Source organism: Pezoporus flaviventris, unplaced genomic scaffold (genome assembly GCF_033815535.1).
Source record: "Pezoporus flaviventris isolate CSIRO_AGI_PZ_B2104156 unplaced genomic scaffold, CSIRO_AGI_Pfla_v1 ptg000016l, whole genome shotgun sequence".
Classification (NCBI taxonomy): domain Eukaryota; kingdom Metazoa; phylum Chordata; class Aves; order Psittaciformes; family Psittacidae; genus Pezoporus; species Pezoporus flaviventris.
Window position 1 is genome coordinate 10,074,788 of NW_026892564.1, and position 126,988 is coordinate 10,201,775.

At 40.6% G+C, this 126,988-nt stretch overlaps 6 protein-coding genes across 24 annotated transcripts; 3 read left to right on the forward strand and 3 right to left on the reverse strand.

Annotated features, from left to right (window-relative positions):
• The first annotated feature begins 24,157 nt into the window (after positions 1-24,157).
• Positions 24,158-30,244, forward strand: KRR1 (KRR1 small subunit processome component homolog). 5 transcript variants are annotated; one of them, XM_061454744.1, is made up of 10 exons: positions 24,158-24,254; positions 24,720-24,898; positions 25,711-25,845; positions 26,065-26,190; positions 26,283-26,366; positions 27,015-27,071; positions 27,520-27,690; positions 27,886-27,963; positions 28,092-28,185; positions 29,487-30,244. In XM_061454744.1, the coding sequence occupies exons 1-10, from the start codon at positions 24,173-24,175 to the stop codon at positions 29,624-29,626; spliced, it is 1,146 nt and encodes a 381-aa protein (XP_061310728.1). In that variant the 5' UTR covers positions 24,158-24,172; the 3' UTR covers positions 29,627-30,244. The 5 variants fall into 5 exon arrangements, with proteins under 5 accessions (XP_061310728.1, XP_061310729.1, XP_061310730.1 ...); XM_061454745.1 differs by having other exon boundaries at positions 24,723-24,898; XM_061454746.1 differs by having other exon boundaries at positions 28,092-28,197; positions 29,498-29,622.
• A 7,411-nt stretch (positions 30,245-37,655) lies between these two features.
• On the reverse strand, positions 37,656-46,194 carry GLIPR1 (GLI pathogenesis related 1). Its single transcript, XM_061454752.1, is given in 6 exon segments — positions 37,656-38,068; positions 38,152-38,178; positions 39,320-39,402; positions 40,400-40,509; positions 42,344-42,589; positions 45,859-46,194. Coding segments are annotated over 6 exon segments (798 nt in total). The 5' UTR covers positions 46,039-46,194; the 3' UTR covers positions 37,656-37,916.
• Positions 46,195-48,603: 2,409 nt separating this feature from the next.
• Positions 48,604-56,332, reverse strand: LOC133269971 (glioma pathogenesis-related protein 1-like). Its single transcript, XM_061454751.1, has 6 exons — positions 54,166-56,332; positions 51,750-51,995; positions 51,229-51,341; positions 50,389-50,471; positions 49,075-49,101; positions 48,604-48,989 (listed from the first exon to the last, which is right to left on the reverse strand). The coding sequence occupies exons 1-6, from the start codon at positions 54,343-54,345 to the stop codon at positions 48,745-48,747; spliced, it is 894 nt and encodes a 297-aa protein (XP_061310735.1). The 5' UTR covers positions 54,346-56,332; the 3' UTR covers positions 48,604-48,744.
• A 4,268-nt stretch (positions 56,333-60,600) lies between these two features.
• Positions 60,601-79,060, reverse strand: LOC133269973 (glioma pathogenesis-related protein 1-like). Its single transcript, XM_061454753.1, has 5 exons — positions 78,890-79,060; positions 76,802-77,047; positions 67,308-67,411; positions 61,354-63,065; positions 60,601-61,260 (listed from the first exon to the last, which is right to left on the reverse strand). The coding sequence occupies exons 1-4, from the start codon at positions 79,058-79,060 to the stop codon at positions 62,975-62,977; spliced, it is 612 nt and encodes a 203-aa protein (XP_061310737.1). The 3' UTR covers positions 60,601-61,260; positions 61,354-62,974.
• Positions 79,051-87,447, forward strand: CCDC107 (coiled-coil domain containing 107). Its single transcript, XM_061454750.1, has 6 exons — positions 79,051-79,432; positions 82,210-82,415; positions 83,667-83,733; positions 84,961-85,051; positions 86,053-86,162; positions 86,775-87,447. Exons 1-6 carry the CDS (start codon positions 79,051-79,053, stop codon positions 87,038-87,040), a joined length of 1,122 nt encoding a protein of 373 aa, XP_061310734.1. The 3' UTR covers positions 87,041-87,447.
• A 1,506-nt stretch (positions 87,448-88,953) lies between these two features.
• CAPS2 (calcyphosine 2) lies at positions 88,954-121,667 on the forward strand. Of its 15 annotated transcripts, none has more exons than XM_061454761.1 (18): positions 88,960-89,283; positions 90,871-90,977; positions 93,328-93,374; positions 94,660-94,705; positions 94,832-94,948; positions 97,994-98,167; positions 100,509-100,631; positions 104,186-104,253; positions 106,640-106,759; positions 107,850-107,924; positions 109,446-109,541; positions 109,634-109,745; positions 111,652-111,767; positions 115,014-115,087; positions 116,690-116,844; positions 117,088-117,207; positions 118,257-118,353; positions 119,678-121,667. In XM_061454761.1, exons 2-18 carry the CDS (start codon positions 90,900-90,902, stop codon positions 119,851-119,853), a joined length of 1,794 nt encoding a protein of 597 aa, XP_061310745.1. In that variant the 5' UTR covers positions 88,960-89,283; positions 90,871-90,899; the 3' UTR covers positions 119,854-121,667. The 15 variants fall into 15 exon arrangements, with proteins under 15 accessions (XP_061310751.1, XP_061310752.1, XP_061310745.1 ...); XM_061454762.1 differs by having other exon boundaries at positions 88,960-89,270; XM_061454756.1 differs by lacking the exon at positions 88,960-89,283 and adding an exon at positions 89,587-89,608 and having other exon boundaries at positions 98,012-98,167.
• The last annotated feature ends 5,321 nt before the right edge of the window (positions 121,668-126,988 follow it).

A 126,988-nucleotide genomic window follows, 5' to 3' on the forward strand; every position in this document is an offset into this window, starting at 1 on the left:
AGTCTGGTATGGGCAGGCACACACTGATAACTGATATCAGTCTGATGAATTGGAGCACTGAACTCAAATGAACACATTTTCTCCATGAATTTGGATGGGGCAGGCACACTTGTTTGACCTGTTAACTTTGTATTTTTTTCAGTGAAAATGGAAGTGAAAATCCAATGCAAACAGCACAGATTACTGCCTAGACTCTGAGGGCACCCACAAAAGGATTTGCTATTTACAGGGGTTTAGATTCATCATTTCAGTGTTATCAGCTCCATTATTAAAGTCAAACTTTGGTTTTGAATTTACCATGCACAAACATGCCGTTAATACAAACCCTCTGTGTTTAAATAACAATAATGTGAAGCATCGGTAAGCACAAATTCTACTGAGAAACGTTCAGTCCCTTTTTCCACACTTGCTTTGGAAATCACCCCGAAGCCTTGGCTCAGACTTGCATTTCTATTCCTCTGAGAATCCTAACACAGCATGTGTTCAAAAGATGTACACCTAAAACGTGAATTTGAGGCAAATTTGGTCTACAGGCGTGGGGGCTGAGGCTGAGTCTCCTGCCAGAAGCAGACAAGTCAGTTTGGCTTTGTCAGGTCAGTAGCCAGTCCAGTTTGGGTTCCCTCAGCCCTGTCATAAGAAGGCAGGTGTGGGTTTCGTGTTGCTTCCGTTTCCTTATTCTTTTTCTTCTTTTCCTTCCTGTTTCGTCCAAGGTGCCTCATGTCCATGGAGGCGTTTCAAAGCAACACTCCCCACTACAGGTCATCCCTGAGAAGGAGAAAAAGCCATGGCCATCCTGTGAGGAAGGCAGATAATGATCAAATGATCAAATGCTCTTACCCCTGATACAACTGACCCACTGGGAACTTAAATCAGACAATCCTGTGCTCCTACAAATTCACAAGCAAGCCCATTTACTAGTAAACTTTTTCTAGGTCTAACCTTTACATGTTTTTGAGTTTCTAAGTTAATGCTGAGCTTTGGATGAACATGTGTACACTGGAGAATTAACAGGGGTAAGGGATGAAGTAAATAGCTGCCTGTGTTCATTCTGCAATTTATGAAACACTGAATTCTGAGCTCTGCAGGTGAAGCTGTTCCTATTTCTGAACAAGAAACTTATGGGGGTGTAAATTCATTCTCAGCCTGCCTTCCAGGAAGCCTCTCTGGTCTGGCCCTGGGCACTTTCAGTGTTCCTATTATAGCAGGCAGCTTTACACAACTGCTTTTATAACCTTCATAATGCAATGATAAGACCTGCTTTGAGTTTGGATGTGTATGAGTCTTTAGTCCAAAGCCAACAAGCGTTTGAAGGAAAAAGAAAATGCCAGGATGGTTTTTTGTATGCTCCAGCCATTGAAATGTGAAAGCAGGAAGAATAGCAGGAGCAAACAAAAGTGCCATCCCAAGAAAGTCCAGTCTGAGAAACCCTTTCAGGTAAAGAACAGGAAGGAATGAATTAATGAATTATGAATAATCAATTAATGAATGTATTTTTGAGGTATAACTTCGCACAGGACTTTGTTCTGCACATGTGCAAATTGCTGTCATCAAATTTCTGCTGCAGATGCTGTCATTTGCTGTGAGGGTACCTGGGAGGTAAGTATTTCAGCCTCTTTTGTTCACTTGCGTCTTCCTAAGACTTGTTAATATTTTAGGAGTTAAATGTATACAGGATGAGAGTGGGATTATTTCATCAGGACTACCACAAAAATGTCCTCTAAGGTGAATTTAATGTTCCTTGGAGCTTCTAAAATCAGTATAGGAGTACGATAACCACAGTAAAGATGTGGTGTCTGTAAAATCATGACAAAGCTGTTACTAAGAGGGTTCCAGACAGAATTCAGAAACATGGCTTTGCTCTGTGTTCGTGTTCATGTTGAAGGAGGATGAGGTAATTCAGAAGGGGGCTTTATTTATCCAGTAATGACTCAAGACTAAAGAAGGATCTTTTAATTACACCCCAGTGACAGAAAAGTGTGAAAGCACTATTCATGATACCCTGGAGATCATGCGATATCTTGGTGGCAGTTGTTCTGTCCAAACAAAATTATACAAAGAAAACTATTTACATTTTGTCTAAATATGCTCCTCCAAGGATTAATATTTGCAGGGGATTTGGGAAAAATTGTTTTCATATCAACACAGGCTATTTAAATGAGAAACTGAGCATTACAGTAAGGGAAAAGGATCCCCAAAAAACAAATGACCAGTGGCTGTATTTGCTAAGACAGAGAAATACAAGTGTTGGGACTCAGCCTTTAAGTAACAGGTAAGGACTCAGGGGCTGGGTTTTGACTGATGCTGGCCCCACTGAGGGTGCAGATGTGGCATAAGCAAAGGTGGCTGGACCCTGGGGAAACAAGGGGCTATGGTTACCCTCTTTGAAGGCGCATAATGCTTGGCTTTTTGTAGTTTCTAGTTGAGTGGAGTTGGCTCACTCCTTTGTTTAAGACAAACAAAGATATTTTGAATGTATATACCTGAAATCCCATTGTTAAGAATTACTGTCCTGGCTGGCAGGGAGCTGTAGCAGCCCACAGAGATGGGAGTTTGTTTTGTCACAGGCACTTTCGGTAAAACACAACACTGGTTTTCATAAGAGAGGGAAAAAACGATCAGTGTTATCTTCTATGTTCCTCATCAGGTTTGCACTCTGCCCTCTGGGGGTTTTGCATCTTTTTCATGGGGAAAGCTAGGACCGGTCGCTGCTGCAGGCGGGGCAGTGCTCTACAAAGGAATAGAGGGGTGAGCTATTTCTGTCATTTCCCATATTTAAAATGTATAGCTTTGTCCGTGTGGGTTTTTCTGAAGCCAGGGGGAGGGGGAGCAAGACAACCACAGCCTTTCAAGGAAGGAAAGCCAGTGGGAATTTTTGGTGTGCTCCCAAGTCATTAATTAGCATCAGCTGATGAGTAAGAAAAACGTGGCTGTCTGCTGACTTGTAACGTGTCTTAGTAACAAAACAGGTTCCTGTAGCAGCAGTTCACCGTTACTAATGCAGAGCCAAGCCCTCTGTCAGCCCCACAGCCAAATAAAGGGCTGCCTTTTTGCTTCGAGTTTGCTTGCCTGATCTCTTGGTCCCCCTACCGACCTCTGCGGACAGCCTCGTGAAAACGCTTTATCAAATTGTACAGCATGCTGTGTGTAAATATAAATATATTCAAAATGAGTCAATAAGGATTGTGTCATATTCGGTGAATAAAATGGCATTATCCGTGTTTAAGACTGTTTGACCCTCAGTACTGAAAACTGCAGGGGTTTTGCAAAGCAGTTTCAGGTCACAATAGTGGGGAAGCACTTGAGGTAAGCACTGAAGGCGTCCCTTACCCTAGCATGATGTCTGCCCCAGCAACCTAGTGCTGGCTCTCCCTGCCCGGAGAAGCAAGCAGCATCATTGACTGGGATATGCTGCTGCAGGGACCTGCCTGTGTCTGCTCCTCGGGGTCACCTGTGAAAGGAACAGACCTAGGGAAAGGCAAAGGCAGATGGCAAACAGGCTGATCCTGCTCTGAGTATGAGGCTGGGCTATAGCAATGACCTGCTGAGGTCCCTTCCTTACTCAAGTCATCCTGCAACCCTCTAACCCACACCAGGACTGCTCAGGATTAGATACCCTCTACCCTCTTGCCTGTGTCAAATACTTGGTCCCTGGCCTGTTTTCGACTTTGGCTTCTAGCCACACATTTGTACCTGTATCATCATTTTGTGACTTAAAATTCTGTCCCACTGCTCTGTATCTTCTGCATGTGCACAAAAGGAAAAAGAGCATTTTAGGTTAGGGAAATTATTCAAGGCTGTATTTTCTGGCGAATTTTTATGGTCTGAGATCCAGATTTGCTATCTGCTACCAAAGCTGAGAGACAGGCTTGTCCTAAGAAACCTTAGGAACCAGGGCAAGAGGCATTCAGGGAGCCTGAGCTGGCAGACACTGGGGTATTTATCCTGCTGGAGCATGCCACACTTTGGTGCCCAAGACACAAACTGTTGCGGCTACACTGGTCAGAGCAACTCTGTGATAATGTCACCATGAGAGGTAGGGCACATAGGTCCTTGGGATCACAGTGGAGCTCCCAGCCCAGGGCTGGCAGTGTCACACCCTTCCTTCCAGAGTAGCTGGGAGGCTGTGCTGTGTGCAGGGGCTGGAATCAGGGAAGCACATCCACTTCAGGTACAGCTCAAATCCATCTCTCCTTCTCCCATGTTCAAGTAAAACAAGCCAATGGCCTCTGCTTTGGTATTGTTCCCAGTGGTCAGAATTCAAAAAATACTAGTGCTTGTTTTTTTCTAGCAAACTGGGGACTGAAGGAGCTTGGAAAGGCACATCCAGGCACATCCTTGAAGCTGCTGGTTCACGTTCCCTGCTCTTCACCCAGAAGTACCAGGGTAGACTTTCTTGCACAGATGCGTTGGTGCAACTTGTGAACTATCCCCCCAGCCCCAAAGTTTGCCAGTGACTGAGCAGCTTGGACACTGACTACTGGATTCTGTACCAGTGTAGCTGTTCCTCTTCTCAGTGGTCTCCCATGCCCCTTGTCTGGTCCCCAGCACAGTGTCTGCGGTGGAGAAAGAGCAGATGGGGCTCAGCAGGAGCAGCCCCTGTGGAGCTGGACATCCCTGATCATGTGGCAGGTCCCAGTGTACGAGTCCTGCTGTAGGAAGAGTTGGCATCCACATCCAATGGCTGCTGCACTGGGAGGGGGATGAAAAACCTAGAGTTCCTTTGCGAGTGACTTTTAGACATATCAGGATCAGGTAGTGATGCTGACCATTAAAGCACCTTTTGGAGACAACCTCTGCAGAGCTTCCTCCTCCTGGGGAGGCAGCAGCTCTGTGCTCATCACCAGCTGCTGTTGATGCAAGGGGAAGGGGAGCCACCACCTGCCACCACCGCACGTGCCAGGAGGCATCTGAGCCATCCCCCTCCACTGCCTTCCTGGCCCCCCAGTCCTCACCAGTGACACAGGCTTCAGGTAGCTCCCTGTCCATCACCCCATGCATGCCCACTGTTCCTCTTCCCAGCCACCAGCCCGTGGCAGCCCAGTGGGCTTGCATGAGGTTGGGACTGCTTTGACCAGCAGCTCATCTCTCTTAACCCAACCTATCTCCTCATGGAACTGTGTTTCGACAGGAAACCACCTTGGCCACAGTTTAATGGGGGAAAACAAAATTTCTAAATCTCTGCCCACATGGTACGACCTGTATTTCACCCTGGGATTTTGAACTGCAGTGTCGCCAGCCAAACAAAGCCACCGTAAATCTGTTCACTCCTTCATATAGGGTAATGACTGCACATGACTTATCTAAACTACTTAACAGCACCAATCAAACATCTTTATCTGCTAATGAAATAAACAATTGCTGGGCCACAGCACCATAAGAGTGATAGCTTAGCCCAGATAGCTGGGTTTCAGGCACCTGCCAGTCATTGCTAATATTGTTTCGAGACCTAATTGGCAAATGAATTGTGTTTTTAATGTGAACTGGTTTTTGTTGTTTGCTTGTCTGATTAGTCTTATTTTCCTCTTGGTGATGTTCTTGCTATATGAAAACCAGTTAAACTAAAAATCAGCTCATGAGACTGTTCTGTTTAGCTTCATAAGTTTCCATCTTGCCTTTTTTCTAGCTAGCTAGATATTTTTAATCACTCCTCTTTGACAAGATCAAAGGTAAGGACCTAACTGCCTTTTGGTCATGTTCAGCAGAAACTCAGGCACATCTCAGTTTAATCATCATCTTTGAATCTGGTTTGGAGGAAAAAGGCTGCTTGGAATACATACACCATCATGATGTGTGAACTGTTTCCTGTAAATATAAAGTGAACTGGGGGAGAGGGCAGGAGGGACACAAATGTTTTGACACAAATAGACACACAAAACATTTTTTTTTCTGGTAGTTAATTTTCAAAACAGAAATCACTTCTATGTAATTAAATCTTTTGAGAGGTCCATCTGCACGCTTGTCCCTGTCGCGGGACTGGTGTTTTGCTATCCATAATTAAGCACAACTGGTCCCTCCTGCAGCTCCCCAGTGAATTGGTGGCTAGGTCAGCAGCTCCCAATGTGTTTGTGAAGGAGCGGCTGCTGCTCCAAGCGGCCACGTGCCAGGGAGGGGAAGGGCATTGGGAAAAGCCAGCTAAAATAATGACAGGAATCATCAATCCACTGGGCCAGGGTTTCAAAGATAGCATACAAGCCCTGTTTCCAGCAATGTTGCAAATGTAGACACTATTGTCCACCCAGTCTTTTAGCCCGGAAATACATTATCCTGATGTAAAGAAAACAGAAATGATGAGCTGTTACTGAGATTTATTGCCCTCTCTGCTTGTACTCAGGGTGGGAAAAAAAAATATGCCTGCAAATGTGAGTAGTACTCTGCACTAAAAATAACAGGTTTTGATCAGGCTGCTTTCATATGTGTGTGTCTCCTCTTTCTTCCTGTTTCTGTCATCAGCCTCCATGTATTTCTCTGCACAGCAGAGAACAACATCCTGTTTTCTTTCAGAGTGCCTTGTGTTTAAGACCTCAGCTGCAGGTATCTTGGGTATTAATTATCCCAACACACTGTGCCAAAGTCTGTAAAAGCAATGCAAATGTCCCTAAGCCAAGCAGTCAACATCAGGGTGATGTGGGAAGCCATTTGCTTCCATGGATGGGGTGATTGCTGGCAAGCAGCCCTCATCCCCCATGCAGTGGGGGGAACAGTGGCAAGATGCTTGTGGAGGGGTGGCAGGACCCTACAGAGTCTTCCTGCATGCTCCATGCACTTAGAGATAGATCAGTGCTTGCAGGGAGGCTGGGGAGAGGGGAAGCTGCCCCCACCCGCATCATGCCTTCCTGTAAGAACCTTAGACCTGGGCTGAGCTGCTGCATGGGAGGTGGTGGCTTTATGTATGCAAAACTGCATTGAGTGCTTCCTAGTGTGCTGAGTGCTGGACCTTCCCAGGAGGAGAAGGAGAGCCCGGGTGCCACCAAAACACTGATCTGTGTCAGTGTTGTGGGAAGGGGGAGCATCAAACAACCACAGTGCTGGAAAGCTCATGGAAACTTTCCAACATGGGGATGCCCTGCAACAGTCCTGGTCCCCCTAGAAATCTTCATAGAATTATAGAATCACAGAATGGTTGGGGTTGGAAGGGACCTTAAGGTCATCCAGTTCTAACCCTGCTGCCATGGGCACGGACGTCTCACCCCAAACTCTTACACAAAGCTCTGTCCAACCTGGCCTTGAATAGTGCTAGGGATGGGGCATTTACCATCCTTCTCTGGGCAACCTGTGCTAGTGCCTCACCACCCATCTTTCCACAGGCCAGCTCCACCAAGGCAGCACCACACACTGGCTTTCCCTGCTGTGCTCATGGGCAGGAAGGAGCTGCCCTAGCACCTCATGTCAGGGCAGGGCTAATTTTCACTGGTGCCTTTTACATGATCCGGGAGCTCAGGGGTAACAGATGGCAGTGTTTATGGCATTGCAGTGGTGTTCCCTGCCAGCTTCACACTGATCCAAGCCCAGCAGGGCAGGACAATCCCTCCCATTCATAAAATCCTGGGATTTTTATTGTTTCCTTTAACATTAGGTTTTTGAATGACACTGATTTATGCACATGAACATCCTAGCGATCTTGTGAAAAATCACACGGTGGCATGGGGTCAGGGGCAGGGAGGCAAAAGCATTATTCTTTTTGCTCCAGCTCTCTCCCAGCCTGGGTTTGAAATATGGTCTGCAGTTAATGATGAAGTGCTGAGGCTGCGGGGACATTCTGCTTACCCAACAAAAGGAACAAAGCACATCTTTTAGCAAAAAGCAATATTTTTTCGTATCTGAAAGACTGATAGCACCTGCAAAGCACTGAGGCTTTGAAGCTGGTGTTCAGGGGGAGGTTAAGTGCATGCAGCAGTAAAGCTAACTGACAGCTTTAGAAGCAGGGACACCTAAAACCATTCTCAAACAGAACTGCAATGCATATAAACTGTCCTAGATTGGGCTTTCATCTCTTTATGTGCTATCGTTTTACTCTTGTATTTGGATTTGAAGCTTACAAGTAAGAAATTCACTTCTGCTGCCATTGCTTTTAAAGAAGAAATTAAAGATTATATTAACCATGCGTACAAAATGTGAAGGCTCATTTCAAGTGTTTTCTCAGAGATTGCTTGAAACATCCTCTTTGGTAGTGTGTAAGTCTAATTCCTGCTCATAGATGTGGTTACAGCTGAGAGTAAATGACTGTCAGAATAAAATGCTATTATGGCACAGTACTTAAATGATCCCTTATGCAGCTACAGTACAGTTATAACTTAAAGTCCTGGTGAAAAGGGGATTGTAAATGTCAAGACCAAAAGGGTAATATGAGAATATAATACAGTTTCTCAATACAAAAGCTTTGTATCTGTCCTGGATTTCATAAACATGAATTGGTATCTTCTGGCATGGTAATTCAGAGAAACCCTAGGCCATCAGGCTTCTCAGTGGGTAGCAGTAGCCTTGGATGCAGTCAGTATCCCCTGTGCCAGCACCTCACAGGAACTGAGTGTCTCACTCCCACTGGGAAAGCTGCTTCCCCCCACAACATGATAAATGCCATGTCCTCATTCAGCATCCCGCACATCCTGCACATGGTCCCTGATGTTACTGCATATCCAACCCTCTGACAGCCAAACCCTGTCCTCCATTTCCCTGAGCATGCTGGGTCATGAATTTCATTACATGGCAGATGCAGTGGAGATACGTAGCACTGTAACACCTACCACAGAGGGATAATAAGTAAAATCAAATATGATTTATGACATAAGCAAATATGGCATATTGCTTACCAAGTAGTATTAAATAAAATTTTCATTTTAGATATCTACAAACTTATTTTTAACTTCAATTTTTTGCTTTCTTGAAATCAGTGTATATTTGAAATTTAATTCACAATCATGATGGTCTATTTTAAAGTTACTGTAGGGTATTAAAATAGCATGAACTGAATAAACACTGATAGATAATATTCAAACAATACTTGTTTGCTCTCAAAGTCCTTGAGACAGCTGGAGCTCTAGAAGAAGGTCACTCACAGTTGATCACTTTGAACCAGGGTTTTACTGAGGAGATGTACTAGTTTTTGGCAGCATGAGCCTTTTATCCAGGTACAGAAGGAATATCTGCTTGGCTTTGCTTTAGTTGTTTAAAATCCTTGACTATGGACATGGCCTTCAGTAACCAAGCCATTCATTTCCAGTGCATAACATAATTTGAGAAGAGTAAATGATACATATAAAACAAATCTACCCTAGTTTTAAGTTTCTGCGCTTTTATTAAGTCTCACTTTTCATCCAGAAACAGCAGGATGCAAAAACCAGTTGGTTCTTTCACTTCCCATTTGCTGTCCCCTGTTATATAAAATGAAGAACCTAAGCAGGGTATGTTAAATTGTGTAGTGGCTTAAATATGTCCACCATGTGTCCTCCTGGACAGCAAAAACAAATGCCAAACTCTGTGTAAAGACCATACAGAACTCCAAATCAATACATCTTTCTGGCTAGGAATCAGCAAGGTCTTGCTCCTAATTCATATTGCAATTAAAGCCACTGATCCTAATCACTTTGGTTGAAATGAACCTATTCATATGCCCTGCACTCTGAAGATGCCTCTCACTGTCTCCCACAGCTAGAAGTCACAGGTCTGGGTGGACAGAAACTTCGAGGAAAAAACAACTGCCTTGAGCAATGCAAGTGGAATAAAAGACCAAATCTGAAGCAAGACCCACTGGCTAGGCAGTGCAGTCAGACCTGTCCTCATGAAAAGAAATGTTCTTGCTATGGGAGTGGGAAGGCATAGTCATGCTCTCTTCTCCTACCTTAAGGACCCAGTAGGAAAATGTTCGTGTGCCAAAATGTTGTTTCATTGCAACTGTTGATGACTTCTTTGAGGCAGAGATAAGAGCCTCTGTGGTCCCTCTAGAAGGGATAATTGAAAGGGTAACATAAAACATCCTGCTGCTCCATTGTGTGCTACTGGAATTATTCATGAAGTGGTATCTGCTCTAAGGTTCCTCATTCCCCATAGAGATGTCACAGCCTGCTTGTTAGCAAACACAATCTCATCAATTATAAAGAGAGAAGTTTCCTCCTGGTAGAGGAGGAATAAATGACGCATTGCGGTATTCAAAACATGTAACCATGCAGAGATTTGTCAAATGGGATGATGTTGCCTCACTGAGATTTCATAAAATCCCTTTAGCAACCTGGGGTCTCTTTTCCGGATTTCATTGCTGTATGCAGAAACCAGCCCCATCCTGCTTGTTTGTTCACCAAAGGACCAAGAGATGCTGAAGTACTCTGGAGACTCAGATTACTGCTGGCTCTCCAGGACACCATTTCACCTGGGCTGCCAGTATTTGCCATGATGCTTATCTCTCTGATTCTGCAATCTCATTGGCTGTGTGCATCATGCAGTGTCTGCCCTTAAGCATGATGCTTTCTTGGACTTTTGGGTGCGATACTGAGAGCTTTGTAAAACTGTCCTAAATGTTGAACTGATCACATCTGAAACCAGAGGAATTTTGCTTTGGTGTGGGAAGTAGCAGGGGCTTGTGAACATTTTGGATAAGGCTGTATGTAGATAGCCATATTTCAGCCAAGCTACTGAAGGAGAACTTCTAAAATTGAATTTTCCTTTTAAAACTGATGAGCTGAAATAACTGTCACAGTACCTGGTGAACTGCTCCTTCTGATACTGAGCAAGCAGCAAGAAACTGCTGGGATTTGTGACTTAATGGGAAGCATTGCTTATGTGTTAGCAGTGAATAAGGGGATCCTTAAGATAAGGGAAGAGCATCAACCCTAAAGCAATACAGTACCTTTCCCTACACTACAATTTGGTTTTGCTCATTCTTCACTCAATTCTAAGGATTGTCTAAATAAACAGTTAAAATTCTTTCACATCCTTATCCCATTCCCATTTACTCTTTGATACAAGATTTTACATGTTTTAAGCACTTTTTATCACTATTATTTAGCCGTTCAGCTCCTATAATCTTTTGACCACCACCCAATTACAGCCTATTAGATTCCTGCAGGGTAGATTTTGCTAAGTATGTTTGACTTTTCTCATTAGAAAAATGAACCTCTTTGCAATATTATCTTCATTTTTATTTATGTTTTATTTTGTGTGTGTGTGTGTGTGAGTGATGATGAAGCAGCCTGTGGTGTCAATACAAATGCTGTGACATTTATAGCAGTTCAGCTGGGAACATGCTGCCTGCCTGTTCCTTTTATACCTAATTTGCTGATGATTTCCAACAGCGTATGAGCACAAGCAAGCACTCTGTTCGATAGCAGTGTCTGCTGACGCCCTTTTCTTTTTTTTTTTTAACCTTTATCTAATTTTGGCAGGACCACAGTTCCTGCTCTTAAACCTGATAACAGGGTCAGCACACAGCCCAGTCCTACAGTAAAAGGCTTTGAGACCATTTTGAGACCAGCACATGCTGAAACGGGGTTATCTCACCCAGGAGATTGGCAATGTCTTCTGGCCCCAGTGAACTTGCTGGGTGCCAACAGCCCTCATAATCCTAGCACTTACTATTGCTATTGGCATGTCTTGACTTGCTTGCCGATTCCCTTTGTTTCCTCTGTCCCGATTTGAAAATGGTCTCAAATCCTAAGTAAAAAGTGCTACTTAACCACAGTGATTTACAAGGTTATTTTCTACTCTGTGCAAGCATTAACGTGCAGAACAATGTGAGGAAAGAACTGGGAGGGCCACGGATCCGAAGGCAAGAAAAGACAATTAGATGTAGCACAATCACCTGCAAGGAACAGCTCACTAGATTTGTCTGAATGTCCATATACTGAAGTAAATAACTTGTGTTTAGACTAAAGCATATCACCCAGAAAGGTGCCAAATCTTCAGCTGATGCCATCAAGGGGTGGAGAAACCATTTATATCTCAGCCCTTTGATAACCACCCTTCTTTCTGAAAAATGGATTTGTGTAAAAAAAACGCATTTCTTATTACTGTTACCTAAAACTGGTAACTGCTACCTTGATGTTGATTATGCTGATAATTTGAATATTATCACTGAATCCTTTATCTGAATTAGTACCTTCTTAATACTAGGCATTTTGAGACCCTATAGAAGCATTCTCTATATATTTTGACAAGCAAATGGCATTATTTTTTCAGAGCTTTTAGCAATTTCCCTGTATTGCAATTCTTTGCTGGGTCTCTTCCGCAAGTTAATTTTATTCTGTAAGAAATGTCATCACTAACTTGACACAGGTTTCAAGGATCACCTCACCAATGTTGTATATAAGCATTTGTATCACTGCGTTGCTCTTGTCTATATATTTAATATATTTTTATATCTTTTTATATCTTTTTATATATTTATACATCTATTTATATATCTTTTTGGTTTGCTTTGTTTTGTTTTGGGTTTTTGCCACAGCATTGTTCAAAACACTCCAGTTCTAGTCCTTGCCCTCTTTTAATTCCCAGACACTACAGAGTCATTTCTTTCCAGCATCCAATTTCCCACCACGCAAGTCCAGCAGTCATCCTTTCTAGATGTGTTAAATCCTTCGCATCACCTTGTGTTAAAATCCGTATTGTTTGGGTGACTTGAGCTGAGCAACTGCCCCAGCTCACTCCTCATGACTGCCATATCATACGATATTTCCTTTGCAACCTGGGCATCTTCCACTCATTAGCTTTGCGGTGTTCCTGTAACTGCTTTCAGGTGCTGAACAAAAATGCTACCTTGGTCCTACAATGACTGAACCAGAAATCTGGCAGCACATTTCATGACTGTTCCTCATTGTTAATCAGTGACGTTTAATCAACTGGCTGTATCCTGTATTATGTAATGGGGATATTTTGTTGATGTTAGTGGGGTTTTTTTTGAGATAACACCAGATAGCCTGCTTCAATGAGTATGGGTGTCCTGGGTTCAGCAGTAGCAGCTGTTTTTCTCCTTAGTAGCTGGTGCAGTGCTGTGTTTTTGACTTTCAGCCTGGGAACAGCACTGATAACACCGATGTTTTTAATTGTTGCTAAGTAATGTTTACTCTGACCAAGGACTTTCTGAGTCTCATGCTCTGCCAGGGAGGAGGGGAAGTTGAGAGGAAGCAGAAACAGGACATCTGACCAAAATTAGCCAAAGAGGTATTCCATACCACAGCACATCATGCCCACTAGATAAACTGGGGGACAGTTACCCGGAAGGGCTGGATCACTGCTAGGGTCGGGCTGGGTATTGGTTGGTGGGTGGTGAGCAGCTGTATTCTCTTCCCTTGTTATTTCCCTTATCATTATTATTACTGGTGGTAGCAGCAGTGATTTGTGTTATACCTTAGTTACTGGGCTGCTCTTATCTCAGCCCGTGGGGGTTACATTATTTCGATTCTCCTCCCCAGCCCTCCAGGAGCTGGGGGGGGGAGGGAAAGAAGGGGGAATGTGAGTAAGCAGCTGCTTGGTTCTGAGTTATTGGCTGGGCTTAAACCACAACAATGGGTTAGAAGTCTGTGACATGTCCACAATTGCCTTTCATTAGCCAAATTTGTAAACACGAAAAGTGAAAGACAGGTCAAATTATGCCAGTTTGGTCTTATAAAACACTGGTGCCAGTGGTTAAATGTACATCTTCTTGATCAGTGAACTAACTGCACATCAAGCTTGCCTGTAGTTTCACCTATCATGGCAATCAGCCAGCCAGTTTATAGCTTTCAGCCAGGGACCTCCTACTTTTCCTGTTCAATTAGCACGTCACCATCTTGCTTTAAATTTTCTGTAAGTCTCCTGGCACTTAGGAAGCTACTGAAAAGCCATTCCCTTCTCAGCCAGCTCTTTCAGGACACTTGGGATGCACAAGACACAGTCTGCTGCTGTTACAGAAGCCATCATCCTGTATCTTCCAAAAGCAGAGAAAAAAAGCACTTTACTGGATGTTTTGCCCTTTTTTGTCTCATTTGAAACATTCTTCTATCCCCAGGTTTTGAATATACTTACATTTAGTAATTTTCCTTGAACAAATGGTAGATTCCCAAAGTAAAAACATGCACCTATCTAGCATTGACCATGAGATTTACTACTGCTTGCAGGATGTGCTGTCCTTCTCTGAGTTTCTGGAAAATCCTAGCATGTCACTAATGTGGCTATGGAATAATGGGAATAATGTATTGTTTTGGGGTGGGTGCAACTGTGATGCTCTGCATGGGAAAGCGTAAGGTGCCCCCTTCCCTATAAGGTCCCCCCTTCCCTATAACCCACGGGTTGTGCTAAAGGAAGGCTGGAACCCAGCATCCGCTGCCTACCCCATGCCCACCCGCTCACTCCTCACTTTTTATTGGAAGCTGCAACAGCAACTTTGTGCTTTACAAGTGTGATTTCATTTGAAAGATTTCCAAAGCAGCTTGTAGCTTTTCCAACCTGCTCAGACTTGGAGTCTCCTTGTATGACAGCCTTTTGAAATGGCCACAAATATGTTTTCTCACTACCCATTCATGTATTAAATAGTCATCTCAATGATTAAATGCTTTCCTGGGTCTCACTTAATGAACAAGTGTCAGATGTTCAGCACCAGTAGATTTTACTGCTCAAAGGCAAAAGTTTCTTGGAGCTCCTCTCAGTCACTTCCAGCCCTGTCTGACTGAAATAATGCAGAGGGGGGTGAGAGAAAGGAAGATGCTGTTCCTGTCAATGGGATTCCAGCTGGTTTGTATATACAATCTTTCCAGGACACCCTAAAATGCTTCATTCAGAAGCATTGGAGGTCATATTCTAAATAAAACCAGCTATTTGGTTGACATCTACAACCCTGCCGAGGTATGTGATAATGGTGCCCCTTGTCTGCTAAGACAAACACACACATTCTCCCCGCAGCGAGCAGCCAAGTGGCCCTTGCCAGCCTCGGTGGCAGAAGAATGCACCCCTATTCCCTGCTGCTTTCCCTCTGTGCCTGCCTGTCCCGGCAAGCCAAGCCCGTGAGAATACCCTGGCATAAATTCCTGGCGAGGACCATCATTTTTATGTTGCTTTTGGGTAAACTTCAATGATTCATCTTGTATTCATGCTCCTCTATGGTTGACTTTTTTTATTTATCTATTTTGTTTTTCTTTGAATGCTCTGATGTGCCAAGTTGCAAGCAGTTTGCTTGACAATGTGCAATGCTTGGGGAACATATGGGCTCTTTCCTTCCACCTGGTGGCATGCAAAAATGAAATGTTATCCATCAAACTTCAGTCTGTGATATTTTACTCAGAATGGTTGTTTTAACACCTACTGAGCCACCCACCAGTTCAGTTGTATTTCCTTCCGCATCGAATACAACTTTATGACAAACTCAGTGTTTGTCAACTCCAGCAGTCTGCATTGCAGCAGTACCTTGCACAGGATCATCTCAAATTGTCCTCCTCTACAAACACATACTTAGAGAAAGTTCCTGCCCTTGAAAATTTACAGTTTAGGCAAGGAAAGTGGTTTGTCAAGCTTAATAGCAGCTCTGCTAATGGACAGAGGTAACTACACTGTCTGACCTTGCCTTCGCCAGGGCTGGTGCAAACTTACTGTTATTTAACCTACAAACTCTATTTAAACCCAGACAAAACATTTGTGGGAAATAACGGTTTGGTTTTCCATATGCCATTTCCTGAACAGCTGAGCAAAAAGATGAGAAGGAATGTTTCATGCTCTGCTGCTCCACTTGTTCAGAGACAGCCTTTCCACAAGGTTGACTGGTATCATTTTTTTCACTGAAACTTTGCTTGCTGCCATTAGGAAGCAAATGGCACATCACTCAAATGCACACTGCTCATCTCCATGAAATCCCAAGGGGAACAGCTAGCATAAGACAGCACGATGACTCAGAAAGTCAGATCTGTGACTGCTGCAGTGACATACACTCAGTCCAAAGGCCATCTGTGCAAGAAGAAAGGGTTCACTCCTCGATTGACTGAAAGACTTATCTCCCTGTGGGTAAAAGAAAATGTATGTAAGAGTTTGGACATTCCTATACGGAGCTGGTGGAGCTCAGCTTCTTGAAGCTGTTGATGACTGGCACAATGCTTGCCTAGAGCAAGATCAGCACACGGACATGCTAGGCTTTTGCAAGCTTTAAAGATGGATTAAAGTGGAATATTCACAAAGGCTAATTAAGCTACAGCGGCTGCTCTTCACAGGTCAGTCTGCAGGCAGTGGAGGGACAGAAGGTCCCCAGGGAGAGACTCAGAGCACTTCCCTGCATTAAACTCTTGTTCTGAATTACCTCCTGGGAAAGCCTCTGACCCCTCACAAATGCCCCTCTCCACTATTTCCAGGGATACAGGCCAAAAGAAATTGCTGTAAAATCTGTTGCGAGTGGAAGGATAAGCATGTTGTAAATGACTCCACAGGCTCAAATGGGGTTTGATCTTTCCAGTTATAAAACACAGCTTCCTAAATTCTGAGGTTTGAATCTCTCCGTTAATATTTTAAAGTGAAAAACAACAACCAAGAAGGATTTAGCAAACCACAAGCTCGGTTATGATGAGCTGCTTGGTTTGTCAGTTCCCAGCCGCTGTTTTGATAAATCACTGGGGGATTTCCTCACTGGCTGTGCTGCCAGCTCTCCCAAGATGAATACAGAGAACAACAAGTTTTGTATTAGACTTTATGGGCTGGAGCCTTCAGCATACCAAGTTCCCTCTGAGCCACATGAATGTGAACCAAGGACAAGCTGACTGTGCTGTAGCTCTGCGTTTATGGGGATAGGGTTCACCATGAGCACAAAACTTGTGGAAACGCTGCTCCAGCTCTGGATTTCAGATACACGTCCTCTGGCACAGAGAGATAGAAGCAAGGGAGATACATGGGAATAGGGCTCCTTGGTGCCCATCCTCTCCATGCTGGGTTCCTCTGAGCCTGAGTTACAGCTGCAGCAGACACTGCAGGTTTACAGCTGCTTTTACCGCTCCTAGGGCCAGCTGGCCAGCACCTACAGCTTCGCATAAGCACATTCACTGATACACACATCTAACCAGGACAAGAACTGAGGTCTTACATGCTCTCTGGCACAGAAAGTGTGAGAGTGTTTCAGGGTGAGCCAGCTGATGGCTATCGTGCCCTTTGCACAAGAGAGCCTTATCAGACTTTGTCCCCTGAAGCATCTGGCACCATTGGTAGCAGTGAGCTTGCCGCAGAGCTCAGTTGGAGTCAGTGTGAGGAGCAGCCCTGCGGTTGGCTGTACGAAGCTCTGTATCTCAAAATTAATTTGCCTGTGGTTCTGCTGACACCTTCTGATTATGCTGCTCTCTCAGTAAAATAAAAGGCATGCTGAAACCGATTTCCCACCCCCTACTCCACTGCAGATAGAAGACAAAAGATATATTGCTAATTAAAATGTTCTTATCTGCTGGAAAGCAGTTTTTAGGATTGATTTGAATAAAACTGATGATGCAGCCCACTCAGATCACTGGGAAATGACCTCTCTATTATGAAGTCCCAGAATAACACAGTAAAGCAATCTTGATTTCCTAAAATCTGTCAAAGGAAGAACTTCTCAGTTAGTTACAGCATATAATATGGATATTCCTGAAATGTCCTTTGCTTAATGAACAGCTGATATTGGCTAACCTCATGGAAATAAGAGAGAATTAGTACCAGCTGCAAAATGTATTCACTGGATAGTGAAACTGGCAGTTGGTATTATGCCTGCTATAAATATTTTTAATTAAAAACTGTTGTCTGTCTCTTCAATTGGTATAATAATGATAATGCTTACTGAGAGTTACTGAAGATGTAATAGGATTCCCCTTCGTGTACAGAAAAGCTATTTATTCTGCTGTAATATTGCTATAGTGGAAATCTGCATGATAATGTCCAGATTCTAGTACAAGAGAAAAATCGACTGGGGGAATGTTTTATCTGTGCATTTGAGAATAGCACACACAAGCAATGTTGTGAAATCCCACAGGAAAGCTGTGCTCAAACTCTGGCTGCTCACATATGACTCTAAAATTATTTTAACAACATTTTGGGGGAAATTCCAGCTTCAATCCACCACCCCACAGTGTTGTTGAGATGCCATTGAGAAAGGGTCTGCTCTTTGCAGGTTTACAAGGAGCAGCACAGCAGATGCCCTTCTGCTGCTCTGGAAGGGCCCTGGCACAAGGCTGTACCAGGGAGGACAGAGCTTGGGGACACTTTTCCTGCTCTGATTCAGAGAGGAGCAGTCCCTTTCCCAAGGACTCCCTAGGCACCTACTGCTGAGAGGCTGGGAGAGAAACTGACGGAACATTGCAGTGCTGCCACAGATCTGAGCCTTCAGGCACCTGGTGCCCATGTGGTATTCTGTTGCTGCAGCTATCCATGAGTGAAGAGGGACACCTTCTCTTCTGGACAGCTGCGAGCCATTAGACTAGCTCTGCCCTGGCAAGCACAGGCCATGTTAGGCATTACCTAAATAGGATGGAGACTGAGACAGCTGGAGAAATCTCTGCTAGCCACCCCTGCTGGGCCTTTGGGAACATATGATTGCTCTCTGTACTATGTGGGAGACTTTCTAAAGCAGGTGAGAGCAATCACTTTGTAATCATCCTTTGACTCTCTTCCCCTCTGAAGCTTTGGACCAATATTTTGATTTAGGCATTTCTTCCCACCACCATCCTCAGCTCCCTGATGTCCTTCTCCCCAGCTTCCAACACACCTACCCTGACCAGCACTCACCTTCACCCTCACATTTTTAATCTCTTATGTGTGGCACAACTTGATACGGTGTTTGTTTTCTGACAACTCTCGAAGTCAAGACAAAAGCCTCATTCTGTCAGTCACTGTATGAATACATGATTAGGCACATCCCTTGCTCCAGAGACCTTTAGATCTAAACCTGCTGCTTTGATTTCACAATGATACTAAATTCCTTTCCCATTTTGGCTCTCACCCCTTTCTTGTCCACAAATTGACAGCAATTTTATTGCAAGCGAGTCTTTCCCCAGACAAAGCCATCGTGTTTTCTACTCATCGGTTCTTCCTTCTTATCTTGGGTTCTTCCTTCTGCCATAAATCATCTTTGTTTTGCTTTGCCAGCTCACCCTTTGAGATGCCTTTTGGTTTGCAGTTCTCTCATTTTCCAGCTCTTTTTTCCTCTTTGGGTTTAGCACTTGCTTTCTTCTCTGCTCTCTTTCAAAGGAAAGCCCTTGTTCTCACAAACTCAGCTATCCTTCAGCTGAGCTGAATTTATGATGGCCACTGTACCCTCTTATCTTTTCATGCCTAACTTTACAAGTGTCTTCACGGTAGCTACATCTGAAAGCTTTGCTATCACATCAGTGATATTCCTCTCCATTTATTGTAAAATCTTCTTCCTGTCTTCCAAGCCTCAAAATATGAATAGATATCTGACTGGATCAGTGTTTGTTTTTCTTCTAGGTTTTAAGCTCACTAACAGTGAGGGTGAGTTGTTATTTGTCCTTCGTGTCCTTGTGGTAAGATTCAGATTACATGGTGAAAAGATCACCTGAAAGGATGGGAATTAGCATATGATCCCGTGATGATAAAGTAAGTCTCTTTCTTTCTTTTGAAATTCATTTTTTCAACTCCCACTTACCTGTCCTCAACTCTGATAAGCTCTGCCTGCTTGGGCATTTCCCCAGTTCTCCACAGAGAAGGCAGCAGCACCACTACAACGTTGTTCTTGCCTGACTGCGTTTGCAATGGGCACCACTACCTTCATCTATCAGCATGTCTGCACATCACTGGATTTGACAGCAAAGACAAGAACAAAACAAAGCCAGAGAAGGGACTTACACTGCTGCCCAGGGATAGAAAGGCAGAGGGAAAGGAGGAGGGAAGAGAGAAATTAAGACCACAACCCCATTCGCTTGAAGGCACAGAGGTCGCATTAGCCAGATGGGGAACGAATTAAAAGAGGCTTTTCTGTAGGTAGCTGGGCACGGGGAGCTTCTGTTTGATTATTTTCATTCTGCCAGGGTACCTTCCAGTGTCAGGTCACTCACAGACATAATTTTGTTCCAATAATGAAAGAACTCTATATTAACAGAAAAAAGGAGAACACATCTGTGACTATTTTTCCTCCATCCAGCCCCATTAATAGGTTTTGGTGGCCAATGTGAACTATATTTTGATCACTTCAGAGGTTCTGTATGAAAATTGTATGATAATATAAGAGCCAATCTTATCTGCCCATATGCCTGTTTCCTGCCCAGTTGTAAACTAAGAATTAAGAACACCCTACTCTAAGATAAATTTGAAATACAATTCTCCAGTTATTTGAATCAAAAGGCAGTATTGATTATTTAATTACATAGAAATGATCCAGATGCTGAGCATTTACCACAGATTAATGACTGTCCCAGAGCAGTTAATGGCCCTTCTCGCTGCCATCAACACAAGCTGCTTATTAATCCCTGGAAAATGGCTTGCATAACAATCATAACCTGCTGTTAAAAGTTTATAAATAGATAAAAGTGTCACATGGATTTATGAGTGCTAAGGCTGAATGGGATCTGTGTGGCGTTTCTAGTGAATGAATGCCATGTGCATGAGCTCATCTGATTGCTTGAATTATCACAAAATCCCAAGTTGCTCTTTTGGATTGGAAAATTGCACGTTAAGAAAGTGCCAAGTGGCTGGAGTCTTATCTACTGACTGGGAAATAATTACTTTGCTGCATAATAAAGAGGTACCTTCATTCTAACAGCAGGGTCCTGTCCTTTTTATCACATAGCCTGAGATGCATGTAAGGGAGGATGTGTGGCTGTGCTGTTTTTTAAGAGGAATTAAAAAACACTTGCACGTATGCACACACACAGAGCTGATCCAGGTCCACCCAAAGCCCAGGGATGGGTTCAGCAAGCATAGGGCTTTTGCCAGGCTGGGATCTGTATTTTTCACCCAAAGGTCTTCAACAGAGCACTTCACACCTGGGTGTCTCCATCCCATACTGGGCTGCTGTAAAATGAACACGGTATATGCTGACAGTGAAAGCTCCTTTCAGAAAACACATTGCTTCTTGGTGCTGGCAGAACTGGGAGGGCACACAGACCTCAGGGTGGTGGAGGGCAGGGAATTGCAGCGGCACTGTGTCCCACTGGTTGTGCCCCCCTGCCATGCTGGCACTTACACTCCTCTTCTGCCTGGGAGCTCAGCTGCCAAACCAGCATGCGGTAAATGCCGCTCCTGTGGGTCTGTCACAGCACAGCTGGAATCACCTGGGCAGCAGCCTTTAGTCCCCAGTCCCCTTAGCAGCCACTGTCTTTAAGCTAGCTGTCCTCACTCTCCTAACCCCACCAGGCAAGCAGTGGCTGGTTATTGCATTTGAGTGGTGACTAATAAAAAAGGCTATGGCTGGAGCCTGAGAAGGCTTACCCAGAGGAGCAAAGCAGATCTGTGGGGGCATCTTGTCCCTACCAGGAATTAGGGAAGTGGCTTCCCCATACCCAACCAGACCACAGATCCTGAGGTAAGAGGAAAGACAAGCATTTAATGTCTCCTTTAAAGAATCAAACAGGAGGGGACGTGAGGGACCTTCCTGAATCAGTTTCCAAGTCTATCAACATGACTGCCTCTGTTTTCTATTACTTTTAGTGGATCTGTCTCAATTGGGCACGAACACGCTTCAATGCAGCACTGCACCAGTTGTCGATCCTTTGAATTGGAGAGGTTGGGTGCCACAAGGCCCAGTCCCTTGCCTTTTACACTCTGCACAATGCACCTCCCTCCTTCTCCAGCACAGAGGACTGGGGGACTTGGTGACCCCCACACAGCAGCAGCTGGCAAAGACTGTGATGCATGAGAGAACTGGGCACATGGGCAGGCTGTCGCTGCCACTGCAGAGGTGTGAGATACATACCCAGAGCAGAGCATTGCCCAAGAGGTCAGCAGCAGAAAAAAAAAGATGTATCTCACCCAAGACCTTTCCTCTGACCTTCAAAACTGCGCACAGAGAGCACACTACTGCAAAGACCTTCTGCCTCATTGACTGCTTTGGTCGTGACACCTTCTCCCTGCACCTCTCCTTTGGGCTCTCTCTTCTCTCAAGCCGCAGCCTATAATTCGTATTCTTTTCTCTGACACTTCACAGCCTGCAGCCTCCTCACCTCTCTCCTCTCATCCCAGTCAGGAAACTGCCAGCATGCTACAGCCCATTCCTTTGACTTTTTGGTGGGTTGCATCTTACTCACAGGAGGAGCCAGGCTACAAACAAGTACAGAACTAAACTACTTGTCCTCCCCCAAACCCTTTCCAAATCTGCTTTGCTGCATTTCCACAACACTTGGCCAGTTTTCAGGTAAGATTAGCACTGTGCACTTCATGTGCTACCTCTCCGAGGAGAAACACCTCCCTGGGTGGCCCATCCCTGCCTTCGGATGGATCGGGTGCCTACAGCCGGGAAGGACCCCCATCCCGAGCATATAGGCTGTGCAGCGCTAGGGGATATCAGCCTAGAAAGCAGGAGCTGAGAGAATGCCTCCCTGTGCGCGCCCAGGGCACTGCACCCTTCTGTCAGTGGCATACAGCATCCAAAGCCCGGCGTCGGCAAGGCAGGAGCAGGACCTCAGTCTCTTCACACAAGGCAGGCCAGCGGGGCAGCGGGAGCACGTTCTCCACCGCTTCCATCTCTCCCCATTTCCTCCTTCAAGCAGAAACCAAAGGGCGGGCTGCAGCTCCGTTGGGGATGCTCCTCTTAGCGTAGCGGTCCTGCCATCTAGCGGTATCGGGGACGGATAACCCAAAACGGCCGGAGGGACCCGCCAGCACCCTTCTGCTTTCCCCTTCCCGCTTTTTTCCCCGTTGTCCTCAGAGCAGAAGGTGAATCACTGGAGTGCCGCTCCTAGCCCCACGGTGGGATGCTCTGTCCTTCACAGGCCCACAGGCGCTTCCACAGCTGTACCTGACTGAAATACATGGGCAGGCAGACATTGCAATAAATGGCTAAACCCATGCATGATCTCAATGGCAAACTTGCACATAGTAGGGATCGTGGTGTCTCATTCACTGTAGGAGATGGTGTGGGTACAGGGCTACGAGATGGAGCAGGCTAGGAAAGACAGCAGTCAGGTTCAAAGACAAATTTGGGCAAGGGAGGGGTGTAAAAAATGATTTCTGAATTAATACCATATTTATGTGTAGATCACATGATAGGAATTTCGTTCTCATCACGATGGTAATTAAATAACCTAGAGTGCAGGCTTTTATAAACAGTTCTGATGAACACCTGCCAAGAACAACACCATCCTACTGCAGAGATGCAGGTGTTTTTCCCAGTTCTTCACTCTATTGGCTTTTCATGATCCCTGAAAAAGAGTGAAGAAGGCACTGTCTTGCTTTTTTGACTGAAGAAAACGCTCAGTTACACATACAGGAAGGGGGAGAGAGGAGGATGCGAAGCATCCCCTTGAGAACCTCAGATTATGTTATTCAACTGCATAATTAGGTCTCATCAGGAACATGTTTTATTTAGTTACGAGCACTCAAGTACCTCAACTATTTATCAGTGTGCTTCAGAGTACATTTTGATGATGCTGAATCTTTCTTCCTTTACCTTGCATAATAGTGATAGAAATTGAAATCTGAAGAATGTGGCTGGAAAAGATGTTTCACATGAATGAGGAGGAGGGTAAGAAGAGACTTGATATATGCCTCTCACCTCAACCAAGGCACTGAGTTTCTTAGGGCCTGTGCCTGTAATGAATCCAAAAGGTGATGCAGAACCCCCCTGGGGTAGCGAGCAAGGTCTCCATCAGTATCACCCCCCCACCAGATCCCGCTGGCTGGAGACGGACCACGCTGCACTCACAGGAGCCGCTGCCGCCCAGGCGCAGGCACAGTTTGGGGTAAAGGGACCCTGAGGGGAGCTGCGGCAGTCCTCTGTGCTCACAAGCAGCAGTGGCCAGCACTGCCCCTCACTGGCGGCAGAGCGCATCCCTGCCTGTTCGCACCCGCTATATTTCCACTCTTTTGCTCCCAGAGAAGAACAACCCGGTAGGAAAACGCGTGTTGTTCTGCATGCAAAAGATAAAGCCACTCAAACCATAGCTGCCACTGAGCCACTGCAGCGCGCCCTAGCACCCCGTCCGCTTCTCCCTCAGGCCCGCCGCGACCACCGCTCCTGGTATGCTCCGCGGCCATGGTGGCCGCTCCTTCCGGTGCACTCCGCTTCCGGTTCCGCGTGATGGGAGGCAGAGCACGGTCAGAGATGGCGGATGATGATCCTGAGGGAGCCGGGCCGAAGCAAAAGGAAAAGCCGAAATATAGAAGCAAAAAGAAAGCGGCCGCAGGTAGGAGCAGGTTCAGCGGCCGCGCAGGGCTGGTACCTGGTTTTCTGGGAAGCCTTCGGGTTTCGGGCTGCCCACCTCGTGGCAGCGGGCCTGCTGCTCTGTCCCGGCGTCAGGGGTCCCTGCGGTTTCCATACACAGCCGGGGGCTGAGGAGCTTGGCTGCGGTTTCTTGTAAGCCGAGAGGCAGCGTGGGGAAGGTAGGCTGCTTCCCGACCTGCCTGGCACAGAGGCGTCTGTGGGTGTAGGGGCCACACAGCGGTGGGGCCTTGTGGTGATGTGCCTCTCGTTATAGTGCTCTGGTTGCTCGCCTCAGCCTAGGTCTTCTTCTTATGTAATACGCCATCCACAACGCGCATCTCAGCTGAGAAAATTCCTTTGATAAATAAATAGCCTAAAGCAGTAAATTAACCTTGAGGTCAGAAGAGATGCAAAACAACCTTTTTTTTTCTTCTTTCTATACTTGTAGCAGTTGATGAATCTGAACTTCTCACCGTGCCAGATGGATGGAAAGAGCCAGCCTTTACAAGAGAGGATAATCCCAAAGGGCTGCTGGAAGAAAGCAGTTTTGCAACGTTATTCCCAAAGTACAGAGAAGCGTACTTGAAAGAGTGCTGGCCACTGGTCCAGAAAGCCTTGGGTGAACATGTATGAACATTTACTCATTGTGAGACTATGTTGTATCTTTTAGGAGATACAGGTCTTAAGTTTATAAAAATGTGCAAATCAAGCTTATAAAAAAGTGCAAATGCTTTTCTGATACAGTATTTGTGTATATTTCTACTATGCTTGCATTTAGAATTGGTAGTGTAATTTTTTATCGGCATCAAGATACAGAGTGTAGCCGGACTTGCAGTTCTTAACATCTTTACAGATGCTGGCAGCAAATCTCTCTGAAGCAGCAAGTGTCTCAGCATCCAGACACTGACAACTTTGTTGTGCCTGAATTCAGGGAGACAATGGAGGCGCTGGTTTGGGCCTTGTGACGCATATGTTTCGTTTTTATTCATAGAATCAGCCAGGTTGGAAAAGACCTTTAAGATTGTCATGTCCAGCCTTTACCCTGGCACTGCCAAGTCCACCAGTAAAACATGCAACTGAGGGCCTAGTCTGCATGGTTTTTGAACAATTCCAGGGATGGTGATTCCACCACTTCCCTGGGCAGCCTGTTCCAATGCGTGAGCACCCTTTCAGTGAAGAAATCTTTCTGAACATCCAACCTAAACTCCCCCTGATGCAGCTTGGGGCAGTTACCTCTGTCCTCTTACTTAGAAGAAGAGATCATCCACATCCTCTTGCAAGGAGTGTGTACAAATTTTCTTAAGCTGAAAATCACTTAAGGAATTTTGGAAAATGGATCTGTATTCTGTATGTAGTGTTCTGTTTGTGAGCTTCTTACTGCCAAAGATGAATTCTGAGGATCTTGAGGCTGACTCACTATTTCTGTTCAAATATTGCAGTATGTGAATGCAGCGCTGGATCTAATTGAAGGAAGCATGACTGTCACTACCACTAAGAAGACTTTTGATCCATATGCAATCATCAGGGCTAGAGATTTAATAAAACTTCTGGCAAGAAGTGTTCCATTTGAACAGGTCTGAGTTAAATCCTGGAAGCTTGTATCAAATTCAGTTGTAATACTTATAAAATAGTATGTTTTCAAAATGTGGGATTTTCAAGTGAGTCAAGTAAAATAAAATACATATTTAAAGTAAATATATCTTAAAGCAAAGTGAGAAGAAGAAACTGAAGTATTCTTTTGACTCTTCTGAATGATACATTCAGATGATGTTGCCCGCTTCTTGTCTCTTCAGGCAGTTCGTATCCTTCAGGATGATGTTGCATGTGATATCATTAAAATAGGCACTCTGGTGAGGAAGCGAGACACTTTTATAAAAAGAAGAGGACGACTTCTTGGGCCAAAAGGATCTACTCTGAAGGTATTTCCTATAGGTGTAGTAACCAGACAATTCTTAGACCCAAATTTGAGCAAGGTCTTTATACTTAATTAATTTCTTTTTTTTTTTGGTAGGCCCTGGAACTGTTAACAAACTGTTATATTATGGTGCAAGGCAACACTGTTTCAGCTCTTGGACCCTTCAGTGGGCTAAAAGAGGTAAGGGGAGGCAGATGAGCAGATGAGCCATTTGTGTAAAAGACTTTTGTTCCAGGCTCAAGTGCAAAATCTGGCAATCTCAGGAATATCTCACTGACTTTTCAGCTATGTGTGAGATACTTTTATGTGAATGGGTGTAGTCTTAGCATCTTAGCTGCTGGATTTTGCTTCGACTCTGAGGTCTTACTGTCTTAGAAGTAAAAAAGTATGTGTGAGCTACTGTTTTGTTGTGGTTTTTTTTTTAGCAAGACTTTTGGTAGTTTTGGATAAGGGGTGCAAGAATGAAAATACTGCAGAATTCATTATATATAACCTTAAAAAATATATAATACATTTTTAGTAATGATGTAGGAGAAAAATGCTCATCAAAACCAAGTTTTTCATGACACATAAAATCCATGGTAACATGGAAGTGATGTTTGTAGGGTGTGCTGGAGTGTATTAGAAACATGACAAGATTACTGCTATTTCTGAAGTGCTGTGCCTTCTGGTTAACCATGTGTGGTAGCTTTTTAAATCTGCCTACTTTGAAGGGTAGTGGCTGGGAGAGGAAGAAAGATCATATACCTGGTAATTTAATTAATTAGAATACAAAATACTTGCTGAGTTTTCTGTTCTTTTTTTTTTTTTTTCTTTTCTTAAATACAGGTCAGAAAAGTTGTTCTGGACACAATGAAGAATATACATCCCATATATAATATTAAGGTTAGCATGGTCCACTGTGCATCTTTGCTTACAAGAAAGTACTGTTTTTTTTCAGAGAGTTATATGTTGATAATTTCCATGTTGCTGTGTGGTAACCTGTTTTTTGAGACTTGTACCAGGATATATTACCATAATATCATTAGCAGCATCTCAGAAAACATCAAAGGAATAGCATCTATAAACTTTGATTGTTTGCTTGATGCTTGCTTATTTAAACTGAGGCACCTCCTCCAATGCATTCCGTCCCTGCTTTGAGACATACCTGTCTTTCTGGGTCTGCTGTTCATAATTAAACCCCTCTGCTTATACTGAAGTGAGAGATGGAAGATTTGGATGTAGCGCATTCATTCTAAGAAAGATTAGTAAAACTCATAGTTTGGAGCTCTTGGCTACTACTGTAATACTATTTTTTTAATAACTTCTTTGTGACATTCTAAAACTACTGAAGACTTTGATGATCAAAAGGGAATTAGCAAAAGATCCTGTACTGAGGTCACAAAGTTGGGACAGATTTTTGCCAAAGTTCAAGCGGAAGAACTTGAAAAAACGCAAGGAGCCAAAGAAGAAAAATACCAAGAAGGAGTACACGCCATTCCCACCTCCACAGCCGGAAAGCCAGGTCAGATGAAGCTTTATTTGGTTATAAATATATATAGGGCAATATAGATATGTGCAGGAATATAGCTCAACTTGAAATCATGTTCTTGCTAACGAGGTTGGGAGGCCTTCTCCATCTAGTTCTGATTTCCTGAGCCTGTACGTCTGGCTTATAGTGCATAATAACCTAAAGCTCTCTGGCACTTGTCTTACGCAGATTGATAAAGAATTGGCAAGTGGTGAATACTTCTTGAAAGAAAGACAGAAGAAACGAAAGCGAGTGGAAGAGATAAAGGTAAAGTTGTTCTAACTCACTGTTCAGTTAGACTGCTTGCTTGGTTTGGTTTGGTTTTGTTTTTTTTTTTCGAGTGTCCCTTTTGCCGTGCTCTACTGATAGTTTGGCCTTTTTATTGGTAACTTTAGGCAAAGCAAGCAGATGCACTCAAGAAAAGACAAGAAGAAAGAAACAAAGCTTTTATTCCACCAAAGGAAAAGCCAGCTGTGAAAACAAAGAAAGGTAACTGTTGATGTGTTTTTTGTTTTTTTTTTTTCCCTGTTCTAAAACCTCTAAAATCATCTGCTGTTGATTCCTAGGCTGAGTGAATTTTGCAGAGGTATAGCTGTAGGGAATAAAAAAAGTCATGCAAAAAAAATCCTAGTGATTAGATTCATGCCTGTAATTGCCAGGGACAGATGGTAGATCATGCAGGCCATAATTCTGTATCTATAAAATGACAGTTCCCTATAGAACATTTTCCTAATGGAGATACTGGGATGGCAAGCTCAGTTCTGGTTACATCGAGTTTTTTTGCTTTCAGTCTTGTAGTGAAGCTGCCGTAACTTTTGCATTCAAATAGCTTTTCTGTTAAGAAAAAGAAACCCAAAAGCAATACTTACTTGAGAACTTACACTGTAGGTAAATGTTGGTATAAGATAGGGTAAATAGCTTTTCTAAAAGTTAAACCAAAACCACCCTGTATGCAGAGTGAGAACTTGTGTTCTCAATAATTTGGGTTTTATGCACTAAAGATACAAGTCTTCAGTTTTCCAGATTCATTGATAATACTACGTACTCATTCACTGCATTAGGTATGTGATGAATCTTTTGTATTAGCTGTGCTACCTACGTATTCTCACAGTGTATATTACACAGTTTCTTATGAACTGAAAAGTTCACTTTTATCAAAAAGCCTGTGTTCTGCAGCATTGACACGGTACTTTTTTGTGATGGCAGTGAATTTTCAGTCATCCTGCAAGAGACTGTGCTGCATTTCAAATACTGTGCTTTTCTAGCTGCTAAGTATTTTGACCTGAAATCCTTAAGTCTTCCAAGAGCAAGTAGTTTGTAGAGAAGAACAGAGATCAAAAGACTGTGTGAGACAGGAGAGTTGGATCCAGACTCATGGCTTACGCCCTAAAATAAAAATGTTATCTCTTAAGTATAGAGTAGGTTATTCATGTTGCTTGGCATTAAGTGCCTAACTTGTAGCTTAACCCTGGCACTCCTTTGTAGAAGCCTCTTACACAGGCTTTCATACATCTGGCATGTAGCATCTCTGTTCAAATGCAGCTGTATAGGGCTTTTTCTGATTTTTTTTTATTTATATGACTGTTCTCTGAATTCTGTTGAGAGAAATTTTAGTGTATAATACTGTTTTCAACAAAAATTATTATTAGAATAGTTTATAAAATCAGCAGTGAACATAAAATGAGTCCTAGGCAATGCTACTGGATGCAGTTTACTGCATCTTGTAGACTGTTAAAATTTAGAGAAAAGTAAAATTAATTTCTGTTGTCTTTGTATTTTTTACTATGTAGCCTCTACTGAGAAAAAAATTGATATCGAAGCCATCAAGGAAAAGGTAAAGAATGCAAAGAAGAAGAAATTAGGAGCACTTCCTATGGAAGAAGTCAAATTAAAAATGGCAGCAGATGAAAAGAAAAAAAAGAAAAAGTAATTCACCACCCAAGATTTTCTTTAATGAACACTTTCACACTTGGAAGATTTGAGATGTCTTGCTATCAGTATAATCTGGACAAGAAACGACTAGGTAGAAAGAGCATTCTCTTCGTAAGTACAGTTTAATTAGTGCACCTAAAGCAGCTATGCAGAATTGCCAGGGTTGGTGAAGAAAATCTGCACTGCTCTGTTGTTTGAGAAAATAAGAGAGTGTATTTGGGTAATACTTGTCTGCCTTAAGGGAAGGTTTTGTGATAGAAACGTTCAGGAGCTTGGTGCAGGATGTTAAAACATTAGGGTCAGAGAGCTCTGTGGAAGTTTAAGGTTCTTCTTCTGTGAAAGACTACCAGACTATATGCAGCCTTGGTTATGGTGATAACTTTTGAAAATGGGCAAGATTTATTACTATATTATGCTTTTGTTTCTGTGAAAGCTGATTATTTTTGTGTGTCTTGGTGTTAATAAATTAATACATTGTTCTTAAATCCTTTAATTGGTCATCTGTTGCACAGCGTCCATGTTGTTTTCCAGGAAACAAGTTTACAGCTTCATGTGAGAATTAGATAAACCATAATCTTAATTGAATGCCATTAATAAACTTAATTTATTAGCATTATCCTGGAGGCTGTTGGACAGAATGTGGTACAAAGCAAAAGCAAGTGGCTTTCCACACAGAATGTGCTGCAGGGAAAGCACAAAGTCTTGTTATCTTTCTTTAAATATATTCTTAATTTATTTCTTGCTTGCAAGAAAGTCTAAGAAATTGTGTTTCTCTTTCTTCATTTTTCTTTTTTCTTCCTTTTTCTTGATGCCCTTCCCCTTTTTTAAAGGAGGTTTATTTTTTAAAGGAAGTTTAGAGGGTTTTAGTTTCCTGAAAAATGCAAATTGTGATGAAGTTCACTGAAAGAGCAGATGTTGCTTCTTTCATACATCTGAGATTAAAGAAGCAAATGTAATGATTAGGAGGTGGTAAAGCAACACCAATTTAATGATTGTGTTGGAGTGCTTTTGCCGAGTTTTGGAATTCTGATGATCTGCACATGCAGTGGAAATGATTATACTAGAATACTGCAGCTCTCTGCTCTTAGTTTCAAATAAAAGGTCACTAACCTAACACAGCTATTTCCTTTATTAAATGTATAAATAAGAATTTAGAATACATGTGGTTAAATAGCCAGTACATGTGCATTGAGAAATAGCTGAGATGCTTGCCCTTTAGGGCAGGAGATAACATTAGCTGTAGCATGCCTTTCAGTTATGTGATCATTTATTGGCACATAATTGTTAGGAAAAAAGATGCTTACATTGCTCTGCATTATTCATAAATACCAGTTTAATTACTTGTGGAATCAGGAAAATACTAGTTTAACAGATACTTCACTGAGAATATCCTATTAATAAGTCACAAACTATTGAGCTGATGGGTTTAGTGATGAGCATTATGAAAAGCTTTTCACAGCACTGTGAAAAGATTTTTAGAAACACCAACTAAGCAGTAGTTGACTGACTGTACTGTGTAGAGGGGAGATGGAAGTTAAGTGTCAGCTTGTTCGTTCAGATCTCTCAAACAGTGATAGGACTAATTTCAACAGGAGGCACTGCAATATTGGAGTTTAAATCCTGTTCTCACAGTGCAAATGGGTGCCTCAGAGTGCAGAGCTAGAAGCCAGTAAGGATGAGTCTGACCATAGCCAGGGAAGGAGCATGGGTGTCCTGGGGGAGGGAGAGTCCTTGGTTTTCTAAATTGGACTGGAAGAGGTCCCTTTCACTGCAAAGGTCTGGCACAGGTGTTCCCTTGTTGGTTGTTTAAAAAGTTGAAAACAAGTGTAGGACTGGTTGCAGGTTGGCATTTCATTTCAAGAACCTTTATCTAGCTGAAAGTACCCTACAAAAGTCTGCATCTGCTAGGTGCCTGGTTGTCTTGAGTTGCAGTGCAGGAAAAGATACCTCAGTTTGGTGGCAGCCTAGCCTCAAATTATATATACTTCAATGGAAGTCTGCTCTTTTAAGTTAGAACCCACACCTGAGGCACTGTGTAGCTTTACTGTCAAATCCCATCCGGGTAAAACTCTTAACGGACTTAAGGAAGTCTTGTCCTTCTGTTGTTAGGAGGTGAAAAGGCTTCCCATTGTGTTTAATCTTTTTCAGTTGTTATGGTTGACAGGTTTCAAGGATTAACTTACACTGGAAAATGAAGCAAGCTTACTCATATTCCTCTAGACAAGTTAAACCAAACCTAAAACCCCGTATCTGGATAGTAACTGGCTGCATGGGCTCACTGTTGGTGCTTTTGTACCAACTGTGGCTTACCAGTTCTAACACTTGTATAAAAAAGTAAAGAATAGAAAATAAAATGGATTTGGAAGGCTTTAAAGGTTTTGTTGGTATTTTCAGAACAGATTGACCTGTTGCAAATTATCTCCGTAAACTGATTTTAGAGTTTACAGACTCACAAAAATGTACCCAAAGGCTATATTTTGCATTTATCACATGGAATTCATGGGCACAAACCGTAAGATAGATGCGAACAGCTCAGAGTGGTTTGATCATCAGAGTTAAATATAGGGATTTTTGGATGTCCTTAAAATGAGATGCAGTACTGGTTTAGCTTTCGCTTCTTGACTTACAGGCGTTTTTTGTTTGAAAGATACCATGTTGTAAAGTTTAGGGATATTTTTTCCCCTAAGCTCCAGTGATTTACAGGTTTCTTAATGAAGCTTTTCTATGGTATTTCCTTAAAGCTGCTGAAGAATAGTTAAATGATACTGCTGTGAATGTTTTGAACTTTAAGGACTTTCATTCTGTTTGCTGCCCTGGAGACCAAGCATAGATTAAACTAAGCAGGGGAGATTCCTGCTGAGCTCACTTTTGGTCCCTGGACACAGCAGTGTATGCTCTTTCCTCTCCTCCGTTTCCCTTTGCAGTAGTAGTGTTAGCGTCGAGACAAACACATAACCACCGGGATGGTTATATGAGGTGCTTTATTGAGGCGCCGGGAACCAGGGGTACGCACCCAAATCTGGTTCCAACTCCCGTCACATCGCGTTCGCAATTTATACACTAAAATTTTGTAACTAATACATATTCAACACAGATTATATCATTGACTAATACATATGCATCAAGGATTGCTACATCAGTCTATTACGACATCAGCCTCCTTTGCGCTTGCGCAGCCCCCTCTGGTGGTCGCCCTGATGAAGTAAGGAGTCTTCCTCAGATGAAGTAAGAAGTCTTCCTCAGGTTGTCCTTTTCACCTTTCCTCTACTTGGCCAGGTCCCAGTCGTCTTCTGGACGTTAGCATTCTCTTATCTTCACCAGGATGCTTCTGGTATGCCCTTTTTGACTATCTTAAACTTAGGTTCTGCTTGGGTAGAGTTTTACAATACATACACCCATAACTCCCCTCACCATATGCAGTTATCTTAGCTCTTGCTACCAAGACGACCATTGTAACATTTAGTTACAGAGTAACTATGATACAAAACGGCAAAGTTACAACGTGTCTCCTAATATACAAAGCCTCACTATTGATTTATAAATTTCTCAAATATAATCATTTTACTATTTTATATGATTATTTTACTGTAAAAACTTCACCCTCTCTAACATTTCCCCCCTTTGAAGATACTTCATTTAACTTAAGCAAGTATTTTCATTCTCTTAGGTAGCTGTCTCCTGATAGGTAGGTGGAGGTGTGGGGTACTTTGGATGTTCCCTAGTTACTGCTCCTATGATTCAATGAGTCCATGCACTGTTGCGAGTCATTTCTCTTTATAAGTGTCGGTCCCATCGGAATGGTTTCCGTGAACTTGCAGGTCAAAATGGCATCTTGTTTTGTCAAACCATTTTTCTGAAAAATTCCTAAGATAGGACTAAATGTCAATTGTGTTAATGACCAAATGACAATCAAAGTTTTGTAACAAAACCCAGATATCTTATTTACATTTCAGCTTCAGTTTCGTAGGGCCTAGTATCTGTGTTTCCCAGACTTTTGGAACTCTTTTTACCCATGTATAATGTATCCAAGAATCCACCCCTTCTACCTTTACTGCAGTGAACATTGTTAATAGTACTTGATGAGGTCCATCCCACCGTTCTTTTAATGGTTCCTCATTCCAATTTCAGATGTATACTTGATCTCCTGGCTGCATGTCATGCACTGGATTTTCCACACCAGGGTGCTTCTCAGTCTGGTTAGATAGCACATAATTGTAAACATCCTGATTCCCTTTAATGTGGGTATTGGGATTAGGTTCTGGTGCCTCATATGGTTTTCCATAGGGGATTTCGTAGGGGCTTACTGACATTCCACTTCTAGGTTTTATTCTGATTCTCAACAAGGCTATGGGCAGTGCCTGTGGCCACTTTATTTTGGCCTCTTGGCATATTTTACTGATTTGCCTTTTTATTGTCTGATTCATCTTTTCCACCTGCCCACTAGATTGAGGTCTCCAGGGAGTATGGAGTATGTAGATTCCATGATATTCCTAACAGTTTACTTATCTCCTGTACTATTGTTGCGATAAAGTGTGGGCCTCTGTCTGATGATATTTCTAAAGGAACACCAAATCATGGAATAATTTCTCTGAGCAACCACTTTACTGTCTCTTTTGCCTGACTGGTGTGACAGGGAAGGGCCTCCGGCCATCCAGAAAAGGTGTCAACCCCTACTAATAAGTATTTGTACCCTTGTGTCTTTGGTAATTCCACAAAATCAATTTGCCAACAGTCTCCTGGTTCCATCCCTACTCTGATCCTTCCCATTTCAACCTGTTTTCTTACTATTGGGTTATTTTTCAAACAAATTTCACATTTTGACCCTACTGATTTTGCCATGGTTAACATCTGTGTGGAAATTATTCCTCGCTTTAAATAAGTCACCAATGCTTCTGCACCCCAATGACATTTCTGATGTTCGTTCTGTAGAATTTTTCGCATTATAGCTGGTGGCACTATTATTTGTCCAGTTACTGTTATATACAGTAATTCTTTTGAGCCTTTAAAAGTCCTGCCAATTTCTCATCTTCCTTTGAATAGTTTGGATCTTGTGAGAGATAGGTATGGAGTGGGCTTACCTTGAGAGGTATCAGTGCCATCATATTCCATACCTTCCGGGCCACCTGTCAAGCTGTCCAGTCTGCCAATGTATTTCCTTCAGATATCTTTGAAGTTCCTCCTTGATGCGCTTTGCAATGCATGATGGCCACCTGTTTAGGCTTTTGCACAGCAATTATTAATTCCAAAATTTCTTTTTGATATTTTATATTAGTCCCTTGAGAAGATAGAAGCCCTCGTTCTTTCCATAATGCTCCATGTATATGTACTACGCTGAACGTGTACTTTGAATCTGTCCAGATATTTACCTTTTTGTTACTCAGTTCCAGTGCTCTCATAAAAGCTATGAGTTCAGCCCGTTGTGCTGATTTTCCAGGAGGTAGCACTTTTGCTTCAATTATCTTTTGCTGTGTTGTTACAGCATATCCTGCATACCATGTTCCATTTTCCACAAAGCTGCTACCATCTGTGAAAAGTTCCCAGTCAGGTTGTTCAAGAGGTTCATCCTTTAAATCTGTTCTAGTTGCATATGTATGCTCGATGACCTCTATACAGTTGTGTTCAAGCGTCCCTCCTTCTAGGTCCGTTCCTAGAAAGGCTGCTGGATTTAACAGGTTAGTAGTCTTTAAGCTTACATCATCTTGTTCTGTTAAAATTGCTTGATATTTCATCATCCTGCTAGGGGATAACCAGTACCCCCTTTTTGTTCCAAGACGATTGTCACCATATGCGGCACAAACACTTCCATGTGTTTTCCCAAAGCCAGTTTTCTGGCCTCCTGTATTAGAACAATAGTCGCTGCTACTGCTCTCAAACATGGAGGCCATCCCGTGCTTACCGCGTCCAGCTGTTTTGAGAAATATCCTACTGGTCTCTTCCAGCTCCCAAGTTTCTGAGTTAACACTCCCAGCGCTAATCTCTGTCTCTCATGGACGAATAACTGAAAGTCCTTTGTCAGATCTGGGAGTTCCAAAGCCGGAGATTTCATTAACGCCTCTTTCAGTTTCTTAAAGGCCTCTTTCTGTGGTTTATTCCTGGCCTCATACAGGGGTTTAGCAGTGAGTCCATAGTCCATTATCCATAATCTGCACCACCCTGCCATACCCAAAAACGTTCCTAACTCATGTAGGTTCCACGGTTCTGGAATGGCACAAATTGCCTCTATGCGATTTATTCCCAGCTTTCACTGCCCTGGTGAAATTTCACCTCCTAAGTACAACACAGTCGTGCATGCAATTTGTGCCTTTTCTTTTGAGACCTTATACCCGTTCAGGCCTAGTTGGTTTAAGATTTCAATAGTCACCTTTATGCATAACGGTTTTTGTTCTGTTTCAATAAAGATGTCATCTACGTATTGCAATAAGAGATACTGTGATCTCGGGATCTGTTCTAAATGCACATGGCTTCAGTGGGGCAGACTGAAGGAGGGAGGGAGTCCTGGGCAACAGAGTGTACAGAGTAGGTCCTGCTGCCCGTGTGCTGCTTGCCATCTCATTTTCAGATGGGACTTTGAAGTACATGGAGCTTGTGGCTTTGCTCCCGCACAAAAGAGTGGCAAAAAACAAGTGGGGAGGAAAACAGCTGCTCTTTTTAAGAGATATACCCGTGTTCTTACTTTTGCAATGGGGATTTTTTAAAAAAAACATCCTAATCTGCCCAGTTTGGAAGACAAAACTGAGCTTGGCTCTCTCACAGGTAGGTCGTTATGGGTTCTGCCACCATGGTCACCGGAGTGTGGAAAGGAAACTGCTCATTTGTCTGCAACTGTGATGTCTTGTCTATGGGGGTTCTGGTAGCCAACAACCCAAATACAAAGATACATGAAGGGCAACATTTGTAATGTTTTTCCCCAGCCATATTTGCATTTTGAAAAATGGTGTGTTCAGGGAATGCTGTGATGCTGAGATGGTTCTAGTGCAAGCGGTTAACCTGGAAGAATAATGTGAGGAACTTTGGGGCCCACTTCCAGTGTTTTCAGTTAAGATCTACCCCAGTGGTGGGCTCAGGAGTGGGTGTGCAGAAACACTGACAGGTACATGCCAGGGCAGTACCCCAGACAGCAAGTGGCAAGCGAACTTTTGGCTTCCTTTACAGCAGAGCAAGTCTGTTTCCTGCACAGGGCATGGTGCAGAAGCATCTGCATGTGTAGACACAGATCACTACGGTCCAGCTGTGAGGTTGTGCAGCTCTGCTACTTCTACCCTTCCTACAGCCAGTAGAGGACATGCCCAGCTGAACACAGCCACTGTCCTCACTGCTTTCTGCCTGCTCCAGATGTGCGGTTTCCAGGAGACTCATTCCTTGGCAGCTGTTGAACGAAAGGTGTGACTAAAGGGAATAGCATGATGTTATTTGTTTTATGCCATGGCAGGGGGGTTGGAACTAGATGATCTTTAAGGTCCCTTCCAACCCAGTCCAGTCTGTGATTCTATGCCCTCTTTACCAGCATTGTGTTTCTCAGCATTGTACAGGTTGGAGGTGAATGTGTTTTATGCACCAGCAGTTAAGCTTTAGCTCATGTTGCAAATACACAATTGCCATACATGGGAAGCAGGAAAATAATGATTTATTGTTTGAAACAGCAGTCAAAAACTATGATCAGAGAAAAAAAAAAAAAGACCAGGAAAGATTGCAGTGATATCTAATCATGTGTAAACACAGGTGAAGCCATATCTTGGCACAGATGACATGTTTAAAACCAAATCCTAAACAAAGAGAAGTGCCAGTGGCCCCAGTGCAGGGCAAATGGGAAATACATTGCTTGCTCCAGGATGCAAATGCCAGAGCTCCCAAAGTCTTTAAAAATAAGTATGAATAAAAACCTCTCCAGGCTGCTCTGTATCTTGCTGGAGGAACATCCAAGGAAAGAGGGCAAGAGGAATGAGAGAGGGGAGTGCTCTGCGTGGGGCCAGGCTCCTGGGCTGGGCACCCTCTAGCCCTCTCTAAGAGAGCGTGTTGGGCACCTTCCTGGGCAGCGTGCTCCCCCAGCTATCGGGTCCTGTTCACACCACTCCACTAAATACATGAGTGATTTAAAACCAGTTACTGGCTCTGAGCAGTGAGAAAGCTGCTTATCAGCTCTCCCAGCTGCTGCCTGCAGTAAAGGTGGTATTTCTGTACCTCTGAATCACCTTTGGAGGCAAACAATGTCTCTACCAATCTTTGTGCTGCTGGTAATGTGCATGGAAGGGATGAGTTGACCCACGTACTCTTGTGGTCTTCTGCCTGTGTCACTCACTGGCAGGTATTACAGACCAGTATTTTGGTAGGAGCCAGGTGGCCAGAATTGTCAGTATAAGAAGTAACGGCCTTAAAGCAATAATGACGATGCAGTACTCATCACATGGAGATCTGTCCCACTCTGGATACCACTTGGAATCACCTATAGACAAAACAAGTTACTTGTTTTCAAGTATAACTGTACCAAGGACAACATTTAGAAGTAGTAACTCTGGTAGTACTTACTAATGACTTTGTCACGCTCTGCATTTCCTGGAGAGAGAAAAGAAGTGAACGTAAGCAAACATACACATTAAAACCAATTTGAGCCTAAACAGGCAATGAAATGTGAACATCAGGATGGCCTCACAAAACAGTTACGGGAGCTGTGCTTATTTCCAGGAAGAAGGAAAAACCCAGTGACTTTGTGAGAGCCTCCAATGGCTTCCAGGCTTTGCTGAGAAGCACTTGATCACACTATGCTGACTTCTCCCACCACTGTCTGGCCTAGAGAAGACTCACTCCCCAGGGCGTGCTTCCCAGGATCCCTGCCTTTTGCCCAGTGTAAGATGTATGTAAGATCCTCAACCTGCAGCTAACATTCAACAGCCCCATGTGTCAGAGACTCCCCCTCATTCCTGCAGTGCTGGTGTTTTAACGTCACCTTCCCACTCTGTTAGTTCATCTGAGGTCAACTACTAGGAAATGTGTGACTCTAACCTACCCTCGGCTCTCCCCATCAGATGTCCACAGCACAGTGCCTTGTCCTTGTGGGTATTACAGAAGGTCTTCTCCCCTCCTGACTCCATCCAGCCATTGCAGAGCCAAGCTGTTGAGATTCAGGTGGGCTGCTAGGGACTCAGGCTGAGCACGGTGTCCCCATGAAGGGCATGTCAGCCTGGCTCTCTCCTGGTGCTTAGGGGAAAGCAGATGGCCAGCCTGATGTTCACTGGAGCGAGCAGCTTTGCCAGTGCCATGGCAGCTCTCCCCTCCCACAGTGGCACAGCAAGGAAAGGCTTGCCTGGACTTGCACCAGCTCAAGCCACAGCTCATGCACCACATAATAACCTGGAGCCTGTAGGAGGGGATGTGTACCCCCTTCTGTGCTTCCCATATCTGCAGGCAGTAACTTTTTGCAGAGTTCTTAAACTGCAGCTACTCTATCTCCTGTAACATACTCTCCAGCACCCAAAAAGCATACCCCATCCTGTCACTCCCTGGGGTAGAAAAGAGGCTCTTGCCAGCATTCTCCCCTTTCTTTGTGCATCACTGCTCACTTGGCTTCTGACTGCAGTTTTCCAGGCTATCTTTAGGATCAAGAGGGCACTGTGCCTGCCTCCTGCCAGTATCTTTTTGTGTGCTCTTTCCCTTTCTACGTGTGCTTGGGGAGGAGGGCTGGTTGTCTTCTACTTATGACACAGCTGGTTAATGCACTGCTCGCCATTGCAGTCACTGCATGCTGCTCCTGTCTTGTATGGGCGCACTGGGTAATTCCCACTACAAAGAAACACTGCTCTCAAACTGCCCTTGGGAGAAAAGTGTGAACACCTACCACTAATTAGTTTTAACCTGGATTTTGCTTAACTTGTGTTGATACAGAGATGGTTTTTTGTATGGTCCCTGTCTGACTGCACAAGACGTGCAGTGAAGCAGAAGAGGTTAAGTGTAATGGGGGCACCCTGTCTTTTCAGAACCTGGACACAGCAGTATTGCGAACCTGGGGGTTAAAATAGACTAAAAGCTGGGTAATTTATGTGTAGAGACTGCAGGCTCTCAGAGCTGACTCTGGCTATGGGAACAAAAGCAGGTTTAGTTACCTGTGTATGTGAGTATTCAGCCTTGAAGAGGAATTTCTGGTGCTGGAGAATCTTTCATAGGTATTGATTTCATCCATTTGTTGGTAAATGTTTTTACGAGAGAGGCACGTCTTCCCCTGCTTCCCCCCTCTGCCAGCAGCATGAGTGGCACCAGCTACCACCCTGGCTGGGTAGCCTGATGACTATGGATATGAAGGACCTCTGGATAAGATTTTGCCTTGAGAATCCCCAGCCCTCAGCTGCTAAGATAGCAGCTGCAAGCATTGCACTCTTCAATATGTATCCAAACCATTGACCCAGAGGCTTCATTCTGCAGTCACATGTGGAAATGTTTTCAGACATTTGGCTTTCACCTTAGCTGGTACAATCTGTCTGACGCCATCTTGGCACTCAAGAACAAGAGATTCATTTTCAACTGATCACTTCAGTATTTTCATGTCAGCATCTTGTATTTAACCCTTTCTACCAGTGCCACTGCTTTTTGGCTCAAATATATGGCCCTCAACCAGCAAAGAAAAAGCTGGTTGGACAGAGGTGTACCTCTTTCTCTATTTTGAGGACCATTTCGTACCACAAAAGACACAAATAGATGGACTGATCTAATAAAGTTGCATGTTGTGGGAGGGAAGGGGCAGGACCCAAGCCCTGTGAAATGGTATTTGTAATGAAAACCTTACGCTGGCCCGTAGTTGCAGATGAAGTGTGCTGCACTGGTTATGGAGGAGTACGTCACCCTGGGACAGAAGTGGACAGCACAGCCAACCTTGTAGCTTGTAGCCCAAACAATCTGCAAAGACAGATGGGTACACTGGTCACAAAGGCTTTGCTTCAGCATCTGAAGCTTTAAGGAAATGACTTGCCTTCCTCTGTATCACAGTGAATCAGCTGAGGAGCACTCCTTGGGCAGGCTTCATGGGGAAAAGCAGCAGTGGTGGATCTCGAAATCACAGCTTGTTCTAAAAAATGCCTGATTGTTTTGCCCTATTTGCTAGATATTGTTAAAATGAGTCTGAAAGGAAGAATAACTGTAACAGGCAGTTTTCCTTTCTTCCAAAGGAGAAGGTGAAGTTCATCTCCTTTGCTTCAAGGTAATCCATTAGCTTTCTGTCTTTCCTGCTGGGGGAGATCAGATCAAATCTCTGCAGAAAGGCTATGTGATCTGCTATAGCCCCAAAGAGAGCTGATTGCCCCTGTGCTAAATCCAGTGGGGACATATACGCAAATTGGTGGAAGACACTGATGTTATGGGAGGAGCAGGAGGAGCTGCATATCAGGGCTGTAGACCTGCGTTTCAGCATCACACCAATGACTAAGATAATCTAGAGGCATCATCTAGCAATCCTCTGTCTACCAGAAGCTGTGCAGTTCAATCCAGCATCCTATACCCAACTCAAAGATTACAGTGCAACCAAATATTGCAGTCCTGGAGACAAAAACCCCATGAAGCAGAGGGGAGACGAGGGCACAGCAGTACCTGAGGGTGATCAACAGCAGCAGTGACTGACTATGGAGAGATGTAGAGAGATCCTGGCAGCACAAAGAGACGAAGGCACACGCTCATGTCTCCACTGACTCAAAGGGGAGGCCTGGCCTTTCTGTTTGTGCCTTTTTGGTGCCAGCTCTGGGAAAAAGGAACAATCCTCAGGCTCCTGAGGGTGTTCTCAGTGCAGTGGCAGAGCAGAGGCTGTCCTTGATATCAGCCATAGACACCTGCATCCCTGAGGACCGTGATTGACCCTCCCCGTCCCAAGCAGCTACCAGCTGAGGCATATGCTGGGCAAGTGTTTATGGTACCCATGCAAGCACTTGGGCTGCTCCTCTACAAACAACATGGTAAACAGCCCTGTGCCTTAGTGCCAGGTAAGCTGCCTTTCACAGGAGTTTCCAGATGCTCAATCTTGCCTTGTCCTTGTGAGCAAGGTTAAAAGCAACATACTGTCACCTCTCACACATCCTGCATCCACATACATTCTCTGCATACAAGTACGTGCATGTGTTGTTCAGCCTCCCCACTAGCTTCAGCTCACCTCTTCAAGTACTAAATGTGTATGTGTGTCTCTGCAGAAAGTATTAAATAGCCTCAGGTAAAAATCTAATCCCTAGAGCCACTGTTGCAAGCTGTCCTGTTTTCCCATAGCCATGGTTAGCGATTGCAGGGTTGCATGGCAGGGCACTCCTCTCCCTCACTTGTCCTCTTTCTTTGGGAATCATGGTTGGGAAAAATGTGCATGTGATGCTTGCAGAGCATTCTACGTGCTGGTATTTCCCCAGCCCTTGGCATGTAAAGGCTGCCTGCCAGAGCTGGGACTTCATTCCCCCGTGCATTGCAGCCCAAAGCCATTGCTGTTGCCTGTTGTTTGGACACTGCTTGGGTAAATCTGACTGCTTGATGGCTGACCTGTTTTCTTCCTGGAAAGAAAATACAACTGTCATATTGAAAATAATAATACAGTGACTCTTTTCCTCCCTAAAATGGGGACGTGAGAGTATCTTGTGAGAATATCAGATTTAACACAAGACTACAGCACACGGAAAACAATTCATTGCCTCTTCAACAGAGAGTTTCTTTGTCAAAATGGCAACACTGGTTCCTGGTTTAGATAGAGAAAGGCAATGCCTACCTGTGTATAGTGGCCGCACGCTCCTCTGCATTTATTGGTGGCATAAGTGTAGGCACTGACCTCATTGTACCAAGAGGTGATGGCTCCTTGCACAGTAAAAATAGAAAGTGAGCCAGTCCAGAGGTTTTCTCCAACGGGGCTAAATTTGGGGTGAGCCTGCCCTGGCTCTTTCAGGTACGTATTATGTTCAAACAGGCACTTCTTTGCCCAAGCTTTTGCAGTCTTTGCCAAGTCTGGATCCTAACTCTGCAAAAAAAGACAACTGAAAATCATTCAGTACCTTAGCAGTGTGGCAATTCAGAGCAGCTTTCAGGAGAAGATGGGTCTCAGTAGCATGTATGCTTCGGGTTCATTTTGTTTTGTCTCTGCTGAGACTTCCAGAGCTACATGCCAGATTGTCTTGTAGTTAATTTCTGATTTGAACTTACTCATTAAACTTGCAGAAGTTTTTGGGGTGGTGGGTGATCTTAGCTGTCTGGTTTGTTGGATGCCAAGAACTGTTTGTCAGTCAAACACAGTTTTTGGGGTGCAATGTGCATTTCCAGGCTGTGCTGACCATGAGGGAATGTTAATGTAATTTAAACAATGAATTTACAGGAAATCTGGAGATTCAGGTGTATGCTTACCACCAGTCAGACTGGAGTCTCATGCAGCCTCATGCATTCAGGCTACTGCTTTCAGGTCAGTTCACAAGCACACGTGGATTTTTGAGACAGTTTAAACTCAACCCCTTGGTTTGCATCTTTGTGTTCAGTGTCTTCAAATGTTAGTGATTAATTCATATTTGTGGAATGACTAATTCACTTGCTATTCAATCCTACAGAAAGTGCTTATTTAAGCAATTGAATTATGTAAGTCTTTTGTTTGCATTGGAGGTGGTGTCTGGTTTTGCTGTGTTTTCTTGTACACACAACTTGATTGAGCAAATACAGAATTGCGTCTCCTGGAAAATGCAATTTTCTACATGTCTGTAGCCCTTGTTGCAATGTGTGTCTTGTAAATGAAGTTGTTCAGCAGTGCTGAACTATTTTAGATTGGACTTTGTTTTTAAAAGACACCTTTTATATTTCTCCTTTTCTATATGGATCAAAATATCTCTCTTGCTGCTGCAAACAATAGAATGACTAGGGAAATTGCTTTGAATGGATCAGTAACAATGACTAAGGAAAAGTTAGTTATTATTAGTTAATAATAATTTTAAAGGTAAGTTAGTAACTTTAAGTGTACTTTTCTGAGCGAATGCTTAAAGTGGCTGAGAGTTGAAAAAGCAGCATGCAGAAACTGATATTTCAGGGTGATCTTTAACTATTTGCTTATGAAACTTCATTTATGCAAAAAGATAGGACTAAACTGATGCACAGAACAGGGACGTTTGCATACAGATATCATTGCTATTTAAGAAAATAATAATTACAGTTTTTTCTCCTAATAAATTATTTCTCAGTTTTGGTTGTATAGCTCAGGTGAGTTCCCTCTTGAATTAGGTAGGGAAAATTGAATGTGTGAAAAGTGATGTGAGGCATCTCTCAAAGGAGACTGTAGTGAAGCCCTAATGAAACTGATGAGACTCTTTGTGCTGATTTTGATGAGCCTTGGAACAGACCTAAGCAATGCTTTGGGTGAATGGGAAAGGGGTCACACTGGGGTAAAAAAAAGATCAGCATTCTCATAATAAATGTATTACGAATACAGATGGTTGGGCTTTGTTACTTGCAGTTAAAGGAGTTTCTGTCCTGTATTTTCTTTTAAAAACTGTTTTTCCAAAAGACAGAAATGCTTTGAGTTCACATGGAAAGGCTTCATTTTTATATATCTAGGTGGACAGTTATCGGCGGCAGCAGACAGAAGTTCCCTGTGAAAGAGAGACATCTTTTCATTTTTGAAGTGCTAAAGGCCACTCAAAAATGAAGAAATCTGCTGTTTTCAATTCCAATGCTTTTACTTTCATAACAGATTTTATCATGTATTATGCTGCTTTCTTCACGTTAAATTCTTCCTGGGAGAGGTCATACTTAAGATTGGGGGGGATTGCAGTTTAAAGGAAACTTACCATGATTTCTTATTTTATTTGTAATAATCTTCATTTGTTGAAGCTTTTTTTTCTTGCTATTTTTTTCAGATTTCAGTTCTTTAATTTTTCAAAAGGAAAAATTAGGCATAATTTAAAAATATGACTATTGCTTTTTTAATACATCCTTACATCCTAGCAAGATTTTGTTAGTACAGGGCTAGTAAAGCATTCCAGAAAACTGAGTGTGGAGCTATATGTACTGGGAGTTCAGAATGCCCAGCAGAAGAAAGCTGAAGTAAAAGATACATCTAGAAAAGAAACTGAATTGTTTCCTGTCAGGCTTGTAACTGGAGCTTGCTCACTGCTCAGTTACCCCTCCCCAGTGGGCACTTCTTTGTTAGTGTTTGACAACCAGAAATGGTAAATGAGCTTTAACTTTGGTTGGGGTGTTGCTAATTACAGATGTGGTTATGTCCTCTTCTGGTGGTGACCATGCGAGATAGCAAGGAAGAGGAACAAAATGAAAGAGATAAGAATTAGGACAGCCACAGAATCATAGAACCATGGAATGGTTTGGGTTAGAAGCAACCTTGAAGATCATCTGCTTCCAAGCCCCCTGCCATGGGCAGGGACAATTGCTATGGTCCATCTGAGAGATCTGTGATTATTCCAAGGAGAAACACAGAAATCTCATGTATTACCCAGTCAAAGCACAAAAGGTGATGGATGTTGCAAGAGGCAACTCCCAAGCTATTGGAACATCTCACAAATCAGAGCTGGGCTTCTCAGCCATAAGCCTAGCTTTATGCATACAGCTTCCTCCTTGCTGGCTTTTCCATGTGCCACCCGACAGGGAGGCAAGTGTCATGAGCCATCTGACATGAGAGGTGGCCACTTTTGGGTGTATTTTGAATTACAACAGGCTATTTTTTGCATGGTGGCTGCAGATACTGCCTCCTGATGTGGACAGGGAGAAGGCAGGGATGTAGAGCAATGTGGGACCTGGTGCCTCCAGCATCACTTGCTCCTGATGTATGTTGCTTTTTGGCTTCCCCTGCAGCCCCAGTACCTAGAAACAGCTGCTCCATTGGCTCAGCCTGTGAGAGCTTTGCAAAGAAAGCTTAAAGAAAGCTCTCCGAGAGACTTTTTGGCAACAGTCTGTGCCCATGCTGACTCAAGTATGAAAGGTTGTGCTTAAGTCTGCACACAAATTACACCATGGGCTGTCAAGGCTTTTCACAGCACAAAACACTGAGGGTTGAAATCTTGGGTTTCAAATGAGGAAATTAATCCAGGAAAAATTATACACAAACCCGAGCGCATAAAGCCACCTGATAATCAGAGCCTTTTTCTCTGCTTTAAAAAGAAGCAGCGCTGCTTTTTATGCTCTGTGATCTATGGTTCTATGCTCTATGAGCTCTACGATCCCAGGAGGTTGCTTTGAGAAGTGTAAGCACAGTCAAAATGCTACACACTTGCGTATAAGTCGTGAAGATCTCCTTACCATGTAGAGCATGTTGCTGGCCGATGGATTCACCCCGGACCGGAATCTGTTATGGGTTTGCACACATTCCTTAATAAACTCTGCATCTCCAACATCAGGCAATGTCTGTGGTCCGTATGAGTCAGAGGAACGACAGAAGTGCAGTAAAGCCAGCACACAAGCAGAAAATCTGCTTGTCATGATTCTCAGCCTCTGGTCTGTTCAGCTTTAAGAGCAGAATGCTTCAGAGGTGGTTTTAGCCCCACAGCAGCATTTTGCTTGGATGGCTTGTGGGCTGGACTTATCTTAGCCATGGTAATTGAATATGGCTTTGTTGCAGGAAATGAGTCACATTTCACCAGCACTGCTGCGAGAATGAGGAAATTAAGCTACAAGTTCACATCAGAGCTGTGGCAGCTTTGTCTCTTTTCTTTCTTCTTTCTTCAACTGTGGTGGGTAAGCTTCTGTCCTGTCTTTTGGGCTTCTTTGTTTTTGTTCTATTGGCTCCCAACATCCCATCCGTAGCAATCACTATGGATTTTGGACAGTTTTGGATATATTTTCTGCTTTTCATTAAAATAGCATTGCTGTTACGGCTGTTACTCTTATCCAAAATGCTATGAGAAATAACTGAACTTTTACTACAGTATCAATAGTCACTTTTGTTGTACATGGAGTTATTGGAGGGGTATGTTTGGCTGAGAACCACAATTTAAGTATGCTGCACTTACTGATGGGTTTGTCCTGTGATCACATCCTTGTGCTATGTGCTATCAAGCTTCAGCAGTTCATAATTAATTTCCTGTAACCCAAGTCCCCAGCTGAGTTGGATGCTGTGAAAGTTGGTGCTGTCTCGTGCTGGGTGCCCAGTACCCACACTGGGTTTCACAGCCAGGAGTTGGGAGCCGATGTCCCATGCATGTTGCCTCAGGTGCCCAACAGTGTCCCTGCTCAGACCCACCACCACCACCACCCTCTTCTTCACACTGCCCTTAACTATCACCTGTCCATCAAGCTCAGGCCCTTTGCCACAGTCCCAACCTGTACATCTCTATGGGAATGAGGTTGTAGCTGTCACTCCATGTTCATCTAAGGAACACCTTTGAACACCTGGCTGCAGGTCCCAGCTATCGCTTCTGCACATGCATTCCTGTGGGGGCTGGGGCTGGTGGCAAGGCCACATTCAGCACACATTAGGTCCTGCATGTCACACACTGCCAGCTGTTCGTGGGGAGACTGATTACAGATGAAAATACTCTCTGAGGGAATCACGGACGAGAAACGCTTTGTTCACATCTCCCCAACAGACTCCTTTTTAGAGCAGAATAATGCGGTGTGCTGACCCGTGTCAGCAGCCAAGCACCCACACAGCCACTCACTCACTCCCCTCTTCCCAACAGGATGGGGTAGAAAAGAGGAAGAAAAGTGAGAATATTCATGGGTCAGGATAAAGACAGTTTAATGTGTGTGGAAAGAGGAGGCAGGAAACAAGCAAACAAACCCCACCAGTGATGTACAGGCAATCACTCATACTCCCCAAAGGCAGACTGGTGCCTAGACAGTCTCTGAGCAGTGGACACCCTGGAAGCCAGCCCCCCACATTTCTTCTTCCTCTATGGCAGGTTTTGTTGTGTGCGTGTGTGGTTGTTGTTTTGTTTGTTTGCTTGCTTATTTCTGAACACAGTGTTATATGGCATAGAATATCCCTTCAGTCAATTCGGGTCAGCCATCCCAGCTGTGCCCCCTCCCAGACACTTTCCCAACTCCAGCCAATTCACTGTTGGTACATATAAAAGATGGCAACAGACAGGAACTGAGAGTTGTGAAATTAAATATGTATCTTCTTACATGGTGACATTTTGCAGCATATGACAAAAGTGGGACACCATGCTCCTTCAGAGCTGCTGTGTGGCTCAGAATTTGAGTCACTGTGTTCTCAAAGCATTAGGACTCTGATAAAGGAGGAGAAATATCTTTAAATACTGATAGCAGAGTTATGTATTGCTAATACCAGCCAGCATCTCTTAGCTTGAAAAACAGGTTTGTTTCCTTTACTAGGAAATGTATACAGGAGTGATAGGGGTTGAGGGTTAAATGTCTCTAAACCCAAAATGAATCTATCACTCAACAGTTTGGGCTTTTTTAATGAGGCTGAGATCTTCCATTTCTGAACCAGAGGCTGTCCTGAGCCAATTTCATCTTCCCCCTGCTGTTTTTCCTCCCTGCTCCCCCACCTTCCCTGTCTGCAAGCTCAGCATGGCTGTCACCCAGATTTTGTATTTCAGATTTTGTCACCATCTCACATCCTAAAATTAAGCTCTCCCCATTAACACCCCATCTTAGTCCTTGCTCTGTCAACTTCCCCGGTATTGTAGCTATGGAGGACAGAGCTTAACTCTGGGAGGAGGAGAACAGAATAGTACACCTGACAACAGAGTAACTTTAATGAAGACTGATATATACACATAGGCTAAACACAGTAAAAGACAAGCTTTACTCCTTCTGTTCATAAATAATACATATAGTTAGATCTCCATTATCTGGGGAAAACAATGTTTGGGATAATTTAAGGTTAATGGAGATGAGTTATTACTTCTTTTTGATACAGTGTGCCACTGCAGACATGTCTTTGTGATGCCCCAGGTTTCCAGGAGGCTTGTTAGCATGTATAGTAATATATAATCTATATGTGGTCCCTCTATCAATCTACTGAACCAGATATAAATGGCTTGTACAGACATAGGAGCGTGTGCAGCTACTGCCAATAAATTATGCTAACTCTGCCTTGAGTGGAGAAGAAGCCTTTCCTGTGGTGGATAAACATCAGTAGGATAATGGAGAGATAACCAAGTGTTTTCTTATATTTGTGCAATTCTCTGAGAGTAATACAGAGCAATAAGATCATTATTAGTACCTTAATTGATCATTACTCATTAAAAAAGTATGTGGAAACCACTTTTGTACTAAAAGAACAGCACCAGTACTCAGTACCAAAACCAGTGGTCTTAAAATTGAAACACAAAGACAGTATTGGTCACAAGAGGGATGCGGCTGCTCAGCAGGTGGGATGTGGGGTGGTGCTGGAGGCCTGGGGGGCCGGGGCCGTGGCGGCTGGGGCTGTGTATCCCACTCCGGATGCCAGTAGGCATAATCTAAAACAGTGAAGAAACAGGCATTAAGACTCATCAAACTTAGCCATACCTACAGGAAAGCAATTAAGAGCAACTTGATACGTACTTATCAGCTTCTCACGTTCTGCATTTGCTGAAAAGAGATCAGAAGAGGAGATGAATGCGAGTATCGCTAGGTGGTGGCTCTTAATGTAAAGAGTAAGCCATTGCTAGTGCCCTGCTCACTGCAGTGATAATGCCAGTTAGTGCCTAAAACATCCCGCAAGGAGGAAGCATGTCAACAAGAGCAGGCTTCCGGCTGGTGTGCGGCTCTTATTTTTTATTAAATTACAAGAGATGCAGGAAAGAGGCAGTTGTGTCAGGAAGAATTTGTGTCATGGGAAGGAGGGAATAGCAAATTAAAACAAACCATGGAATTTATGTAAAATTGATAAACCAAATTTAAATAGTTACAGACAAATATAACTAATAGGTTTTTAGCAAAAGTACACCTTTACTAAGACCTTTGATGCATTTTCAGGATTGCCTATGTGCATCCTATCGGAACTGCTGATTTGCCTTGTAGGAGAACATGGTAAAATGGGTTGTAGGATCTAGCACATAGTTTTTAAAAGCTCTCTTCCTCCTCACACTCCCCCTAGTCTTTGAGATGTTCCTAGTTTTCCTGTGATGCATCAGTCTGAGACCTCAAGATGAGTCAGCCAGGATATCACAGAAGGAAATATGAGTACCAAATGCTCAATTATTTCTACAGCTGAAGCTATTTGGAGCCCGTATTGTAGAGACCATCCTTATTAATCCTCTGTATAGAATTCATATTTGATTTAAGACATTGTTGCATGTCCTTTATTCTCTGTTTATTTAAAACACTATTTCTGACTAGTCTGGGACTAAGTGTAATGACATAAAGGTCCACAGCTGCAAATTGCTGTGGAAAAACAAGCTCTCACTGCTATAGTTCAGAAAATTGTAGAAGTTAGAAATAAGTGTGCTTTTCAGTAGTGTTGTCATTGATTCAGAGCTATAATCGCCTGGAAAACGTGACAGGACAAACTAGACAAGCAAGAAAGCAGAAGTTAAATATACAATTTCTGCTAGGAAAGAAGAAATACAAGGGGAATATTTGTCAGGGCTAGAGTTTTAGCTTTGACTTCCTGATCAGATAAAAGGCAGGCAGCAGTCTACCTGATACTTCCTTTTATCAGAAACTTTGGTTTCTACCTCTAAGAGCCTTCAACAGAAAAGTATTTCAATTCATTTCTTCTTATACTATTCTTACCAGGGTTTGATACAGCTGTTCTGTGCTGCACTACAGACCCACTATGTACTTACTACAGATCATCTCATCGTCATTTTTGCACTCATAATTATGACGCTTTTATTTCTATTCAACTTTCTTAGTTGATCACTTTGGTCTTACCACAGAGCTTGTCTACACACTTATCGCTGCTGCATCCACTGCATGGTTGCCCTACTTTATATGGTTTTCTTGGGTAATTCCCCCTGCAAAGCAGAAAAACAGTATTTTGCTAGCTCAGCCATTTGAAAGCAATTTAAATACATGGTTTCATCAGACTGTTAGGATAATTTTTCATGAACAGCTATTATGGGGGGAGGAAATCCCTTTATGAGAAAATGATCACTGCAGTTGTTTGAAATTCTTTTAGATCAGAATAAAGCTCTCACTGGCATGGGGAGCAGCTCCCTGGTGCCTCTTGAAATTAATGAAACTTCTCAGGAAATACCGTATTACTCACTGTAAGCACAACAGTCTGCCTCTAGTCCCTCCTTTCCCAGCTGTATTTTGAAAGCAAATACATAAAAGGTAAGCCCAGAAATTGCAGGGTATGAGATAAACTAGAAGACCAACTGATTTCTTCAACTAAAATGTCTTGTTTGAAGCTTGGGTGGGGCGGTAGAAAGATGTAATCTTGCTGAAGCGCAAAGCTTGCACCTTTTCCTGCAGAGACTGAACTGATTTTGTTCCACCATCTTGGTTATGGTGAGTGCTCTCAGCTATGTTCTGCTCTCCTGCCCTTTTAGAAAGGGATTTTCTGCAGCTGTGGCTATGTCCAGCAGCTCCTGCTCTCAATGGCTGGGGGAAGCTTCCCTTGAACTGGTGACATATGGATGTAGCTTCTTCTCAAGTTTGTTACAGCTGCTCCCATCATTGTTCCATCTGACACCAGGTCAGTTCTAGGATATTTTAATAATACTAACAATAACAATAGCAATAACGATAATGTTACAAGTAACTTACGCTGGCCCATAGTCACAAACAAAATGTGCTGCTCTGAAAAGTCCTGGAAAATTTTCAACTGTATTGCAGAAGTGAACTGCACAGCCAACTTTGTAACTGTCTGCCCAAACAACCTGAAAGGCAAAGAGAAACGTAATGTACCCGTTCAAAAACTGAAAATACAGCAGCATTAAGGGAGGAAGGAGAAGGGGAGGATCTTGTGGAAACTCAAAACAGCTGACACAGGGGCAACATCAACAACCCAAACAGCAGCTGAGACAAACAACTGAATGATAAATGCTTTTCCATTTATTATCTGGCTCCCCTGGAAACATGAAATCGTCATGGGATAACCCCTTTCACCATACAGGAAATAGGACTTGGACATCCCTGGGACTTGGAATATTTATTTCCAGTCTCATTCAGCAATAAATCGGGGGTTGTAAAATCTTGCTGTAATTCCTTTCCAGTCTGTTCCATGCCTGTACTTGACTTATCTGTGTAACCATGAGATTATAAACCATTGGGCATATAAGACTCACCTGGGTGTAGTGACCACACATGCCAGCGCACTTGTTGCTGTCAAAATCATAGCTGCTGACTTCGTTAAACCAGTCACTGAGAGCTGCATCCACAGAGAAGATGGTAGCTGTGCCAGTCCAGATGTTTTCTCCAACAGGGGTAAACCTGGGGTGCACCCTCCCAGGCATTTTAAGGTAAATGTTGTGCTTAAACTTGCACTTCTTTGCCCATGCTTTGGCAGTCTTAGCTAAAGCAGTGTCCCAGGACTGTAGAAAAGGAAAAAAAAACCATAATATAACATGCACAGCAGTGACTTAGCTGAATTCAAACATTTTTAAACAGAAACTTTAGGATTTTTTTCCCCTTTTCTACTTCCCATCCCTGCATCCAGTTTCTTTCTCTGACTTGACATTCCTACTCCCATAACAATTTCTTTTTTCTTCTTTCTTCCTTAGATACTGCAGGACATGTAGGATCTATCCGCTGACCTGTGGTATATGGGCTAAACTGCAGTCTGTAAGCTGCTGCACCTGAGAGTAGGTAACTGGGTGAAACTCCCAGCTGTAGAGGGGTGTGAAGGACTTTGCATCTAGGGATTAGCCCTTTGCCCTTAACACTAAACCAAATAGGAATTCTGCTGGCCAGGATGGAGAGAAAACTCACTCCCTTCCCCAGCCCCTTTTGCCTCTTTGCTCTTCATTGAGAAGTGTGGCCGAAGCAAATAAAAGGCTCACTCACCTCTCCTGGGTTGAGGAGGAATTATTCTTACACTGAGTGGCACAGTGAGAATTTGAGAAACTAGTCTGGGAGATTTGCAGAAAGACTTCATGCCACTGGATGACCAGGCAATATAATAGCAGGTAAAAATGTAAAATTCAATATATAAAAAGTAAGTTAAGGGATGTGTGAGGAAAAAAAAAAAAAGCACAATTTTGACTTTGTGTTCATAATGACAAGTTTGGAGGTGGTTATTACCACTTGTAAATCACTATTAAAGAGTAGTCTAAAAAAGCAAATGAAGTGTTAGAGATTCCTTGAGAAGGGATGGAAAATAAAACCAGGTGTATAATTACACCACTGTGAGAAGTCCTGTTAAATGCTGTGTGCATTAAAAAATGGACACTAGAACTGGAAAGGACAGAGAGAACATGGAAGGTGATGATCATCCTCAAGTATGTAGGGCTTTCATAGAACAACAAAGAGTGCTCTGCAGCTTTGATCAGAGACAGATGGACAGTTTGTGTCAAGTAGGTAAATAAGCAGTTCGTTAGTTGCTCCTTCCAATACAAAGACCAGAGACTATCAAATGAAACTAAGAATTAACAGGTCAAATCAAATGGAAGGAGATATCTTCACATAACTTGCGCTAAGGTTGTGCAGCTCTTTGCTACATGATGACAGGGATGATAAAAGCTTGCGTGAGCTCAAGGCTGAAAAAAAAATCATACAAGAAAAATCCATCAAGAGCTTTTAAATACAATGTGATACCTTTGATTCAAGAGGTTTCTATATATTTATCTTGCTGTTATTCCAGGCTTGCTGGATTTTTGGTCTCAGCAGCTGAGTTTGTTCTTGTACAGTAGCATTTTAAATGAAACACTGATTTTTAAAATAGCAAGTATTAAAATAATGAGTAGTCCAAGCTACCCCTTTACTGTGAACTTCCTTTCATAGAAATGATTCATACTGTGCATGCGGTTATGCATTTAACTTCCTTTGCAGCTATGCTGCTGGAGGGCTCAGAGGAATGACATGAACTGACGGGGGCTACCTCTTTCAGCCTCCTATCTACCTTCTTCTGTATGTATTCCATCAAACAAGCTGAGACTTATCCGTAGTCTGTTCTACTATTCATTGCATTTATAGGAAGCTCTGTCTTCCAGCCCAGATATTAATATCCCTACTCTTCAAACCCTGCTACAGCAAATGACAAGGAGGTATCAAGATGGATGTCCTGGCAAATCCCTTTCTTCAACATATTCTAGACTGAGAGAAACAAGAGGAGATGCTAAATTTGCAACAAATCCTTTTGTGCTGGTTGCCTATTCAGAAGCTCTTTAATACCAGCTTCCCTGTATGAAACCTGGACTAACATAAAACAGATTACTATCTCTCATAGAGAGAAGCAAATGAAATGCTGAGAACTGAATACCTTTTTTTTTTTTTTTTTGCAAGACAGCCCTTTGTTCTGTCTTTTCTTCTGAAGCTTAAAGTAGCAATCCATCCCTAAAAAGGGAATTCCCTTCAGATTATTAACACTTAACAATACTGTGAAAATGAATGTCTTTTATATTTCTTATGAAGCATTAACATATATAGTAGGTAAGCCATTGACAGACATGGAAAGTAGAGCACAAAATAAATAAAGAATAAAATGGGCTAAATCAGCAGCACAAGATCTATTGATTTTCAAACAGATCATGAACACCACCTTACCATGCGAAACATGTTGCTGGCTGGTGGATTCACTTTGGATCGAAACGTGTTGTGAGCTCTCACACAGTCTTCAATGAACTTTGCATCTTCTATGTCAGGCAAGGGATATTGTAGATAAGCATGACAGCAAGCAAAGAGATCCAGTAAGAACAATGCAGCAAAGAAAAATGTGATTTTCATAATTCTTCAATGCTTTCAGTATTGTTTTTAAATTTCTAAAAGAAATCAGGTTGAGATAATACTGGCAAGCAGTTCCTCAGAGGATGTCCTCTCGGTGTTGAAGCACTTGAAACTGTCAAACTAACAGGAAGCGAAATTGCTTCATAAAGTACAGCTCTATCTGACATTATCTGATTGCCTGAAATCACTGGAGGAGCTTCCAGTGCTCCTGGAGAATGGCTATAGGATTAGCACTTCTGTTAACATTCCAGGACTGATCGCTTCTTGGGGCAGTAGGATGGCCTGGGCTGGGATTTATATTGTCTCACCAACTGTTCTACAAGCTGGTTGAGGCTTTTTCAAACCTAAACCAAACTGTATAAACATGCAAGAGCATAGGAACAGCCATGTTTTAAAATAAGGTCTTGTGACTCAGATTTAGATAGGTTTACAGAGAAAATATGTTGTAAACTATTCATGAGTCTCACTCTTTGCTCAGTTTTGCAGGTCAGGTCTTATCCTGCTGAACACTTGTGGAAATTATGATTCTGGTGTTGCATGATGGCTTTTCCCTGTTAAATAATACCCTTGATTTGCTTCAAATTGTAACAATCTGTACACCTTATTCAGGCAGGCTGAAGGATCTGTAGTCCTCCAGCACCATCACAGCTACATCTATTTAGGCTATTAACAGGAGGCATATAATGAAATATTTCTGCGTGTATGTGTTTATGGATGACCACACATTACTAACTCTCCACACCCTCCTCATAGCCCTGCAGTGATTTGTTGACCATTTTCATGAAGGCAGGGGCAGCTGTAGAAGGCAAAAAAGCTGGGGGGGGGAGGGGGATGGAAGAGATCCTGGTGCTTTGGATCTTTTGGGGAAGAAACAAAAAGAGGACTTCCAGTTATTTTTGTTGGACAGGCTTAACACAGCCCTTACCAATAAACAGTCCTCACAGGCACAAGAGACCTGGACAGAGAGGGAACTGAAAAGTACTATCTTCCCCTTTTCTTTTACAATAGTTTCCTGTATTTTGAAACTCTCCCAGTAAGGTCACTGTTTTTTTTCTCTAATAAATTATTTGTTTAAAAAAGACCAAGCTGAAGCAGTCAGTGAGAGGAGACTGGCCACTTTCTCTGTGGCCACAGCAAGCTGGGTGCAAGAAGCTTTTAGTACATCAAGGTACTGATGATGTGATAAAAAGATGCTTGCAGCACTACCAGTCATCTCAAACTCTCAACTCCCTTGGCAAGTAAAGAGAAGTAGGGGGTGAAGCACTCACCCTGACACAACCCCAGCCCCAGGCAGTACCTACACTTGCAGCCCAGCCATTGGCTTTTAGCTCTTATTGCTTTACCTGCTCCTCTACCAGCGGTTGGCTGTGGCTCCATCAACCTCCAGAACATGTATGCGATGGTCATGATCTCACCTGCACTTACTAGATCCAACTGCTGACTCTGCCTCTGGTGTACAACTAACAGTGCCAAGGTCCCTTGACTACCAGCTGTAGTTTCTGTTCTCTTCTGCTCTCATGGCTTATTCCAGAAACTGTGTGTGGACACTGGCAGAGGTGACAGGGCCCTCAGCTGTGGTGGGACATTTTTCAGTGTACAGGAGGTCAGACCCTTGCTGGTGTTGATGACTGCTGGTCAAACTGGGATGGTGAAGCAAATCTCGGGAGGGAGGCTTCTTCCTGTGGCTGCCAATACCTTCTGTATAACCCGGGGACAGAGGTTGTTCTGTCAGCTGCTTGCTTCTGGGTTACCAAAGACCCTCCATTCTGCCATGTTCACTCCTGAAGCCCACAGGGTACCTTCCAGGTGCCACTGGATGTGCCACTCTCCAGGTAATGGAAAGATACTTAGATGAAATTGTGACAGTTTACATCATTAGGGTGAACATCCCTCTCCCCTCCTTCCAAACTGAACATAGCCTGCCTGCAGTTTTGCTCCTTTGAAAGTCACCTTGCCTCTTTTCTAGACCAGGACCAAGTTCAATTTACTGCCAGTTATTCTTTCTCCAGCTGAGTCTTACCTTGGAAGTATGTTTTCTCTTTCTTTTTTCTTTCCTAATAATGCTGTACAATCTAAAGCTTTTGGGCAGCTAGATGTAATGTATATATAATACTATATATTACAACCACATGCAATTTGCACTCAAACTGCACCATTAATTTAGCAATGCAGTGATCTTGCAGTTATAGATGCGTGCAGTTGAAATGCTGTGCTTGGAAGCTGAACGGAGATCTTTATGAAGCAGTGAATTTTGACACACACAGGATAGCCCAGGTTACAGGCGACCTTCATGAAGAGCTGGCTCTGGCTCCACCTAGTGCTTCTATCTATGATTAAAGCAGAAGTCCAGCCTGCCCTCAAGCATCTGTAAACAATGTTTTCACAAAAAGAGTTCCAACCCTTTGCCAGCATTAGTCGGTGGATCTTGTAAACCAGATGAAACTTAAGCTTTGCGATTTGGGTGTTACATTATATTTGTCCGGACAATACAAACATTGCCTGTCCCCGCACCGATCTCAAGAGAAATTGAGCACAATGAGCTGGGTATGGGCGGGAAGCCATACAGCCCAGTAACTTTGAAAAGATCCCCATGTTTACATCCCTCCCTCTCACTTTGCACCTGCTTTCAGTTTAAAATGGCTGGAAAAAATAAGGCCTCAGTTTAGATTTCTGTAATTATGATTCAGTCAGAGGACTAAAGGTTGGTGGATTACAGACTATTATAGGTATCCAAGATCCCAGGAATCTGTAAAATTACATTTAATTTTGTCCTCAAATCATCAACCTCCCCACATTGTTACTTGTGCTGGGGAGAGAATGTTTGTCTTTTGACTTACTAGGTTCAGCTGATCAAACACGGGTGGATCTGCTGGGCTTTCTTGTTCTGTCCACAGGATTAGGCAGCTGTGAGGTCATTTTGCCTTCAAGACTTGTGAATAATATTCTGACACGTATTCCTACTTCTTTTACACAGTCTCACCTCAGGGCAGTAAACAGATTGAATGAAAGGATGGTGGTGGTACTGGAATTATTTTGTAATAAACTATTTTGTGTTTATTAAAAGCTAAAAATTCTTGCAATTATTCTGTATTAATGAGGTTGTGAAGAGCCTTACAATTAACAGGGGAGCCCATCAGCATGCAATTGGACTGTATGTAGTTTCACTGTCGTTTCGGTTAGGAGGATTTGTACAGTGCTGCTGCATAGTGCCAACTATGCCCCTTGGCCTAACTGAACAAAATCACGCTGCACTGCTTGCAGTGTTCTCTCAACGCAGTACTGGGATGTCACATGGACTGAAGCACAAGAGGTTGTTGGAAGGTGCTTTCTGTGGTGCCCACCTCCTGCCAGTCAAGATGGCTATGCCCCTCAAGGACAGCCCACATCACTCTCTTCCCTCAGCCAAAGGATAAGGGAAGCGGGAAGCAGTCACCAAAGGCTGGCTCCTCCCTTTGGCAATAGGTCTGCCAAAGAGTGTGAAGATGGATAGCCAGTGATAATGCCATGGAACACAGTACTCCCTTAAACCATGTAAATACGTGAGGAGAGGGTGTACAAAAGATGGAGCTAGGTTCTTTTCAGTGATTCCCAGTGACAGGACCAGAGGCAATGAGCACAAACCAGAACATGTGGGGTTTCCTCTGAGCATCAGGAAATACTTTCTTACTGTGAGAGTGATCAAGCACTGGCACAGGTTGCCCAGAGAGGTTGCAGTCTCCATCCTTGGAGACATTCAGAAACCCTCCAGACATGGTTCTGGACAGGTCCAGGTATAAAGTGGCCCTGTTCAAACAGGAGTGCTAGACCAAGTGACCTCCAGAAGTCCCTTCCAACAACAACCATTCTGTGATTCTTGACAAAGCCAAAGCTTCCACAAGTTGTGCAGGACAAACAATCTAGCATGATCTCAGCAACATAGATACAGGAAGCTTGCTACAGAGTACAAGTATATGCCTAGCTGAACAGGACCTCTGGTTATCTTCCTTGTCCTTCATGTTACTTAAATTTCTTAAATTACTATGTTAGGGTGGTGAGGCACTGGAATGGGTTGCCCAGGGAGGTTGTGAATGCTCCATCCCTGGCAGTGTTCAAGACCAGGTTGGACGAGGCCTTGGGTGATATGGTTTAGTGTGAGGTGTCCCTGCCCATGGCAGGGGGATTGGAACTTGATGATCTTAAGGTCCTTTCCAACCCTAACTATTCTATGATTCTATGATTATTTATCACATTTGTTTCTTTTTAAATTTAAGGCATTTGAAAAATGAGGCAGCTTTTCTGATGTGCATCCTAAGTCTCTTTTCACAGGATAAGTGAGTAAGAGTAAGCCCCTTTTCCCTTGAAGTATTCCAGGCCAGGTTGGATGGGGCTTTGCAACCTTGTCTAGTGGAAGGTGTCCCTGCCCATGGCAGGGGGTTTGGAACTAGTTGAACTTTAAGGCCCCCTCTAACCCAAACCATTCTAGGATTCTATGATAACATCAGAAATGGTGGGTGCATGGCAGCAGTATAGAAGCGTGGAAGTTCAAGAACCACTGCAATACTACTGGAGTATTACAGAATATTGCTCAGGAATCTCCTGAGAGAAGATCCAGCAAGCCTTAACTGTCCACATCCATGCTGTTTTTACAAAAGGGATCTCTGAACCATCTTCTCAGCCACTGAGATTTGCTCCCGAAGACACCAAGTTGTGGAATGGGACAAACTGTATTTTGTGTGGACAGCACAAGAACCAACACTGAGGAAAGAAACTGAGAATCACAAGTTCAAACAAGCAGAATGAAAAAATACTTTAATGGATGGAAAACTACTTCATTTATTGGAACAGTATCTGATGGCATCGCCACCTGCACATCATTCTGTGTCGCAAATTCCACACTGCTGAGCTCAGGACAAACAATAACTGTGTCAGATGAAAGGACTACTATCAGCCTGGCATAAATATGGCTGAGGTTTTAAAGAAAAACGAGGTTTTTTTTTAAGGCTTTGGGAGACTGCCGAACTCTCTTTCAACTTCGCCTTCTCTCCAAGGCATACTCTGATTGTTGAAGTCCTAACTGTGATAAAATTACTAAATGACAAGAACGGTTATTACCAGGGATAGGAATGACAGTGTTAGGTATTAATTTCTTTTAGGCTTTGTCACAGCTACAAGAAGGAAAACTTATGTTTTAGTAACTGAATATGAACAGGGGGTTTCAACTGCAAAAAAGCAGTATAGTGAAACTGTGCAATGTTAAACACCTCAGAACCTGAAAGAGCTTTATTGTAGCACCAGATTTTGTATTTCAGGTACTAAGGAAACTTTTTTTACTTACAGATGTCTGAAATATAGCTCTGAAGCGAGTTTTTCAACCCTAAAGCTCTGAAGCGAGTTTTTCAACCCTAATACTGCATCTAAATAATGATTTTCTCTCCAGAGATGGTATTAGCAACATTCATGTAAAGCAATGGAACTAGCTGTTGCTCAGGAACTTTAATAATGCACCATTTTCTATGTAGGAGCCACCTACTTATGGTTTTAGGTACCCAGTATTAGGCTTCTGGATTTGAAAATGTAATCCAAGTTTTAAATAATAAAACTTGTATTTGAAATGTCTGTTCTGTGTTTTAGTAATGTTAGAATAGAAAACTTAGAGAAGAAATAGTTAGCACATACCTCATTTTAAATTAATGTACAGTAAAAGTCTAGTTTATTTTTTTTGTGACTGTTCCTAAAGATGAACTCATGGAAGCCTCCTTTAAGCTCAATCTGAACAGTAAGAAAATAGCAGAATTTGACTTTGTGAGGTTTTTTTATTTGCTTCTTTTACAGTAATGGTGAAACATTACCTAATAATAATGAACTTTCATGCAATCATATTGGCATTTACTAGGTAAGACTAAGATACAAGCAGGACAAAATCTAGTTTGCTATACTGGTAAGAAACACAAGTGTCAAATTCTTGTATAAGTTCCATCTGTCTTTTGTTGGAAAAAGTGAAATTAAAGCATATTAATGAAAGATTTAATGCCTTGAAAGAGTAAAGAAGAGTAAAATCTGATGATTAAATGGACTTGAGCAAGTTTCAAGATAATTTATTATTGAGACTCCAGAACACTTACAAAGCAGGAAATATGCTATGCATAAGTAACAGTACACATAAAAACAAGTATTAAAAAAATAAAATTAATCACAGGATTTAGAGGGAGTTAGAAAAAAATAATAAATCTGAAGTGTCACACTTTGAATATGAACAATAAATGCATTGTAAGTATCTGCTTGTGCTAGCTTCACAAACAAGACTTCCAGAGAACTATCCATCTATAAAATCCTACTTACATATTTTATTCAGAACATTCTATCACTCTACAAAACAGGCCTGAGTACGTAATATGATGCTAGCTTTCTCTCAGCATCGAAATTAAGCAATTGTGATTCCAAAGACTGCCTTAGTATGAATTGTAAGAGTTGTTTAACTGACACATAGTTTGTTCTTGAATTGCAGGAATAGAGTATGTCACAGTTTTGGGAAATCTTGTATTTAAAAATTAAATGCTCCAAACCTTACCAGATACCATCTTTAGCTTAATATTTTCCCAATATGGGTTTTACCCACATACAGTTTCACTTTTTTTGGCATGTTAGCTTTCTCTAAGGAGCATAAAATAATAGGAACAAAATTACTGTCAAAGAAAGTTGTCATTAATGTCACATCAGTATGACATTTTTGCTTATTTTGTTAGCAAGTATCTTCAGAAGATATTATGTGTTTCAAATCCAATTAGGTGTTTATAGGCATGTCTGTAAAGTAGTCTCTCGTAAAATAAACACAGGCAAAAGCAAGAACTAACAGTACTGTTCTCAAAACCACAAGACTGACACAAGCCTCATCGCACGTGATGCTGAACTCCCAAGCAGGTCGCCATCCTGAATAATCTATAAATAAGCATATAGATGTAAGATTTACTTGTAGTATATATTTAAAGTAACTGAGGAACATAAGTAGCAGTGGAAAACTGTAATACTTACAGGTAAGTTTATCACGTTCTGTATTTCCTGGAAAAAGGGATAAAATAAACAGTGTTACCAGCTAGTCCTGATTTCTTTCTCCTTAAAAATTTGTTATCTAAAATAATAGCTAAAATTTATCTAACTAGCTAAAAATATTATCTATTTAATATAAAATATTTAATATAAAAATATTATCTAAAATAATAGCTAAAACAAACTCATCAGATTTACAATCAGTAAAATTTGAAAAATTCCTTACAATTCCCACTGATAAACCTTACAATTAAAATAAAAGCCAGAATGTTCTGGTAAAAATGAAAACTGATACTTCATAATGGTAATGTCTCCATAAAGCCGTTACTCTTCATAACAATGATATGGATGGGGAAAGGGACACATTATACAGCCCCTTTATCTTCCGTTTGAACCCTCTCCTTTGTCTTTCTCAAAGTAATAAATACTGATTAATATTCACAATGTACACATGAGGTAGCAAGTACTATCAAATACAATTTTATGGATGGGAAAGTGAGACAGACTGATTCCTAAGTGGGGCCTGATACTGGGATCAACTACAACCTGGTATTCTGTGTAGCTGTTTTTCAGACGTGTCTGCTATCTAAAAATTAAGACCTACAGGACTTCTGAATGTTTTTAAAGCTAGACTAACATTTATATTGAGCAAATATAGTAACTACCTGTTAGACAGAAACCATAAACCCTACTTCCAGTTTATTAAATGAAACTTAAAAACACACATCCTAACTTTAGCCACAGGAAACTGCTTGCTTGCGACTTCCCACCAGGTGGAAGTTATCAGGTCAAGAGCTTTCTGAACACAGTCGACTTACTGTCTCTTCATGTTTCACTCCATCAAAACGTGATGCATACTTACCAATTCATGACTCTAATTCATTTTCTTGACAAGAACAGAGTTAAAAGAATTACCTAGTTTAAGGAAAGGATTTTATTCGCCATCGGGAAAACACTTTATAGATAGAGAATTAAATCAGTATGCAGTCCCTTTTCATACAGATATAACCAGGTGGGAAAGACAATGGGCCTTACAACTCCAGCATGAATTACAAACCCAGAATGACCTTCTCACAGTTACTGTGACTGCTTTCAGAGTACATAAGCATCAGCTATACTGAAGCTTGAATATAATTCAGCTGTGGCTGGCTGAAACAGTCACAACAGACTCAGTAACTGCAATTTAAATATTTAATTCCAAATATAACTGATTAGTAGCTCTGCTGTTTCTGAAGGCCTATGAGACTACTCAAGAATTGCTGCTAAATGCTACTCTGAAAAGTACATAGCTACATGCTGATTTCTTTGGTATGATTAATAAAGCCAGCACAATATCTGAGTGCAACAGAAAGAGTAATACATTTAACTGAAATCATGACTTATAACTGTCTATCATCAAATGGAGACTTCATAATGATCACTGAGGCCCAGATTCAGTAAAATATGATTTGTTTCCTGAATGTAAATAGCCTTAAGGATACTTTTTAATTACTTGTGAATTGGACACAAGAAAACACCATCAAAGGGTAAAACAAAGCTTGCAACATTCTTTATCAAATACGCCATTGTACTTTTTCCTCTTACATACTGCGTTTTACATTTACTTTTACTTACTACACAGTTTATTTTCACAGGTGTCATTTGCACAATGACTGCATGCTCTTCCTTCTATATATGGTCTTCTTTGCAAATTACCACTATAAAGGAAAAAGCAGAGTTTCACATGTAATTTTTAATGATTTGGTAAGTAGTATCTTAAATCATTTGTTGAAGTAAATACTCTGAAAAAACAACACATTGCTGACAATTCATTATAAAAATCTCAGAATAATTTTCGTTCTTTTAATTGTTCTGTCCCTGTTAAAGAAAGAAACCTTAAAAAGCTGTTATTTTTCTTATGGGAAAATACTCATAATATTCTATTATTTATACTAAAACAGAATTTTGTGGATGGAGCTTGGTTTTAACTGATGAAAAATGAGGATTTTAGAGTGGAAACTTTAGAGGTGAAACACTCTCAAATAGCTTAAACACATTTAGAAAAAAAAATAAATTGTGAGTTTCATTCCACAAAACACGCATGTCCAAGAATAAATAACCAGTCTCAGTGAACACACTGGGATATTTAGATGCTTAAGGATCTCATCCAAGCAGAGACAGTGTTTAAGTGTAAAGATCAGCCTGCAGGACGTACCACGGCACATTCTCAGGAAAGCTCCTTACACACTGTAACTGCTGAAAAGAATAATACAGTTACCATCGTTCTGGCTGCCTATATCATGCTATTAGGTATTGGGAAACAGTACCTGGTGTATGCTGCATTCATTCAAAAAGATGAAGAAGTGCTATATTTCATAGCCTAATCCTGGGAACTCTGGGGCAGATTTAATCCCCTCAAAGGACTGTGCGCTATTATAGTTAGGTTTGTTTCCCACTCTGCTCACCTCCATAGTGGATACTCCTCAAAGGGGATCATTTTCACCAAAACCCATAATACATTTCTTCGGGATCCTAAGCCTGTATTTACACCCTTTATCATCTGTATTTATAAATGAGGGCTACTCACCAGACATATAGAGGAAAAGGTTCCTGTAATGCTGTTGTACAAGATGGATGGTGAAGAACAAAACACCACCTGTGACTTACTTGCTATTATTCTTTGAAATGTATTTTATATATATTGCCTACAAGTACACTGCTGGCCTAAGTTTTACTGCAGCAGCATCTAGAGTGGCATATTGCAACCACATGCTCTGACATGCAGTCCAGGCAGCAATAAAACTGAAGGGGATCTTCTGCTACCAAGAATGGAACATAGGTCTTGAACTTGTCAGAGAAGAGCAGGAAAGACAGTTATTAATATATATATGTATATATAAATATCTCAAAATTAAGAAGTTGCAGGTTAAGTAACTTACCTTTTGGGTGATCATCCATATATACATTCACAGCACAGGTGATTCCCAACAGTGGCCCACACAGTATCTTAAAAAGAGTCTCAGAATCCAGAATAAAAGAGATTGAAGGACAAAGCATTGCTTCTAGAACCTCTGGCAAGACCATAATGCCTTCGTAAGGGCATGAAAGCAGACCCACTTGGTGACTGTGCACATTTCAGTTGCACGAATGCAAATATTAAGAAGCTACAGATATTGCCTGAGCTGCAATTCAACAAGTCTTTCTTGGTATCAAAGGCTTTTACTGCATGTGATAATTACACTTCACACAGTTCCTAATCACTGTGAAATCCCCTTTGAGAGAACTGTCAGCCACAGATCCAGAGAGATGAAAGGCCTTCCCTTTTTCTCCAAGAAGCCCTATCTCCTCATTAAAAATAAGTATATCTACAGATTACTTAACACCTAGGTTACCTCATTGGGAAGGTATAAGGAATGGGAAAAAAAAGCACAAATTAACTTATTTAGAGAGGAAAAAAGTCACTCTCACATGGAACACCAGGTGGCTTCTGAAGACTATGCCACTTAATTGAAACAAAGTATATGGGAGACTATTACATGGGCTTTAATTTCACTTGTCCTGCTGGTTTAGGCTACAGAAATTAAAAGGCTCTCTTCATAAAAACTGACATTGTTGTGGTTTATCTTTTGCTCTTTTGATTAATCATTACTACTGTTTCATTTCTTTCTGACAGCTAGTGAGTACTGAGCCAACATTTTCCATGGTTTTATAGGTGACCACCTTTTCCCTTATGTGTATCACTCCATGTTTACTTCCAGTGATTTTCACTTGCCCAGCAGTGAAGACTTCAGAAACTGTGAGATGTCAGGAGTTTTTCGACATCATGCAAATGTCAGAGCACCCTATATTCACACTATCATGCAAAACTTAGCAATCTGGTAGTTGCAACTGATAAAGTTATCTTGTAAAGTGATAAATCACCAGAGCATCTATCTAGTCTTCCCTTCAGGATTCATCAGGTTGTTTACACTTCTTGCTTTTAGCCATGGGCAAAGAGTGAAATGTGAGAGAGTGTTCAGTTTTTCTAGTTTGGACTTTCTGCCTATGGTGCAGAAAGGGCAGAGGTAAAATAAAATTAAAAACCCTAGGTAAATGAAAATAACAAATAACAAGGTAAGAGAAAATAACCAGTTGGAAAAGCTTTCAAGGATGGCTGAGAAGAATGCCCAGTAAGCCAAGAGACATCCTGCAAGACCCTTTCAAGGGTATTTCCAAAATTCTACTACCCTTCAAACGGAATACTAAGGACCATCTTGAGGTTCCTCTTAGAGCTAAAGGTTTCCTGGACATAACCGATGAAGATTCACCTACTAAGAGAAAGCTAGGCAGAAAAGATGAGAACAGCATGACGAACAGAGCCCGGTAGCACGGATGTGGCATCTAAGTTTGAATATGACAGCAATGACAGGGCACATTCCAAAATACTTTATGCTTCTCTTTCAGTGGGAAGGCTACTTTGGGCATCTCAGACATGTATGGTCCCAGCAGCAGATCACAAACGATCTATAAAAGGACCACAGTGTAAAACTGTTACACTGAATGAAATAATTTTGGCAAGGTGGTCCTTAAACTGGTGCACCCTTAACTCTGAAAAAAACTGTTTTCTAGCTGTCTTCTAAGGCAACTGAGCACTAAGGGTCCAAACCTTAGGACAAAGTCATAAAGATCTAGTTGAAAAAGTGTGTTCCAGTATCTGGAGCTAGAATCATCATCTGGGGATGATTGGTGGCAAGGTTCAGGTTTATCTATTTTTCCAGACAGTTTAGGAAGAGAAAAGGCTGTTAGAGGATTGCCTGTCTGTTCTAACTACGCTTGTTTCTGTGGTGACACAGACAGCAGAGTTCCTGGTTTCAAGCAGAACAAGAGAACAACGACACGTTAAGACCTCATTCTCAAGACAGCTATTCAGCTTAGCTATCAGCTCTCTAGGATGTGCAGAACAGCACAGCAAAACAACATGGTATACTGTTATAGATCAGAAAATCTCAAGTGAGAAGGCTTACAGACCACTGTTGAAGCCAATTAGTCATTATTCTGCAATGGCAACTGTAAACATATTAGTTCAGATTTTAAAAAGAAAACAACAAAGTCCTATACCCCAGCAAGTTTCAAAATAACAATTCAAGTGCAAGTCCAGTTTTGTTGTACAGGAAGAGAGATGGGCAGGGCTCAATGTTTTTTTTAGTTCAGGCTAACTGAACTCCCCAAAAGCGGCCCAGGTTTGCTAGAAGAAAAAGAAAAAAACAGCTGTCATGCAAGCTCACAAGCTATGGATGTTTTAAAAATGACAAATTGCATATGCATGTGCCTGATTATGGACTGTGTACTGTTATGAGACAAAATATATTATTTTAGAACTACTGCCTCTGTGTCTTCAAACTCCTAATTTAGGAACAGCACTGACTAGGGCCTACGTTTTTTCACAGTATAATTTAAATGTAAAATCACTTCCTGCTGTTAGCTTCTTCTTGCACTGATCATTTACTGTTTTCTAATGTTCAAATAACATGCGGTGCATCACAGCTTTTAGTCAAGAAATGAAAATGAAATTTATTTTACTGTTACAGAGAAAAAAGCAACTGATCTACCAATTGTGCTATTATTTCTGTAATTAATAAGAAAAAAAAAAGAAATACATTGTAAAAAGCTAAGTGCAATTAAAACCATGTATAAAACTGCAAGTTGCCTGCAGCAACTGCTGCCACTTCTTTTGTGTCATATGAAAAAGAAATCATTGGAGTATGGGTAAGTTTGGGGTTTCTTTGCTTAGGATTGGAAGAGAGAAAGATTTATCAGTAAAGTTAACAGATTAAAAAACTTTGCAAGTACATGCTCATAGCTCTCTTGATAACTGAATTAGACAACAACTGTTTTCTCCAATAAATAAAGAACCCAATTTATTTACAGCTAAATGCCATTACAATTGCTTTATTTTTTTAATATTTAAACCTGCAACCTACCTTGGTGCATAGTTGCAAACAAAATTTGCTGCATTTCGTATTCTTCCGATTTTGTTACATGGAGCAACAGCACAGCCTATTTTATATGAACAGTCCGAAACGACCTAAACAATGAAGATTTTAAAATAAATTAAAAACTACACTTAACAGTAACCTAGTCTAATATTTGGAAAGTTTACCTTATTTTCAGAAATCCTACTTCTTATTTTCATTTTGCAACACCTATTCTTATACATTCAAAAATACTGGTGGTAAGCACATTTTTTAAGATTAACTTCTGAATATTCACCCTTCAAGATGAAATGACCTACGCTGCAAGTTTCCAGAATCTTCTACAGAACAATTTTAGTAAGAGTCAATGACTTTATGACTCAGGAGTAGATTCCTTGGAACAAAAGAGAAATTAGTGGCAACTACCCAACAGCTCCTTTAATTATAACATTCATAACTCAGGTCTGCAAGAAGCACTTCTCTGTGCTAGAAGTGGTTCGGCTAATTTGTACTGTAGATTTAAGTCTGAAAGCTCTAGCACTGCACATGTTCAAACTAAAGGAGTGTCATCTGCCATTCTTAACAGAAAACGGTTTATTATCTCTTACAGTTTGGGTCTCTGCTTTTTCTTATAAGATTCTTTTCTATACCTTATGCATATGACTAACCAAACCGTACTAAGTTCAGGTGAAAAAGTTTAACTATACACCTAGCACATCTGGCTGATCATACATTCCACTTCAGAACAATTTAAAAGATATAGTGAATTACTCTCAGTACCTCCCCAGTACAAACAGTACAGGCCTCAGACTGACAAACAGACTTGAATACGCCCACAAGTTCCACCTCTTCAAATGTAACTGTAAGAAGCAGTTACATTCAACAGATACAACCTGTCTTCAAAAAGGATCTTAATATTTAAAGTGGTGTTACCTGACTCTTGGATTAAGGACTAAGCATTTCACAGATTTTTATGTAACCGCATCGCATATTTTTAGGTTTCCACCATTTTGAGATTAGTGTGTTGTGGTTCTCTTGGCAGGTCTACACAGCCTATCCACTATGGTCTGTAAATTTTACCCACGTTCAACTTTCTGTTATAGCCTTCAAGACTATGACAGCTGCTAGTTCATGCCTGGTCTTTGATTATCAGTTTTGATGAAATACGTATTTTTAACAGATTCACTGGTGTTTAACCCATATACTCTGCTTGGTTTTGTTTCCAGCAATTAGTTGCCTGTGTAATTCAGCCTGAAATACTGCCTGAAATGCATGAACATTTTGAGATGACTTAACTATATATAAAACATGAAAGCAATATTAATCAGGAGAAAGAAAGATCAGAAGTGAACATTATTCCAAGAGAAATGTGCAAAACCCACCAGAATTCTATGTAGCCAAGGTTGAACACTTGTCGTGGTTTAAACCCAGTCAGGTAACTTGTTCACTCACTCCCAGTGAGTGGTGCCAAGCTGACAACAATCAAGGTCCGTGTTCGTCTCCCCCCCCCTCCCTCCACCGGGGCTCTCCCCTTCCCCGCTCCCGGAGGAACGGGGAGGAGGATCGAGAGAGTGCAACTCCTACGGGTTGAGACAAGAACAGTCCAGCAACAAATCACCACCGCTACTATCAGCTAAAACAATGATAAGGGAAAATAACAAGGGAAGAGAATACGATACCACCGGCCAAGAAAACGAGTTCCACCCGGAAGCTCCTGTCCTTCCGGGTAACTCCCAGTTACCCCCCACCCCGGGCATGACGTGCTGTGGTATGGAATACCTCCCCGGCCAGCCCGGGTCAGGCGCCCCGTCTCTGCTTCCTCACAGCCTCCCCTCCTCCCTGGCAGAGCATGAGCCTCACAGAGTCCTTGGTCAGGGTAAACATCACTTAGCAACAACCGAAAACATCGGCTTCACCAACGCTGTTCTCAAAACTAGAAGTCAAAACACAGCACTGCACCAGCCAACACAAAGGAAAAAACATGACTGCTACTGCTGAACCCAGGACATTATCCACCCCTTATTCCATACCATTCACGTCGTGCTCAGATCCCACATTTTCAATACACCATCGCTCTCCCACATATATACATCCATATACATACAGACCAAGAGGAAAAAAAATCATTTTCTTAGTGCATGGACCAATCCCTATAATGCTGCCGAGTCCATTCGGTCCATGATGTTCCAAGTTCATTCTCTGTTGGGATGATGGCTGGAGGGAAGTCAGGGCCAGTCGCTGGTGACCTGGAGACATCTAGTTGATGGGCTATAAAAGCATTACACAGCAGGCAACAGCATACAATTGAGTTCACTGGCTGTTTTCCCCTAAAATCAAATCCCCTTGAGGTATACATCGGACTTCCCCATCTTCCCGCATTACCCACCAAGTATATCCAGGTCCCTGAGCAAAAGCAATCCCACGAGTGGGTTTGCCTTTACCTGAAGCAGGAATAACCCAGACTGTCTTCCCCAGCAAATTCTTCATATGCACCACGGGAACTTTGTCCCCCTCTACAATATGTAAAAGTTCTGACTGGGCTGGGCCGGCCCTGTTGGCAGATCCTCTGGTGTTGACCAACCAGGTGGCCTTTGGTAAATGTGTATCCCAATGCTTGAAAGTTCCCCCACCCATCGCTCTCAGTGTAGTTTTTAACAGCCCATTGTACCGTTCGATTTTCCCAGAGGCTGGTGCATGGTAGGGGATGTGATATACCCACTCAATGCCATGCTCTTTGGCCCAAATATCTATAAGGTTATTCCGGAAATGAGTCCCATTGTCTGACTCAATTCTCTCTGGGGTGCCGTGTCGCCACAAAATCTGTTTCTCAAGGCCCAGGATAGTGTTCCGGGCAGTGGCATGGGGCACAGCGTATGTTTCCAGCCACCCGGTGGTTGCTTCCACCATGGTAAGCACATGGCGCTTGCCTTGGCGGGTTGGTGGCAGTGTGATATAGTCAATCTGCCAGGCCTCCCCATATTTATACTTCAACCATCGTCCTCCATACCAAAGAGGCTTTAACCGCTTGGCTTGTTTAATTGCAGCACATGTTTCACACTCATGAATAACCTGGGCAATAGTGTCCATTGTTAAGTCCACCCCTCGGTCACGGGCCCATCTATATGTTGCATCTCTGCCCTGATGGCCTGAAGTGTCATGGGCCCACCGGGCCAAAAATAATTCACCTTTATGTTGCCAATCTAAGTCCATCTGAGCCACTTCAATCTTAGCCGCTTTATCCACTTGTTGGTTGTTCTGGTGTTCCTCAGTGGCCCGACTCTTGGGTACATGGGCATCTACATGACGTACCTTCACCACCAGGTTCTGCACCCGGGCAGCAATATCTTTCCACAGTGCAGCAGCCCAGATGGGTTTACCTCTGCGTTGCCAGTTGCTCTGCTTCCATTGCTTCAACCACCCCCACAGGGCATTTGCCACCATCCATGAGTCAGTATAGAGATAAAGTACTGGCCACTTTTCTCGTTCAGCAATGTCCAGGGCCAGCTGGATGGCTTTCACCTCGGCAAATTGACTCGATTCACCCTCTCCTTCAGCAGTTTCTGCAACTTGTCGTCCAGGACTCCATACAGCTGCCTTCCATCTCCGATGCTTTCCCACAATACGGCAAGAGCCATCAGTAAACAAGGCATACTGCTTTTCACTTTCTGACAGTTTATTATATGGTGGGGCCTCTTCGGCACGCACCACCTCCTCCTCTGGTGACATTCCGAAATCTTTGCCCTCTGGCCAGTCCATGATGACTTCTAGAATGCCTGGACGACTGGGATTTCCTATTCGAGTTCGTTGTGTAATTAGTGCAGCCCATTTACTCCATGTAGCATCAGTTGCATGATGTGTAGAGGAGACCCTGCCTTTGAACATCCAGCCCAGCACGGGCAGCCGGGGTGCCAGGAGGAGCTGTGCTTCAGTGCCAATCACTTCCGAAGCAGCTCGAACCCCTTCATAGGCTGCCAGTATCTCTTTCTCAGTTGGGGTATAGCTGGCCTCAGATCCTTTGTATCCCCGACTCCAAAAGCCGAGGGGTCGACCTCGAGTCTCCCCTGGAGCTTTCTGCCAGAGGCTCCAGGTAGGACCGTTCTCCCCAGCTGCAGTGTACAGCACATTTTTTACATCTGGTCCGGTTCGGACTGGTCCAAGGGCTACTGCATGAACTATCTCGCGTTTAATTTGCTCAAAGGCTTGTTGCTGCTCAGGGCCCCATTTAAAATCATTCTTCTTCCGGGTCACATGATAGAGAGGGCTTACAATCGAACTGTAATTTGGGATGTGCATTCTCCAGAACCCCACTGCACCCAAGAAAGCTTGCGTTTCTTTCTTATTAGTTGGTGGAGACATTGCTGTTATCTTGTTGATCACATCTGTGGGGATCTGTCTACGTCCATCTTGCCATTTTATTCCCAAAAATTGTATCTCCTGTGCAGGTCCCTTGACCTTACTCCGTTTTATGGCAAAACCGGCTTTCAGCAGGATTTGGATTATTTTCCTCCCTTTCTCAAAGACTTCTTCCGCTGTATCGCCCCACACAATAATGTCATCAATGTATTGCAGGTGTTCTGGAGCTTGCCCCTGTTCCAGTGCAGTCTGGATCAGTCCATGGCAAATGGTAGGGCTGTGTTTCCACCCCTGGGGCAGTCGGTTCCAAGTGAACTGGACACCCCTCCAAGTAAAAGCAAACTGTGGCCTGCACTCTGCTGCCAAAGGAATGGAGAAAAATGCATTGGCAATATCAATCGTGGCATACCACTTGGCTGCTTTTGACTCTAGTTCATACTGAAGTTCTAGCATGTCCGGTACGGCAGCACTCAATGGTGGTGTGACTTCATTCAGGCCACGATAGTCTACTGTTAGTCTCCATTCTCCATTAGACTTTCGCACTGGCCATATGGGGCTATTGAAGGGTGAGCGGGTCCTGCTGATCACTCCCTGACTCTCCAGTCTACGGATCAGCTGATGGATGGGAATCAGGGAGTCTCGGTTGGTGCGATATTGCCGCCGGTGCACTGTTGTGGTCGCAATTGGCACTTGTTGTTCTTCAACTTTCAGCAACCCCACAGCAGAGGGATCTTCTGAGAGACCAGGCAAGGTGGACAGCTGCTCAATTTCCTCAGTCTCCAAAGCAGCAATACCAAAAGCCCACCGGTACCCTTTTGGGTCTTTGAAGTACCCTCTCTTGAGGTAGTCTATGCCGAGGATGCATGGAGCCTCTGGACCAGTCACAATAGGGTGCTTTTGCCACTCCCTCCCAGTCAGGCTGATTTCAGCCTCCAGCACAGTCAACTCTTGGGATCCTCCTGTTACTCCAGAAATATAGATGGGTTCCACCCCTTGACAGCTTGATGGCATCAGGGTACACTGTGCACCGGTATCTACTAGAGCCTTATACTTCTGTGGGACTGATGTGCCAGGCCATCTGATCCACACAGTCCAGTAAATCCGATTGTCCCCTACCTCCACCTGGCTGGAGGCAGGGCCCCTCTAATGGTCGTCACAGCATTGGACACTTAAATCGTGTTGAAAGGGATTATTCTTCGTTATCACAGGAGCTGGAGTAAAATCAGCTCTTCCACTCCATCTGGGAAACTGCTCACCAGAAACTGAAGCCGTAGCTCTCATGGGACGATCAGTCTTGGCCCTTGCTCCCCTCTTCAGTTCACTCACCCGTTCCTCCAAAGCTGAAGTAGGTTTTCCATCCCACTTTGTCATGTCTTCTCCGTGATCCAGCAGGTAAAACCATAGGGTACCCCGTGGCGTATACCTTCTGTATCTCCTCTCTTGAACAATAGGACGTCTTTTGTTAATAGCTGAGACGCGTGTTGGTACACGTGAAGAGCTGGATAAATCAGATACATCGTCCCTCAATTTGTCGAGGTCCTGGGACAGTTTTTTCACAGCTGAGATGATGGAAGGAGTGAGATTGTCTTCGAACTCTCGGAGTTTATGAACCATTTCATCCACTGTTAGTGGTACTATGTCATTCCAGGTCACTGTTGCCAATGAATGGGCATATGATGACGGTGCATTCCGTGTAAGTTTTCGCCACATGGGTCGTGTACATTCAACTTCATCTGGATCTATAGGTGTATCCCCGTTATTCGGCTTGATGTGATAGATCATCTCTACGATGGCCGATTCCCTCAGAGACTGGATGCCTTTGTCTATAGTAGTCCACTTGGCCGAACGACTCGTAACATCGTCCTTGTACGGAAACCTTTCTTTCACAGCTGCCAAGAGCCTCCTCCAAAGGCTGAGGGACTTTTTCTCTCTTGCAATTGCTTTGTCAATTCCCCCTTCTCTAGCAAGTGATCCCAGCTGCTTGGCTTCTGTACCTTCTAGTTCGTGACCATCGGCCCCATTGTCCCAGCATCGGAGTAACCAGGTGATGATGTGCTCCCCTGGTTGACGGGTAAAATCTTTTCGCATATTCCGCAGCTCGGTTGAGGTCCGAGGTCGAGAAGTTACCTCTTCTTCTTCTTCTTCGTCATGTGAGGATGACTCCTGATCAGATTCTGGACCGGGTGGTGAATTCATTGGTTCTTCATCTCGCTTCACCCTTTTTGCCTCCTTTTTGCTTGTTCTCTTGCGTACAGGGGCAACCGATATTGGTACGAATTGGTCCTCTGGTTTGGCTGCAGTGATTATCACTGTGGTTTGAGTAGCGACTGTACTTGTTGCTGGGGGTGGTGTAGCTACCGTGCTTGGAGCTGGGGTAACCGCGCTGTCTGTTGCAGTTGAAGTTTGAGCAGCTGCTGTACTTGCCACTGGGGTAGCTGCGCAGTTCATTGCAGCCAAAGTTTGAGTAGCGACTGTCGCTTTGCCCTCAAATCCGCCGACATTCTTTTCCTTTTGAAGGTGCTGGATAGTGTTGAACAAGGCCCTGTAAGCATAGGCCAAGCCCCAGCACGTTGCCGTGATTTGTCCATCTCTGGTATGGCCAGAATGACCACACACCTCATTTAAGTGTTTTACTAATTCTTCTGGATTTTGCAGTTGTTCGGTAGTGAAATTCCAAAATACTGGGGGGGCCCACTGACCTAGATACTTGCCCATACTATCCCACACACCCTGCCACTCATGGTTGTCCAGCCTCTGGGAAAATCTCTCGGTCCTCCTACATCGTCGTTTGACCCCAGACAAGACCCAAACCTGAATCTGCTTAACTCTTGAAATCAGTAGTGGGCAAAACACACTCTGTATGCGTGTTAGCATGGTGATTCCCATCACCATCAGCAAACAAGTCTCAAGAGCATTAAAAGGCCATTTAAAAAATTCGAAACTCTCAAATGTAAATGGTCTGGGGGGACGACTAGGAGGGTAAAAGGATGTCTCCTTCACAGGTTGAGCACCTGAGAAGGAGAAAAAAGATGTGTAATTGCTAAGCACCTCCATCATATACCTCCCAAAGTATAAAGGTGGTGACCACACTGGGAACATAAGCCAGATCAGTTTCATGATCAATGATTCTATTGTATTACAAGTCATTACCATAAAGTACAATGGGATAAAAACCTTAGCCCAAGCCCCACACTTGAAAAACACTAATACAGCCAATACCGGATGGACGTAAGATATGGTATACTGAAACTGTGAGATCAAGAGGAAAAACCTTGAGAGCCAATAAATCAGCATTGTGACGAGTGACTATCAATCCAGTCAGATCTGTTCTTATCTCAACCCCTCGTGCCCCACGTTGGGCGCCAAAAAGAACTGTCGTGGTTTAAACCCAGTCAGGTAACTTGTTCACTCACTCCCAGTGAGTGGTGCCAAGCTGACAACAATCAAGGTCCGTGTTCGTCTCCCCCCCCCTCCCTCCACCGGGGCTCTCCCCTTCCCCGCTCCCGGAGGAACGGGGAGGAGGATCGAGAGAGTGCAACTCCTACGGGTTGAGACAAGAAACAAATCACCAGCAACAAATCACCACCAGCAACAAATCACCACCGCTACTATCAGCTAAAACAATGATAAGGGAAAATAACAAGGGAAGAGAATACGATACCACCGGCCAAGAAAACGAGTTCCACCCGGAAGCTCCTGTCCTTCCGGGTAACTCCCAGTTACCCCCCACCCCGGGCATGACGTGCTGTGGTATGGAATACCTCCCCGGCCAGCCCGGGTCAGGCGCCCCGTCTCTGCTTCCTCACAGCCTCCCCTCCTCCCTGGCAGAGCATGAGCCTCACAGAGTCCTTGGTCAGGGTAAACATCACTTAGCAACAACCGAAAACATCGGCTTCACCAACGCTGTTCTCAAAACTAGAAGTCAAAACACAGCACTGCACCAGCCAACACAAAGGAAAAAAAACATGACTGCTACTGCTGAACCCAGGACAACACTGAATTTAAAAATGCTGAAAACTACCTTGCTATATAATTTTTCATAATTTATTGTGCCAGAATAAAAGTGAAAAATACTTTCCAAGATGTTGTCTAGTTCTAATCTCATAAAGATTTACTGCCCCATAAACAGCAAAACTTAAATCCTCCAGCCTTGCTTTTGAGTTTGTTACATGCAGAGTCAAGGGCAGGAAACAAGAATTAACACTTGAGAGGAAGTAAGTGAGAAAAGACACAAAAAGAGGTGCAAAAAAGACCCAAGTAGAAAATGCTCTGTAAATGATTCTGTTAACTACAAAGTATTTTCATTTCACAATCCAAAGTTACTCAAAAAGAACCTCACAGCTACTCTTGTTTTCTGGTAACAGCTGCACTGTAAGTAAGTATACCGCACAGTATTTTCATCTGTAATTTGCACAGAGAGCAGTCTAAGGACCTTCAATACTGATAAGAAATTAAGAGTCACTTTTATTAGCTACCTACTTGACATTAAAACTATCATCTGTTTTAGGTCAGTGAAATACTATATACTTGTTCATAGATACAATTAATTCTACTGCAAAGCTTATTTTTTAATCATGGTAATTAACAGATGCATTTAAAATATTAAGTGTTCCAAGAAAAGCTTCACTTTCTCAATAGAATTAAGATTGTCAGAATTACCACTGAGAAATCAGATATATATCATAAATTGCCTCTTTTGTTGTTGATGCTTTTTTTCTTCTCTTCCTTTTTTACAAGATATGTAAAGAACACAATTTACTTTGGATGGATTTTCTCCTTCTGTTAACATTTCTACTATGGAGTACCACAAACATTCAGCAATTACTGTGATTATTTTGAACAGCATCTCCAAACTTACAGAAAACAGAACTGTGTGGCTTTGAAGCTGTAGAACTTGAAACGATTATTTTATGAAGTTCAGGCAGTACTGATATAATGAGCCTTTCAGCAGGGCCAGTACTGTGAACAAGAATAGGTTACTACATACAAATCAGATGAGCCAACTGACAGTACAGACATTGCTTGAGATTACAAAAGTCAATAAACTGTCAGTCACTATGGACGACATACAGAACTCTGTATTATTTACAGCCCCCACTGATTCATGTGGGAGGCATTATACAGGACATTTTACCAAAGATAACTCTTACCTGAAGGTAATGACCGCAGAACTTAGAACATACATCCACATTAAAGACATAGAACGCGACCTCATCATACCACGATTTAATGGCACCAGTAACATTAAATGCTTGAACACTTCCAACCCAAATATTCTCTCCAATAGATGTGAAATTAGGATGGCACTGGTATCTCTCCTTTAAGTATACATTATGTTCAAAAACACATTTTCTTGCCCACGCCCTTGCAGTCCTTGCCAAAGCTGCATCCCAAGTCTGCAAAACATGAAAGGTGAAATAGCTGTGCAACTACACACAGACCTCAGATAAAGCCAGTTAGGCAATAAAGTACAGATACACTATGCTGGAGTTTCATAAAGAAATACTTTCCCTTATTTAGGCCAAGTACCAGTGTTTTATTTTAATCGACATTTCCTGTTGCAGCATGGAAATACGCCTTGTTTCATTAGACTATTTTTTGTCCCCTTTCACTGTTGAAAATTAACTAAGAACACTTGCTAGTAACTGAAAAGTTGTTTGAAATGCACTTACATATTCAGATAAGAAATTACTGTCATACTAATTAAACATGAAACTTCTCTTTGTGCTTGTTTTTGTTGAATAGGTCATTAAAGGTTTCTATTTGGTATATAGAAACTAATTCAAACTAAAAAAGCACAGCTATTGTAGATTCTGATCTACAGCTAAGTTTTTTTTTAAGGGAGGCTCCAGAACACTTATTGCTCCCACAGTAAAGCTTTAAACTCACATTGGAGCATTTTACAAAGACAGGTCTGTGAGGTAAACATGCCAATGTTTGGCTAGTAACTTATTCTGTTACCTCTTAGTTCTTTGTAGCCTGCCACCATTAATAAAACTTCTGATTCCTGAATATGAACCATCTTTGTTGTTTTCCAGTCTCAATTGCTTTTCAGCCAGGTTCTTCTACCATTAAAATACCTAGTTCTATGTCTTATAAAAGATCCTGTGGTTTATTGCATAGGTTTATTGATGTTGGTACATTTCAGTTCACTCTTAATCTCTACGTGGATCGTGGATCTTACAGTAACTTCACTGGCTTCTCCTAACTGTTTTGTTCCTCAGGCCCTTAGTTTTTTCTAACTGTATTTCTATGTGCATACCTTTATTCATAGTTTTTCCCAGTTTTCAGGAAAATACAATAAACATAGAATCATATCGTAGAATCATAGGATGGTTTGTGTTGGATGAGCCTTGAAGGATCATCTAGTTTCCAACTCCCCTGCTATGGGCAGGGACACCTTCCACTAGACCAGGTTGCTCAAAGCCCCATCCAGCTTGGCCTTGAACACTGCTAGGAATGGGGCAGCCAAAGCTTCTCTGGGCAACATCAAACATTCACTTTTTCTGCATCTTCTTCAGTTTTGTTTAACACTTTCCGGGGGGGGGGGGGGGGAATAAAAAATTCTGCAATTTGTTTTGGTTATGACAACCAAAAATTCTTCCTTGCTTCCAGAAATTCCCTTCAGCCCCAGTACTGCACTTCACCTCCTTGCTTTTGATGAAGATCCTAGCTCTTCTGGATTGGTCCTGCTGATGGCCCATTGCTTCTTCCTAGGCAGAAACTCCTGCGGGGCCTACAAGAAATCTGTAGAGGGACTTTTTACACGTGACATGATAGGAGAAAATGGCAGACTTTGATTAGACATTAGAAGGAAGTTCTTACCAGGAGGGTGATGAAGCCCTGCACAGGTTGCCCAAAGAAACTATGGCTGCCCTATCCCTGGCAGTGTTCAAGGCCAGGATGGATGGCGCTCTGAGCAACCTGGTCTAGTGGAAGGTGTCCCTACCCATGGCAGAGGGTTGCAAATGGATTATCTTTAAGGTACCTTGTACGACCCTATGATCTGCAGCTTGCCTGCGTCGCTGCATCCTCATCCTGCATGCCTGATGTTTCTAGACTCACCTGTCTACAACTCACTCTATTTCCTATCAAATGAATGTGATGGCATTTGAACACAAACCAGTGATTCCAACCTGGCTGCCTCACCCATGGCCACCAAGAGCCCCCTGGCCCACTGTTATACTGCTGCCGGCGGCGGTCTGCAGCCACTCGTGCACCCCCAGGCCTGCTCCTACCATGTACCGCATGTTGCTGGCCTCTGGCTGGACTTTGGAGCGGAAGTCATTGTGGACGCGCACGCATTCCTTGATGAAGGCGGTATCTGTGATGGCCGGCAGGAGGCGTTGTTGCCCTGCCGCAGGCCTCAGCACCACCCACAAGGCCAGCACCACCGCCCATGGCCTCATGGCCGCAACTGCCGGGTTCCCGCAGAGATATCCCGGCTCCACCTTGTCCCGGCCCAGCCTCTTCCAGAACCTTCTCCTTCACAGGGCGGCCCGCCGGATGCTGTTGCCACGTGACGCGAGGAGCCCGCTGGGGGGCGCTGCGGCGGCGGGCGGGGCGCGGCTGGCGCGCGGGGCGGTGGCTTGCTGTCGGGCAGGCGGCGGCCATGGTGTTGTCGGCGGCGCAGCAGGTGGTGGTCTCGGTGGTGCTGGTGCTCTGCGTCTTTGTCGTCATGCCCAGAATGTTCGGGGCGGGCGGCGGCGGGCGGGCCGGCCGGGCCCCGCGGGGCGGCAGGGCCGGCCCCGGACATTACGATCTCCGTCAGCACCGCAGAGGTAGGAGACACAGGGGTAGCCGGGGCCGCGCTGCCGGCCGCTCGGAGCCGGCCCCTGGCTCGGGGATGTAGCCCCCGGGAGCGGAGAGGGTTATGCCCTTGCCCGACGGGAGCCGCTTGGTCATTTACACTGGCCGTGAAGGGCCAGGCCTTGTCAGCCGCCTCCGAGCTGGCCTGCGCCCCCCCCCTCCACGTCACCCACTTTGTGTTCTGCTTCTCTAGTTCATGACAATTCTGATTTTTGCCTGTGTCGTTCTAATCAAGTGTCTTACAAATACAGGTAACACCCTGTTACGGGAAGCGTATCTCAGCGTGGCCGTGTAAGGAATAGTGCCTGCCGGGCGGCACTTAATTCCTCCGGCACCTGTGAGGTCCCAGAGGAGGAAATCCACTGCGCATGTTAGAAGCGCAGCAAGGAAGCCGAGCGTTACTGCCCGTAAACATAGCATACATCATGTGAGATTTGACTGGTAGTGTATTGGCACGAGTCGAAGATGCTTGTTTAGAAAAGGTATCACTGAACGGGCTAGAGAGCTTCTTGTTAAAGCGTGAGCAGTATAAATGTATGTTAAACTCTGTCACTGAGGATTTAGCTTAAGGTCCAAAGGTCTGCTTTCACTCTGGAAAATAACAAAATGCCTGCTTTCTTAAGGTGGCTCTGCGATTCCTTGATAATACCTTCCAAGGCATTCTAAGGGATAAACAGCTGCTGTAATCCTTCAAATTATGTGTCTGTGTGTTTTCCCGGAAGGCAGAAAAAGTGAAGCTTGAGCTGCTACCATGTTCTTCCCATCTGATGTCAAACCAGCTTTGTGCTTCCTAAGCTCTTGTCTGGCCTGTTTTGCTTCATGATGTTTAATTTATATGTTAGCTGTCATTTCCTATAAATCAAATGGTTTTAAACCCAAACCTCACAAAAAGGCAGCACTGCATAAAATAAGGTTCAGGCAGATCTGGTGTCCTCACCTGTCTGGGTGGTTCTTTTCTCCTGTTTGGTCTCTAACTCACTTTGCTGTTTCTTCAGTGCCAGGAAGGTGTTTGCTGCACCTACATTCTTATTGTATGACCTCTGGAAATTTTTTTACCATATTAAGTATTTCAGTAAATTTCACTTACTTTCAGTTCTGTTTGTTTTTAATGTAAGAAAAAAAGCGAGTGCAAACTTTAGTAATCAATAGAAAACATTCTGAGGAGGAAGACTGTTAAAATGAGATTTCTAGAGTAGTGCATTTGTAGTAAGTCTAAACCTGTTTGTGTTGAAAGGAGACTGTCTGCCTGAACTTGCGTTAAATGATTAAGGTAGCTTGAGTTCTGCTTGTATCAGGTAGGGCCTTTAATTTTCTTGTGTACATGTCCAGTTCTGTTTCCGGTTCCACTGAGTAAACATGCAAATAAAAGATCTCCAAATGGGCATGTTGCAAACTGATCAATTACATGTAGAACTTGTAGTGATACTTGGCATGGCTTGACTGCAGAGCATCGATTTACCATCAGTTTGCTATCAAGAAAACATTGCTACAGTCAGAGTCTTTCCTGTAACTAAAAAACTTTTCTGGCTAACTTATGTTAGACAATTCTAAAACAATGTTGGAGCTCTCTTATCACAAAGTACCAGCTTAGGTTAGCAGAATTGGAACCCTTTTTCTCCTGTATTTGGAAGATGATGTAACTAAAAAGAAAGAGTTATTTCACTGGGAGTTGTAACTTACGTTAATTTTTTTCTCTATGTGATTGTGGCTGTCTCTTGCACTTTGAGTTATGTGGCTGTCAGTTCTTGAAATGCCACTGTCTGTATTCAATGACAGGGAGCGATTTGCATAATGGTCTTTTGTTTGGGAGTTTTTATAGAATGTGAATCTTGTTTTAGCCATACCCAGTTCTGATATATTAAATTATGATGAGCTAAATGTTCAAAGGGATTTGAAAGTATAAGTCTAGGCAGTCAGTTGAGACACCAGTGTAAAACTTTACCACCCCTCCAGTCACCTGCTGTCTGTCTCTGCACGCATCTGCATTCTTTAGCTGATAGCACTGTTTCTCATGTGCATGGCCCATGAACCCCAGATTTTACTACCAAATAACCTAATTCCTAAGTCAAACAATGACACTGGCTGTTCTTTTATCTGCTCCCTGTTCTGGCAGGCAAATCACATGCAAAAATACTTCAGACTTCCAAGGCTGCATCTCTTTGCTGTTGTGTAATCTTGTGCTAAATATTTGATTTGCAGAGGTACAGCACTTCTAAGCCCATGAGAATATCCAGCTAACACTGAATTTACTGTCAAAATAACAAAATCATCACACAGCATGTGTATTTCAACAAAACAATAATTCAATTTGTACTTAACTCCTTTGATACAGAGGAAAAATACTAATTTGTAACTGCTCAGCATTATCAACAGGTTTTGTGAGTATAGTTTTAAGTTGTTTCTTGTAACATCTGCTTTTCTGCAGGTTGCTGTAGGTTTGCCAATATTGCTGTGAAGGAGCTTAAAACTTAAGATGTTAAAGCTTAAATGTTAAAATGTTAAAGAAACATAGAAACTAGTTTGAGAGTGTGCTGTCTAGATTTAACTTTGCATACAATTCATGAAAGAGTGATTTTTAATTTTTTGGTTTTGGTAATTTTTATTTGGATGCGGGGCTGCCCATACCATCTTGGTGGAGTGATGAACAAAGTCACATAAGAAGAAAACAGTTTAATTCCAGTTGTGAAACTAATTGCAGTCTTAATTTCTTTTCTTACTTTGTCTTCTTTCTCTCAATTTAACTTTTAAGGTAGTCCTCAGACAGTTTATCAAGTTCACCAGAATCCAGGAAATTCTGACAGTCATACTTACCAGAGCATTCAGCAGATGAGAAATGCAGTGGAAAAAGAGATAAAGAGTGAGAGAACAAGAGGAAATGGTAGAGAGTTAGCATTCACCCTCATGCCATTGTATGCCCTTGGAGTGGGAGTGTTTGCAGCATACAAATTTCTTAAGGTAAGAAAAGCATTAAATTATTGAAATTGGAAGGAAATGTAACTTGTTGGATTTGTTTTGTGCCTCTCTGTGCCCCCCCTTCTATTTCTGAGCCCATGTATATTGTTGTCAAGAAGCCTTTTCTTGCTCAGTTTGACTTTGAATGTGAGCTCCAGAGTTAAAATTTCGTAATTTTTGATTCTTCCTTATAAAGGCTTCTGACTGACTTCTACAAGTATCTAAAACAAGGTGAGAATCTTACCCCCCTCCCACCCAGATAAGAATCTGAGAATCTAAACAGTGCTGTTACCTGAGGCTGTAATTTAAGCCTCATCAGTATTTCACTTCCTTTTCAGTCTTCAGAATGAGATTAAGTATGGGAATGAGGTGGACAGAAGGATGATTCCTGCAGAGTAATAGTCTTAGATTAGCAATTAGATAAATAGTGAGTAGACTTAACCTTTTATTTGACTTGACATTTTATTTGAATTTCTCATTTGGTCATGCAGCTGCAACATAGACTTTTATCCATGAAATATGATACATTTTTTACCATTTGTAAATCAAAAAAAGGAGAAAACATGATCAGTTGTTTGTGGTTTTTTTTAAATGCCTTGATATGTATTATTTATAGTAAGAGATATTACAGCACTTGGAATGCTGAGAGGGCACCTGGAATATTGTTGCTTGCCTTCAGAATAAAGAAACCCAGCCTGAACAAAGTCAGAGACAGCATCTTCATTTCCATAGTTGTTTCATATAATCTCAATAATGAGAAAAATACCACAATTTAGCAAAATGGACATGGGGGCTGACCAGTTTGGTTTTAAAAATAAATGTAATTAGGTTGTAAATAAGATTTAAACATAATAAAAACAATAATTTGGAGGTTACAGATCTTTACACTTGAGCTTGTGAGTTTAAAATGTAAATTTTATTATAATTGCATCTTCACTACTTGAAGAAGGAAGTTTTACCTCTTAGTTAATGGGAGGAAACTGGATCCAGTAACCTAGGAGATTCCTTCTGTTCATTTTTGAAAACTGGATTTGATATAGCAACTTCTTTCTTTTACAGCTTGTCAGTCAGGTTGCCATTGCTTAAAATCAGGAGTGTTAGTTTAAGATACAAAGAAGGCACAGCTGAATAGAGTTTCATTAATGGAGCAGATTTTTATGGTTTCTGTTTAGCTTCAGTAAATTTCTAAGTGCCTTCTTGTTTTAATACACGAATAGTGATGAAGTGTTTTTAACATGATTTTATTTATTAAAGATGAAGTCACATGAAGAAAGTCTCACCAAAAAGGAAAAAAGTATGGAAGACAAGGCAAAGGAAACAGGTAAGATACCCATTCAGAATGCATATTTCCTGCTGGAACAAAGCTACATGTTTTCATTGGTGGCAGTCTAGCTAAATGAGAACAATCTTTTAAGTTACTTAAGTGCAGCTAGGAACCTACAAAAAAAGACTTTGTTAGTCTTTGTATGTGAAACAGTTGTTAGAGGTGTATTTGAAAATTCCAGGTGGTAATGTGCTTTGAAACAGTATAGTGATACAGTATGATTCTCTGCTTTTTAATGTCTGATGTTTTTCTGACTTAAGACTTGTTTGGTTTTCTTCAGTAGAACAGGATGTCTAAATATGATATAATAATCTTTAGAATAATAAGGTATTTAAAAGGGATATAATCTGCTTTAGAATTGAACTGTGTCAGCAGTGGAACAGTATGGGTAAACAGTTAAAGAGACTTGAACTTCTGGGCCAAATTGAGAGACCTGTCAAAGACATCAAATGTTTATAGAAGAGACAGAATAAATTATACCATCTTTTTCTTCATTATAGAGAGAGTACTTTTAACTGTCTGATTCAGTCTGTTCTGCATATGCCAAAAAGTAGGCTTTCCTTTTGAGAAAAAATTATGGCACATCAAAGTTGAGCAGTTTTCATACTTCATATATTTTTTGCTCCTTATATAGACACATATTTAGTCAGTTAAACAACTATCAACCTCTTTTGGTGTCTCTGTATACCAGATCTGTAACTGGGTTCAGCAGTGATTTGCTGTGCTGCCCGCTCACTATTCCTGCGTGTTGCATTCTTCTTTCTTCAAAGTTTAGTAGTATTGTAGGATAAGTTAATCCTCTTGACTCTAGTGCATTGTGTTGAATATAATCGTGATGTGTGAGGGGGCAAATTCATGATAGCATATTAAGTATAAATACACTACTTATATGTCATGAAGTCTTGAAATTGTATATATTTGAGGCTGGGAAGGTGACAGCCACATTCTTGCTCAGTTTCTGCCAATGTGTCCTCTATTTGGGCACTATTGGAGGCAGGTTACTGGATAAGAGGGACATAGTAAAGCTACTGTTCTTACCTCAGCTATTCCTTTTTCATGTTCTAGAATTTTACAGAGAAAAAAAATCCTGTTTTTTAATCTGCCCAACTGAAAATACAAATTAATATCTTTTTTGTTATTGTAAATAGATTTCTTACAGTGTCCTTTCCTCCTCCCCCAACTCTCCTCCCCCTTTTTTTTTTTTTAAATTCTGTGTTTTGTTAGAGCATCAGCTTTTAGAGCTGGAGCAGCATCTAGCACAGACAGAGAAAATGCTAAATTCCTTATTGACTCAGTTGGATCCACTGTCAAACTGGTGAGTGTTTCTAAACATCTCATTTAGTATTGTTTTATGTAAATTGAAATTCTCTAAAATGTTAACAGAGTTCTTAAAATGTTCCTTATATATAGGTAAGGAATAGTGTTTAGGAAGCTTCTTTAATTACTTATTGTCTCTGTGGCCTTTTGCAGGTAATAGCTCTTCTGCAATTTGTGATATTTTCCACAGTCACCTCCTGTCTTTTGTTCACCAAACGCAAGTGCAAAAGCTCAGACTTATCACGTTACTGTGGCTTTAAATTTTAATATTGACCAAAGAGATTAATACTGAAAAAATACTTAAGCTCAGTAGCATTTGAAAGCCCTTGCAGAAATTAGGTTTCCAGTAGCAGAAAGAGTTTCTTCCTTCTGCTGTAATTTGAAAACAAAACTAGTTATCAAGGGTAGCTAATTATTTCTTAAGAAGCTAGGGTCTTACCTAAGTACTAGAAATGAAAATACCCATGTAGTACATTTTTTGTAGACTGACATCTTTCACGAAGCCTAGTTAAAAACATGCAAAATTTCATGATTATTCCTTTAGTGTGTTTCTGAACTTAATATGTGCTGAAACTATTAAGCAGCAAATACACTGATAAATTTGCATTACAGATTCAAGGTAGTGATGGGGAGAAAAATAAAATCTGAAATAAATGAGAAACGCCTCTAAACTGTAAATGTCTGCATTAGGCACTGTTGTACTAAAAATAAAAATAAAATTACTTTGGAGAATTGTTTCAGTAGTCATTACTCAGCCTTAGCCACTTGGGCTCCAGTGTTAGAATTCAGTGGCTAGATTATTCTGCAGACGTATGGTGGTGGGCTCCCTACTTCTCAGGAGACAGTTCTCAAAGAAAATGTTGACCTAAATGTGTTGCTAACTCAACTATGGTACTTATCCACAAACAGAGCTATTGTAGTCTTGTACATTATTATCAAACTCTCACTTCCAAGGTAATCTTTCAGCTGCTGACATCTGCCTTGTTTTTTTTTTCCTAGTGTTAATGCTTTAGCTTGTGAGCAGAAGGATGAAATAATGACACAGCTCCAATCAATTAGACGGCTGATGAAAGAAAGTGGATTGGATAAATCAGAAAACACAATGAAAGGTACTTTGATTTCCAGCAGGATAGGCAACTTTCATTTATATTTTAAAGTAATAAACTATAGTTTATTCCTTTAAATACAGGATTTCTTTAAATACAGAATCTTACTATAGTAATGTTTAGCTCTTGCATCTTAGGTAATGTGTGTGAAATTAATTTTATTCTGGAGGAGTGTCACTGTTCCTGTTTGAGGTGTGTCTGGATATATCATGACTTTTCTTTGGGAACAGGTGCTAAAAGACATCGCACTAGGACAGACCACACAGTCATGTTCTGCTTTGTTAAAATGGGCTTTTTGAACAGGAGTTCCTAAGCAGGCTGTTAGTACTGGAGTAATTTCAGTTTGAGGATTCCCATGTGGGGACCTCTGAGGCTGCACAATATACAAAACAACAAATTTTATATTAGTTTCAACTGGAGACTATCAAGAGGTTCTTAGTAGTCCAGAAGAAATCTTAAGAATGGCTCACTAGAAATTTGGGGAATGTTTGCATTAGTTGAGTCTTAATAGAGGAAAAACAAAAATGCTACTTCTAAACTGAAGCTGAAATTTGGTGACTTTTTGGTAATTTGAACTTTCTTTTTATTTTATTTTCTTTTTTTGTGAATTTTAAGATCTTGGCCACGTTTGTAACGAGAAACTTGAAGATCTCATTCAGTCATTTGCTGAACATTCTCAAGAGAAAGAAATGGATGACAGAGAAAATGACAGTAATGAAGATTTGCTTGAGTATATTGATAATGATGACAGAATAGAAGAGCATGAATTACACAATGAGTGCGAAGAATATCAGTTGGAGCAAGATGTGGTAGAAGACCAAGAAATAATGAACATTGCATCAGAAGAGATGGGATTGAGGAGGCGTAATAGATATGAATGAAATCTGCACATATAAAATTTTAAAAAGCTTATGAATTATTTTTTTCCTATAATGTATGCACTTTAAACTGTTTTGAATGGAGTTCTGTGCACTGCTGTATGCTTTAAAAAGGGTGTGAAATACTGCCTGTGCTCCTGTCTGTGACAGTTCTGTAACTGACTTCAGTGGCAGCAGAATTTTACTCAGGATGTTTACATATTTTTTTCTATTTATTTTTTTCCTATAAAAAATATTTCTGTACTCTGTATATAATGCACTGTAACTATATCTGATGCTTCACTAAAATATTAGAATGTCTTGTAGTTAAGACTATAAAGAATAGATGTTTCATAAATATTTTGTAGCTAACAAGCATGTTGCCATGTGACTTTCTTGAGTTCATTAAAGAGCATGGACTGATGAATTCAGCTCTTTGTGGAAAACTTTCTCTGAAGCAGGTATAAAAAGCAGTTAGCATTAAGTCTTAGAAATGCATTCAAGTTTTTATTTGGACAGAGAAACCTGGCCACAGACACTATTTATGTCCAAGTTTGCCATCTCCTCAGGAATTATATATAGTTTTGTATATGAGTTTAAACTTCAATAATTTCACTGGATCACTTAATCTGTTCCACACCTGTCACTGATTAAACTCTGCAGCTGCCTCATAATTGATGACCATTAGTACTATATCCCTATTTCATATTTATTTTAACACAATAGAACCTTTCCTTTTGATTCGTTGCAATACTCTTTTTCTTAGAATAGCATTCTGAGAAACAGATGCATTGCTATTATCATTCCGTACCTGTGGGCTTTGGAGGTTCATTTTTCAGTTCATGATGCCAGCTTAATAGCTGCTTTTTTAAAACATTTACTTCCTTTGCCAGACTAATTTTTGTCCATACCTTTATTTTCCGCTTATTTTTTGTTCACTTAACATGTATGCCTATTTAGCTGCCACCCTTCAGTGACAGGAAGTACATTAGAGGTATGCCTGACAGCACAATACTGTTATATTTTCGGGTTTATAATTGCATAGCTTTTAAGTAGGCTAGTTGCAATGCCTCTTGCTATCTTTGTTCTTAAAGGAAAACAACATGGATTTGTTTTAATGTAGGAAATGCACCAAACCTGTTACTGTGCCACTCACTGAAACGGAATGAACTGCTCATTCAGGTGCAGGAGCATGGTACGTCATTGGTTTTACAAATGGATCACATGGGCTTTGAAGTAACAGTATCCAGAAATACATCATTAGCGTCAGTGTATTAGGCAACGTCTCACTTACTGCAAAACTAATTTGGGAAAACTGATTTACCAGAAAGCTAGGGTTTCTCCAGAGGTGATAGTTTTCCCCAGGACAGAATGGATACAATTGGACAGAATTATGCTGCTGCTACTGGAAGCCCTTGCCTATGAGGTCTCAAGCTACTTTGGGGTAATGGCTAGATTTCTGACCCAGGTCTGTAGCCGTTCACCGTGAGCCCTTTTGCTGCTAGTTTGAAATCTCTGCTTTCAGCTGTCTGGATCTGCGCAGCACACGGACCTGTGCAGCGCACAAGAGCTTAGTCTCCCTGGCGGGTGCGGGTGCTGCGGAGCTCTGCCGGCCGGGGCACGGCCGGTGTGCGCTGGAAGGATGCTGGGGCCGGGCATTTCCTCCGGAGGGGTCCTGTCAGCCAGCCTCGCCGCTCGGCTATGGCGGTGTTTTGCGACATTCGGGTGCTAAGCCCGGGCGGGACTGGCCCCTCCGCGCCGCGGTACCCGGCAGTGCCCCGCGGGCGGGGCTGCCGCAACGTGACAACAGGTCGCGGGGAGGGTGCGTGACGGGGCGCGGTTACCATGGAGACGCATGTGCGTGGGGCAGGCCATTCCCGTCCGCCATGCGTGGCCCAGCGGTGAGACCCCTCCGGGACCCGGCCGTGCTCCGCCAGCGCTGCGGGTCTCCCCTTCGTTCAGCCCCCATGCGCTCCTGGGAGAGTACATGGCTTCCCTATAGCTGGCTCGTACAGTGCTGTTTGTGGTAAAGCTACTTCAGCGCGTTAACCGTTTAGCGCAGCAACGCTCTCTGCCCCCTGTGCCTTCAGCGGGGAGGATACTGCCTCTCGCTGAGACCTGTGAGGTCCTGAGAAGTCGTCGGCTCCTGGTTTTAAGTGCCCTGACAGAGGGGGTTTGGATGGAAGGCCGGCAGGTTGGCCGTCTCTGATCCAAGTAGGCCCTTCGGCTTGCTAAAGGAAAGGATTCTTGGGAGGTAAACCTGCTCCGTAAGTAGAAACGTGGTCAGAAAATGTGGATGGTGACTTGAAAACAGAGTGTCTGGTTTCTAGGAATTAAATGATTTTTGGTTCAAAACTGGCTGGGTGGAAGGAGAAACCATCAGAGCAGGAGATGGCATATTGATAAAATGTTGCTTGGAGCTCTTGGAGGCCGGCTGTGCTCCAGGAGGGCCCTTACCTCCTCCTGAAAATACCTCAAAATGCACGGTGCAGCTGAGAGCCAGGCAGCAGCTGTCAGCCAAGAGTGAAAGAGGTTTGATGTTGTCAAGGGGTAACAAGTTAAGACTGCTGGTATGGGAAGTTATCAAGAAGGGTAAGGGAAAGAGGGAGTTAAACGATGCTGTGATAAACGCATAAATGTATTGGCTTTCGCAAGTCATAGGTGTGGTTATGTGGATATAACTGTACGAGTTTACAAGAACAGAAACAAAGCTCGATAAAGACACAAGATTAGACAAGTTAAAAAGGGCTAGAACTCTTGAGCAAAACGGAGTCACATAGCAAAAGAATTTGTAAAGGTAAAAGAGGGGCAGGGACTTGATATAAGAAAAGCTAGTGCCTGGAAAACATAGGGGTAAAGCACTTTTTTAGCTTAAGTTAGGTTGCAGAAAGAGAACAATGTTTATGTTGTAAGTCCGGAATTTAGTGGCCCCAGTAAACATGAGTTAATTGTTTCACACTAGTCTTCTAAAGTGTCTTTAACTTTAAAGAACAATGTTTGTGTTGTAAGTCTGTGGTGAGATAACAGGATTTAGTGGCCCCACTAAACATGAATGAATTATTTTACACCATCCTTCTACTTATCAGTTAGAGACACAGCCTCCCAAAATCTGCTAGTTTGGGATACTCCTTGCCTGCCCATCCTGCAATAAATTTTGCAGGAAGGTCACACTGTTTTAAATCTCTGCTAGTTATCAGAAGAATTACAGGTATGGCTGGTTTCAGCTAGTTGTGTGATTACTGGGGCGTCCAACTGTGCCAAAGGTGAAAAGTACACTGTGAGGAAGACTGCTTACTTCATCTTGAAGACCCCTACTTACAAGAGGAAGACTGCTTACTGCATCCTCAAGACCCCTGCCCCCAGTCACCAGAGAGCAGTGCGCAAGAGGAGGAGACTTATGATAATAAGTTCCTGGAGCTAGTTATAATATTCCCCGCCTATACACAGAAATTATGAATATGTATAAGACTAATGCAATAGTGAAAGTATATAAACCCGTAACAAATACTAATTAGTTGTGCCTCTGGCTACGGTCATGCGCCCAACGCTGTTGCTTTTGCTTTATTGGCTTTGTCCCTCAATAGAAACTTGTTAACTCATTTAGAGGAGTTCGTATTTCACAATGCAAAGATGTAAAACTGAACAGGAATCTGGTTAAGCATTAGTAAAGAAAGACTGAAGTTAAGAGGTGGTGAAAAAGGAAAGCCAGCAACATTTCACAGCTTGACAAACACTTCACCCAAATCATCGGTGACAGACCCGCTCCTTCTAATGCAATAATAGGATTTTTTTTTTTGCAGAAGTAATTATATAAAAAGTACATGATTTTCTCAGTAGCCTTTTCTGTTTTTCAGTTTATTCTGAAGTTGTTCATTGGCTTTGGATGGATTTGGAAGTTAAAGGAGTTGCTGCATCCCCTCAAAGGCAGGTTCAGCTGTCAACGAGGGGGAAGAAATATCAGGTGTGTTAACAGAAGGCTTGTGGTTGTTTTCCTTCTTTGACATCTTAACAAATATTTTAAACATACTTCAGAAGGTTCTTAGTTTGATGCTATAATGCATCCTGTGGAGAAGGAAGCTTTTAACGAAATTACTTTTGTCAAGAAATAGTTTATCATGACAGCTTCTCGAATGAAGGTGAGAATTGCTAATTAAAACAGCTGCCTTATAAAAACTGATATTCTGGGTACTTGACTGGGATGTGGAGAACTTGGAAACAAACTAATGCGTCCAATTTAGAGCAACAGACTTGATCCTGTACTGTGTGCTATCTCAGGCTGTTGGTGAAGTTGGCAACAGGTTCATCTGTTTTTATTTTACAAGACAGCGCTAAAGTAAAGCAACCCCCAAAACATAATTGCAAAAGGCATGGTTTCAGATTGATGTGTAAAATGAATCCCAGTGCTCTGTATTCAGTCTGAAGGGGAATTTTGTTTTCCAGGTATTCCTAATAGTCTATGTTTCGAAGTACATTTTAACCTCACAAGGTCACTATAGCAGAAGCTTTCGGTCTAACTTGAAAGCCTGAATGTGATCTTGGATTCTGAGGGCCACTGTTTTTATTTTAGCCAAGGTAAATATTAATATTGTTAGTTGATTTTTCTCACAGATAGTGTGTACCTTATGTCCATGAAGTTAATTGGTAATCTTCCTTCAGCCCCCAAGCACCCATTTAACTTCCTTATTTGTTGGGTGACCCCATTAGGAATTCTTGGAGTTTGACTGCCAAGTTGCCCTTTTCCTTTTATGTTTGTTCATGTTTGCTTTAGAATGAAAAAGGAGCTTTTGTAAATGATATCACATCAATGTTATAATGTTACCTCTTAACCAGTCTTTTAAGAATGAAATTCCTGTGAATGACAAGAACATTTTGAGGCATTTAGTATAGGTTGTAAAAGAAAAGGAATGTCCGTTTTTCTCTAATCTCCCATCCCTTTTGTCTTCTCTTTCTTGCCCCCCTCAGTTTCCAAATTTAGACTCCCTAGTCCATGGGATTCTTGTTAGCTTGCAAAAATAAATCACAGATAAAAATTAGGTAGAAACTGTGTGCTTGACCCTGTAAATTTGGACAGTCCAGGATGATTTTTGTTTGCTTTCTTCCTGATTTGATGACTTCTGGAAAAGGAATTACCTTAAGACTTTAACATCTAGAATGTGGTATGTTATTTATCTTATCACAGTTGAAATGGTACAAAAAATATATAGACTTGTGATTTAATCCATTGCTTTTAGTCTTGTGTTAGCTCTCTTAAGGGGTTTTTACATACTTGACCACAAGGTGGGGATATTTATTGTGCGAGACCTTACTGGGGAGGAACTACTGTTTTTAAATCCCCCTTTTTTTTGAAGACATTAGAGAGTACTGTTGCTGAACTGTGAACTTCTTTTTCAGGAGCGGGCTTACAAGGGTGTGTGGCAAGAAAGGAGTTACAGTTTTGTGGCTGTTCTCAAATCGTGAAAGGACTTAGGGAACCGCTGGAAACAGGATGCCTGCTCATTTCAGACTGTGATGCTGAGATCTCTGAGCTGAAGAGTGTGAAAATAAAGATAATGGCCCTGGTTCAGAATATGCCTGAACCACATATTTTTTTTTTTTTCAGACTGGGACGCCAGCTAGGGGAATTGTTACTGTGTCCTTATCCAAGTCAAACAGTCTTCCTTAGGGATTTGCTGTTGTCTTCTCTGCAGAAAGCTATAGTGGAGTAAATGGAGCTTTGGCTTGTCTTTTCTCTTGCCATATTGTTGCTCATTTCAGTTTGGAGGGCGATATGGTACACAGCCATGCAAAATAAACAGTGCGAATACAGAAGCTGCCTAGTCACCATCGTGTGCTGCCATACGAAACTGGGGTGATACACCAGACGTGAGGTCTTCTTTGGGGTCTGAGCTAGCTCCTTGGGAGCCAGCTGGCTGTTGGTATTATAGTTTTGGTGTAAAGGTTGGCTGAGGGGTTTCCTCCCAGCCAGCAAGGACAAAGTGAGGTAAAACCTCGTGAGTGATGATTGCACAAAGCCTCAGGAACATAGGTTATTTTAAATGCATTATTAATAGCTGCTGTGGATGATATCTGGATTCTTAATGGCTGGAAATCTTTCTGTCATGATGAATATTCAACCTTTTAGTCTCATGGTGCATAAGAATCAACTTTCGATGGAAAGTTTTTGTTTTGTCCTTTTGTTGGTAGCACCTCAGTTAAATATGTCAGATACTTTGAAGCACTGGTTTTAAATATTCCAGGGGAAATTGAAACAGAGAGCTATATATTTTAAACCTGATCCCCACAGGTATGTAGTTAATGTGGCTTTCTTTTAGGGCTGGAGACCAGATACACGGGCTACTCGTGGTCCTCGCCCACCAGAGTAAGTCTGCCTCTGTTTCTGATCAGTTTGTTTAATTCTGCGTTATTAACACAATGCATTTGCATTTGTATTGATATGCAACTTGGTGTTCCACGAAATTTGTCATCATAGGCTTGTTTTCTATGATTTATATTTAGAGTAGAATATTTGATGCATTATTTACATTGGAATAAAGTTGATTTACATTTCTTTGAGCTTTATAGTTGAGTTGTACTCGGAGCTTTCACATTTATACTTAGTCTTTCTTGAATATTCTAATGTAGTAGTCTGCAAAAGGAGAAAAACCTTGACCTTTTTTGCAGGTATTACAGTATAAATTACAGAGCACCTGTTATGAAGGGTTTTACAAGCAGTGGAAAATTTTGTACAGTGCTTATAAAATTTAAGTGACTTCTTCAGACTAGCAACATCTGCTACTCCAAGGACTATGTTTGACAGTTTAGTTTTTCCATTTACTAGAATGCCTTACAGCCAAAGTAACTTTTTACATTATTTTACAAGTATGTGTGACCATGACCTTGGATTGTTCATATTGAACATCAATTTCTGTGTACTCTCAGTCATTCTGTAAACAGAAAAGACTGGAAATTAAAGAGCTCTTTTATTCCAAGAAGTAATATTGTTACAGTAGGGTTGTTTGGAAATACTGGTGGTAAAATTAAAGAAAAAAAAAAGTATGCATGGTACTACAGGGTATACCTGGAGTAAAGGCAGAAGGCACAGAGATGCTTTGGTGAGTTGGGGATGTTTTGATTACTTTAAGAATACAATACTGAAGTATAGTTGGCTTCCATTGTGTTAATCTCTTACAAAAAGTTCAGAAGGTTTTCATCCCAAGGATCTATTGCTCCTCTGCTGCCTCTGTTGACTGATTATAGAGGGATGTTGACACAGGCCTGCTGTGGAAGACAAGATTTATGGTCCTGTTGAATCAATAAGGAATCCCTGATTTATGATCTTGTTGCAGCAGCTCCTGTTGGGGAGTGAAGAGAAGCCAAGGTGGCCATGCTGGGAGTGAAGAAAGGCTTTGTAGGGGCCCTTTTTGGCTGCCAGGGTACTCTGAAACTGGTAAAGAGGAAAAGCTCAGTGGCGAGTTCTGGTGCTGAAGCAAGAGGGGCTAATAGGAATTTGCTGAGTATGCCATCTCTAGTTGTAGTGAAACTGTTCATAGCTGTGAAATTTTTTTAGAAGGAGCTACTAACAGTAACTAGAAGGTAGTTTGCTTTTACTGTAATTGAAAAATAAGAGAATGTATTGCTATTAAAATAGTTTTAACTTCCTGCAGGGTGCCATGCCTAGATCTAGGGAGGCTGAGAGATTCTGATGAAGAGGTAATTATGAATTACTTCTGTCTTGAATACTTTTTAGAATTTGTGTGTTGTGGGAGTTTATAAAAATAGCACTCTGAATATAAAACAATTATGATTGCTTGTCTTTTTTGTTTTCTGTAATTTTAGGATGGGGACTCTTACGTACCATACAGTGGAAGTTATCTTCATGCATGCCCTCTGGATTCATCTTCAGATTGGAGAATATTACAAAAGCCATATACACAGCATTATCAGGCTCAACAGGTCATTCTGTCACTACAAATATCTTTAAAATATCATAGCATGGTTTGGGTTGGAAGGGACCTTAAAGATCATTTAGTTTCAACCCACCTGCCATGGGCAGGGTCTCTTGCCACTGGACCAGGCTGCTCAGAGCCCCTATAACAGTAATTTAGAAAAATATGCTTAGCTTTCTTACTCAAGTTGTCTTTTTTTTTTTTTCCTTATGGCTAAACTTGTATCTCCAAGTGCTATTGGTCCAAAATATTTTTGGAAAAGTACTTTTTACTGAGAAGCTTCTAGAATTTTTTAAAAATTCCATTTTATTATGTAACTTAGCTCTTCTTTGTTGGTTGATATGCTCATCCTTTTCACTGTGCTCATATTTGAAGAGATATATTAATAGTCACGTTTATGAACAGTTTGTCAAAGCAACTGAAAAATGTAATACTTTTGAGGTAGCATGTAGCTTTGGTTTGTCTTTCTAAACAAAGTGAAACTTACAAAAATAATAAAGTTAAGATGGATAGTAGTGAGTAAGTGTATGATTGAAGACAAAACCCAAGTTTACAAACAGTAAGTATTATTCCTATGGAAGAATAGTTACTTTTGGTGAAATGAAACTTTTGGAGTTACAGACAGCCATTTCTTAATGGCTTTTTCTGAAGTCTCATCTTTAAAACAGAACTATGATGTTAACTTTGGCATTATAGCCAATCTGTTGCATCATTTTTATTGTTAAAATTTCTTGTTCACATATCAGCATATTTTTCCCCTGGATGACTAAGAAACTTAATCACCGCTAATCTTAGGTGCTTTATAAGGGAAATCAGTAGTTCATATGCTAACACTCTGGTTTATAGTTCAGTACAGCTCTGAGAGGGACTCTTCATCAGGGACTATAGCTATAGAACAAGGGGTAATGGGTTTAAAGTTAAACAGGGGAAGTTCAGGTTAGATATAAGGAAGAAGATCTTTACTGTGAGGGTGATGAGATACTGGAAGGGGTTACCCAAAGAAATGGTAAATTCTTCATCCCTGGAAGCGTTCAAGGCCAGGCTGGACAGATCCTTGGGTGACATGGGTCTAAGGTGAGGCATCCCTGCCCATGGCAGGGGTGTTGGAACTAGATGATCTTAGGGTCCTTTACAACCCTAACTATTCTGTGATTCTATACGTATAAATACCTTACATAATCATGGTAAAAATCTTACTACTAGCTGTATGTTTTTATTTGGTTAGCATGCAGGATATACCTGAACTTAACAATGTTATCTCCTTTTGGGAGAATTGGAAAACACTGTTAAAAAAATCTGTTATTTCAAAAATATTTAATGTACATAAGCCTAAGAAATCCTGTAATAAGTGTGTTTAAAACAGAATTGTAGCTAGAGGGAAAAACAATTATTAATTAATTTGTACATAACCTATGCCCCTTGAAACGATTAATATAGCAACAAGGCAGTATTCCAAACTGGCTCAAGCTCAAGGTGAATCTGCCAAGGTCATAATTCTATATGTTTCCCTGTATAGCCAAGTGGTTTTTCAATATTAAAAAAATAAGAATGGTATTTACATAAAAACTAAATTGGTTAAGTATGGGGTTTTGTTTGTTTGATTTGGTTTTTGTGTTTTTTTTTTTCTTTTTGTTTTCTTTTTAAATAATGGACAAAGATATCCTCAGAATATCTCAGAATATCTTTGTGCTCAACATAGGTATTTATACATGTCATAAGGTGTTTCTGAAAACATGTAATTAGGGATAGGTTAATTTCCTCTGTACTGCATTGCAGACGTGCAGTGGAGACATGCTTGAGTTGCTATCCTCTTTTTAGGTCTGTATGCCTGTAATTTCACTGCCTGCTTTACCTTTTTTTTTTTTTTTTTTAATACAAAGTTCATATGTATAATTCTGTCTGCCTTCAGGAAGGGTAATGAAAGGTTGGTATGGCTTTGTCTGTTTCTTAGGCTCTTTCTCCCTTTCTTCTCTGCTTTATCTCTTCTTGCTTCCTTTCTGCTTCGTTATGCCTTAAATAGTGAAATGCTGAATATGCAGGAATGTGTCTTCTGTTCACTTACCCTCTTTTGCTCTTCTTCACTCTCTCATTTTGCCTGACTTCCCTCTTTATTTTTTGTGGAGAAGATTTTCAAGTAGTCCTAAGATATTTTAACACATCCCTCTGAGTGGCCTTTCTTTCTGCATTGCTTGCTTCTGGGGCCCTGATGAGCATTCCTTTAGCAAGATATATTCCAGCTTCTTCAATAACAGACTATGTAAGTAAATCTTCCCAAAATAGGTCACTTTTTGAAGAATAATTTAGGCATACTCTTACCATTCAGGAATTAACCAGTGAAGGGATGTGGATCCTCTTTTGAAAGAGAAAGCTGCCTTTTCAAGAACACAAATCTGAGGTTTTGCGAAATGGTTTTCTAGAACAGGACTGTTATACTGTTGTTGCAAGATGAGATGCTAGGTAAGACCATCTTAGTTTTGTTAGCGTTGAGGAATATGTTAGTTATCTAGGGAGAGAAAGAATAATGGAGTCTTGGCCTTCTGTCATTGCTGCTGTTCCTACTGATCCAGCCTCCCTTGTGTAGAGCACCGAAGTGGACATAAAGTTAGGAAGGTACTTAGCCTTGTCAGCTCATGATGTCCTAGGGGAGGAATTCCGAGTACTAACACTCATCTGCCATCCAAGAATTAGAACTTCAGATTGAAAAAATCCATCAGCCCATTTTCAGCCTTAAAAAATCAAATGTCAGAATTCCCATTTTTGTAGTCTGTAACATTATATTGTAGGACAGGACCACTGAATCTTTGCTTCTCTCTTTAAATGTGATATAAACCCATTTAGGTGTGTCCTTTCTAGATTAAAAATGGCAGAATATGAAGAACTTTATGAAAATTAAGCCTGAATATGGAGTCCCATTTCCATTTTTTATTTATATGAAGCAGAGTGTCAAGAAGTTTCAGAAGTTATACTGGATGGGAATCATTATAATGCTGTTCTTATTCAATAGATAAACCAGAGGCTTTTATTATTGATTATTATTTTTTTTTCACTTTAGCATTCTGTTTTGGAGCAGAAGACAATACCAGAAAATCTGCTATCCACAACAGACAGATATAAACTGAAGTATCAGCAGTATGAAGCAGATATGAAGGAAGAATATAAGCAGTATTCTCAGAGAACTGCAGAAAAGAAAAATTACCTCCTCCAGTGTCCAGAAGCTTCAATAAAGGTAGCTGGCAAAGAAGCAATTTAATTTTTAAATAGCAAATGTACATTGGTATTTCATTACAGTGTTTAGAGAGGTTTGCATGTGTGCATGATTAATTTCTTCCGTGTTTTTATTGTAAAGAAATAAAAAATATAATTTCAGCATCTAATGTTGAGTAGGAAATAAAATATAGGAAGGTTGTTTCAGTTGTTCCAGAGTGAGAAACTGAGGTGCTCTGATAATCTAAGTATGCGTGTATTCTCTGTTAAGAAATGTAACATTTGCCCTCAGTGTATCTCTAGCCTGAGCATGAAGATTAGCATGATTGATAGGAAAGAGTTTGCCATCTAAGAAGATGAAAGACAGCAGGAAGATCTTGACAAAATGTTATTTCCAAATATAGAAATGCATTTAAGCTTTTTTATTTTTTTAAATGTAGAAGTATATTAATTATTATTCTATTCAATTATGACTGAATATGGAACTTAAAAAAGAACTGAAAGATGTAGTCTGTAACTTAGAGAACTACTGACTGAAAATGGAAAGGAATATGGGGTTAAAATAAAGATATTATCTGTACTTTTTGCTTTGGCACTGTGAAAAATCCAGCACAGTTGGACTGCAAGCTGTATTAATTCTGCTAGGTTTCTTTTGTGTTTTTAAGTTAAAACTAAGATGCAAACAAGGGAAGATCAGTGGCAAGAAACTGGAAAACAAAGGGATGAAAAAAATCCCAACTTTCTTCTTGTTTTGGAAAACAGAATGGGAAAGGGTGATTGGAGAGAGCAGGATATTGTAGGTATAAGGAAAGAGGAAAGATAAGAAACACTTGTGAGCGCTGGCTGAATGCTGTTCAGCGCTGAGGGTAGATGACCATTTTAAGAATCTTAACGAAAAGTTAAATACGTAAATGTTGAAGGAACATATTGTGCTTGTTGCTTTTCAGAGAAAAGGGTTGTGAGGAATAGCAAGTTTACTGATTTTTATTTGCTTAATGTTCAGTAGAATGAAAAGGAAAGGTCTTGTGTAAGACAAAGATTGTTTCAGGTATTGTTGTTAATGTTTTGCATGTATTGTTGATTCATAGTTTTAAAGGAGCCTTCTCCTCTTATAGTCATGCTTCTAGTGTTCAAATAAAAGCAAGTACCTATAAGTAAACATTCTGTGAGTAAACGAGTCAAATGGAAAAAGAAGTTCTGCTTTTTCTTTTCTTTTTTTGTGTTTGGTGGCAGCTAAAATTGACGGTTCTGGGGATTTGTTGTAGTATTACCTTTTTGATTAATAATTCAATTCCTCCGTACCAGTCTGACACTGTCCCATTGTCTATTTTCTAAGGAGTGACTGCTTTATGTTATGTACTACAAACCCATCAAAAGGATATGTACAGGAGTGGCCAAATTAATCTGAAACTGAAGAAATAGGTGGCAAGTGTTTAATGTGAGAGAAAAAGCAGGACTGCTTATTCTGATGATTTTGGGTTCCAGAAAAATACTAGAAACCATTAGTGTCATTTTTTAATGACAGACTTTATTGTAATGTCTATCACAGTGATTTTCTGAGTTAGATGTTAGCACTACCTGATTAAATTAATAAATCAAAATCTCTTTACATTTCAAGGTAATTACTATTTTATCTGATTAGTGGAACTTGTAATAGCTTCTTTTCAGAGAAGAAAAGTTGCTCTTAGAGGAGCATAGCTAACAAAACCTACTGGTGTGAGTTCTTTCCTGTGTTCCCTTCTTTCTGACTTCAGTAAACAGTCTCATGTGCCAGTTTTCTTAACAATCCTCCATGTAGGAGAGATTTTCATAATCCCCTCAGACTGATTTACAAGTCTGTTAGACTCAGTTCAGCTTTGGCTTTTCCCTGTCTAGACTGTATTTAATTTTTTTGTTGGTCAGAAAGCAGCATCTTTGCAATGGTGAACTTTGATCTATATGCATGATGGCAAATCATAGAACCAGTCAGTTTCTTTTGGCTCTTGAACAGAACAGAGTGGATGAGCTCTCGCCTTCCTCAGGGAGGTGTTAACAGTCTACCTTCTCTGACTTGCTGCGGATTTTTCACAAGGTTTGTACAAACACAGTATTATTGAGATCTTTATTATTTCAGTATGGTTGATAGTTGGTAAGTATTCAAAAGGTATAAGGAAAGACTAGAAAGCAAGATTTATGAGTTCAGTTTCTGTAGAAAGCTAGACATTAAAAAAACCTTTTTCTAATTGGCAAGAAGTAGACGGAAAGAAAGAAAATCAACTTTTAAATAAAAAAAACCTTTTAAATAAGTTGTTGAGGAAAATGTGTGTGGATTTTTCTTACATTTAACTAAATTCGATGTATGAGAAGCTTGTATTTTTGTGTAGGGTACACAGCTTAAAGACGGACATAATGATGATCTTACAGCTCTTGATGAGAAAGCTCTCCTGCAACAGTGCTATACAAGCAAGCCCTATAAGATGCTGCACAGTATACGGAAATCCGAAGCTGTAAGTGTTTTGGCTGGTATTATGCTGGTACTGTCTAGATTTCTAGAATGACTTCCCAGATGTTCAACTGAAGTTAGGCCCTTGGTGATTTGGTCTTAGTATATAATTTCACCCACTGAAATCGTGGTAGTTTAAACATTTGCTTCAATGGGAGCTGAACTGAGCAGTCCAGTGAGCAATTTTTTTGATCTTACCTGCAATGCTTGTATTTTATGCAATTATACACTTATATACACTTATATACACTTATATACACTTATATACACTTATATACACTTATATAATGTATATAAATAAGAATGCAAATTATGAATAAAAAAATATACATACGACTAAGATTAACTGTGAGTTGAGTGAACCTAAGTAGTGCTACATTTCCTCTGGTGTGTAGCTTGTACCTCAGCCTGTATTCCATGATCTGTGGATTCCATCAGCTCTTACTCTGACTCGTTTCTAGAGTAAACGGGATGTTTTCCCTCATTAACTCCTGAAATGGAGTATGCGATGAGAACTGGCTTTTAAAGCTATATGGGCTCTGCTGATGATGTTAGACTGGGTCAGCCACAGGTTTGGATGGAAACTGCAAGGATGGAGTTTCTGCAATATCTCTAGGCAACATCTTCCTGTGATACAATATTTTGCTTATGAAGAAGTTCTTCCTTTTTATTATCCATATAAGCCTCCCAAGGCTCAGTGTGTAACCTTTGCTCTCTGTTACACTGCCAGTGTCAGAAAACATTTGCTTCTGTGTTCATTGTAGCTTCCCTTTGGTTGTAGATGTTTTTTCAGAATGCCTCATAGCTGCTGCTTCTACAAACTAAACAAACCCAAGCTCCCTTAGCCTGTCCTTTCAGTTGCTTTGGCTCTGATCCTCTTGTCAGATCCTTTCCAGGTTCTTCTCATTCTTATTGATCTTGGGAAGGAGGGAGCCCTGAAAACTGGAACCAAGTATGGCTTCACTTGCCCATGTAGAAGGGATTTAAAAATTAAATAGGCATACCCAATATATTTCTTTAATTTCTTATGTAGACATGTTTTTCACTTTTTTTTAGGACTGGACAATAGGAGTCTCCCCTATTTAAGGCTAAGCTTTGAATTTTGAATAATTTATAATGATGAAGAACCTTGAGATTTGATATTGCATGGTTCAGTATTTGAATGTGCAGTGATGGCTTTTATAACTGGTTTTTGACGGTATAGTTGAACACAGCATTCTAACTTTCTCATGGAATACTAAGCCATGAGAAATTATATGAGATTGTAAAAGTAAATAATAATTCTTATTTATTCTGTTTGCTCATCACTATGCACTGCATTTTGAATCATTGCAAGCATTTATTTGGCATATTGAATTACTGAGTTCACTGTTCATTTTCATGGTAAACAAAAAATCTTTTCAGAAAGCACTTTCATGAAGAACTTGAGGAACCTCATGTTTGTTACTTTTAGAATAAATTTAAAAATTGAGACTATAAGGTGAAGATAATTGAAAAAATTCTGAAGTATCATTAGGGTAACTACTTAATGTTAAATCAAATAAGCAGAAAACACTGAGAAAGGGAGCAGTGCAGGACCGCAACAGGTGCTTTAAAAGGAAGCCAGCAGGTATCTGAGCAATGTGTCACTGGGACCTTTAGAAGACCTTTTGTTACTGATTAGCATTCATGGTTGCGCAGGCTGTCTGACTCTTTCTAGGAGCTTCTCTTAGGTTTTCTCAGGTTCAAGCTTCTGCTAGTGATAGGAGTAATGGAGAAAGTCAGAAGCAGTAACAGCATATGTATTAATTCCATTGGGTGTATGTTGCCTCAGTCGTTGGCATTTGATTTTAAGGTGCTTTAAAAATTTGCCTAAGAATACACAATGTTAACATTTCCTTTTACTGTAATCATTGCAGAAAACTTTAATGTTGAAGATCTCTTAAGTTTTCTGTAGTTTGGGATGAAAGTTCCCTTTATTCAAGACAGATTATAGTAAATGTGTCAATGCCAATAGATGCTATATATAATAAAAGTAGGTTTTGGGGGAAGAAGATTGGTTTTCTCTGAATTGTATTTTGTGAACAAGAGTTACTACTTTTTAACCGGAAAGAGCTGCTGCAAGTTCAATGTTTACCTCAGCAATATTGTAAATTGACAGTAGAGCTTTTGTCTAAGAGCTGAATGGAAGATGTTCCATGGACGAGTACATCTAGTGACCTAGAATTCAACTGAAAATCAAGGTGTAAGGTTTCTTTATTTTTAAATGCAGGTTTCTTTCAGCATGCTAGCATGTTTGGCTCTCTAAGCCAGAGTCCATGGAATATGTTATGTTTTAACAAACGTTGCTCTGTATTATTATTGCATCCTCCTTTACATAATGCTTTTTAAAACAACTGTTATGACAGTTAATGGGCAAAGATTAACTCAGGATGTAAGAACCCTGTAGTTCTGATAGGTACAAAAGTTAAATGTGAAAGCAAACTAAAAAGCCTCCTGTCTCTTACAATTCAGAAATCTTTTAAGGCTTAAAATCAGTTTGGAATAAACACCAGCTGGTCTGGTGTTTATTTGAGGGGTTTGGTTTGGCTTTTTGTTTGTTTCTTTGGGTAGTGCCAAACAATATTTACTTGAAGGTTATGAATTGTGCCCAAGACATCTCTGTAGAGTTAGGGATTATCCCGTGCAGTTACTTCGTATCTTGGAACCAACTTTCAGTCTTCTTCAGCCATGAAAAGGCTTGATCTATCTAGAATTTGGTTGGCACACAAGAATTATGTGGAAAAAAATAACAGATCAGGAAAATATCATAATTTTTTATATTCAGAATACCTACAGAGTTGTCAAAAAGGTTGCATAAACCCCAACAATATCTCTGTATTCTCATATTATATATATATATTTTTTTTTTTAAAGAGGCAAATTTAAGTGCAGTGAAAAGGTTCAGAAATCTGGAAGATAAAATGAAGAGAGATGCTGGGGCCTGCTGGTTTCCAGTGGTCTCCATGCAGTCCTGGAGCTGCGCTTTGGTTTCTCTTTCTGTGAAACAAATTATGATCAACACATGAGCACTTTATAGTGAATGACAAAAAGTTATGGTTCAGTGTTACTCTAACAAAAATAATAATATCATGTTAAATCCCTTTCCTGTCAGGATTGGCCTGTTTCAGCAGAAAATTATTGTGGCATGCAGCAAATAAAAACTGGGCCTTGAGACTAAATTTTAAAAGAATTTTTTGACTAAGTATTGCTCGAGGTAAAGTTTTATTCTCTGAGTTGGAAACTGTATCAAACATGAAACCTGGAACAGTGCAAGTTTCCTTATGCTCTGTTATACTTACAGAATTCATTTCTGTTTGTCAACAGAAATACTAGAATTCTTGTATTTAGTGATAACTAAGTATGACAATTTGAGCATGTAGCAGATATTATTGTCTAGTTGTTATGCAAATAAAACTTAAAAATATGGGGAAAAAGATTAATTGTGATACTGGGTAAAATTGTGATGTCTGAATTCTATCTTAAAGGGTAATTCACTATTTGAATTGTCATTTGCTCTCAGTCAGTTTTTCATTGCAGGAGGATGTTGCTGCAGAAAGGAGAAAACAGGCTGTGATAGAACAAGTGATGGTGGACCAGTTATCTAGGTAAGTGAATTTATAATATAATGTTTCAGTTTTCCCTACAGAAGAATTTGCATCTGTGTGGATTTTCTTGCTTAAGAGCTGTTTTGATCATCTTGTTCAAAGTCTTACGCACTCTATGTAGTGTTGTTATCTGCAAAAATTCTGTAAGTGAAAGGTCTTTTTAACTAAAATATCAGTGTAAAGTGCTATGTATAAAAATATCAGTTTAAAGTGCTAAGTGTAAGTTCATTTTTTTCTGAGAATAGTTTTTAATTTCATACCTGAATCTAATTTAAGGGCTTTACAATAGCACTAGTTCTCAGAAATAACCCTCTTGCACCCCTGCAAAATATATAGATGCCTGCTGTTAAAAATTACACTTCTTCAGTATTTATTGCCTTCTCTAAAAATCTTACCTTTATTAATATTCCTTTATTAATATTGACGCAACATCACTGAAGCATAAAGGAGTATTACAGCAATGTTGAGCAGGTGGGGAAAAAAGGCACAATGACGAATCAAGTTCATCAGGGTTGTGTAGGAAGACGCTCTTCATTGCTATCCCTCTAGCTCCAATAAAACATTTGCTTCCATGCATAAAGATCCCTTTATATGTTAAGGAGAAAAAAAAGTGACTTAGAAGTAAAGATGAGTATAGTAAAAACATCTTTTTTTATTATTATCTTTATGATTATTATTATTCCCATAAACTTCTCATTTTTAAGCATGCTTTAGCAATTCAGGGTTTTATCCAAGTTGTCTGTTTACAGCAATATAGGATGGTGCAGGATAGTTTAAATCAATTTCATGTTACCTTACCCTTGATAAAAATTATCTGTGGGTAGGTCTACAGTATGTTGCATCATGTGCTTATTTACAATCTCTCTAGTCATCTGTACTGATGTTAATTGTTAAGATCAGATCTTAAGACTTCAAGGTTGAAATATTGTTGCACTTCACCATTTTATTTTTTCATTATCATTTCAACTGCAGTTTAAATGGCCTATACTGTTTAAAAGTCTGTTAATGTTTTTTTACACTATTTAAAAACTGAGATTTGAAGAAAACTGCCTAAAGAAACAAGATTGTCATGAAACACAACATTAAATTCCAAGTGACAATGTAGCAGGATTTAAAATATGGAAATGTTCAGTGCAGAAGTCCCCAACTTTCAAAGAAATGCTTGTCCCATATCTCTACAAAGGTATAGGTAAAGCAGTTGATTTGAATTAGATGAGTACCAGCGTTATCTTAAAAATGTGCTGGTTGTGTTGAAGTGTTTCAGTTCTTCTTTGGATTAAACATACCAGTTTGTGCATCTTGGATCACGGATGTTCATTCTGTGCTTAACCTCCTTCAGCTACTTTGCCTTACTTTTTCCCATGCATTCCTTCTGCTATTCTGAACCCTTCTGCTGTCAATGTCAAAACAATATTCAGGAGTGCTGCAGCTGCATCAGGATGATCTTTTAATTTAAGAAACCTCTCTGTTTATGTTCCAAATATAACTGTGCCAGTACTGCCAAACAAATTGGTATCTGAGAGCAGGATGTTAATCGGAGAAGATTAGTTCAAAACTGTTGCATGAAAAGAATCTATTAAAGGAAACACAAAGGTGTTTTGATTTTTTTTTTTTTTTCCATTATTCTTTTTAGTAGAGCCAATGTCACAGTTAAATCAGTGTAACTGATGTGTACGGAGATGGATCTCCATAGATCAGAGAGCAAGTTTCTGAGGCTGTATTAGCAGTGCAAAATTACTGTTTTGTTCTATGAACTATTTCAATCAAGAAATGTAAGAATCTAATTTCTTTTTAAAGGATGTCTTCTTTTGTTAACTTATTAAATTGATACAGAGAATATCAAAATACTCAGAAACCAATGAATCTATATATTTTCTGCTTAGTGGGAGTGTGGGCAGTACTTTGTGAGAGGAAGTGTCAATGTTTTTGTTGGATGATGTCACTGGCCAGTACTAGTAATCTGCTGCCAGACAAAATCTGCTGTCACTGATCTTGGAGGGACACATGGATAAAGAACGTCATTGGTGGAATATTTACATAAATAGTGGAAGTGAGGAAAAGAACACCTTGTGTAACACCAAGATTTGGTTTTCTATATACATATCTAAAATATACTTTAAATAACACATATATCTATGTGAAGTTACTATATAGAATATTATTGGATATAATTGATTTAGAGCAATAGACCTCAGAATTGGTAAGAACAAAAAAATACGCCCACAAATTTATGCAAGCTTAATGGATAACTCCCAAGATTTTATTGCAGTGTTATTCTTGTGTTTTGTTTTTGTTTTTTTTTTTTGCCTTCTTGAGTAAGAATATATAAGTTCTGAAATACAAACTTACTAATAGTCAGAGGCTTCTCCCTGCTCTTTCTGGTCAGAGCTGTTATAAGTGATCCAGAGCAGTCCATGCCTGCTGATGTTTACAAGGAAGCTCAAGGACTTCTTCGAACTGGGACAGCACCGATGTGTCTTAGAAAGAGAACACTGCATGAAACAAAGTAAGTTTTCTCTAGCAAAATACATTTCCTGCTGTATTTTTTACTGATCTGGGCTCTGAAAAGTCTGTTTGCTTTTCCAGGTGTTTTGTTTCTGGCTTGGATCACCAGCTCCATGTGATGCCTTTTTTGTAGCCTCCCCATACTTATAATTGCCTAGTGGGATTTTTCACGTGGATTCTCTGTGTGTAATGATTGATTCACAGGATTTATAAAACCTGGGAGAACATTCTTAAGCTTATGTTGATATTGTTCATCACAGGGTTTTGCCAGCCTTTTCTGAGCTGTTGAATTCTTGCAATCTTGTCATACCCTTTTAGAGATTCCTTTTCTGAGGTGCATAAAATTGCATAAATATGCATCCTTAAATGCTAATGTAGATCTTTGCAATATAATCATACTTTTCTTTCATGTCTTGATTTTTTGCTGCAGTAATTAGCTATATTGACGTTTAAATGTCATTCCTGGCCTGTGAGCATTGAAACAGTAATTCCAAGGGCTTAAGAAAACTGTGAAAATACTGTGATCGTTAAGATAAAGGGAATCTGCAGGTGTGAGTTTTGTTGTGTTAATCCTTCTCAACATGCAGGCAAACACCTCTACTTTGTACATTTTAACATCCTGCTCTAAAGTCTTTCTCAATAAACATCATCCTTGTATTCTTAAAAAAAAAAAAAAAGCGGACAACAAAACCAGTCTCAATCTCTTACATCCATCACATGGACAAATCTCTGTGTCTTGAGCTAGTCATATGTCCAGTATAAAATATATAGGTGGGTAAAGTAGCCCAAGTTGGTATTTGTGCAAAATACACTGAGTGGCAAAGGTTTAATTCTTTATATAAATGTGTGTAAACAAAATATCCCATTCATATCTATGCCTTCTCTGAATGTACTCTCGTAATATATAATTACAGAACACCTTCCACGTTACAAGTCTGAATTGCTTTCTAATTCAACTATGTAAGATCATCTCAGCCAGTTGCCAAGGATACTGCATTTCACATTTTTTGCTGTTTTGAAACAGTTGCTTTTTATGTAAGGTTTCTCTGTGAGCACATAGGTATCATTAACATGCTGCATTATTTTGACAGAATACGGACCAAATCAGGATTAACTGAAAACATGCTCTCTAACAAGTTACGCTTTGATAGCAGGATTATATCGAGGTAATCAAAAATTCTGTGAAGCTTTTTCAATTCTATGATTTTATGAATGATGATCTTTACTCTCCTGAACTAATCAATTGCACCAAATGTTTCTGTTCTCTGTGTTTAGAAAAAAGTATGTGCTGTGTGGGTGTGTGTATATATATATATATATATATGCATAAGTGTATAATACAAATTTTGACATGGGTGGTACAAAGTGGCTTTACAGTCCTGTTGTAGAATATCGATATGCATAAATAATGTTACATTACTATCATATCCATAGCTCCATGTAGGACAGTTAGCACAGGGGCTGTTTAAAATAGTGCTCTTAGCTGTTGCACCTTAGTTGATGAAAAATTATTTTAGCCTGTCATGGTTTAAGCTCAGCTGGTAACTCAGCACCACACAGCCACTCCCTCACCCTCCCTTTCCCTGCCCCTGCCCCAGGCAGAGATAAGGAGAATTGAAAGAATGTAAATCCCATGGGTTGAGATAAAACAGTCCAGTAACTAATACTAACTACTATTACTACTGGTAAGGGAAGTAACAAGGGGAGAGAATATAAAAATAAAAGGGCAAAAGGAAAAAACAACAAACACAAGTAATGCACAATACAATTATTCGCCACCCACTGACTGATACCTAGCCCGACCCAAGCAGTGATCTGCTTTTCTGGGTAACACCCCCCCTGGTTTATATGCTGGGTATGATGTGCTGTGGTATGGAATACCCCTTTGACTAGTTTGGGTCAGGTGTCCTGTCTCTACTCCCTCCTGGCTTCTTGTGTCCCTCCTCAATGGCAGAGTATGAGACACTGAAAAGTCCTTGATCCAGAGTAAGGACTACTTAGCAACAACTAAAACAGTGGTATGTTATCAGCATTGTTCTCACACCAAAGCCAAACCACAGCATTAGGAAGAAAATTAGTGGTATGAGCTACTAGGAAGAAAATTAACTCAACTGCATCCAAATCCAGGGCATAGCCTTGTCTTAGTATGTGGCAACTGATGTGAATGGAAAGGATGGCTTTGTGTCTTGTTTGCAACTCCTTATGTATTAAACTTTCACGTTTAGGACATCTTTGAAAGTGCTCTGAATTGAGTAGCAGTGCCATAAAAATTCTTCATCTCTGAAAGTGGCATTTTTCTGAAGAAGTGAGCTGTATAGCTGTTAGGCATAGCTGGGGATTCAGCCACATAGCTTCATGTGCCACAGTAAATGCAGTAGTCCTGGTGTAAGTAATCCTTTAGTTGACAAGTGAAAATTACATTGGTATACTAAAGCCTGAAGCCTTGAAAAGTGTTTTTAACATTATGGAGAATGGAATATTGCATTAAAACACGCCTCCAAATCCAGATGTTGAAGTCCATGGTGGGTTAGGGAAAATAGCCAGATACCTCTGTCAAAGAAGAAGATTTTACAATATGCAACACTGGCGATTAAATTAATATTTCAAAACAAATTTGTTTTTATTTGGGTTAAATTGTATTTATATAGATGCAAAAACATAAAGGTGCTTTACAATTTTCCTTCTAGAAATGGTCGCGATGCTTGTAGAGAGTTGATTGGATTTTTCTTTGCATGTGACAGATCCCTTACTGTGTATGAATTTCGGCAGTTTGGAAAAAATAGGTAGGATGAATTACTTTTTTCTTTAAAGGTTTTCGAAAACATTTTTCACTGTGTCTAAGAAACTTATATAAATTCAGTTGGTTTAATAGCAGTTTTGAATTATTTCACAGAACAAATGCCTTGCCTTTCATTCAGAAGGGAGTTTATCAACATCAGCGTGGACAAAAGAAGGAAAAAGCTTATGATCTTAGTGACTTCTATATTGTAAGTGTTCTGCTGCATGTAAGGCAACTTATGGATTTGGGAGTAATATTTAGATATTCAAGTTGAAAATTGTGATTTAGGTTTCAGGGAAGACCTAAAGTTTTTCCCTCCGTTACATTTTCAAATTAGGGATTTTCAGGGTTCTGGATTGTTTTGCTGTCCCATGTTTTAGACATTTTTGGTTTTATATTAAGCTGTAGTTTGCAATTTTCCCACTAGAGGGTACAAGACTGCAGACAGTGGAGACCTTTTGTGGGGCAAAAGATGAACAACTTGAGGAGTTTTGAAGTAGACCAAAGTACTTGTTAAAAATTAGTAATCTTTGGAAGGTCTGCTGGCATTTTTGACAGGAGGCAACGATTAAATATTTTTTAATCACGACGAAATTGAAGGCTGTTTTTAACCTAAACTTTGAAAATGTTTAGCAGCAGCTGTTTAGAGAAAACTTTTGAAACAATGGTTAACTTCATCTACCTGTAGTCTAATGACTGAGTACAAATCATACTGCATCTTCTGTACTGAGGTACTTCTGTAGTGGGTTAAGTGCTCCTGATTTATAAGTACTTGAGCAATTTCTCAAGTACAGAGTGTTTCCACTGAGTTCTCCACATTCTCCTGCAAATCTTAAGTTTAGTGCAAAAAACATTTTTGAATGAAGTATTGAAAGTAAAACTATTGAAAGTAAACGAAGAAAGCATTACTTTTTAGAGTGTTTTGACTTATGAGCTGCCTAATCCTAACTATTTACATGTGGCTATGGCATAAGAGTTTCGAAGATGTAATAGATTCCTTAATTTATGGTATGGAGGTTGAAGTTATTTTTTAAAGTTTTAAGGTTTGGGTTTTTTTTTTTTAATTGTCACGTGTATTTTTGCAACCTGCAGATGGAAATGTGCAGGTTCTGAATAAAGCTGTGTCTTAAAGGCATCAAGAAAATTATTGTGACTGAGTTGGATAGCTCTTTGGGATGATGTTATACCTCTGAATCTCCATATCTGCAAATTGGGTTTCTAGGCTGCCATTAAGATATACAAATGTCTCACAAAGCAGAAATGGTTGAGACATTTGCACAATAGCAGTGTCTCTGTTTCTTTCCCAGTTTATAAGTTTTGGGGGGTTCATAGTGCAATCCTGCATGGATATTACTTACAGCTATTGTTTTGGGGGGGGTTTTTTGAGTCTTCTTGGCATTTTTTGCATTCAGTTTGTTGCTTTTCTTTATCTCTTCTTCCCTCTTCTTCCAAACCAAAATGCATCTTTAACTTCACAGAATGTGTGTGTCCTCTGTCCTCAAGAGAGAAGAGGAATTTTTAATACTGAGACTTTATTGGGTAATAGAACTCTACTAATAACGTATTTTTGTTCAATATCTATTAATGAAATGCAGCAATTTTAAAGAGTAATAGTTAAGCATTGCAGGAATTATTTGAATTTTGGGAAGGCTACTTTTCAGTTGTTTATCTCAAGTAAGATTTTAAGCTATTGAAAGTAACTGTAGAGGGTTTCTTCTAGTCTGAGAGAATTTCACTGTCATGGAATCAATGTGGCACCTTCTGTGACTCTCTTCTGTGGTCCAGCAAGATCTCATAAGGATGAAAGGAAAAGTAAAAATTGAAAAGTAGAGCCTGGCTGAGGTATCTGTAGTCTCTTTTTTCTCATCTGTAGAGTAGGCAACAGTAGGCCCTCTTGCTAGACAAACTGGTACCTAGAGAATAATGTGTCATCTTGGAGCCTGCAGCTGTTTTTATTTAGTATTAGAAAAGCTCTTTTAAAAAGGTTAACTGACCTTAGCTACACCTTTTCATCATTTCATACCAAGGCTTTTAACAATCGCTTGGAAGTCTTGCAGAACGTATTTTATAAAATGCACAATCTTTCTATAAATCGTTGTATGCTTTATCAACAGGGAGCTAACCTAACTTTCCGAAGTGCTGATCATAACCTTCCAGAAAGTGTTAAACAGAAGCCAATTTTCACCCTTCGTGTGATAAGTATTGACGAAGCAGCTATGGATTCTCTAAAGTAAGTGCAGCTGGTTTTCAAATTACCTTTCCTTCCTTCAGCAAAAACATTTTTTATAATAAGAGCTTCTAATATCTTACTACTCATATTGCTAAAGAAAAATATATTTAGGCTGTTGTTAGAGGCATTAGTAATATATGAGTGTAATTCAGTAATTTTGTAGAATGATAACGATTAATTTTAAAATAAGAATTATGAAACTGTCTTGAAGTCAGATGTTTTTATATGCAAATACTGAAACTTATGCGATGACCTAAAATTCTGTGTTTGGGAGAAAATGTTTTTTTTTGTCATCAACAGTATTATTATTGACTCTTTCGTGAACCTTATGTTAAAAGCTTATATCACTCATAGAATGGTTTTGGTTGGAAGCGTTCTTAAAGATCATCTAGTTCAACCCCCCCTGGTGGGGAGGAACACCTACCACTAGACCAGGTTGCTCAAAGGCCCATTCAACCTGGCCTTTAATACTTTCAGGGATAGGGCCACCACAAATTCTCAGATCAACTTGTCCCAGTGTCTCACCACCCTTGCAGTAAAGAATTTCTTCCTTACATCTAACCCAAATCTCCCATCTTTCAGTTTAAAGCCATTACCCCTTGTCGTGTCACTACGTGACCCTGTAAAAAGTCCCGCTCCAGATTTCTTGTAGGCCCCCTTTAGATACTCAGAAGCCTCTCCTGAGCCTTCTCCAGGCTGAAAAAGCCTAACTCTCTCAGCCTCTCTTCATAGGAGAGGTGCACCAGCCCTCTTATGATAATGCAAGTGTTTGAACAAGGGCAGGGGAAAGATTGGAGGTTTTGCTTTTTATTTTTTCTTTTTCACTTTCTTTTTCCTCCTTCCTATCCTTTCTTTTTTTCAGAACCACATGGTTGCCACATGTTGAAGACTTCAGGCACTGGGACAGGATTTCTGCACTTATTCTTTCAAAATAGGTTTTAGTAAATTATATTGTTCCATAGTTTGAAAGATGGGGGTCTCTTAAATAATTTTCCCATGATTAGGCGAATGGTTAATCTTTTGAGTATGTGTTAAGTCTGAAGGTATTATTTCAGTACGTATGCTGAAGTAAACTGTCTAGGGAATAAAGCATCTTTCTGTGGGGTTTCTGGCTTTTCCTGTGAGTGTACTGGTTTGTAGTACAAATAAAATCTCAGTATAAAATTTGTCACACTGTGTTGCTTGAATATGGCAGTTATTTAACAGTGCTGGAAATATAGTCAGAGCTTGATTACTCAATTTTTGGTGAGGAGTGTTAGCCAATAGCAGATGTTACAAGTCGAAATTTTCATCAAATCATGGAATCATACAAAGGGACCCCAAGAGGGCATCAAGTCCAACCTCCCTGCTCAGAGCAGGGTTTACTACAGCAGGTTGCTCAGGGCAGCATCCAGTTTTGTTTTTAAATATCTCCAAGGATGGAGACTCTGTAACTTCTTTGGGCAAATGTACTCCAGTGTTCAATCACCCTTGCAGTCCAGAAGTGTTTCCTGATGTTCAGAGGAAACCACTTGTGTTTCAGTTTGTGTCCATTGCCTCTGGTCTTGTCACTGGTCTCCACTGAGGAGAACCCCTCTCAGTTGTCTTTACGCCCTCTGGTCAGGTACTTATATACACTGATAAGATCCCTCAATCCTTCTCCAGGCGAAACAGTTCTGGCTTTCTCGGCCTTTCCTCAGGTACTGGATGCTTCAACCCCTTCTTGATGAGGAACAGCAGTAATAGAATCTCAGTTAAATACATTCAGTATCTTTTGTAGATAGAGTACTTATGTTAGCACAACTTAACTGTTACTTTTGTTTCTGCAAGTGTTTAGACACATGAAGCTTGTTCTCAATTATGATAATATTCACTTTAAAGTCCCTTTACATTGAAAGTTTTGCAAAGGAACCATAGTCAGCTAGCAGTACATAAAGCAGTAAATTCAAATTTAATTGATTATAGAAATACCTAGTTGTATGATGCTTAGTGCTAATTGTTCCCTTTATGCCAGGTTTCCACGAAGCAAAACACAATATAATTTAATTTCAGATGGTTTATGTAAGACATTTTACATCTCAGAAGTCTGTCGTTCTGGTAAACAGCTTTTTCTTTCATTTGTTGCTAATCTTATACTTGTGAAATTTGAAATTGATCCAGTGTAATCTCTTAAGGCTCCAGGAAGACCACCTGCTCACTGGTCTTTTTGGATTTTTCTGCTACCTGTGGAGGAACAGATTGTTGGGTTTTTTGTTTTTTTTTTTTTATAGTTTGTGTTCTTTCCATCAGTGACTAAATTTCAGACTGTGAAGTCTGTCTGTTATCTCCATTACTGTACTTACCAAGAATCCTACCCAGGTACAGTCCAGAAGGCCAGTTTTAGGCTTTCAGGAACACCTATGCCTTGCTGTCACAAGCCATGAATCTTCTTGTTCAAGTGTGTCTGCTGTAGGTGGTTGCTGACTTTCCAGTTTAGGTGGTTTGATATGGGCAAACTTTTAGGGACTTCATAATGGGAGGTACCCAAAGGGGGAATGAAAAGTCTTAATAGACAACTGGGAGGTAAGTCTTTGGCCTCAGAAAGCAGAAAGAGGAGTAGTCCATGGCAAAGCACTGATGAGCTAGCAGCTCAAAGCTAGTAGTTCTTTTCCCTTTGGTTTCCAATTCCTATAAAATAATTGCAAGACTTTTTTCTTTTTGTTCTTCCACAATTTTTTTTTCATCAACCTTTACAATAATTTCTAATGGAGGCTTCTGGGAAGCCCTTCTCAGTAGGGGACTTGCCAGACAAAACACAAAATTTAACCATAACTCCTAGATCACACCTAAAATACACTAATGCAGCTTGTGGTTGACACCCTTGCTATGTATCTTCTGAAGAGAGATCGTAGCTACTTCATGTCCATTTAGTTACCAACAGGAAAATACAGTTGCTTTAAAAAACTCTTCCAGTGATCTGAGTTGAAGATTAGGACTATGTTGAAGTAAAATTTCTGGAGATTTTAGACACAGAAGGAATTATCCACGATTAATGAATTAGTAGAGGAGCTGTGAATGCAATATTGTCAGAAAGGAATATCTGCATATCTGCAGCTATTCAGCAAGGACTTGTGTGTGCCATCTCAAACTCAAGGAATTGGATCCTATGCTTATATTTAATTCTTAAACTACCTATATAATATTCAGCATGCTTTTTACTACAATTGTTTTGAATTCAGTAATATTACATTTAATTTCACCAGTCTATGTTAATTTTTATTATTTCAGAGCTTCTATGGAATTCAAGCAAGAGTGTTCTCAGCAAGTCGTCGATGACAGCAAAGTTTTCAAGAAGATTCAAGGTTTGTGTCTACCAGGACCCGTTTAATCTTAATTTCTGTATCTCTATCTTTACAGCTCAATGCAAAGAGAGATACTGACGTTATAAAGGTTTTACTAGCATAAATGAAATTGGACAAAATATAGATATTTAACAGAATATTGTTAGAATCTGATACCAGCATAAATCAATCATAAGAATATTTTCTCCTTTCTCTTTCTTTAAATAAACAATCTGGCTAACAGTAGTGGATTCACTACGGAATAATTATGAATGTAATCAATAAAATATTAATCTCTGCATTGACATAATCTCTAAAAAAAATGCTGAAACATAACACTGATTCTGTGTTGAAGTGTCATTAAGTTAAAAAACACTCTAATTTCTTCAGTTAATTCTGTGCCAGATATTTCTTTTGGCCATTATTTCTACACATTGGTAAGTTTTGTTCTTTGGTGTTTTTTGTTTTTTCTTTTTTTTTTTTAAACAGTGTTTAATTATGCTTATTAAAATATGTGAATATAATTGAGTAGGATAGCTTGGAATATGTAAATAAATGTTACCAGGATTCTACCTACAGTCTTTAGGACAAAGACATAGTTTTGTGTTTAAAATTATGGGAAGATGCTCATGCAGTGGTGTGTATTACCTTTGTAACCTGTGGGCAACAAAACCTGTGAAACTGAACAGCTTCCAGTTTGTAAAAATCTCCACTATTTACTGTCATTAGCTAAATCTGTTTTAAGCAAACATTCTTTGGTCACTAAAATCTGCTTGGACATTTACTTTTAGAAAAATTGTTGGACTAATAATCAGGGATATTGTTTGATCTTTTAATTAGTGCATTTTTTCCCCTCACATAATAGACACAAATGGATTTCTTAATTATCTGATTACATTAAAAGTTTGCAGATGTGGTCTACAAGAAAGTTACAGGTACATACTTCAAGACATCTTTTAACATATGTCTGAGTTTGAACCTCACTGGAAAAATCTTCCTTCTTTCACCCTCCCACCTATTTTGCTTTATAATTGTCGATACGAGTAATTTGAAGATAAATATGATAATAGCATATGACTTACGTTAATAGAGTATGCTGAGAAACTTTTGATATCCTTAAAGAAAACCTGCTATCTAAAGATTTTGACAAGGCTGTCATAGAAATAGTTCTCTGTGTATAATTTTGGAACAATTACTTATATTTGTTATTGTTCCCGTATTTAACATGTTTGTACAATGAAGGAGCAACTGTGTCCCATAATGGCATGTTTGTATTACCCAAGTAGTATTCCTAAATTGTATTTTGAATCATGGTATGTAATGAGTTCTAGCAGAAATAAGCAGTTTTATAATCTGAGCATATAGAAGGTGATAGCCATTTCTTCTGTGATCTCAGAAGTTTTGTTAGATGTTGCTGCTGCTTCATATGATTACTACTCAAATGTTAAATAACTGATAATTTTGAACTGACATTATCTCATCAAAAAGAATGAGCCTAGGTGCATAGATACGTAATTTTAGCCAGCAGTATCATAAGTAGTTGCAGTTTTCTTCTGTATCAGCTCCATAGCAAGTGGCTAACTTCAGGTAAACGTTGTGTCCTCTATTTCTCTAAATCTTCAGGTATACTCAGAGAGACACTAAGTAAAAGAGGAGTTCGGGTTATAACAGGCATAGGAAAGTATTTCCGACAAGTAGACAAGAACAGAAATGGTTTTCTCTCTCAGGCAGCCTTTAAAGAAGCTCTAAAACTATTCCGTTTGGAAATTCCTGAAGGGGTAAGTCTAGCTGAAACTGTGATCCCCAGTATTATCTTACTTATATTGATGGAATCACTTATTTTCTTTGCTTAAGTCTATGGTTTAATAGCTGTTTTTCCCAAGTTTGCCCCCTCCCTTGTGGTCTAGTGCCATTTCTGCATTCAGTTCTTTTCTTGTGGTAATACTGTAATTTTATATTATAGCAATTGTTTTATTCTAGGACATAGTGAAGAACTTTGGCAAAATATTTTTAAATTGCAGGACTTTGAATCCCTATGGCTTATTCTTGATGACAGCAATAGTGATAAAGTCGACTATGGAGAATTTACTCGTGCCGCATTTGGAGAAATGAATGAATACAGAAAAGCTTTTGTAAGAAAAGTAAGTTTTGTTGCAGGTATTCTAATTGTAGATACTTTGCAGTTTAACTTTGGAGTTAGTTACTCATGTTCTTGTTGTTTGTTTTCTTTGTTGTTGTGCATTATTCCTTTGCATTACTGTTCGTTATGTGCATCTAGTAATTGACTATTTAAGGTTTCAATGAGTTTATTAAAATAAATTTAGATTAAGGTACTGCATGCTGTTTCATTATTGAATTAGTTAATTCTAAACTCTAGAATTGATTCCTGTATTATTTTGAGTTTATGCGTATGTGTGGTATTCTTACATTTTGGTGCAGTGTATAAAGCATCTGGCACCCTGAAAATATCTCTTCCAAAAGTCTGTTTCCTTATTTTGGCAGATCACTGTATCTGTACGCAGACTTTTTTTCCCCCTCAGTGTCTGAAATAGGAGGCAATAATACTTTCCTCCTTTGAGGAATGTAGTCATAATGACAAATGTAGTCATTATATTTCTGAGACTTCTTGTATTTGAAATGCCCCTTGTTATATGTCTATAATGTAATGTGGAGCCATTTGCAGTATGAAACACTTGATTACAAACCAGCCAATAGAGTAATGACTGGATATCAAAATCAAGAAAAATGCCATATTCTTTCATACTTTTAATAATGGAGGATCTGACTCTCCTAGCCTTCTGTACTGAGCAATGTGTATTTGAGTAAACTGAAATGAAGCTGCTGTTAGCAGTGCTGAAAAGGCTGTGTTGAGGCCTCTGTCAGAAGGGTGCAAGAATCTCTAATTGGAGAAGATAGAAGGGAAGAAGCTTCTGATTTTATAGATGAGTTAGAAATTTTGGAGAGAAGACAAAGGTTTTTTTTGAGTTGGTGAGGGGACATTTAATGTGAAAGCCTTTGAAATAAAATAATCATGAAGCTACATATTCTAGCGTAATTTTCTGGTATCTGGTGCCTTACATAAAATTGGTAAATTGACATAATCCATTGCACAAGATCTAAAAATGTGTGCTAGGTAGTAAGTATATTTGATCTTTACATTTTTCCACTTTTTTTTTTCTTTCTTTTTTAGGCTTATATGAAACTAGATTTCAACAAAACTGGGAGTGTGCCTATGGTAGATATCAGAAAATGTTACTGTGCAAAGAAGCATCCTCTAGTGTTGGCAGGTAATTCACATGAACAACAACAACAATCTGTGACTACTGAAGTCGTCTTGTTAGCAGAGATACCAGATCCAGAAACTGGTTGCAAATACAAAGTGTTTTCATACTGGCTGAGACTTGAGGTGTTAGGGAAAACCTTTTTCCTCTGATGACCTATAATGTGTCTGTCTAGAACACGACTATAAATAGTAATGGAGTACATATATACTGCTTTAACACTTGCTTTTTATCAAGCTGAAAATACTGCATATACGCAGAGTAATTCCTTTCCCAACATGTGTAGAATTTCATTTAAGCAGCTATTTCTCAGCTTGGATATGCAAGTTATCAGTGACACATATGATACTAGTAATTTTCACTTAGGAGGATACTTTCATTTTCATATTACTGTGTTCCATCAAAATATGCAAGGTTTCCAACTGGCACTGAATATGCTCAGCACTTACAGTTTCTTCTGAATAAATTCACTTATTTCTGGGACAGGATTGTCATCCTTTACAGACGAAATATTGGTTTCTTCATTATTTTTTCAGGATTCTCAAAAATGTTTAAACTCTGCCATTGAAAAAAAGTAGGAGTTTAAAAATTTATATGCCAGTTTCTAAAATAACATCTCTGTGTACCCAACTTGTCATTGTGAAAGTCTCACTAGTGTCCTGACCCTTCATGTTTTATCTGTAGAAGAATGGATGGGTTTTCTATTGGCAGTGATTTTAATGGTAACAAATGAAGACACACAGTGGTATAGGGATGTTCTGCATGAAATTTTTCCCAATACTATAAAGCTACATTTTTTCCCTTTTTTCCTTTTTCTCAATGCTATGAAATCATGTTGAGTATAATCTTTAAGCTGCTAGAACACACACATAAATTGCAGACCACTTTTTGAATGTAAACTTGCATCTTAAGTTTTTCCTAGTGCTTTGAACTTGTATTATATGTGAAACATATGCATGTTTCAGAAAGCATATAAAACATATACTTTCTTAACGAGAATTTTTGAATTATTTCAGAATTAAAATTCTAGTTAACAAATGCATTATTCAGTTTTTGCAGTCATTTGAAAGAAAAAATCTTCACGATCTCATAATTAGTTGAAATTAGCCTCATGTTTCTGCTGATAGTTAATGCTATGATGTGCTATTAAGAGGATTTCTGCAGCTGGTATTAAGTGAGCCAATGACTTAATTCTGAAATCAGAGTATTAGTTCAAAAAAAAATAATAATTTGCAAGCTAAAATTTGAAAGTTTCTTGCCTGAAGTATACTAAATTCTATGTGTTCACTGTTTGTGAAAGAGTGTTTAACGGAAAACTATACTTTCACAGGCAAAGCTACAGAAGAAGAAATTAAATCATCATTTCTAGAAACATTAGGGGAGTCCTGCAGCAACCCCAATGAAGTGTCCTATTCTGAGTTTGAAGATTACTATGAAGGATTAAGCATTGGAATCATGGATGATGATGATTTTGTTAATATCTTAAGGAACCCTTGGGGAATTTAGAGTGGAAGATGACAAAAGTGAAGAAGAGGCATTTTTTAAATAAGGAGTGAGCTAAATAAGGGAGGATTTAGTCTTGATGTGCGTTTCTTCATAATTAGTGTCTTAAACTGATTTCAGGCACTGAAAATTTTAGCTGCTTTCAGAATAATAGATGGCAAGTTTCTTAAAGTGTCCGTTGAGTCATGCTAACCACTTTTGAAATTTATAAATGCTGTTCATTCCTTTTCATTGGAAATAATGAAGACTGTTTCCCATACCAAAAGGCATAATTTACTTGATACTAGAATGAAGTGGCCTATTTTTAAATAAGGAGAAATTAGAATACTAAAATTCAGGAAGGGGTATATGTAGGAAAAAAAAAATAGTTCACAGTGATGCACTGTGAAAAGCTTTAGATTTAACTGTATAAATATCAATGGTGGTTTTTCTTTAAAAGTAATATGTTTACTCTTATAGCATGCTTTGTCTCATTTCTTGTTTCTTATGCTGGTACTTAGCTTGAAAGAGAGCAGGTCATCCTTTTCCAATTTCGAGGATGTCTGCAGTACTCAAAGGGCAGAAGTGTTGACACCGTTTAGCCCTTTGGCCTGTAGACCATCTTGACCTTATTTTTTCATCTTTGTCAGGCAGCTGAAGCTCAGCATTGAATCCCAAAGGTTTCAGTGAGCACATACATATTTTGTAATGCACTTATTCCTTTTCTATATTTCGCTAGTAGTTTTCAAAACAAATAATTTATATTTAAATATCTGGTTTCTCTATTTTCTGTTGCTGTGATTTTAATTTTTTTAACTAAAACATAGCAATGATATCTGTTGTCAAACTGATATATAGCATTTCCTATCTACTCTGAAAGTATAAAACTCAAAAGTGTAAAAACAAAACCCCAAGCCTAACCAAACCAAAACAACCACCTCTGTCACAAGAAAAAGAAAATCATGAATTAAATATTCCTTGCTACTTCAAATATTCAGTCAGATGCATTTTTCAATGTAATACATCTCATTAATTCTGTAAAATTCTTTGTGTTCAGAGATAAAAACTGTACTATTAATTATGTAGAGAGAGATATAGATGATCTTTGGTTTCAATATAACTGTCACCAAAATTAACTGTAAATGGAACTGCATTTCTTAAGCCTATGCAATTAAAATGTATTAGTATCCTCTGTGCTTGTCTGCCTGGTTTTGAATTTATAGCCTGTGGTTAACAGAACCTTCCTCTTGAGACAGTATTTGTGTTTCATAGGAATTTAAGGGCAGTGCTGAAGTGAATGCTGAAATGAGGGACTGTATTCCCTCTGCGGGTGACTGGTTTATTCTAGATAGAGCTCTTGTTTCAATAGCTTGTGTGTTGTTTTGATTGTTTTTACCCTGTCCTCAGTTTTAAGTAGAATTGCAGTTTCTGCTCTAAATCCTCAAAGGAGGGATCTGGGGGGTTCTTTTGGGGTTCCAAAAGTCTGTATGTATTGGTTTGCAGAGAAAGGCAAACTCTCTGTCCATGCTTATTTTCAGCAAGAATTCTGATGTGACTCATTAAGATTTTCTTGCTCCCCATTCCTGCTGGAATTTCTCTTGCTGAAAGGATTTGTTAATTAGTGTTCCTGGAATTGGTGATTCTGAGAAGGGTAATTTCAGCTGGGTTTACAGAGGGCTGCTTGTTAATGTCTCTCCAAATAACTGAAAAATACCAAGTGCCATTTTTATTAGTTTTTCGAAGAATCACCTGCTCTGTTTAGACTTGTTCTCTTAGGAGAGTTGTACCAACATATAAAGCTGTAGCCCAATTTAATAAATGTGAAAGTGATTGTGAAATGAGGTATGGACACATTTCTTTTTGCAGTGCTTAATTTTATTGTGGTGCTTTTGCGTAGATTATTCCATGTTATGTTTTGGAATGGAAAAATTGATGACGAGTGGATTTATCTTAGTGGGTCTGCTTATCAGCGGAGGCTGTATAGGTCACATCTGCTCCAAATTAAGTGGGTTTTATTTTGTTCTTATCACTAAAATTATGTACTGTTATAGGAATATTAGTTCCATAGCTTTAGTAGCCATGCTATTTTATTCTTAACCTGGAGGCAGATTCTTAACAGGGTATTCTGTGGTAAATTCTAAAGGTCAGATGTTGCCTGAAAATACAAGTAGGTGCTCTGGTAATTACGTAAAACCTAGTTATGTGATTTCTGTTAACTACAAGGTCAGTTATGCATCGGTGGCTCCCTCAAACCATCAGGTTTATTGTGAATGTCAGTTGTGGTCTACACATCATCTATGTGAATAGACATCATCTAATGTGATGTCTATTGTGAATTTATAACGGAGTTCACACATGTCCCTTTCCATCTGGCCACTATTCTCATTGTCTAAACTTAAGAGGGTGACAAAGAATTCCAACCAGCTTCCACCCAAGGCTGGCCCACCATGCTTGCAGTTAGTGGGAAAACACAGAAACTGTGTTCCAACCAGGGTCTGCAGTGTCTGGCTTCTTTTCATTGATAGTGGTCTCAATACGCTCGTGAATTGCATTCTGATTTGTTCTTATTTACTTGTAAACATTTGAAACTTTGTAAACCTGAATCCTTTTCTTTGATCAGTGCTTTGTAGCTGTAAAACTGTCTGGGAGTTCCTACTGGGGTTTTCTACCTTCTAAATGTGTTTCAAACAAAACCTTTTCTGCATTTGTTACCTTTCTCAGAATTGCCTCTTTTCTGAATTCGGATATGTTCTTAGTTAGAAGTGGTGTTTTTGGAGAAGCTGACTGGCTTTTCTCCTGAAACTCACTGCTTAATAAAGCTAATTGTCTTCATGCCACCCTGATTTACGCTTCTGCTAAAAAGTCTGAGCAACCCACTGTAACTGAGAATATCAGAAGTGCATTATGCTGCCAACATATTTTGTACTATTAGATGCATGTGCTCCCAGAAGACAAGTGGAAATTAATGAAGTGATGTAACTCCTTATTCTCCAGGTCTATGACTACTTCATCAAATGAATATATACTGGCAATGTTATCTGGAATATTTAAAAGCATTTGTAAGAAGCAAAGCACAGACACATGTACAAACCTTCAGTAGCTTCACTTTGTCAGCTGATGGAAATATGGCACCCTCATCTGGGAGAGATTTGTTGCTGAGAGGAGGTATTAAGGATTCACACCCACAAACTCTCTGTTTCCATGAGTCTCTGCCAGATGATCAAATGTTATGGGTCTTTGAGGCCAGAGAAACAAAAAGATTAAAATCTGTCTCCTACTGTGTGTTTGTAATGGAGGTACTGTTTAGTTTTGGGGTTTGTGGTCTTTTGGTCTTGTGGAGTTTTTTGGGGATTTGGTGATTTGGTTTGTTGGTTAGGATTTTTTCTTTTTTCTATTTTTTTGAGCGTGATGTCAGTAGATAAGAAAAAAGAAAGCCTAGAACTGATTTCTTACATGTTGGTCTGTCAAGTCCATAGTAAAATAAAGCAGGTTTTTCTGTGGCAGAAAAAGGGAAGGTAGAAAATCACATGCTTTGTTTTCTGGATATTACTCTAATAATTTATCCTTCCTCTACTCTCCTTCCTCTGCTTTATACTTGGCAACTTAGAGACTGGGATAATTCTGTGCTTGCTTTTCATGTTGTTAACCATGTGGTCTTTGGGAAGCTGAGTCGGAAAGACTCTGGTAATCATGAGGCATCTCGAGTGACGAAAGAGGCAAGTAGAATTTCCTTCCAGACTTATTTAGGCTAATTTTCCCACAGAGAACATTTCAAAATGCTAACTGAACCAGAAGGTTCTTAGGAAAGAAATGTGGTAAGTAGGTAACTACATAGTGACCCTGTGAAATACTTTGGTTTGTGGCTCCCATACTTTTGTTGCATCCCTTTTTGATGGTGGGGAAGCAGAGGCTTAAAGATGAGCAAGTAACCTTCAGGAAAAAATAAAAATAATCTGTTTATCATGAGTTTCTTATGTTTATTATATCATTTGTTGTCTTTACCTGGAATTTATAGTGTGTGGGTACCTGTTTTCTGGCCTCTTTTCTCCTCACTCAATTGTTACATTTTAAATGGAATTAATTGTATTTGTGCATGGGAATTCCTGTGTTTGTTGCTACTGGCAGAAATTTTGTGTGCTCAGCATCCCCAGAGAAGCAGCTTTAAAATAAAATAAATGGCAGTTTCTTTGTGGATTGATTTTGTTGCTGCATTCTCATAAAAGGCATTTAATATTTCAGGATCTTTTGCTGGCTTGTGTATTTTCTAGCTCGTGTTTTTTGACCTTTTGCTGTCATTTCCCCCCTCAGTTTTAGGAGAAAATAGGAATCTGAGGGACTCTAGAAAAGGTAGGGAAAATGGTATTTCGAAGGTGTGCTATCTAGCTATCTAACTAATAAGGGTTCTTCTTGCAGAAACCTGTCACCGCTTTCAAACTGCCCTTTTGAGTAATCTCAAAGAACCTCTTTGGTGGACTCCTTACAAGTAGGCAAAATTTGAGAGGTCTTACAGAGCTGGGAGAAGTGAAGGTACTTGCTTTGGTCCTGGTGCTGCAGGACTCTCTGATAGCTGCTGCAATGGTGTGCTCCTTTTTGTAACCTTCGTTGGGAGAGGCTTATGGGAAGGAGGCTTCTTGCAGTCATTTAGCTACCTATCAATGTGCCAAGCTAGAACACAAGGACTGTCCCTCTCATGGAAAAGCTGCTCTTTATAGCAACTTGTCAAAACATCAGCCACTTAGTACCATCTCCATCCTTTCCCCATATTTCTATTTTATGCTGCATCTCTGATTTAATTGTAAGCTGGGAGTGAAACTCGGCAGGAGCTGATTAATTCAGGTTTGAAAGGGCTCCAAGAATAACTCCTGTGTCCAGGTGTCCTCTTTTTATCCGTCCCATTTCCAGGGTGGTTGTTGGTACTTCTACTCATGTTATCTTCAGAGTTTTGGCCAAGGCCATCACAAAACGCGGTCTGGGAGAAACATGCCATGGGTGATACCTGCTTCAACAGCTTTACAGTTCACGTGGGGAAAACCCTAGGCTGTTATAGGGAAGCACATGTTAAAATCAGAGGAAGCAAAATAGCAGCTTTGGTTATGTATCTTAAAGCAATATTCCCTTTTCTTACAACCTCTCTCAAGTAAGTGAACGCTAAATGACTCCGATGACTAATTCTGAGATCCTATGATTTGTCTTGGCATGAATTAAATCCTGCACCGATGCTGGTAAAATTATTCCCCTGAAGTAATTTCTTTTGACAGTAGTATTTGCCTTGCAGGTGCTAGTGATTAACCACAGGTTTCATTTGTGAATACTACAGTTGTTTAATCCACTAGACATTCTTGAATTATCCTTTCTCAGTGTTTCATGACGAAAGGGAACAGCAGCAGAGGTTAAACCAATTGCTGCAATTTAACTCCCCCCCCCCCCCCCCCCCCCCCCCCCGCTCTTTAAAAGCAGCATTTTGGAAATGCCTGATATAGCAACGCCACTTAAATCAAGTTATAATATATTGAGTTTTATGGGTTTGATATGCTTTTGAGAAATATCTGTTCTAGACAGTATTGTTGCATAGATCCAAGTAGCCATAAGGAAATAAGCACTCAGAAAAGTTTGTTTATTTAAACCAAGACAATGAGAAGGGAATCGGTTTTCAGTGCCAATAGCGACTTTTTATATTTGTTGTGTTCCTTTACTGATACCTTACCATTCTTTCAGACTATGTGATTACTAAGTTCTCCCTCGAATTTTATCTTGGTATGCCTCCAAACTCTCTTGGGAGCATCCTTCTTGGAAATGAGCTTCTTCAGTAACAGCCATAACACTAAGACTTTTTTGGAAATAAATCAAAACATGAAGTAACATTCAGCAACAAAAGTCTCTAGGGGAGAGGATTAGGAGATGGGACAGCTGAAAGCAAATGGTACCTGCGATGACATTGCTACTCTTCAATGCTTTTTGTTCATTAATATATTTTTTCACTCTTTCTTCTGGAGCGCCAGCCATGAAGAAAAGCCTACCCTGTAGTATAGGTTGATGTAAATACTCTTCCTTAACATACAATCAGAAGAAATCAGTCTGGAAGAAATCGTACGAAGTTTTCACACCATTATCCTATATCAAAAATAGTGTGTGTGTGATGTGTGTGTGTGTGTGCGCGCCTGGGCCATCTTCTCATTTGTGATGGAGACTCCACCATATTCCCAGGTAATCTGTTCTACTGCTTCACTGCGCTTCGTTTGAGAAGTAGTTCCCTACAGATTAACCTGGATCTTTCTTGTTTCAGTTTAAGGGGATTACTGTTTCTGCTATCATATCCTTTCCTTATGCAACTGCATAAGGAAACTATTGCTACATCTCCTTTGATCTGAAGTCTGCTAAATATGACTGTTCAGGAAAATTACATTAACTTGATGTGTTCAGTCTATTCTCATGATTCTCCCTTAAGTTCCAGTTGGTGCATTTCTTGGACTGAATACAGTTCCCTACACTAGGCAGAATGCACTTTTTAAGGTTTTGCCAGTGGGATACTTGTCTTACAGATTTTATTTGTCTGTGTGTTTCTGCTTTTCTTTGCTGGCAACAACCTGATGTTACCAAGTATTGCTGAGGTTGCGGTAAGTTTCAACCCACAAATTTTCTTCTCAAAAACCATTTTTTCTTGCATTATTTCACTTGAGGAATGGTGAAGTTCTGCCATACTATGAAATATGAGGAGACGTTCCTGCTGGAAAATGTGTCCTTGAGTGTCAGTTGCATGGGAGCTCTGTGCTTATGCTTCTTTTCAGATTGCCGATATGCTTTCATCAGCCTTACCTGAGACTAGAAGTATTATTACTCTTTCCCAGGTGTGCTTTGTAAGATATATATCAGTGAAATCCACAGCATCAGCAAGGAATCATATAATAAAAAACATTGAAAACTCAAACAATGACATGGTTTTTCATATTTCTTTTTAAGAGTGGGGGGGACAGTAAATGGAAGCTGAGCCAAAATATAAGATGTTTAACAGCAGCTCTTTTCAGTCTTTGGAAATGGTCTCTTATGCAATTAATAAATGTAAATGTAATGTAATGTACACAGAAATTTATTAGGTTTTATCATTCCTTATTTTTGATGTCATAGGGAAAATATTTTTATTATTAATATCTTTATTAGATTT

Excerpts from the sequence above, each read along its gene's own strand:
- KRR1 (XM_061454744.1), top strand. The coding sequence starts at position 24,173 with ATGGCGGATGATGATCCTGAGGGAGCCGGGCCGAAGCAAAAGGAAAAG. Across the intron at positions 25,846-26,064 it reads GAAGTGTTCCATTTGAACAG|GCAGTTCGTATCCTTCAGGA; the intron begins GTCTGAGTTAAA and ends TTGTCTCTTCAG. Across the intron at positions 26,191-26,282 it reads CAAAAGGATCTACTCTGAAG|GCCCTGGAACTGTTAACAAA; the intron begins GTATTTCCTATA and ends TTTTTTTGGTAG.
- LOC133269971 (XM_061454751.1), bottom strand. The coding sequence starts at position 54,345 with ATGAAAATCACATTTTTCTTTGCTGCATTGTTCTTACTGGATCTCTTT. Across the intron at positions 51,342-51,749 it reads TGTGTGGTCACTACACCCAG|GTTGTTTGGGCAGACAGTTA; the intron begins GTGAGTCTTATA and ends TTTGCCTTTCAG. Across the intron at positions 50,472-51,228 it reads GTTTGTGACTATGGGCCAGC|GGGGAATTACCCAAGAAAAC; the intron begins GTAAGTTACTTG and ends TCTGCTTTGCAG.
- CCDC107 (XM_061454750.1), top strand. The coding sequence starts at position 79,051 with ATGGCCTCATGGCCGCAACTGCCGGGTTCCCGCAGAGATATCCCGGCT. Across the intron at positions 82,416-83,666 it reads CAGCATACAAATTTCTTAAG|ATGAAGTCACATGAAGAAAG; the intron begins GTAAGAAAAGCA and ends TATTTATTAAAG. Across the intron at positions 83,734-84,960 it reads AGACAAGGCAAAGGAAACAG|AGCATCAGCTTTTAGAGCTG; the intron begins GTAAGATACCCA and ends GTGTTTTGTTAG.
- LOC133269973 (XM_061454753.1), bottom strand. The coding sequence starts at position 79,060 with ATGAGGCCATGGGCGGTGGTGCTGGCCTTGTGGGTGGTGCTGAGGCCT. Across the intron at positions 77,048-78,889 it reads CCAGCAACATGCGGTACATG|ACTTGGGATGCAGCTTTGGC; the intron begins GTAGGAGCAGGC and ends CATGTTTTGCAG. Across the intron at positions 67,412-76,801 it reads TCTGCGGTCATTACCTTCAG|GTCGTTTCGGACTGTTCATA; the intron begins GTAAGAGTTATC and ends TTCATTGTTTAG.
- CAPS2 (XM_061454761.1), top strand. The coding sequence starts at position 90,900 with ATGGATTTGGAAGTTAAAGGAGTTGCTGCATCCCCTCAAAGGCAGGTT. Across the intron at positions 94,706-94,831 it reads TGAGAGATTCTGATGAAGAG|GATGGGGACTCTTACGTACC; the intron begins GTAATTATGAAT and ends CTGTAATTTTAG. Across the intron at positions 109,542-109,633 it reads CGGCAGTTTGGAAAAAATAG|TTTTGAATTATTTCACAGAA; the intron begins GTAGGATGAATT and ends GTTTAATAGCAG.